Raw genomic sequence first — 117346 nt, forward strand, 5'->3', positions numbered from 1 at the left:
ACCTCAAGCAAATAAAACCGTGCTAATTCTGGGTGCCCCACCACCTGTCTGTCAGTCCGTCATACCGTGTTGGCTTGTGTGTTGCTGTGATGCTGGAAGCTACGCTACCGGTACTGCAAACCCCAGCAGGGTCACCCATGGTGGACAGGTTTCTGTGGAGCTTTCAGAATTAGACTAGGAAGAAAGCCCTGATGATCTACTTCTGAAAGTTAGCCATTGAAAACCCTATGTATCACAAAAGAATATTGTCCAATACAGTGCTAGAAGATGAGCCCTCTAGGTTGGAAGGCACTCAAAATATACACAGTGGCCGCAACAATGGACTCAAGCACACCAATGACTGTGAAGATGGTGCAGGACTAGGCAGTGTTTTGTTACGTTGTGCATAAGATCACCCTGAGTCGGAGCTGACTCAACAGCAAGTAACAATTGGATGCTAGGCACGCGAATGTTTCTTATACTCTTGAGTTTTATCAGTATGTTTGAAAGTTCATAATTTTTTTCAACTTTACTTCTCATTTTTTTTTAATTTTTATTGTGCTTTAAGTGAAAGTTTACAAATCAAGTCAGTCTCTCATACAAAAATTTACATACACCTTGCTATATACTCCTAGTTGCTCTCCCCCTAATGAGACAGCACACTCCTCTCCACCCTCTATTTCCACGTCCATTCAGCCAGCTTCTGACCTCCTCTGCCCTCCAGACAGGAGCTGCCCACATAGTCTCATGTGTCTCCTTGATCCAAGAAGCTCACTCCTCACCAGTATCATTTTCTATCCCAGAGTCCAGTCCAATCCCTGTCTAAAGAGTTGGCTTTGGGGATGGCTCCTGTCTTGGGTTAATAGAAGGTCTGGGGACCATGACCTCTGGGGTCCTTCTAGTCTCAGTCAGACCATTAAGTCTGGTGAAAGTTCATGATTTTTTATTAAAGAAAATGCTTCCCTCCTTCCATCTACTCCTAAACTACCTTCAGGGCCCCTCTTTCTATTACTTATTAAGGGCACCCAGCTAGGCATCAGCTAGGCTTTTCCTAGAAAGTCACAGAACCTTCACGGGGTAGATTTTCTTCCCCATTACTCAGACTAAGAAAATGAGGCTCAGAGAGGGTCATTAACTTGACCAAAGACACACAACTGAAGTCCCAGGCATAAGCAGGGAAGCCTCAGGGAGCAAGCCCTTTGAGGAATGTCTTTTGATGGGGGAAGGGACAAAGAAGGGACAGAGAAGGGCCAGTGTGGTAAAATTGGCAGGGCAGTGGGCCAAACTGAGGAAAAGGGTTTGAAATTCCTTCCTGCCTTGTTCCTTCAGGAGGTGAGAGGGGACCACCTTAGGGTCACTAAGAAAGCAGCCATGGTAAAGAAACAGAACCAGGCTTGGGGGATTTTTTTTAAATAATGCTAATGTGTTTTAAAGTAAATTACAGATACCCTGACTTTTTCTCCCTAACTGCTTCAGAATGCATCACTGAGGAATATTTTCCTATATAGCCAACAACATCCTTAGCACAACTAAGAAAGTCAGTAAACAAAGTCAGTAATCCCTTCATTTCACTCAATATGAGGTCCAAGGTTAAGTTTCCCAAATTGACCCCCGAATGTCCTTTATCACTGGTTTGTCTGGTGCAGGCCACGCAGTGCTTCCCACCTACGTTAACCCCGTGTTGCATGAAGAGATGAGCTAGATGCCCATCCAACCGCTTGCTTAGGCTTGTCTGTTTCCTGTTGGTCTTTTAGCTGCATTTCCTGTACACCGGACGTTAGAGGTGAAACATTTTTGACACAAACCCTCCCCGGGAGGCGCTGTGTTACTTCTCACCGCATCACGTCAATTAACACATCGCAGTTGATTAGTGATTCCACACTAGGGTTCCTCACCCTCAGCACTACTAGTGTTTGGATAGGAACATTCTCTGTGGTGTGGGGGCTGTCCTGTGTACTGTAGGGTGTTTAGCAGCAACCCTGGCCTCTACCCACCAGAAGCCAGTAGCACCTCCGCCCCCAGTTGTGATAACCAGAAATTTGTCTCTAGACGTGGCCAAACGTCCCTGGGGAGTGGGGACCACAGTCGGCCCCACTTAGATGTGAAGCTGGTTTCAGGCTGAATCTCTCGACTGTGTGGTTACTTCCCTTGACGAGATATTAAACTCACTGAAGATATTTTGGCAGCTCACGGGAAGGTAGTTTAAAACGCAGCCATGATTCTTGCCTGAGTAAATTCTATCAGTGAGGGTTGCAAAACGATTATCTAAATCTATCCTTCCATCTGCATTTGTTAACTAGTGTTCTACTGGAAATAGAGCTTCCCCCTCATCAATGGACACTATCTGGTTATCCTCCACTACAGCTCCTGCTGGAGAGGGAGGAGAAATGCTGGGTCTCCCCACCCACTTTGATGATTTCAAGGAGTCCCTGGATGGTGCAAATGGGTAGCATGTCTGTCGCTAACGGAAAGTTTGGGGGTTCAAGTCAGGGGTGCCTCTGAAGAAAGGCCTGGTGATCTACTTCTGCAACAGCAGCCACTGAAAACCCTGTGGAGCACAGTTCTACTCTGACACATGTGGGGTGGCCAGGACTTAGATCTGACCTGACAGCAACTGGTAACTGACTTCAAAGTGAAGAATTTGTTTAACAGTCCCCTCAAATGGTAATGATGTTTCCTGGCTTTGACTATCAATGGATTTCGTTGGTCAAATGGATGTCAATCCACTACCATCACTACTTCTGTCAGTGCTGCAATTACGCCAGCTCTTTCTTCCCAGGAAGAAAAGCATGAACTCAACCCTAATGGAAGGAGAGCACTTTCTGTGAGCCAGCCAGGGAGGCAGAGCTGCTCTAGGCCATGGTCTCCTCCAGCCCCCCAGCACTGGGCGGTGTCCCCCTTGGTCCACCAGCCTGGCCCAGGCTAACGCTCTTGGGAGGCACAGAGATGGGTGGTTGGCCTGTGTACCTCACAGGCAGCCCCTCACATGGGCTGCTCCTGGAATTTTACCCCTGAGGGACAGCCTGCTGCCCAGTGGCTGAGCCACAGCAAAAACCAGATTCAGTTCTACTCATTACACCAGTGAATCCTCACTTGCAGAGAAGTGTATACCTCCAACCAAGACTGGGAAAGTATCACAAAAATAAGGAAATTCAAAGTTGGCTAGATTTAAAAAAAAAAAACACAAAATCAATAATCCATACAAATCGATCTTTCTGTAAGCAAAGGGCCACAGTTTAGAAAATGCAAAAGTATTCTATTTCCATTAGTAATGAAAGCACTAAATGTCTAGGAATCAAGAAAACTGCCAAGATTGATATGAACATTTTAAAATGTTCTGAGGAACGCAAATATTTGAATAAACAAGGACCGACCCTGTTCTTAGACAGGTCTGTCTTTAAGATGTCCATTTCCCCTCTAAGTCTGTAAATTCAGTGCATTCCCCATTGGGTTTTGAGAGGATGTGGCAATTCTATAAAGTTTTCACCCAGCAATTCTACTACTAGAAATGTGTCCTAGATATGGATTCACACACATGTACAAATGTATGTACCACAACTTGGCAACCACACACTGAGGGACACAAGTTTCCAAACAATAGAATGATAAACAACTTAAAATAAGGGCATTCCTTCTACTTAGTAGTAAAAAAGAACAAAACTACTGATTAACACTAATAACATGGATTCCTCGCTAAGGAACGCTATGTTGAGAGAAAGAAGCTAACCAAAAGCCCACACTGTACTGATTCCATTCATAAGCACACGAACAGAAGGAAATCATCTATGGAGACAGGATCAGAACAGAGGTTGCCCCTGTGTGTGTGGTGGTGGGGGCGGGGGTGTGTATTAACTGGGAAGAGGCACAAGGGGACACTCTTGGGTGATGGAAATGTTTTATATATACTTCCATTAAAAAAAAAGTTCTCAAAACCGACTGCACATAGATAATTTTTCAAAAGAGCCCAATGCCCAAGGCAAAACGGTCTTTACCAATTTGCAAGACTACTGTTTGACTTAAAGGTGATTTTTAGGAGACCAGTCTACTCGAAGCTCAAGGTTCAAAAGATCACCGTCAGGGCAATGGCCTGGGTGGGTCACCTCAACCTCCACGGACCCCAGAAATCTGGATTTCAGGAGAATTAAAAGTCTTCTCACCCTAAGCAATGACTCTCCCTCTCCTCCTCCCTTCAACCCTGCTAACCACTAATAAACTTTGGTCTCTAAAAAAAAAAAAAAATTTGCTGTTGACTTTGACTCATGGCAACTCCATGTGTGTCAGAATACGACTGTGCTCCATAGGGTTTTTGATGGCGAATTTTTCAGCAGTAGATTGCCAGGCCTTTCTTCCCAGGCCCCTTTGGGTGGACTCCAACTCCCAACCTTTTAGTCGGCAGCCAAGCACATTAACTGTACCACCCAGGGACTCCATATCTTGATAAGCATGTGGGTTAGAGGTCTGTGTGCATTTGCCAAAATTCAAGCTGTATACTTAGGATCTATGCATTTCTTATACCTCAATAAAAAAAAAATAAATGGAAAGCGAGGCACTCCTGTATAAAACCACCTCTCAAGTGCAAAGCAGTTTCAATAGCCGCTATCAGAGATGCTCACTGTGGAATGACTTTGAAAGGAGACAAGAATTCAGATTGTCAAGGAGCCTAGGAATCTGGACAGGAAAAGCCTTGGCTTATTTTTCACTGTATATTCACTATGTACTTTTCAATGAGATTTTAGCTTAAAAAAATAAAAAAGATACAAGCAGAAGGTATACTTAAAAAAATAAGATCTCTGACAGGGAAACTTAACTAGATTGAGCAGCTGTATTTCCTTCCCCCTGTGCACTTGTCTCCTGTTCAAAAAATAAGCTGAGATTCCTGTTTTAGTCCTTACAAAAGTGATTCACATGTTCAAATGAGAGCATCATAGAAATACAGCAGAAAACATTTTTATGATCTAGGGATAGGAAGCCGAAACCCAAGCCAAACCCATCGCCATCGAGTCGATTCTGACTCATAGCAACCCTACAGGACACAGGAGAACTGCCCCATATGGTTCCCAAGGAGCAGCTGGTGGATTTGAACTGAACTTTTGGTTAGCAGCCCAGTGCTTAACCACTGCGCCACCAGAGCCCCAGTGATAGGAAAGGTCTTTCTAAATAGACCATGAAAAACAGAAAATGAGAAGACAAATATAAATAAATCTAACCAAATGCATTGCCGTCGACCCAATTCCAACTCATAGCAACCCTACAGGACAGGGGAGAGCTGCCCCATAGGGTTTCCAAGCCTGTAGACTGCTGCATCTTCCTCCCGTGGAGCGGCTGGCGGGTTCAAATTGCTGACCTTTAGGTTAGCAGCCCAGCACTTAACCACTGTACCACCAGGGCTCCTTATAAATAAATCTAATGCCCTAAAAATAGAAAATCTCTGTATGCAAAGACATACTGAATCGAGATGAAAAATACGAGCAAGGGTCAATGTCCCTACTGCCCTACAGCTCTCAGCAAGGAAAGTCAGCGGCCTCCAGAGTAAGAGAACATTCCAACATCCACTGGACTCATGGAAGTATAGTCACTACAGAAAAATGCTAACAGGACTTTCACCATTCAGTCGACAAGGACTACAGAGAGGCAAAAGCTGGAGTCAGCTAAAGGAAGGTGCTCCCTGTTGGTAGGGACATAATCAAAACCTCAGGTGTAGTTCGCCCATGTGTCCTGAAGACGTAAAAATATTATCATAAAACATTTATATTCAGTGGCCCAGAAATCTCTCTTGTAGGTATTTGCCCTTAAGGGGATGGTGGGAGAATGCACAAGGGTGTTCAGTGCTGCGCTGTTCACAATAGCGGAAAGCGGGAATGTTATTAAGGAACTTGAAACTTTGCAATAGAGTTATATTTAGGCCTTTGGTCTTATGACTAAGACGTCTGTGACTCACTGAAGTCAGACAGTTGAAGCACCTCAGACAACGCCACCCATTAAATCACACGTAGGGTTGCTACTCAACATCCTATCAGTGGCCCTCTGGGTCATGCGTGCTGGTGACTGACACTTCTTTGAGGTCTTCTGCTTTGGTGGCATTTTACAGCAAGTCTTTTCCCGAAGACAAACCTAAGAAAAGGCTGATTAGCCTTGGAATTCAGCAGGATTGGGTTTACCTGAAAGCTGCAGAAAGCCCAACTAACAGAGTCTTAGCAATAAGGGGTTTCCACCTGGAGGTGGGCAGGCCAGGGTCTGGAGGGCAGCTCGATGGTGACTCCTTTTTTCTTTTAGCTTCCATCATCCACTGCAGGGGCTTTTGTCCTCCGTTCTCGTGGTCATAAGATGGCTGCTGCACCACCAGGCACCACAGCCCATTCCAGACCAAAGAAGGTCCACAAGGCCATGGGAGAGGCCAGCCCAGACTGTTCCTTTAAATGGCTTTCCTGGAAACCACACTAGCAAGTTCTACTTGCATCTCATTGGCTAGAACTGAGTCACACAACTTATCCCCCACCCCTACCCTCAAAGGCATACCACAAGACACAGAGTGATCTACTTCAGAGACACCTCCGTGAGGTCCCCTAGCACTGCCAAGCCCTTTCCCCTCCAGCCTTAGCAGAGGCAGCCTGAAGCCCCTCACTGGCTAAATCACGAGTCACCACCCAGGGTGGTTTATAGGAGAGATTTATTTGAAGAAATATTACAACATATAAAAACTACATAAAGTCTGAATTCCCACTCACACAGTGGTAGATTTGATATAATGCATAATAAAAAACCTTTAAAATCCAGAACGCACAAAGTACTGCAGTTCGATCACTACGTAGTTACTGAGAAGCGAACCTCACAGGACAGCTCCATGTCAGCCAAGGCCACAAACACCGTGTACAACACATTTGGACCAACAGATTTCAACATGTTAAAAATACAACAACATCAGTGCATGTTGGGGATTCCTGGTGCCGGAAACGAGGGTGACGGAGGGCAAAACTAGTCCTTAGTAGCTTTCTCCTCCTTTATTTTAGCTGAAGGGAAATGAAAGGAAGAGTCATTCCCAGGAAGATACACAACATTACACTAGGCAATAGGTAAGCATAGCAAATGCATTAAATCAGGAAATAGGTTAACGCCCAAGAAGCGATGTTAATGGCCAACCTCTAAGAACCTGCAGCAGTTCTAAATGAACACTCAGGGGAGGTTGCGCACGCCTCAAAAGTTGCTCCCTAGAGTAGGTTTCTAGAACTTTTGGTCAGCATTGGAGCAGGCACCTGCCAGGCCGGATTCACTCAGTAGGAGAGGGAGATGCGCCAAGACCCAGTAGAACAGCCAGCCCTGACCACACACCTACTGCATGCGGGACTCGGGCTCTGCGCTCCACATGTACAATTCACTGACGCCACCCCTCAAAAAAAGTGGGGCCACCAGGGAGGGTAGGTAACTCGCCCCAGTCCCAAAGTCGGGCAGAGTGGGAAGTCAGAAGTCTGGTTACAGAGCCTAGAATAGCACCCACTCTGCCAGCTGTCCCCCATTCCCCACACAACCCAGAGGGAGGCCAAGCCCCACCCTCCTCACCCCCAACCTGCCATACCTGAGGCACTCTCTCTAGCTTTGGCCAACACACAGAGCTTGATCTCCAAGCCAATGGCCTTGGCCAGGGGCGGCGGCACGGCATTACCAACCTGCAGGAGGGAAAGAGGGCTTGGTTTGGCACTGCCAGGATCAGCACCTAGAGGCAGGTTTTCTGCTGACCTCTGCTCAAAACAAGCAATGACTCAGGCACTGGGCCGCTAGGGGAGGGGACCCCAGGAGTCCTTCTATCACGACGGCCCTCAGACCCTCCAACCCATCCAGTCCTTCTACCCAAAACCAATGTGTCCAGAACTACCCATAGAAACTAACCCATTGCTGTCAAGTCAATCCCAACTCATAGTAACCTTGTAAGACAGAGTAGAACTGCCTCATAGAGTTCCAAGGAGCAGCTGGTGGGTTCAAATTACCGACTTTTTGGTTAGCAGTCACAGCTCTTAACTACTGCACCACCAGGGCTTGGCCTTCAAACGGCTTTAGATAAACTCTTAAAGATATGACCACCACAAAGACATGCTTAACTTCCAGCTCAGCTTGCAGAAAACAGGACTTGGGTGGAAAGGGTGAGATTTTACTATAAATCCTAGGTACTACTGGATTTTTAAGCCACATGCATGTACTACTTCAATGAAAATAATGCAATTAAGAGAGCCAAACTGACACCCCTGAGAATCAATTAGGAATTACTGGTACATTCCAACCTTGGCAACAGTGAATTTTCACCACCACGCATTTAGCTGCCCCTTCACTGAAGTGTAATGCGTCAGAATGTTTCTTTGGGCTAAATCTCTGCCTCAGAGCTGTAAACAGTGACCAATGTGCTCAATGATGTAGGCTGACTCACGAGCATTCCAGCCCACAGGGACAGCCACCCCCAATACTGACATCCTTCTTGCAGGGGTGTGGAAGCAATACTCAGAGTTAACAAGCTCTGGGCACTCAGCCATCACCTAAGAAGTGACTGTGTGTCATGCCCACTGCTGGACCACCTTCCGCCCTAGTGAAAACTAGAAGTGCCTCCCTTCTGTTAAGTCTAGGCACCTCTGGGTGAAATATAAGTTAGACCCTCCATAAGGATGCGAGGCAGGAGTGAGGCGGGAGCCAGACCTGGCTCCCCTCCACTGACCTGCCGGTGCTTGTCCAGGATGTTGCCAAACAGCCGGTAGGTGTCCGGGAAGCCCTGGGAGCGGGCACACTCCCGCACGCTCACCACACGGTGCTGCTCTGGGTGAAGCACGCGGCCCTGGGGGCGAGAGGCCACACTGAGGACCACAAACCCCACCGGGGCCCAGATGCCATTGGGGCAGGGGAGGGGCACCATGCCATCGAGAGGTACGCCGGCCCGTCTCTATCAGTCTGCATCCCCTCACCAATGTGCCGCCCCCACCAGCCTGCATCTCCACTCTCCTCTCCAGGCCCCTCAGTCCCAGGTGTAACCCAGGGCCCAAGGACGACCCTGCCCCCTGGCCTGATACCTGCTTGCCCATGGGCTCAGGGTTGGTGACAGTCGTGCTGAAGAAGCCATCCCACTCGAGTCGTCCATAGAGGCCTGCCCAGTGGTTGTGCCTGTTCCCGGTGTGGGGCAAGCACCAGGGGATGAGGGTGTTGAACTGTCGGGCTGCGGGGTCACAGGCTTTGCCTGCTGAAAGAGAGCACTGCAGTCAGGCAGCAGTTGTGACATGGGAACGAGGCTGAGCGGGCACGGACTGGCTTTTGGAGCTGCAGGAAGCAGCAATCAGCACTACTGTGCAGAGCAGCCCACAGTCCCTGCTCACCAGGCACAGTGTTTACTGACTAACACTTTCAGCAGCCATTTGACAGCAGGGACACCCAGACTTGGCATGTCTGTGCCTGACCCGGGCCTCCGGGTTAGTAAACAGCAGCCCCGAGCATCTCCTCCTGGTCAAAGGAATCCCCGGACACAGTCCTCCTTCCCTGGGCCCACGGGACTGCAGGGAATCAGAATCTAAGGGGAATGATGGGTGGGGGTAAGTGGCAGCTTCACACCAAACTTGAGGGAGGCCACACCCAGGAGCCAAGGTCACACCTTCCACGCAGGAGCAGACCCCACGGAGGGCCCTGTTGCTGCTGTAGCCATTCTTCCTGTCATGATGGGTGTACCGCAGTTTCCTGGCCATGGTGCCGTCAGAGAGCCGCACCTCGATGTTGGGCAGGTCACGCCAGTCTGAGCCCGGGGCCAGAGGGATGTGCCGCATCCGGGCAGCCACCAACGCACTCATGTCCTGAGAGAGCAGTGGGCCCAGTGATCACCCAGTCAGCCAGCATCTGCATGTCCACAGAGGGTGGGCATTGTCTAGACACTGGGAACACATTGGTGACCAGGACCCCCATGGGGGTGGAATCTCATTGGGAGGAGACCCAGTAAACCCAGTCGACAACTCACACAGGCCATGGAGACAACAAAGCAGGGATAATGCAGGGATGGGGGGGATTCTCTGAGGAGGTGACATCTAAGCTGAATCCTGCAGGGTGAGGAGGAGCCGGCTACAGGGGGAGCTCGTGGTGGGCACAAAGGGCCCAGGTTTGGTGAATTTGGAAGAACAGTAATGGGGAGAGGAGGTCTCTGATATGCCAGTGGCCAGATACACAATTCTGGGCCTATTCCAGGAACAGCGGAAGCTCTGATTGAAGCTTTACAAGACTATGTGCTGCTGTGGGGGTACAGGTTGTCAGGGGTACAGGCTGTGGTGGTTAAGAAGAAGAGCCAGGCAACAGTGAGGAGGTGATGCTGGGGGCCTGTCAAGATGGTGGGGGTTTGGATTAGGGGCCAAGAGCGGTGATGGAGACAAGCAAGGGGACTGTGAGCTGGCTGAGAGGACCCTAACGGAAGGAGGGAGTCAGGGAGGAGGTTCTGCTTCCCACCCTGACCCCTGGTCAATCCCCCTGAAGTAAGTCGTGAGTCGCCAGTCCAGCCATACCAGCAGATGGAGAAGGGCCCTGCTCTGACAGGGGTACGGTACCTTACAGATGTGGTCCCTGAGGATAGGCTGGTACTGTGTGCCCCGGAGCTGCCTCTGGAACCAGGACTGAGGCTCCCCATTGTAAGAGATTTCCAGCGCTGAAGCGCCGTTCCGGACCTCAGGGAGGTCAGACATTGTGTCCCGCACTGTGATGGTTCGGAACGGGCCCGAGCTCAACCTGCAAAAGACCACAGCAGACAGTCACCACCTCTAGGAACTTGTATTGCTGCTGTCCCCCTTGTCACAGCGGCCGTGCAGCCCTCCACTGTGTGCAAGCCACTTGCCCCACCCTGGGTCCAGTCCCCTGGGTGTGGCATGGCCCTTTCCAGCTCAGAAGTCAAAGGGCTTCCTGAGGCCGCACTGGCAGTATTCTTCCCTTGGATGTTACTTGAGAGGGGACAAGCTAGAGAAGGGGCTACATCCCAGGCATGTGGCCAGGCACCTGCACATAGTACTGACTTAGTGTCAGATCAGGGGCAGACAGGTGAGAGTCAGAGCCTGAAACTGGAGGTGGCAGGTCGGACGCTGTGCCAGCAGCTTCCCGCTGATGCTCTCCTCAGCTCAGACCTCTTGATAGAGCACCCCTCCATGGATAACGCTCACAAGTGCCATGCTCAACGACACAGTGGGGCGAGTGGGGCTCCCACCTTGTTATATTGCTGACAAACTTTTTGTCGTCCACCACGACGCTCAGCTGGCAGGCCCGGGGTGCGAACACGTGCAGTGGCTCTGGGAACAGGGGGAGCTTTTCTCCGGGGGCCGCGGCCAGGATGATGGCCCGCCTCCGCGTCTGGGCCACGCCATACTGGCCAGCCTGCACACAGGAGGGCCAAACACACACAGAGTCAGTGGGGCACCTCCAACAGGCTGGGGCCAGCGGCACCTGACCTTCTGGGGTAACTGTGACATAAAGTTCCCTCATACAACCCCTACTTAACCAGGAGGTCTAGACCTCGTACGAGGACGTGGGACCAGAGGAAGGGACAAAAGATGATGATGCCATACAAGGTCACAGGCAGAGATAGGTGTGAACACTACCAGGGATTCCAGCCTGCTCCTTAGAGAGCACTGGAAGGCCACAGGCCTCGGTGCTTAGGGAAAAGAGCGAGGAGTCCAGGAGCCCTGCCCACCAACCTAGTGGCCTGGTACAGGGACAGACGGCACAGATGCCAAGGAGAGCACCATGCCCCAAGAGACCCCTTACACCCCGTCCTCGGGCACACATGAGGATGTACCTGTAGAGAAGTTATGAGGAGTGGACTTGCACGGCACCAGTGACGTGCTTTTGAAGTCAAACCGCTGAGACTGTCAGCAGTGGTGGGCACCCCCTCCCCTGCCCCGAACCAGCACTTCTGCTGCTCAGACAGCAGGCCTATCCACCTGACACTATTTTTGGCTAGGGACAATTTGTGGCAGTCCAGGTGACACCCACCTCCCCTCACCCTAATCCCATTAGGACCCACCTTACTCCGGTATGACTGTATTAACTGATAACGTCTGCAAAGAAAGCCCCCTACTTCCCCCAAACGAGGTCACGTTCACAGGTACAGGGGTTAGAAAACTTCAACATGTCTTTTAGGGGGACACAATTCAATCCCTAACACTCCACACTTTGTCCCCCCAAAATTCATGACCTTCCCACACGCAAAATACATTCACCCCATTCCACAGGAGGCCCACCTGCAACACGCCAAACGTGCACTGATAGCCCATGCGGACCAGGCAGCGGAGGGTCAGCTTCAGGACCATAGAGCGCTTGAAGGAGACAAAGTTCCTGACATTCTCCAGGAGGAAGAAGCGGGGTCGGTAGTAGTCACAGTAGCTAGGGAAGGCAGAAGAGACGACAAGAGTAACTCTCACAGCCAAGCGAGACTCAGACCTCTCTACCAGAAGCCACCCTGGATGCTTGAACTTTGGTTATCAAGAGGTTGCACCTTCCAACTCTCAAAATCTCTCCCCAGCAAGAACAGAGCTGTGACTTTCCTGAAGGCAAAGACCAGGCGTCTCGCCTCAGTGCAGGGCACTCGGCAGGTGCCAAAACCACACCAGTCGCTGTTTACTCCCCAGCACATCTAGTTTCTCCCCCTGGGGCTATTGTTTAGTTACTCTCAGGCCACAGAGAACAGTGATTCACCTGAGGCCAGGGCTGCAGGGGGGTTTGCCCCTTTTACCTGAGGAATGAGACCACCAGGGAGTTTTTGAACTTGGAGTAGGTACGAGAGTTGAAGCGGTTCATGCCACTAAACCCTTGGCAGGGCGGCCCACCACACAGCATCTCCACATCTCCCTTCTGAGGCAGCCTCTGGCCACGGGAGTTGGTCTCCTCCCCAGCCATAACCAGCTTCAGCAGGACGTTGCAGTCCTCTGTGAACACCGTGGACCCGGGGTTGTTCAGCCGGAATGCCTGGGCCGCAGGGTCCCACATTTCAATGGCCCACAGTGTTTCGGAGATGCCTGGTAGATAAAAGGACAAAGACATGCTTTGAAGGCTCCTGAATGAGACTGCCGAGACAGAATTGTGACCAGAGCCAAAAGGTCTCGTAGATAGAACCTGCCTGATCCAGTTCTACTAGCTGTTCAGAGAGAAAACCCGCTGGCACTTACCTGCTTGGTGAAATCCTTCTGACAGGCCCCCACAGCCAGAAAACACATCCAGAGTACGAAGCTTGGGCAGCTTGACTTCCATCTCTGGCTCACTTGGCTCACATGCCTGAGACTTTGCCTTGCCTTTCCCTGGAGAAGACCAGCCACAAATTAAATCAAATTGTCAATAGTCTTAATGTTCTATCTTCAAATACCTTATTAACTCAAACGTAACCTTGTTTTGAGTTGTTAACAAAGAATGAGGGAGAGACAGTAACTCCCCAGAAACAGACGTCAGAGGCTGTTCTTTTCTGTGATGTGACTCAAATGGTATTCTGAGTTACATAAGACAGGCTTGAAAAGAAACTGACAGAGTGAAAATATACCTTTTCCTTTCCCTTTCCCTTTATTTCCAGGGCTCCGGGCATGGTTTGGAGGATCTTCAAAGCTTTTGCTTTTCGCATTATAGGCCTGAAAAGGAGAGAACTACAACAGTCTGGTAGAGAAACACACTGGTCACCATCTCTAGCAAAGATTACGTAAGAAGTTAATCTGATAAAGATTCACTTAATTTCTCCCTAAGTAAGGCCAAAAGCAATTAGCCATCATACTTTGATTTTACTACACTAGAAACTTAATAAGCTCATTCTATTAATACAAATATTTTATCTGGCCAACATAAAAATTCCTGCTATCTGAACCTCGACTACTCATTCTTAAAATGAGAAAACATGTTAAGCACAGGAACAGACTATTGTCTGATTAGGCTACACACACCAGCCTGGGGAAACATAGACATACACCATGTTAAGATAACCCAATACATAAAAGCCAAACTCAATTAAAAGTAATTAGCTTGATCTACAGACTTCTCGATCCTCTCTGGATAACCAGGGCCACCATGCATGGCTGTGTGGACCAGGCCCAGAAGCAGACACCTGGCAGAAGGGACCAGGCTCTACCCAGGTACAGGGCCAGGCTGTGCAGCTTGGTGCAGGGCTGTGTCTCCAGGGGAGGGGCCGCTTTCCTTACTTCACAGGAAGGCACCGTTTGGGCTGGTGGAGGCCGCCTAAATAAATCTGAGTCGCATTAGTTACATTTTCTATCACTGTAATTTTTTAAAAGCTGGGAGTGTTAAACTACTGAACAAGTTGAATGGTCATAAACATGTACTGCAGAGTGCTTTTTTCTATAACTAAAGCTTTGTAAAACACTGCCCCAGGCCCCCACGACAGCTCCCACGGATGGGCTCATACTAGCCAATAAAACCCAAAATCCCTACTGCCCAAAGCCCTTGAACATAACTGAACCCTGAATGTTGAACTGCTTTCTTGGGACCTAGACGCTTGACCTTGAAACTCCCCTCAAGTAAGCCCAGAGCACCACCTCGAGGAAGTAGAAGCGGTCTGGGCCTCCTGCCGAGTAGTCCTGGACACACTCGGGCAGGTCCTCCCCATATTCCACGGTGCAGCGGCCCTGCACAGTCTTGAAGTCCACCATAGCCTCCTCATCACTCCAGTAAAGCAGGTTGATGTCTGCATGGTAACTCGCAGGAGTGGACTTGTGAGTGTTTTCTGGCCTACAAGACAAAGAGTCTTTGTTAAGGAATTCTCTTTTGCTGAAAGCTTTGTCATTTGCTGCCATTGAGTCTGCCCCCAACTCATGGCGGCCTTATGTATGAGACGAAACGCTGCCCAGTCCTGCACCCCCCGCCCCAAGATCTGTGGCAAATCGGGCCATTGTGCTCCACAGAGTTTTCAACGGCTGATTTTTTCCGAAGTAGATCACGAGACCTTTCTTCCTAGTCCGTCTTAATCTGGAAGCTCTGCTGAAACTTGTTCTGCATCCTAGCAACACGCAGGCCTCCACTGACAGACACGTGGTGGCTGCGCATGAGGGGCATTGGCCTGAAACTGAACTTAGTCCTGCTTGGAAGGTGAGAATCCTACAACTGAGCCACCACTGCCCCCTTGCTGTGAGTTTACAGTGAATTCAGTGGCATTTCTCGGAGTGCTCGGTGAATCAGTGGGTAAAGGCCACAACCCCCCAGTTAAGTTAGCTTTATCACTGGCTCCCTTATTTGGCTTAAAACGCTACAAGCCAAATGCAACTCCTTGCTGAGCTCAGCGAACGCTTGTTTGATTGCTCTTTGTCATCCACACTCACCCCAGCCAACAAAGCAGCCCTGTATCAAGAACAGCACCTGCCTGGCTCCTGCTCAGAAGTACGTGTAGAACTTCCTTCTCTCACTCTGACCAGTCAGCCTCTTTCTTTCCCATTATTACAAGGACTTCAGAAAATCTTTGTTAAGATATACATTAGCTAAGAAGTGAAGCAAGCCGATACGTATCTGACTGGATTCACTTCAGGTTAACTCCTAACCGCTACCAGTTACTAGAAACCCGAAGAACAAGGCTGAGTTAAGCCAAGACCTTGGGAAAAGTGTAGAAAGAGAGAAACCCCAGAAACAGGAACAAAGGCCTGGGAGAGGTGGCAGAGCCTGGATAGTCCTAAATGGAACTTGGGGCATGCGTCTCTGGTGGTGCCTCAGGAGGGGCCCAGGACCTTCCATTCCTGCTTTTACCACACTCTGGACTTCTGCTTAAGGATTTCTTTTGGAGAAAGGGCTCTGCAGCTTTAAAAGAAGCATCTAAAAGTTAGGGCTATAAAATACGATGACAGTCACTGTCAGTGCCCACCAGGTAATCTAGCTTTTTTTTAAATGGTAGTGAAAATATACATAACTCTAGCTAACAAACCACAACTGTGTGCGAGTGTTATGAGCTTGTTCAAACAGGGCATCCTGAAAGAGAGAGGCCTTTACCCACCTGTAAAACTTGTTGAGCCTGATCTTGATGTCTGTCTCATTGGGCCTGCCATTACTCTTCTTGGTACAGAAGATCTCTTTTATCCGGCCAATTCGGTATGGCTCAGGGGCGTCCAGGTTGCTACCTTTGATGTAGTCGGAGTATTTCCGGTAGTGTTCCGGGTACAGATCTTCATCCACAGGCTCCTTCCGGGGGCGTTTCACAGGGCTGGACAGCTTGATGCTGCAGAGTAGCAACCGTTAGGACAACTGAACATTGAGTCTTAAAGTAGTACAGCATGACTGGTCAGTAACAAGAACCATTTTAATCCAAACACCTTACAAACTAATGCAGTTCAATGCCTTAGAAAAATTTAGACAAAGATGAAATCTCATTCACAGTATAAAACAAGCTTTCTCCATCTGTGCACTAAAGGCTGTGATAGTCATTAATGCTGCTCAAACCTTCCCAGCTCTTTGCCTCCCAGCCACACAGCAGGATTGGCTTCCTGGTCTGCAATCCAGTTCTGGTTGATGCATCTGGGCAGAGGTGATGCCAAGCACTTCCCAGCGGAAGCATCCACTTGCCAGGAGAGCCTCAATGGGCTTTCCCTCCAGATCAGAGACCAGCACCTTTTGAAAAGGTGGTGCTCTGTCAGCCCAGGTCCCCGAGTGACTTCATAGACCATGATGGACACAAAGTATAAGCAAGAAACAGAAACTTCTGTGGTTTTAAGTCACTAATTTTGGAGTTGTTACCATAGCACAACCCACCCTCCACTGGCTAAGGTACTGACTAAGCGTGACACTGGAAAAGGTAAGGGAGGAGACACACGGTCTGGGGTGGCCTGAATGTGGTCCGACCACTGTGGCAAAGTGGCCGCCTCACTTGGCAGCCAAGCCATTGGCTGCATTCTTTGAAGACAGCCATTCGGGAAGCCGCAGCTCTGCTTCCTACCCCAGCCTCTGAGCCCGTGTCTGACTCATCTGCTGGGCCAAGAGCACCACAGGAAGTCTGCCCTCTTCATGCTCAGCACAATGGATCCAGAGGGGTGACAGCACTGACTGTGCCGAGGCTGGAGGGGACCCGCTTCCCCCACATTTTGCAAATTCATAGTAACTGAAGTGAGGCTGGGGAACGAGTTCCAATTAGGGCTCTAGAAAAATGGAATTACAAGTCAGGAAACAGAATTGACTAGGTTAGGAAAACTTGGGTTGTAATTCCAATCACACGTATTTGTTCTTAGAATGAACAAAGAATGGATCAAATATGGAAAATATCTGTGGCTTTGATTTCTCCCGGAAGGGCCTCAATCCTTTGACATGCAAAGAAGTCTTATGATGCAATTTCCATTAATCAATCAACAGTCCATGTTAATTAAAGCTTATTCTAGGCCAGGCAAGGTGCTGAGCACTTTAACTCACTAAGTCCTTAGAGCCCTATCAGGCAAGAAACTTGCCCCCATCCCCGTCTTACAGATGGAACTGAGCAGAGGCCCTGGCCCAAACTCACTCTGGATTGGACGGCGGGACCCTGTCTGATCCCACAGACGCTAACGTGACGGCACAAGTAGCAGATGGGACTAAGGCTGAGGGGTGGGGGATGTCTGCATGGGAAGGAACATCCCAAAGCCAACCCTTTTCCGGCATGGCTCCCTGTCCCCAGCCTGGGTCAAGGGAGGCACTCACTTGAACGTGAAGGCTTCAGGTGGGAGGTACACGCCGTCTCCCACTCGGTACTGGATACCATTCTTGGTGGCTGAGCTGTAGAGGACCCTGTTGTCCAGGTCTTCGAGCTGCTCCATGACCCTGGGAATTTCTTTTTGCCTCATTTCAACCAATCGAGCACAGCTTGCACAGAACCTGAAGGAATCACAGACAGAAACGAGGCTCTGAGGTGCCTGGTAGTGACCACAGCTGCAGCCACTGGCTTAATCCAGAGACTTGGGTGACCAACAGGAGAAAATACCTGCAGCTGTTAGAGCAAAGAACTGGCTTTCCTGTAACTTTATTTTCATACTTTTGGAAGCACTTCATTTGAGGCCAAAGCTCAGAGATAGCATTCAACACAAGAAAACTACACAACAACCCTACTTTTGAGTAATCAATACAAACATCTTAAGATATTAACAAACAGAATCTAGAATATGGTTAAGAATACACCATGAGCAAGAATGCAAGGGGTGGCTCCATTAGGAACTCAATGTAAGTTGCGACATTAATATGTCAGATGAGGCTTATGCTATTCTTTCTCCTCACACTACTACTATTTCCGACAAAGGCTAAGTAGACACTTGACAGAATTCAACTTATTCTTGATTAGTAAGTCCTTTGAGGAGAGAAGGAGGTGTCTTTACAAACGGAGATCAAGTAAAAGGCAGCATCAGGCTGACCGGAGCAATCCCAGAAGCCTCGAGGGAGCTCTCCCTGCCTTTGCGCATTACCATTACTACTGTGGCACGGCTCTGAAGGCGCCTGCTGACACTTTCAGACAAAACAGGTGAGGTACAGAGGTTAGAAAGGAAGGTGTGGGAACTAGACACTGCAAAGAAAGATGCCTCCCTAAAAACAGCCACCACCAGTTAGAAGAAAATGGAATAAAAGATCTCATTTTATGAGAGAAAATACCTCAGAAGCGAAAGAAGTGTGAGGCACACACATAAAGTCTTAAAATGGAAAGACATGTCCTGCTCTTAGATATGAAAATTTCTTCCAAAGATGACTCCCCCCAGGTTACCTACATGCTTTGGTAATTCCAATCAAGTCAGCTGTTCTTTGGTTAGCGAGGAAGACAAGCAGGTAGAAGGAGAGGCTGCAGGGGAACGAAACCCACCCCCTGCCCCCAACGGAAGCCCATTAAGAGCTAGAGTGCTCATGCAGAAAGCATGTCATCCCTGAATATCATAGGACAGGGTCACGAGGAAGGACACCACCAGAGCCCAGGGCCAACACTCACTTGTACTTGTTGTCCTCTGTTGGCTGAATTTTTGGAGGGGACTCAAACCTTGCATAGTCTTGATCATACCACAACTGGTAGAAATAGGTCTTTCCATCGTCCTCCTTCATCATGGGCTCGGGGTCCATGCCTCCCTTTGGCGAGAAGAACGATGTGTCAGCCATGACCCTGTACAACAAGGCAGGGGCACGGGTGGCAGGGCCAGCCACTCACCTCCATGGCCCAGTTTTCCGACGGGGCTTTATAAACGACCTTCACTTTGCTATGAATATAAGAAAGCTGCATGTCCTCACATTCATCTACCAGGAACAGTTCAAGAGGGTCTGACGTTGCCCCCAGGACTGTATCTGTCCCAGCGCAGAACCAGTGGGCGTGAAACATCTGTCCATTGCTGCTGTCCTCCCATAAGGCCGTGACTCTGGAATTGGGAGCGGGGGTGGGGGAGAAAGTTCTAACTTGACAAGCAGACGTGTGGCTGAGTCTACTTAGGGGAACTGTATCTTTTTTAGTTTTAGTCTAGAGCAAAGAGCTGCTGCTGCTGCTGCTGCTGCTGCTGCTAACCTTGCAAAATACGCATCTCCTGCTTAAGTATGGCTGAAGTCAAGCAAAGGGAAGGATACAAACCTTGCTAAATACAGCGGTTTTGAGGAATCATCTGGAATAACAGAGACACAGTCCCCCACTTCCAGGGTTTCCGCATCAATGCATACCTTCTTATAGTAACTCTTCTTCCCATCAGTCTGAAAACAAGAATGTTTAACTTGAGGATCGTTTTGAAGGTCTGTGTTAGGCCTGACCTATGTGGTCTTCTGTTACTTTATATAAAAGCATAACTCATCAATGACTTCATTAAACAGAAGTCATGCACCCTCCGGGCCTGGCTCCTGAAGGGAAGGAATATCCACTCCCCTTGGCTGGAAGCCTGCAGCAAATGGCACCCTCTGCCTTCCCATCGTCAGCTCTGCTCAATGTTGGCAGCAAACTCGATTCCAGTGTTCGATTTTAGCAGCACCAGTGCCAACTCCTTCCCGTGGTCTGTGAGGCCAGTCTGACTCTCAGCTCCTCTCCTGCTCGTCAACCCCTTGCTCATCCCACTCCAGCCACGTGGCCACTGACCCCACCTCGGGGCCTCTGCACATGCTCTTCCCAGACCTTCACATGCTGGCTCCTTTCTACATGCCATCCCTCTACCTTGCTGTGTTCTGCTGCGGCACTCATACCATCTGACAATGTACGTGTCTGTCTTCTTCCGGCACTGGAACATCAGTCCCGTGAGGCTTAGCTGCATATCCCCACGGTGTTCCGGGCCTAGAACAGCACCCGGCAGGTGGCAGGTGCTCACGTTTATTGAATGAACCAACTGCATCTTTGGTTTACAGACACGGGGAAGTAATGATAAGAGGACATTTCCTCTCAGGGTAAAGGAAGAGACCCTTAGACAGACAGAGGACCACCAACGACTGGGAGACAATCTGCTAGCACCCTGAAAATATCGTTCCTAGGCCAGGGTGGCTATGACCACTCTCTTCGAACCATCTGATGTCCCCAGAATTGTGTCAAATGCCCGTTTTATAATATCAGGAAAATTGAGTCTTATAGGCACACAAGCAAAACCCATTACTGGCGCTCGGCCACAGGCCTGGGCCTCGCAGCCAGTCCTGCTCTCTCATGGGGCAGACGAACACGGTTCTCAGCTTCAGGCTCAGGCTGCTGACGAGGTCTGGTAGGTAAGATACCAGGAGACGACTTGCTTATCAGGGAGCAGCAGCAAATAACGGAGTCTTCTCCAAGGATTACCTTGACGGCTTCTCCAACCCAAGAGATCCTATTCTTGTTCTGTTTCTTTTTCTTCCCTTGATGCATTTTTTTGGGTGATGGCATCTCTGGGATATTGTCATCGACTTCTTCATCGTCATCTGCCTCTTTCATGGCCATGTTGGGACACCTGCAAAGCCACTTGTTGTAAGTTTTAAGGTTCAACTGGGGAACTGAAGTTTTCTCCCACAATACCCTGGCCATGACCAGGGCCCCTTTTATAAGTAAGACCAACTGGGGTTATGTAGTCAGATGCCAGGAACAGGCCTTGTGACAATGCTATACAAAGGATGCCTGCTGTCCCATTTTCACAGGGCAAGCCCCTCCAGACCAGCCTGTTTTCCATAAAGTAGTGTTTTCCCCAGCTGCAAGAAAAATACTTGGCCAAACCTACCTCCTCTCTTGGCAAGCTTGTTTGCTCCGTCCACTACCACCAAACTTAACCATGTCCTTACAGGCTTTACACTTGCCACATTCAGGCTGTTGACAAACCTAGAAGATACCATTAAAAAACTTAACAATGCTATGGATTGAACTGCATCCCTTAAATATATGTGTTGGAATCTGAGCCCTTATACCTGTGTATATAATCCCATTTGGGAGGTTTGCTTGTTATGTTAATAAAGTTATATCAGTGTAGGGTGTGTCCTAAACCTGATGGCCTCTGAGTTACATAGAGAGCAACAAGTACAAACCAGGGAAGACAGATCCCACATGACAATCCTCAAGGAGTCAAGGACCGCCAGCTGCTAGAACCTGAAACAAAGAAGGCCCTCCCCCTAAAGCCACACTCAGAATTCAGACTCCTAGCAGCCTGAACTGTGAAAAAACACATTTCTGTCCTTAAAGCCACTCACTTGTGGTTATTTCTGTTACAGCAGCACTAGGTAATGAAAACAAACAGCTACTAGTAACAGTAACCAGCTTTTTGGTGAATTATACTTTTTAAAAATACACATATTCAGCCTTATTAGAAGTATGGAGAATGAGAGTTAAAAACGAGATACCATTCAGACCCTCCAGGTTGGCAAAAGTTAAGAACCTGACGTGTAGCACTGGCATGGGTGTGGGGACACAAGACCTCACAGTGCTCAAAGGATAAATTGGCAAAACCACCTGGACCGCCATCTTCCAGATCCAAGTTAAATAAACACACCCAGCCCAGCAATGCCACCTCTAAGTAATGACATTCAGAAGACCTCTGTTCAAGGACATCACCACTGCATCATGTATAAAATCAAAGTTGCCTATCATTGAATAAGAGATTGGGATATTCACATAATAAAATCCTATGGAAGAGTTAAAGCAAGTTAACTAGGTCTACCTGTATCAACACGTAACACAGGTGTGAATGATACCAGGAATGTATGATTTTCTTTTAAGAAAAGGTTAAAAATTTTATAAACATTTGGTATAAATACGATAAATAAACAAATGCAAAGCCAGAAAGCTAAGGACATGCAAATCCCTTTTGAGGCTGCCACTTAAGACCCAAGGCGAAGCTCTAAGTCCAGGATGACAGCATCACCACTAGCCAGGCATTTCTGAAGGCACTGTACTTTGCATTGAAGTGCAAAAAAGGTCAAATACCAGATACTAAAGTACAGCTGATCTCCAGGTCATATCAGAGAGGTTAATTCCTCCACTCTGAAGTAAATATAAAGTTCACAAAAAGAGAGGCCTTAAAAGGACAAACATTGTGTGAGACCACTATTATAAGAACACGAGGAATAGTTTAAACAGAGAAGAAAACATCCTTTGATGGTTACAAGAGTGGGAAGGGAGGGACAGAGGGAGAGGTATATTCACTAACTAGATGGAAGACAAGAACTATTTTAGGTGAAGGAAAAGATAACACACAATATAGGTGAGGTCAGTACAACTGGACTAAACCAAAAGGAAAGAAGTTTCCTGAATAAATTGAACGCTTCAAAGGCCCACGTAGCAGGGGTGGGGATTTGGGGATGATGGTTTCAGGGGACATCTAGGTCAACTGGCATAATAAAATCTATTAAGAAAACATTCTGCATCCCACTTTGGAGAGTGGCGTCTGGGGTCTTAAACATTAGCAAGCAGCTATCTAAGATGCATCAATTGGTCTCAACCCACCTGGACCAAAGGGAAATGAAGAACACCAAAGACACAAGGTAATTATGAGCCCAAGAGACAGAAAGGGCTACACAAACCAGAGACTACATCAGCCTGAGACCAGAAGAACCAGATGGTGTCCAGCTACAACTGATGACTGCCCTGACAAGGAACACAACAGAGAACCCCTGAGGAAGCAGGAGAGCAGTGGGATGCAGACCTCAAATTCTTACAGAAAGACTAGACTTAATGGTCTGACTGAGACCAGAAATGACCCCAGAGATCATGGTCCCCAGACCTTCTATTATCCCAAGACAGGAACCATTCCCAAAGCCAACTCTTCAGACAGGGATTGGACTGGAATATAAGATAGAAAATGATACTGGTGAAGAATGAGCTTCTTGGATCAAATAGACATATGAGATTATGTGGGCAGCTCCTGTCTGGAGGGGAGATAAGAAGGCAGAGGGGGTCAGAAGCTGGTTGAATGGACACGAAAATAGAGGGTGGAGGGAAGGAGTGTGCTGTTTCATTAGGGGGAAAGCAACTAGGAGTATACAGCAAGGTGAATATAAATTTTGTATGAGAGACCGACCTGATTTGTAAACTTTCACTTAAAGCACAATAAAAATTAAAAAAAAAAAAAAAAGAGAGGCCTTTTATGGCCTCCAGTCTAAATCTGACAGAGTGCCCACTTCCCAGGAAACCTATGCCATGAGATAGGGCCAGTCCCGGGGAGGGTTTCCTCCCCCTTGGAGGAAGCACTCCCTCAGGACTCACACGGGCCTCGAGACACAGTAGAGAGCAAACGCCACCTAGGAAGCCTGGGCTCAGAACCCCACTGCTCTTTAGTTAACTACGCTGGTGTTAACAGCAAAGAACCAAGAGCACACCTCTTCAGACAGCTGTCATGTCAGCTGACTTGTACCATGACGCATGTAGGTTCCCTCAGATCCTAACTCTTTCTCCCAACTTCTGTTGAGGGATCACATTTGAGCAGTAAGAGTGTCAAGCCATAAAGAGAACATAGCCAGCTCCTCAGAGATGATGCCAGGAGCTGGGCCATCTCAGGGGTTCATGAGTCTGGCCTGGGCAAGGTTACCTCACAGACGCCACACCGCCGACGTTTAAAGGTATTCTCCTTGTCTTCTCTGTCATCCTTCTCAATTTGCTCTGCGAAGAAAGTGTCAAAGATCTGGTAGACCAGCTTGGTGGTGGTGGCTTTGGTGGGTCCTTTATCCTTCTCCTTGGCAGAATGCCTAATGGTCTGCCGTCTTTCAGCTCGCCTGGGAGAGAGGTTCCGCCATTTTAGCAGCAGCCTGGGGAAGAGTACACAGGACACTCTGCCTTTTCCTATCTTTAGTTTTATGCCTGCTGCATCCTTACCTTTGTCCAAGGGTGACCCCAGCCAATTTGATCAAGTCTCTCATGCAGGGGGTCAGGAAGATGGGCTGCTCGTCACTGTCCCCAGCTTCATCGTAACTCTCTACTTGTTCCACCACAAACTGGGCGTGTCGAAGGAGAGAATCCTCTGTGAATCGATTCAGGTTGAGTCCAGAGGGAGGAACAGTGGTCTTTAAAAAAAAGGAAAAACATAAGAAATTTTTCTTACACTTAAGTAAAATTGCTCTAATCCAACTGAAAAATAGTTCCTACTGATTCTAGACGTGAGCTCTTTTGCAACATCTCTATATTTGTAAACCGGTATGAATCCCAGGTGAAGAACCTAAAGCTCTTACCTCAATCTTATTGATCAGGTCTTCATAGGTCAAGTCAGGATTGTTCTGCAGAAACTCAACTACTATCTTACTTATGTAGATCTTCTCTTGCATCAGCCCAAATATCGGTGCATACTCTGGGCTGGGATCCATTAGGATATATTCGGCAAATGCTGGAGTGAAGAGATGACATTTCTAAAAGCAGTTTGAACCTGATGGCACCTACAGTAGCCATAGGGCAGGGATGAGTGGATCCCTTAAAGAACAGTCTAAAAACTATTCCACATTCAAATGTCAAAAACGCAAAGTACAATGCATCGGAGTTAGCTCATTCTGAAGCGGCTGTTTGAGCTGGCTAGAGAATCAGAACTGATTGAGTGAGCTTTGATTTGGCTTGTCTGTGGTTTTTGACATTTGCTCAGGGTTTAAATTGCATGAACATGACCTTTTTTTTTTTTTTTTTTTTTAATTTTTATTGTGGTTTAAGTCTCTCATACAAAAATTTATATACACCTTGCTATATACTCCTAATTGCTCTCCCCCTAATGAAACAGCACACTCCTTCTCTCCACCCTCTATTTCCATGTCCATTCAGCCAGCTTCTGACCCCCTCGGCCCTCTCATCTCCCCTCCAGACAGGAGCTGCCCACATAGTCTCACGTGTCTACTTGATCCAAGAAGCTCAATCCTCACCAGTGTCATTTTCTATCTTATATTCCAGTCCAATCCCTGTCTGAAGAGTTGGCTTTGGGAATGGTTCCTGTCTTGGGATAACGGAAAGTCTGGGGACCATGACCCCTGGGGTCCTTCTAGTCTCAGTCAGAGAATATGACCTACTCTTATAACTTGAGGTCAGTTCCAGAGCCAGCCATAGCTAACACAAGAGGCCATCCCAAATGAACTTGATATGGTTCCAACATGGTCACATGGTACTTTCTACAGGCCTGTTGAGACTTCAGAGCCCAACCTACTCCCAGGAAAGAGGAACAAAGGTCCCCTTTTAGGTCCCAGAACAAGGCTACATTTAGTCAAACACTTACAGGTGCTGAAGCCAATAAGGGCCTTTTCTCCTCCATCAAAGCCAGTGATCCACCATTCATTTATGGGGCCAAGATTTTTGCCATTAACACCACCTAAGAGAAGAAAAACAGTTTCTCAAAAGAAAATGGACTAAGCTATGACTCACAGCAAAAACCCAGAAGCTTGAACAGCAGCTGGGCAGGCAATCCTTGGCCGAGTCATCAGGCCATTTTGCTTACAGTTGGTTCAAAGCACAAAGTCTCAAGCCACAACTTTAAAAGACAATAGTTCCAGCTGAATATTACTTTGTAAGTTTTGTTCGTTAAATATTTGTTCTAAGCATAACCCAGAAACCCTGGTCGCGTAGCGGTTAAGAGCTACAGCTGCTAACCAAAAGGTTGGCAGTTTGAATTCACTAGGCACTCCTTGGAAACCCTATGGGGCAGGTCTACTCTGTCCTTTAGGGTCACTATGAGTTGGAATGGACTCAACAGCAATGGGTTTGGTTTGGTTTTGGTAAACATAACCCAGAAGCATTCCACTTACCTTCAAGAGAGGGGTCATCATCGTATATTGGTTTTGCTGAGCCAGAAAACAACAGCTCGACATTCTTCTCAATGAGGCCGGTGTCAATCGGGCACAGGTGACCGTGCTTACAGTAAACACTAGACAGGCGAGAGAGCATGCTTATCAGCTAACCAGTTAAGGCAAGGCATAGCACACAGTTACCATCAGACACAACGTGATGGCACTAAGTTTAGTTCCTGGACTCGGTTATCACTTTGGTTGCTGGAACACTACATTAATACAGTGTCCAATCACCCAAGTAAAATTTCTACCCGTTTCTCCAACCCCTATGTGCATCAGGAGCACATGTGTCTGCAGAGGTGACCACCAAGACCCGTGCGATGGACAGTGAGACACCAGGGACTCTCATAATCAAGGGAAAAGGCAATCACTATGTCCTCCCCTCGGCTTGTTTCTCAAGGAGAAACACTAGCTTCTAAAACTCACTATACAACAGGAGAAAAAGAAGGAGTAGGTCAGGGATGTGCAAGGGCAGGACCTTGCCTGCCTTTGAGGGTTACATCTCAAATGCAAGGACAGCATCCATGGTCCAGATGCTACTCGACACTTGGGAACATGTTCCTCATTAAGTGAAAAATCACAGAAAGGCAGGATGCCAAATTTAAGAAAACAAAGACATGAACTTGGAGCTTCTGCTTATGGACCTGGCCATGCTAACCTTAAGGACCACGCCATTCCCAACCAGCAGGGTCACTCCCAGTGGATAGCCATGTCATCCCTCAGAGTCCCCAAATGGGCCACGTGGGATCCATGCAAGTCTCCTAAGAGCATCCCTCCCCACCACACCCACACGCCTAGTCCTTGAAAGCCAGAAATTCTCATCTTTGAATCTTACAAACTTTAAAATGAAAAATCAAATGCCCCGAGTTTAGCTCCCCTTCTGTGTGCTAGGTGTGGTAGAGACAGATCACGGCCCTGCCCTTGGGACTTAAAAATCAAGTGGGCAAGACAGACTCATACAGATGACACGCAGGGAGGACAGGCCACTGCGCTATTACGTCCAGTTCCCAGCTGGCGGGCTGCTCTCTCAGCAGAGACAACACTGGAGAAGTGCTAAGTCCCATGTAGGGCAGGATTCACTGGTTCCCAGGATGAGCCCCACCCAAAATTTGTTCTCACCCGCCTCTTTCAGGCCAAGTACCAGAGGTAAGCAGAGTCCCCTAAACAATGCAGGAGGTCTGGCTCCAGAGACCTCAGGCTTGGAGGCAAGTTACTCCTGGGAAGGGTATCCTTAGTGCCACCATCCCACCCTGCAGGAATTAGTCTATGGAAGACCCCAACTCAAGAGAGAAGAGACCCCAAGCCCTGACATTCATGGCGATGGCATGAATTCATGGCTCCAGCTCAGGCTCTCTCCAGAGCCTCTGTCCTGAGGAGGGCCACAGGGAGCCTCGAGGGTGTGAACTACATCACCAACAGCACACATTTCACTTGTGCATTTGTCCAAGGTCTGAAACCTGCTCTGGGCCAGGCCCTGGGGATTGCTGATATACAGGCACCAGCCCAATCATGGTGGAGCTCAGGCCTAGGCGAGGAGGAGGCACACCATCAGCTGACCACAGGGAGCAGGTGAGTGCACTGGGCACAGAACCACCTCTAGCCTGGTATGGGCAGGGGGGATTGGAAAAGGCTGCCCAGCAGGGACATCCACAGGAGGCTCACAAAGGGGGTCACTGAGGTGATTTCCCCCCATTCTCTTCACTAGTAATCAGTTCCCACAGAGTCGACTCCGACTCATGGCGACCCCAGGTGTGTCAGAATAGGTCACCAGGCCTTTCTTCCAAGGTGCCTCTGAGTGGACTTGAACCTCCAAACTTTCGGTTTGCAATCAAGTGTGTTAATTGTTGTTTACACCTTTCTCTTCTCTAGGGAGGGGCAAAAACATGTGCTGAGGCCTGAAAGGGGACATGGGATGTTCCTGGAACCAAACCATCTCCCACAAAGAAACAAAGTTAAGCCTCTGAGAGTATCTGCACTTAAAGTGAGAGAAGGAACAAAACTGAATAAAGGATGCTGAAGCGCCTGGGGATCTGCTCACTCAAGAGCTAACTGGAGGCCTGGCAAAGGTACAGTAAGAAGGCACAGACCACTCAGAGAAAAGTCACCGCCACCACCTGCAAAGCCCTGCACACCCTAGCCCTCACCCGCCAGCTCCCTGACTGCATCCCCTACCATTCACCCCTGACTCCCACTACTCTAGCCTCATCACCATTCCCATCTCCAAGCCTTTGTACCTGCTGTCTCCTCCACCGGTACGCTCTGCTCCCAGCTGTCCCCTCAGCTTGTTCTTTGATGCCACTGAGGTCTTTGTTCAAGTCACTTCCCTCTATCTGAACAGAACTCCTTTCTCCCCCCCACTCCCCCTGCTTATCACGCTTTTTTCATTTGTTAGATGTGTTACTACCCGATATGTGTAACTTGTTTATTTTCTGTCTCCGTGGAAGCAGTGACCTGAACTGCTCTACACACACCACCGAGATCAGCACCTAGCCCACGGCTGGCCCTCATTTGAATGAATGACCTTCAGGACGTACACAGACTAAAGATCTAACACATGTAGTTTTAACAAAACACAAAATGAAACCTGGCAAGGGTCTATTACAGCCCCCCCGCCCACCCCCCCCCCCCCCTTTGTGGCTCTTATTCATGAAGTGTTAGCAGCTTAAGAAATTTTTCAGGTTTAGGTGCAAAAGAGCTTCACCCAGGGTATTAACAATGTAGGTGTCTTTAGGGAAGTGCCTTATCGCCAGGAAGTAAGCACACAAACAAAAGGACAGCAGTTACCTGAAGTATGTCAGTTTGTGTTGGGGAAGAGCCTCGTAACTCTCAAACCCAGATTCATTGGCATCAAAGATGGACAGTTTCTCATTTGTCAACATCTGTGGCTCATCTACCTGAGAGACAGTGGACCATTAAGCACAGACACAAAAGATAGGAAACAAAGGCCTGAAACCAGGCTTGAACTTACTGCATCAAGGGGATGCTGTTCATACTTGAGGTCGGGGTCGTCCAGGTACTGTCCACACTGAACACACTTCGGGGGATGAGTCTGCAGGAGCATGAGCACAAATGGAGGTCAGAAAGGAGCTCCAAGCCCCCCCATTAGTGCTGCGCCACCAGTTTATTCCCAGATGTCCATTTACACCGAGACTGCCCTATGTTATATTTTATAGGCCAAGTCCTGAAAGCAGAGCTAAGTAAACCCAAATCCCCAAGGCATATTTGATTTGCTTTATCAATTCAATTTCCTGAAATTCCAGCCTTAATGCGTCTCTTACTTGCTTTGGGTAAACGTAGGGTGGAGAAAAGAATATTCTTCCTCAGAGCTTAACCTCCATAAATATAACATTAACGAGACTCAATTTTCAACCTGTAGTTTGGGGAACTATTTATTTCTATTCTAGAGCCTATAGACATCAATTATACAAGAATATTCAGCATACAAAACTTTGCAAAATAATGTTTGAGATGGAGATGATAATCCGAAAGTTCTACTTAAAAAATATTTTAACCGAGATAATTCTCATACAATATTCATATTTTGTAAGTATATACGGTTTGACAAATGTATATTCGCATGCAATCACACTCCAATTAAGACACATCTCCATCCTCACAGTGCCACTTTCTAGTCAGTTCTCAATTCTGAAGGCAACCAATCGTTTGATTTCTATCACCCCAGCTTAGTTCTGCCTGTGAAGACCTTCACAGAAATGGAATACAGGCAGTCCCCAGGTTACACACGTCTGGCTTAGGTACAACTTGCAGTTACGAACTAAGAGCACTTAAAATAAATAAGTTAGGCACCTGATTAATAGGAAAGAGCTATGTTCTTGTCCAAAGTCAAACTCATTTTGATTTTTAGCATAGGTTCTGCTTCAAAACTACAGCCGATCATTTCTGTAAGTTTCCACTGTGCTTTGCTGAAACCAATAGATAAATAACTTTCAGCTGTCCTCAGGGGGCACAAAGAGAGAGAGCTGTAGGGGCAGAGAACACAGCAAAAAAGCCTTCGGCTTTTGTATTTCACAGCTTGTGTAAAAGTTGAAGCTTCCAGAATGGGAATTTTTAGAATGAATCATTTGCCAACATGAAGAGGGAGACCCATGGAATACAAACTACTGATTGTTTTATGTAATGACAACGGATAACCAAACAAATACTATAGCTCATTTTTCCTTAAATGGGCCTTCTCCGTTTGTAGAACATTTTATTGTTGTTATTACTACTATTAATAGCTGTATTATAATTACGAAAAAGTTTTTTTTTAAATAATATGATGAACACCGATGTACCCATTGCCCAGAATATAACATGAAGCATTAAAAAAAAAAAAAAAAACAAAGAAAAGAATGAGGGAACTTTAACAACCCTCAACAAACAAAATGATGGGGCCAACATACATTCCCAAGAAACAAAAGGTCAGGTTGTAAAATCACTTAAGAAGAGTATGTCAAGATGCAAATGATTGTTCTTGGGAAGAATATGTTCATAACTAACCAAACTAGTCAGTACATAAACCATTTGAGAAGAATACGTCGTGAACAGTTTGCTATCAGAAAGGACTATGATAGTGAATAAAAAAAAAACCAAACCCATTGTCATAGCGACCCTATAGGATAGAGTAGAACTGCCCCATAGAGTTTCCAAGGAGCACCTGGTAGATTTGAACCGCCCATCTCTTGGTTAGCAGCTTTGCACTCAACCACTACACCACCAGGGTTTCCAATAGCTGACTACGATTCCATCAAAAATAACTCAACCCAGCTGGCCCACTCCCCTGACCTGACAGCCAATCTTTATATTTCAAAGAACTTCACACTGAAACTGATCTTATCTACAACCAATCATTAACCCCCTATCTTTCCTTTATTTCTGTATGTATAAAAACTTCTACGGAAACAGATCATTCAAAAGCAGCTGCAGCAGTATATCAACAAGGAACTGCCAGAAATTCAAGCCAGATTTAGAAGAGGACGTGGAAACAGGGAAATCACTGCTGATGTCAGACTGAGCCCAGCTGAAAGCAGAGAACACCAAAAAGATGTTTACCTGTGTTTTATTGACTATGCTAAGGCATTCGACTGTGTGGATCATAACAAATTACGGATAACGTTGCAAAGAATGGGAATTCCGGAACACTTAATTTTGCTTGTGAGAAATCTACATGAATCAAGAAGCAGTCATTCGAACAGAACAAGGAGATAATGCATGGTTTAAAGTCAGCAAAGGTGTGCATCAGGGTTGTATCCTTTCACCATACCTATTCAATTTGTATGCTGGGCAAATAATCTAAGAAGCTGGACTATATGAAGAAGAACAGGGCATCATGACTGGAGGAAGACTCATTAACAACCTGCGTTATGCAGACGACACAATCTTTCTTGCTAAAAGTGAAGAGGACTTGAAGCACTTAATGATGAAGATCAAAGACCACAGCCTTCAGTATGGATTACAACTCAACATAAAGAAAACAAAAATCCTCATAACTGGGCTGCTGGCAAAACTGGATGTCCAGCTGCAAAAAAATGAAACAGGACCCATACCTCACACCATATACAAAAACTACTTCAAAATGGATCAAAGAGCTAAACATAAAGCCAAAAACTATGAAGTTTATAGAAGAAAAAAAAGGGTCAACACTAGAGGCCCTAATACATGGCATTAACAGGATACAAACCACAACAAACAACACAAACTCCAGAAGATAAACTAGATAACTGGGATCTTCTAAAAACTAAACACATTCATCAAAAGACCACCAAAAGAGTAAAAAGAGAACCTACAGACTGGGAAAAAATTTTTGGCTATTACAAAGGTCTAATCTCTAAAATCTACAAGAAAACCTAACACCTCTACAACAAAAAGACAAATAATCCAATTAAAAAATGGGCAAAGGAAATGAACAGACACTTCCCCAAAGAAGACATTCAAGTGGCCAACAGGCATATGAGGAAATGCCTGTGATCACTAGCCATTAGAGAAATGCAAATCAAAACCACAATGAGATACCATCTCACCCTGGGATTACTGCACTAATCAAAAAAACAGGAAATAACAAATGTTGGGGAGGCTGCGGAGAAACTGGAACTCTTATTCACTGCTGGTGAAAATGCAAAATGATACAACTATTTTGGAAAACAATACGGCGCTTCCTTGGAAAACTAGAAATAGAAATACCGTATGATCAGCAATCCCACTCCTAGGACTATATCCTAGAGAAATAAGAGTTGTTACACGAATAGACATATGCACACCCATGTTCACTGCAGCATTGTGCACTATGGCAAAAAGATGGAAACAACCTAGATGCCCACCAACAAATAAACGGATAAACAAACTGCGGTACATACACACAATGGAGTATTATGCAACAATAAAGAACGACAACGACGGTGAGTCTCTGAAGCATCTCATAACATGGATGAATCTGGAGAGCATTATGCTGAGTGAAATAAGTCAATCACAAATGGACAGATATTGTATGAGACCACTACTGTACTGAAAAGGTTTACACACAAACAGAAACAATCTTTGATGGTTATGAGGGAGGGGAGGGGTGGGGATGAAAAAACACTAGACAATAGATAAGTGGTAACTTTGGTAAAGGGTGAGACAGTACACAATACTGGAGAAGCCAGCACAACTTGTCCAAGGAAAGGTCCCACAGACACAACCAAACTCCCTGAGGGACCAAACTGCTGGGCTGAGGGCTGTGGGGACCATGGTCTCGGGAAACATCTAGCTCAATAGGCGTAACATAATTTATAAAGAAAATGTTCTACATTCTACTTTGGTGAATAGCATCTGGAGTCTTAAAAGCCTGTGAGTGGCCATCTAAGATACTTCACTGGCCTCATCTCTTTGGGAGCAAAGTAGAATGAAGAAAACCAAAGATACAAGGGAAAGATTAGTCCAAAGGACTAATGGACCACAACTACCACGGTCTCCACCAGGCTGAATCCAGTACAACTAGATGGTGCCCAGTTACCACCAACTGCTCTTACAGGGATCACAATAGAGGGTCCCAGACAGAGCTGCAGAAAAATGTAGAACAAAATTCTAACTCACAAAAAAAGACCAGACTTACTGGCCTGACAGAGACTGGAGAAACTCTGAGAGTATGGTCTCTGGATACCCTTTCAGCTCAGTAATGAAGTCACTCCTGAGGTTCACCCTTCAGCCAAAGATTAGATAGGCCCACAAAACAAAATGAGACTAAAGGGGCACGCCAGCCCAGAGGCAAAGACTAGAAGGCAGGAGGGGACAGGAAAGCTGGTAATAGAGAACCCAAGGTCAAGACGGGAGAGTGTTGACATGTGGGCTTTTAACGAATGTCATAAAACAATATGTGTACTAATTGTTTAATGAGAAGCTAGTTTGTTCTGAAAACTTTCATCTAAAGTACAAAAAAAAAGTCCTCACAGCTGGACTAATAAGCAACATCATGATGAACGGAGAAATGACTGAGGTCGTCAAGGATTTCATTTTACTTGGATCCACAATCAACACCCATGGAAGCAGCAGTCGAGAAATCAAAAGATGCATTGCTTTGGGCAAATCAGCTGCAGAAGACCTCTTTGAAGTATTGAAAAGCAAAGATGTCATCTTGAGGACTAAGGTGCCCTGACCCAAGCCATGGTGTTTTCAATTGCCTCATATGCATGCGAAAGCTAGACAATGAATAAGGAAGATCGAAGAATTGACACCTTTGAATTGTGGTGTTGGCGAAGAATATTGACTATACCATGGACTGCCAAAAGAATGAACAAATCTGTCTTGGAAGAAGTACAACCAGGATGGTCCTTAGAAGCAAGGATGGCAGGACTATATCTCACATACTTTGGACATGTTATCAGGAAGGATCAGTCACTAGAGAAGGACATTGTGCTTGGTAAAGTTAAGAGTCAGCGAAAAAGAGGGAGATCCTTAACGAGAGGGATTGACACAGTGGCTGCAAAAATGGTCTCAAACACAGCAACAATGTTTTCGTTCTGCTGTGCATAGGGTCACTATGAGTCGGAATCGACTCAACAGCACCTAACAACAACAACAACTTTTAACTCGAAAAAGCTCTTGTGTTTTCCCAATTTACTAATTTTTTTTCAATAAAACTCTTGGGTTTTACTTTAAGCAGACTCCATGGCTTGAGCTCTACAGCAGAACCAACCTCCATAAAGCCAAGTATATTAAAAATTTGAAGTACATACAATGGTTCGTAATACCAAACGGGTGCTACTTTGCAAGCACATCAAAACATTATTATTATCGTATTACTATGCTAAGGATGTTTTAGTGTATCTGAAGTGTTTGTTTTTTATGCATAGAAGGGTAAGCTACATACCAAATACTAAAAACATTTGACTGACAAATTCAATTTAAAGACAGACTTAGGAACAGAACTCATTCATAATACGGGGACTGCCTGTAATACCATATGTACTTTTTACATCTAGCTCTTTCACACATTATAAGACTTTCTGAGGTTCCTCCATGTTGCTGTACGTATCACAAGTTTGTTCCTTTTTATGCTGAGTGGTGTTGCATTGTATGGATGGACCAGTATGGCTATCCATTCACATACTGATAAACATTTGAGTTGTTCCCAGTTTCTTGCCTATTGTGAATGATACAGCTATAAATTTTTATACAAGTCTTTCTGTGAACACGTTTTTTAGTGAAAGAAAAAAATTTATTGAATTGAGGTAAAAAAAAAGTAACATTTGACTACTTAAATATAATCTAGAGCAGAGTTTCTCACCCGCGACACTACTGATATTGTGGGTTGGGTAAGTCTTTGGCAAAGGGGGCTGGGCTGTTCGGTGCCCTGCAGCAACATCCCTGGCCCCCACCCACTAGATCTAGATGCAGTGCACCCTTCAAGTCCTGACAACCAACATGTCTCCACACAAGGCTAAATGTCCTGGGGTCAGGATCAGACCCAGTTGAGAACCACTGATCTGGGGGAAGCAGTTTTAGAGTCTGGCCTAATATGCCTAGTGTTCCGGTTTTTTTGTTTTTTTTTTTTTTTAAGTCTGTCGCAATTACTGATATAACAGAATCATTATGAAATAGCACCTTTGGGCACAGAGACAGAGAATCTGAAGAGTCAGAAGCTGGAAGTGATAAGATCCCAGTGACGGATCAGATGGTGCAGCCCTTTCTGGCTACTGTCCTCTTTAACACATCTGCTGTTCTTGAAGGTAGAGGCAGTTTTCACTCCGCCAGCAATGCTCTCTCAAAGGACCAAGTTCGATAAGCATCTCTCTCTTCTCTCAACCTCTGTAGCGAGACACTGACCACTGTTCCCCTTACTCCCACATGCTCCTGCCTTGAACTATGGCGACTCTCACATAGTGCCTGCCTCTCCTTGCCTTCCTCAGTGTTCTCTCCTCCACCTCCTCTGCACAGTATAATCACATCCCGGTTCCTTGTTTCAACCACCACCTCTCTGTGTGCCGATGACAAGCTTTTAATTTGGACATCGGTCAAACGCCATACCCATGATACCAGAGCACACTGGCCACCCTAGAGGTGCCAAATATTCACTTTAAGCCTCTTCCTTTCCTCCTGACTGTTATTACTATTCACTTACCTGCCTAATCTCCCAGTCTGGGAGCCATCACCTATTTGTCAGTGGCTACTCCTGCCTCAGAAACTTTGCCCTTAGGTTATCAGCAGGCCCTGCTCCCCACCTCCTTCAGGTCTTGCAGAAAGGTCACCTTCTAGGTGAGGTCTTCTCTGATCACCTCATCTAAAATGTCAGTTCCCTGCAGGCTGTCACCTCATGCACACCTTTCCCTGCTGCTCTGTGGGACAGGGTCCACATCCCCAAAGCCCTTCAGCAGACATACAACATCTGACAGGATTTGGCTAGGACAACATTAGCATTGTTATGCTCATTCAAAAGAGAAAGCACTTACCTTGGAGGACACTACTGTTTTGGTTCGAGACACTTTTTTCTCAGTTCTGGGAACAAAGCACAAGATCATTTTTTTTTGTTTTTAATCCTGTAAGACTAACAAAATCAACCCTGTCAGACTTATGCCTAAGGTCACAAATGGTTCTCTCCCACATGATGCAGTAGAACTGATGCTAGAGCCTGTATGGGATTTCGTTCACAGGACTGAGATGCAATTCACTAAGAGCCCCTTTATCTTTCTTTCTAGAATGATCATTTTCCTATAAGGGACAAAAAAAAAACAAATTCTTACAGTTCTTTGGATGAAGTTTTGCGTCTCTTCTCCTCCTAAATGGAGAAAACAGAAGAGAAGAAAAAGCTAAACAAGTATTTCACATCTGGAAAATGCCTCAGTTAAGCATTCTATATAGCTGACTATCACAAATACAAAGGAAAGTAGCTTTTCTCAGCTAAGACCTGACTCCCCCTCGGCATCTAAATCTTATCATCAAAAATCTTACAAAGACTTCTTTTAAGGATTCACAAGAGAGATTAAAAAAATAAAAAAAAATTTTTTTTTTTTAAAACCTTTAGCTCGCCTATCCAAACAGTCCCTCGAGGAAAGCAAGTAATTCACGAGGGGAAGTGTTTCTCGTATTATTTCAGGTGAATGAAGGAATGGCAGAACTAGACTCACGCCACCTGGCAGATTCAGGTGAAGACTGTAAACAAAACAATTACGTGAGAAGCTGAGAAGAAACTTTATAAGGAAGGGATCAGGCAGACAGCACCTGAACCCAGGGATCAATCTTGACATCATAAAATGACAACTGTGCCTCCAGGTATGATGCAACAGGAAGCTCTAGCACCACCCTCTGAAGTACTCTTGAAAAAAACAAACAACAAGAAAAGACCAGCATCTGGACAAGCCTCTGGACCTAACTACCTACCTGCCTACAGGAAACACAAGGGTGGAAGAGATGTTAAACACCAGAGGGATGCAACAGGCAGAATCCAGAAAATTCTACAGAAAACCTGGTTCCCTCAACAAATTGCAATAAAAAAGATGAGGAAAACCTATAGATAAGATATTTAGGACAAATATCAACTAAATGGAGCTCCAGTGGCGTAGCAGTTAAGAGCTGTGGGGAGTTATGTTGGCTAACCAAAAAGGTCAGCAGTTCGAATCCACCAGCCACTCCTTGGAAACCCTATGGGGCACTTCTGCTCTGTCCTATAGGGTCACTATGAGTTGGAATTGACTCGACGACAACAGGTTATCAACCATATACTTGGTATTTGGTTTGAGTTCCAATTCAAACTGTTAAGGAAAAAAAAAAATTGAGACACAGGGAAATTTGAGCACTGACTAGATCTTTAATATTATTAATTTTGTGAGGTATGATAATGGTAATGTGGTTTTCTAAAAAGAGTGCTTTTCTTTTAAAGCTATTTTTCTTATAAATACTTCAGTTAGCAAGTCTGGGATTTGTTCAAAATCATCTAGGGGCAGGGGTGGGGTGAGAAGAATGGGTGGAGGTTGAGTTGAAAACACACTTGGCCATAAGTTGATTGATAACTGTTAAAGTCGATGATGAGTACGTGAGGGTTCCTAACTCTATTCTACTTCTGTGTATGTTTGAATCTTTTCATAATAAAAAGTTAATTAAAAGAAAATCAGTTTTTAAACCATACCCCAACCAATAAGATGCAAAAATTATGGTAAAATTGAAAAAGAAATTTCAAAATATTTACCTTCTCATCCTCATCTTTTTCATCAGAAATTTGCGGTTTTACTCTTTCAGGTTCCTTTTCTTCAGGTCTCCGTTTGGCAGCCCTGATATGTAAACAAAAATATACCAAATATTAGCTCAGAAAAACTACCTGTATTGCCAGCTAGCACTAAAAATGACAAACTAATGACTCCCTACCGAAAAGTAAAATACTCAGAATAGATCTGGTGAATAGACTCTTCCCATCCAAAAATGAGGCCCCCTTCTCACATCAGCTCTAAAAGCATGTTAAAACCCATTGCTGTCGAGTCAATTCCAACTCATAGCAACCTTATAGGACAGAGTAGAACTGCCCCATAGGGGTTCCAAGGGTGTAAATTTTTACGGAACTAGACTGCCACATCTTCTTCTAGTGGAGTGACCACTGACATGTGGGGCCCGAGGAGAGACGCTGGAAGGCATACATGATCCTGACAAGTGTGATGGGAACACTGGCGGAAGCAGAGGAGGGCAAGGATGGGCCCAGAGTTTTTCTTAACCAATTCTGCCCCAATTGACCCAATCTTTGAATAGCACCAACAACACCTGTAAACCTCTACATCATCACAGGTTTCTACAGCAGGTACTTCAGTAATTAACATTACACAAAGCAGAGTGCAAAGACACATGTGCTTTAACTACTTACAAATCTCTAGGTTGACTTCTGCGCCTCTTTTCATCCTGAAAGGGGGAGGTGGAGCAGGTGTGGAGAGATAAAGGGCAGAAAATTAGTCTCTGAGAAAGACTGAGACCAAATTATCAGTTAACGATCTCAGTACTGCTAGAGACCAGAAAGATCTGGGCTGATTTAGAGGGTAGGGATGAGGCTTCATACTTTCAATGGCTTAGTTCCCCATCCCCTACAAACAAGAGATGCTAAAGAAACTCCTAGAACAGGAGTTGGCAAACTGTTTCATAAAGGGCCAGGTAGTAAGTATTTTAGACTCTGGGAACCATGTGGTCTCTATGTCACTACTAATTCTGCTGTTGTAGCACAAAAGTAGACACATACAATATGTAATGAAAAGGCATGGTTGTGTTCCAATAAAACTTTATTCAGGCACACGGCCTGATTTGGCCTGACATCTGTAGTTTGCCAACCCCTGTCCAAGACAGCAGCCCAGTGTAAAAGGGAATGTATAGACATCTTGCTTGTGTCAGCCAAAATGCCTATAGCTTCATCTACCATCTGGTCTCAGACAGGCACTGGGATATCAGAAAAAAAATCAAACTTAGGAATCTAGTATAAATAAAAGTAGCAATTTCCAACTTGGTTACCAGCTCCTTGTTCTATATGGACAGTCTAATATTTTCTGAGCCTATGTACAAAAAACACGTTTCTGATACATTTATTCAGTTTATCTTCAAAAAGCAATAAATCTATGAATAGATTTATAAAAACAGAAGTCAACAATATGAGAAAAGCCAAATGTTTGATCCTTACATCCCTTTCTACCATGAGGCAAAAGCGCTGGCTGTGATCTAAGGCTCTTGCCAGTTTCCGTCTGAGGAGAGTGGGTGGTCTGCCTACACCACTAAGATCTCTCTAGTTCTGAAAGGGATTCCAGGCAAGTGCTGACAGTAAGTGCTGTCCATGGTAACCAATATCTGGATAGAAAAGGTGAGAAACAGGAAGACATTAGAGCAAACTGGATGCGATACCAAGAAGGTCATCTGCCGTAGGGTGAGAATGGATGCCACGGGCGGCCAGGTGAGAAGTGAGAACGCTCACAACCCAGCGAATCTGTGACTTCAGGTTCCCTCCATGCTCCAGATCTCAACAGGCAGAAAACCACAGTGATAGTCCTGGGATCATCCTAATTCACCTCTCTTAGTCAGAAAAGGACAAAGCTGCTTAAACAGGTCAAACTCCTGTACCCCTAGCAGATGGCCTATCCTCCTCCCCCGGAGTTCCAGCAGCAGGACTGTCCTGCGGATAACCTCACTGTCCTCTGCGTGTATAAAGTACCAATCCTGGCTCCATGGGTAACGTTTCAGGTTTAAACATGTTCACTTAGCTGAGCCAGAGGCAGGGAGGCTTAAGGGGGGCAGGGGATGCAGGGCTAGGCTCAGAAGAATTTAAGACACTGACTGGTGAAGAAGCAGATGTGTGGCTGACACCCAGGTCTGTGTTTACCATACGTCAAGTTTTCTCAGTGGAGAGGATCACAAGAGAAGCTGGTTTCACAGACATCTTAGTCAAGGCACAAAGCCCTCCACCATTATGGATAAACAGCAACTGAATGCTCACAGTATATCAGGGACAGACACGTGGTGACAACCACCAGCCCCCAAGAGGTGGATCAGGGACTTGCCCAGAGTCACCCCATGGGTAAGAAGGGCTGAATTTGAACCCAGAGCCCTAGCCAACACCATTTCTCCCAATGAAATGGAGAACATAAGAGTAAGGTAGAGTAAGAAATGTAAAGATTCGGTCTTTACTTTCTCGTCTCCTTCTTGATCCCTTTCAGCATGAGTTCCTGGTACTGCTTCTCTGTCCGGCTCCTCCTTAGGTTTCTGTTTAGATGTTCTATCACACAAAACAACACACAAGTGCCAGTCAGGAGCTCGGAGGCCCCAATACCATTTCAAGCAGCCGCAAGGAGGGCTTACACAGCCTCCTCCCCAGATTTATAGCAGGGACTCCCTTTCCCATCAGAAGGGCAGGTAACTCTTCGCTGCAGAAAACCTGAAAAGCATTTCTTACTTCAGTCCTTAGTATCTTCAGAAATACCATCAACACTTCATAGGAATGTTGTGAGAGAAGCCAGTAGTTTAAAACAAAGTACAGGACTCTATGAACTCTGGTAACCTGAAGGGAAATCTGCCTGCAGTGGGCGAAGGCAAGCGGCTGGCCTGGAGGCCGACCTTGTGCAGGTTCCTGAGAGCTGGTCTGAGGTGCAATCCGCAGCAGCGACCACAGAAAGCTGACTGCACGCATGGGCCTGTGTCTTCACCTCTCCTCCACCAGGGCCCTCCACTGGGAGCAGTGTATTCTTCCCACCCCTTGACTCGGGCCCAATCTCATCATCTGTTTTGAGCAATCGGATGTCGAAAGAGGCTTGAAAAAGTGCTTCTTTTCACTTCTGCTCTCATGCTATGCCGTTGCCGTGAGAGCGTGCCCAGGCTACCGGAGTCATGGAAGAGACAAGTCAGCTCAGTCATCCCCGCCAAGGTCGGCCAGGATCAGCTGACAGCCACTGTGCCGCAGACTTGTGCTCAATAAACGCTCACGGGATTTTTTTTTTTTTTGACGGGGGTAGGGGGTGGGAATGCTGTTTTAAGCCACTGAGCTTTGGGGTGGCTTGTTACACAGCATTTTCATAGAGATAGGTAACAGACACAATTACACCCTCTATGCCCTTTTACCGCCACCTGAGAGATTGTTATGTGACCACCCCTGAGGAATGGCCTGGGGTCAGGAGCAGGAATCAAAGCTGACTTCAGCCTTTGCTGTGGTGGTCTGAGCTTTCACAAGCAGAATTTACCCACATACTACACGTATGGTTAACGTACCTAATCCTCTGCATCAATTACCAGAACACTTATTTTAGCAACTAAGTTTCACAGAAAGCACAAAGGCATATTAACTTTACTTACAGTTCTTTGGTTTGACTTCTGAGTCTCTTTTCTTCCTAAATGGGGAAAAAAAGACTAGTTATTTTTTTCCCATTTGGTCTTGCTCTTTCTTTGAAGCCGTTTATTGAAGGTTTTATGGGAATAAAATCTCTAAACTGATCCTACAGTCTACTCAATAGGAGTAAAGACTGTCTACATTCAAGACAATTGTTTTTTTTTTAGCGAAGTAAGCAGGCAGAATGTTAAACTCTTAGAGGACAGACTCTACAACACTGTAATTCAAGTATTTTACCCTCAAATCCTTCTATCATCTGTCACCATGAAGTTCTGACAACTTCATAGGTAATTTTATACCAAAACTAGGAATCTATAATAAAACGATAAAGTAGCATGACCCAATTTAGACAGTAGTTCCATCTCAAACACAGACAACCCATCATGTGGAGCCTGAATTTAAAAGAACTAAGCACAGCTTTCCAGAAAATCGCTCAATTTGAATTCAACCTCCAACATGCCACGCATTGTTGTATATATTTTACCACAACTAAAACAAAACTCCACATGTGGCCGTTTATAAAGGGACCTGTGATATTAAGAGAAAAAACACATTGCAGACCTTTCTACTGCAAGAAGGAATCAGGTGAGCTTGACCACAGGCAAGGGATTGCCTCTGGTTCCTTCTCGCCAGGATCATGGTCGGACTAGCACACCAGACCTGCCCAGTTTTGAAATGAACTCTAGGTGAGTACTGACTGTAACTGCTGCTGAATTTTAACTAGTATCAGGGCAGGAAAGGCGGCCAGTTAAAAACTACCTTCAGGTACCAAATGGTTCAAGAATTATTGCACATCTTAGTCGACCTCCCATTATAGCAAAATAATGAATACCCTTCCTTTAGCGGGATCCCAGCAAAGGCATTCACCACTCATCCAAGTTTGTAAGAAACCTCTAATCAATGTCTTAGCAACAAATCAAAAGCCAACAAAATCAAAAATGGGAGCCAATGCTGCTGTATCACTGCCAATCACAATGCTGGCCATTTGTCATACAGGGCAACATTGTCTAATGGTCAAGTTTGCAGTATCCAAAGCCCTCAGCAAACCACTCATTCCTTCTCCCCCCACCTCAAGGCAGCTCAGGGGCTCTCTGATCTCAGAGGTAAGAATGCAACTTCTTATTTGGAACATGCTATAGAATTTTAGTACCTTACACATTTAAAAATCAGACCTTCCCAAAGATCTCATCAACAAGAGAGGCAGGCAGGCGAAGGGACAGACTTAAGCTCTGTGACTGACTGATGAAATACTAAAAGCCTCCAGGTCTAACGCTGGTGGATTTCGTTTCCCCACAGCCTTATAACCCATCTTCCATGTAAAGAACCACCAGAAAACGTAGTTTGAAATGTGTTTTAGCCAAAGTCAAGGCCATTTGGATCATTAGTAAAAGCCATTCTATTCCTACCCACTCCCCAACCTCCAGCCCCCTCGCAGAATCAAACGGGGACTGTAGGAGATTAAAGGAGAGTTAGCAGACATGGATGCGGCAAGGCTTTACTTTTTCATCTCTTTCTTCTTCCTTGTCGATATGAGTTCCTGGTTTTACTCTTTCCAGCTCTTCTGCAGGGAGAGGTCCAGCAACACTGTCAAGCAAAAGAAAACACATCCCAAGTGTGATTTACACAGACTCCTCCCTCAATAGTAGTTTACGTAAAAGCCTCCCAAAAAGCAATCTGCATCTCAGGAGCCCTGAAAGGCACACGCTAATTTCACATTTAGTATTTAATACGACCTTTAAATCAGGGACTGGTAAGAACTGCCTGTTGTGCTCAATTCCTTCTTTGCAAGGAATGAGAATTCTACCTGAATCAAAAGATTAATAATCTGACCCCAAATGTGGCCTCCTTAACAGACCTATGGCAACCACAGCGACTCACTATAAAGCTCTTCTTTGTTCAACTTTCCAGAAAATTCATTTTAGTATTCTAGATCACACATTGCGTAGAACAAACAGAAAGGACATTGACTATTCTTACGGTTCTTTGGAGGTAACTTTACGTCTCTTTTCATCCTATGTGGAGGGAAGGGAGGAAGAAAAAAAGGAAACTTGTTTCAAAAGAAGATTAAGACCAAAAGCATCAGTCAAAGTATTAAATGAATATATTTAACGTGTCTAAAAACAGGGTAGGGAAGAGGGGGTCAGGGTTTTGGGGAGAAAATCTGGGCAACTTTCAGTCTGGTAATGCTATCCCATCAACCCCCCAACCAAGGAGAGGAGCAGGAGTTAATACATCTCTGCTTACTAGAGACTGCCTAGTGATGCTGTGCAAAAGAGTCAAAGATTTTCCATCACATGAAAAGAATTCCTTAAAATTAGGGGAAAAAAACCCAACCAAGTAGTAATTTGGGATTTAAATCAGGAAGTGATGATGCCAATCTAAATCCAACACCAGCTCTTCTCCTCAGATGCCTATCCTAGCACACCGCTTCCCTAGGTTCACAATATTTGCCATCCCCACGACACCTGTACTTCTTTCATTTAAAAGGGATAAAAATATCATGGCGATTAAACAGATCTGTATCTTGTTTAAGGTGGAGGTTACACAAATCCATAAATGTGACAAAACTACATAGAACCATACACACACGAACACAAATAAGTGTGTGAAAAACTAGGGAAATCCGAATAAGTCTGTGGGTTGTACCTATGTCTTTTTCCTGGTTTTGATATTGTATTACAGTTATGTAAGATGTTACCATTAGGGAAAGTGGGGTGAAGGCCAAACAGGATCTCTCTGTACTATTTTTGCAACTTCCTATGCGGCTATAATTACTTCACCACCACTTGTCTGTCAGTTTGTCATACTGAGAGGTTGTAGGACCCTGCTACCACCAAGAAAGAAGAGCCAGAAGCAGACCGCATCAGTTGGACCTGGGGTTCCTGCGCTGCTAAACTCCTAGATCTAGGGGAAAATCGATGACAAGGACCTTCCCCCAGAGCCAACAAAGAAAGCCTCAAAACCTGAAACTGACCAAAATAAGACTTTCTCTGTATTTGACCAATAATACCTGAGAACATTAAAGTGAAATCTGTGAGAGCCAGAACTCGACAAGACTGCCTCGTTTTTCCAGGTCTTGCGAGTTTGCCGCCTTTGACAGAGTGCAGTCTTACCACTTTGCTAACACTCGTTTTAATGGAAAATACTTGAGTTTTCCTTCTCTGGCAGATTACTGCCTTACCCAGGTTCCAGCTTTTGCAGGTTTTACTGTATTTGCTAAGTTATTTGACCCATATCATCTGATAACATTGGTTTGTTATATTCTTATTCTAACGTACTAGAATAAACACTTGTTTTAAGTGTTCATCTATGAAGCCCTCAAGCCCCTCACACACTGCCAGTGAAATGGCTTTGTACTTCAGAAACATTGCTCCAGTGCACCCTTTAGAAGCCAGACAAAAGGCAAAATCTCCCAAAAGCAAAGAATACAAAAAAACCTCTAAAACTGGTTGTTGTTAGATGCTGTCAAGTTGGTTCTGACTCATAGTGACCCACTGTACAACAGAATGAAACGCTGCGACATCCTGCTCGGTCCTGTGACATCTTCACATCGTTAAGGTCGACTCTACTTTGAGGAGGCAGCTCTTCCCCAGTAGTATTTTGAGTGCCTTCCAATCTGAGTGGCTCATTTTTCAGCACTATATCAGACAATGCTCTGCTGCTTTTCATAAGGTTTTCACTTGCCAATTTTTTTTAAAAGCCCTACTGAAATCTGTCTACCATGGGTGACCCTGCTGGTATTTGATCTACCAGTGGCATAGCTTACAGCATTACAGCAACAAGCAAGCCACCAAAGTACAACAAACTGACAGACGGGTGATGAATAAAGCCGGTACATTTGTAAATATGGAGTCATCGATATTACAAGACTCAGCTTGCTTTTGCCTGTAAGCTTTTTCTAGGAGCCAAGAGACTTGGTCACATGACCTAGACAAGCTCTTTCCCTCTGTGCCTCAATTTCCCAGTTAAGAGTGGGTAGTCATACTAAACCTAACAATAGATATCTCAGTAAAGAACACAAGCAGCGACCTCTAATTCTTAAGAAGTAAATGGGGTGAGAATTAGTATGTCTTATAAGCAGATGTCAAGCCTACCCGGGTGACACTGAGACAGTCTCCCTAGCCCAGTACCCCCCACCCAGGGTGATTCTACCCCCAGGGGACATCTGGCAATGTCTGAAGATGATTTAGTTCTCACAGCTGGGGTGGTACTACTGGCATCTAGAGGGTGGAAGCCAACAAGGCCAACGATGCAGCCAACACCCTACAATGCACAGGATATCCTCCCACAGCAGAGAACTATCCAGCCCCAAATGTCAATAGTGCCGAGGTTGAGGTCTGCCTTAGACCAACCATGAATACCCATCTTTACCAGGTAGCAGTAAGACATTTATTAAACACAAGTAAACCTCTAAGACCTCCTCTTAACCTACATAGTTAAACCTGCAGCAAAACAGAAATGAAAATCAATAATGTGTCATCGATCATCTGATAATACTTAGGTCTGACCCTCAAGTCACACCAGGCAGTACCATACGGGATTAACGTGTCCTATGTTGCAGGCCCTCAGCAAGCCACCAGCTTTTTAACCTCAAGAGTCTAAGCAGCATTATGCCACTGCAAATAGCAACTGTTCAGTTCTCTGCTTTTACAGGGAAACTAAATGTGGGAAAAGGAGTTTTATCTGACATCAGAAGCAAATGCTTTAAACATGGCACAACTGCTGGTATGACTGCATAAACCTTGTCAGCTCGAGCGGCAGAAAGGCAGAGAGGAGAGAATAGACTCTGAAGTTACGGAGCTGTCCTATGAGGAGCAGGGGCCTGCCCAGCCCTTGTACTGCCCTGGGTCAGAGAATTGTGTTCTAACGCCCTCTAGCTGAGTAAAGTCCACTTTGACAGATCAGGTGTAAGGTCACGATCACAAGCGAATATACCAAAATAAGGCAGAGTTAAGAAACTTGGAAATGCTAGTCCTACCTGGTCTTTGTCTTCTTCATCAACAGAATCTTCTGATTTTGATTTTTCAGGCTCTTCATCGGGTTTCCGTTTGGCAGGGCTATCACACAGTAAGGTTGACTGTTAGCTCAGCAGGACCCTAGACCTCCAGCGGGCCCTAAATGACCCAAACTCCTCCCTACCAAGAGCACTCTATTTAAGATCTATTGAGGGCATGGGTACTTTCTTCACTCCCAGAAGTCCTCACTGCCACAATGTTGAAAGAAGCTTCAGGTTTAATGTTTCTTTGAGTGACAGGTTTAGAATACCACCATTTCACGACCCCTAAAACATCAGGGGTCTAGACACTGATCAACGGCTGCTATTAGCACCAAGAGAAAAGACACTGTATATTCCTGATGGAGGAACACGCTACCGTCTATGAAGAAGCCAGCCTCAAAAAATATGCAGCTGAAACCTGATCAAGCCCCTAGACCTATCTTCCAGCTTACGGGAAACATGAGACGAAGAGAACATGCTAGATACAACCAATCAAATCTAGAAGCTCATTTGGACAAATAATCTATCTTCTCTAATAAATGGCAAGAAAAGAAGAAGGAATTAATAATGTGAAAGTCTTAAGAAACAAATTAACCAAACGCAATGCTGTGTAAGCCTGCAGTGTTTGCCACAGATGGGAAAATGAGAATACCGACTATGTATTTATTTCCTAATAAGGAATTGTTACATTTTGTTAGGCATGAAAATAGTGCTATTGTTATGTTTTACTAAAAAAAGAGAAACCTTATCTTCTAGAAATACACTGAAATATTCATGAATGATGATGGTCCTGTGATTTGTTTCAAAGTAATCCAATTGGGGGATGGCGTATATTATGGGGTAGAGATGAAATAACCACCATGAGTTGATAACTGGTTGACGCTGGGTGATGGGTACTTGGGGGCTCATTATACTACCCTCGTTTACTTTGTGCATATTTGAAGCTTTGTATAATAGGACCAAAAATAGATGAGGTCTCCAGAAATGCTATTCATGAATATCTAATGAACAAAACTGCAAGATAAAAACCTATGAAATACAGAAGTCAGAATTCCTAAATTACACCCTGTGAATTCCACTCATGTGTTACCAAACACAGGGGGCCCTGAGAAAAGGCAGCTGTTAATTCATTACATACTGACCCTTTTGCAAAATGAGATGTGATGGTGGTCTGCCTGGTAGTTTTCCTTGTAATCCTGGGGCTAGGTGAAACGTCAGCTGTTTAAAATAAAAAAGAAACAAGAAAAAAGCCACCATGAACAGAAAAGTCCACAACAAGAGTATAGCTCTTCAATGTGGCCACGCTATTACAGAGAACAGCTTCTCAGGGTTGAGCATCCTTTGGCTCTTATTCTCATCAATGCCCACGTGCTAATGTCAACAATTAGCACCTGCCAGTTTTCTCAGCCAGTTTACATGTGCTCTCATTTGAGGGGACCAAATCTTGAACCAGGCAAGGAAATGGAACCGCCTCTTAGATTGTCAGAGACCTAGTGGTGCAGTGGTTAAGAGCTCAGGCTACTAACCAAAAAGTCAGCAGTTTGAATCCAACAACTGCTCCTTGAAAACCCTATGGGGCAGTTTTACGCTGTCCTATAGGGTTACTATGAGTGGGAATCGATTCCGCGGCACATAACAACTTAGATCATCAAAAGATAAATTAACTGAGAATCAGAATTGGGCTCAAGACCTGTGCTCATTCATTTGTTTTTTTAAATTTCAAAAGAGTTACTTTGCCTATAAACTGGGAAGAAGTCTAAGAATAGATGTTTAGCTGAAACAGGCATGTAACTTCTTAGAATATTAGTAGTTCTTGTCATCTAGTTAATTATCTCTTATAAACTTAGCCACATTTGGGGATCTATTGCTCTATACCTGATCAAAGACAAAATTTAGAGAAGCGCACATCTAAGCTAGTTAGGAGGTCGTGGGAGATATGTTCCAAGACGTCCCTGTATGCCTACCGAACCCTATATAGACCTTGTTTTGACCTATATATTTAATTTATAAATTAGAGATAGTGAGAGATTAACAATACGAAAATAAAACAATTATAACAATATACTGTAATAAAAGTTATGTGAATGATGGAGTGGGATGGCAAAGATTTCATCATGCTACATCCTCATTTAACATTTTCGGACCGCATTTGACCTTGGGTAACTGAAACCGCGGATAAGGGAGGATTACTGTACTCCTGTATACACAAGAAACAAACCAGGAAATACTGCCCAGGGGTAAGTATAGTTCCAAGTGTGACTGTCCCCTTAAGTGCAAACCACGTCTCCGTCAAGGTTTAAAACAAGTCAAGCGTTCTTACACTTAGTCTCTCCATCTGACTTGCTTCTTCGGGACGTGCGAGGTTTTGAAACAGGCTTGGAGGGTTTGTTTGCCTCTGCCATTCTGCGATCTTCATTACTCGTATGGCTCCCGTTTTCTAGACATCCATTCACTTCCTGAGCATGAGCTCCATTCTCCAAGGACAAATCTTTATTTAAAAGGGATTTGACTTTAGCCAGGTAGCCCTCCTACAGCAGGAAAGGATAATTTAAGTAGCAGTGAATGTAAACGAGTGGCAATAATAAGAGAACAAGGAAACGCATGTGTTTCCTTTAAAATTATCAGGCAACAAGAGGAGCTGGAGATTATTCTGCCTTTCTGGTCACAGACAAGTTACATGGAAAGAGACTTTTCCAGAAGCTGGGATGCTGAGAAGTGACTTACCTCGGATAATTCTTCTTTATGTAATTTAGTTTCCAAGTCACATAACTGATTCTTTATTTCTGTTTGCAGAAATTCATGCAAGAGGTTCAATTTCTCCTTCACACATTCCTAGGGGAAGGATATAGGTTTAGAAGTCCTCAAACTCCCAAGCCATTAATTAGTGGACTAAAACACAATAATTAAGTTGCCTGGACACAAAATGATGACCAAACCGCAGACAATGCTGTCTCAGCCAAAAAACTAAATATTCACAAAACACACTCATGATGTTTCCAAGAAGATCGCATCACATATCCACCTTCAAAGTCGTGAAAGTGGGAAGATCAGAGATGGGAGGGAGATACATAGCAGTGTGTTAGGACAAAACTGTGCTCCTGAAAACAGTGTTACCAGGATAAGTTACAGTCCAGAGCTGATGGTTTACAATCTAGATTGGTAAACTCTGCAACGAGTTACCAAAACTCAACTGTTATTACTGTACAGTATCCAAGTAATCCTTGAAATTTCATGGGAAAAAGAGCAGATTCACTTAAAGGAAGCAAACCTCTCTTAATTAGCCACAAGGTATCTATCAAACAGTCACATTTGGTAGCAAAAAAAAATTTTTTTGAAGTGGATTACCTTTTCCGTTAAGCTATCTCTTTCCAAATCTTTGAGCCTGGGGGAAGAAAGAAACGCTTATTACACAACTTTATTTTTTTTTTTAAACCTAAAACAATTAATTTTGGGGGAAAAGGGGAAGGTTTTCCTTAGTTTATGTTAATGGTAGTGGAATTAGAAAAGGATAGCAAGAATGGTTGCACAACTTGAAGAATGTAATCAATGTTACTGAATTATATACATGTGGAAATTGTTAAATTGGTGTATTCCTTGCTGTGTATATTTTTACCACAATAAAAAAATAAAAGAATTAATACCACACTTAATCAACTCTGAAAATAAGTTTAACACATATGTTGTTAGTTGCCATCAAGTCAGCCCTGGCTCACAGCAACCCCATCTGTTACAGAGCAGAACTGCTCCATATGGTTTTCTTGGCTATAATCTTTACAGAAAGAGACTGCCAGGACTTTCTTCCACGGAATTGCGAGGTAGGTTTGAACTGCTACTTTTAGGGTAGCAACTGATTGCAAAATGCTTGTGCCACCCAGGTTTCTTTTGACACATACGAATGTTAGAAAAAAAAAGTGACTTTTTTCTCCCTCCAATGTTTAGAACATCCTACTGTAAAGCCTACACACTAAGTCATTTGTGACCTGAATGAGGACCCCCTACTTGAAGGCGGTTTTTTCTGATAATGGTGAGAGGTGATATAAGAGCTCTCTAACAGAATATATATTATTTTTACAGCACCAGAAAAGGGGAGCAGGTCACACAGCTGGAATCCTCCTGCCAGTTAAATGACATACAGCTGGTCTCCCTCTATTTGGGTCTAGCAAGAGCCTATAAAAGGGTGTGCCACAGCGTGGCCCTGTTAGAATAAGTGACCCAGGGCCACAGAATACTGTGGGGAACACTAAGCTAACATTCCCAAAGGCTGAGCTGGGGGTGGCAGCATTCCAATAAGGAATGTATGAAATGGGGGAGTCAAGGCATCTGGGGTAGCAGAGGGTGCCCATGTGCAGGAGAGACAGAGAGAGGAAGTTAGAAAAGGTGGCTGGCATCTAACCAAAGAGAGTTCACTCTTAGGAATATTTGTACCTAAGTGTTCAGAAGTACAGAACTGTCATGAGTTTGGCTGGAAAATCACTGATTATTGAAGACTAGTGTCTTGTCTTTTAAAGAGGTAAGGGGAAAACAAATAAGATGCCAAGAAAAGGGAGATGATTTGAGAGGCTGTTGCTCCTAGTCTAGGTGCTGACTGCAGGCAGTGCGGTGTGAACAGGTTTAACCAGCTGGGTGAGCGTCTGCTAGGGAAGGGGGAGCACCCTGGGCAGGGACCCAGCCTTTTCCATCTCTCTACCCTTCCAGCCAGCACACAGACCAGGTGCTGTTATCACTAGCCTGAAGTGCAGAAACAGAGCTCTTCTAGGTTGGTATTTCCAGAAGGCAAGTATAAGCAGCAAAACCAGGAGTGATGGGCTTTGCTGGACTGATGTCACACAGTGGCTGCTCCGAGTGCATGCGAACTTCGAGCGCCACTCACATCTGTGGGTGCCTACTGCATGCCAGACCCCGCTCGAGGCAGTAACCTGGTGAGTAGATGTCGGTGCCACCAGGCAGAGACCTCCCGACTTGCTGGGTACTCAGGAAAAGCCCTTCTGCAGAAAAAGACACTTAGCACCCTGCGGATACAGTGGTAACACTGTATGATTTAGACTCAAGGATATTGGGAGCTAAGATTTCCAGGAGCACATGGCAAAATTCTTTCCATCCCAGCTGGAACTCAGGTCCTGGGAGAGCCCTACACCAGGACAGCCACAAAACTCAGCACTTAAAGCCGGAGGCACACATGCTGCTCAAGTAGCACTGCATCTGACTTCTCAGTTATTCTGCTCCTAAATTTGGGGCAGGACACAGCTCCTAACTCAAGCAACCGGACGGTGCCTTGGTCCTGAGGTTACCTCAAGAGTTCACTGACTGTGAAGCCCAGCAAGGTGCCCTTCCAGAGTGCTGATCACTCCTCATGTGGGCACACAGATCTGTGGCTCTGAATTCTCTCCACCCTTCCTATGAGCTGGGACATTTAGCCTGACAAAAAGAGAAAGAAATCTTCAGAATGCCTAGGATGTCTTGCCCGGTGAAGACTGGAGCACGGGGCAGGCACAGAAGAGCCAGAAGTGCTGACAGGATGGAGGCTGCTCAGCAGTGAGCTTCTCCTCCCCTTAACTTGTGATTCCATCCTTCCCCAGTAAAATTGTGATGACACCACCTCATATCTGCTTTATCTTCCTAACCAGGAGAATTAGAGATGGGTGTTAAGGAGCTAGCAGAGTACTCAAGAACAGCAGCCATGATAAAAGAAAAAACCACCTTAGATGTATTCCAGCCCAAGAGCCCATGATTCACTCCTAGTTCCTTCCCTCAGAGATTTAGTCTTATAAGGGAGATAAGGCATGCATGACCATGAAGAAGGCAGACAAATACCATTAAAATCTGAGGGTTTTGGAAGAGAAAGTATCAGACAGCTGAGAGCCCTGTGTAACTGAGCAGAGGGAGGTGTACCAACAGGAGTGTCCCACAGCAGGGAAGAGGTTCAGGGTATACCCAGGAAACAAACACACATGTGCTGACACACAGGGTAGAAAAGGCAAGTCCAGAGAGAGGTCACTCAGAGGAAGGTCAGAAAGAGCAGGCTAAAAATCATCAATTTTGTTCCATAGTAACAAACCATCCAAGGAGTCACAGGGGAGGCAGAAGCCACAATATCAGAGCCACACTTTAAGAAAATTAATCTGGCAGACAGAAATGGACACTACAGACTGGATAGGAAGAGCTTTAAAAATGTTAAGTTGCTCTAACATTGCTAAATCAGAACCGCTGGTCTGAAATGTGGCTGTAGCAGCAAGAGCAGAGACCACACAGAGAAGCTGCCAAGTTCTGTCAGCCTTTCATCCTGAGGCTGGCTGAATGGTAGGTGAGGTGGGTAAATACTACTGCACATCTGTGGTCTGCAGGATAATGGCCCTTCGAAGGTGCCCACACCCTAATCACAGAAACCTGTGAATGTTACCTTCCTTGGCGAAAAGGACTTGGCAGATATGACTAAGGTTACGGACCTTGAGACGGGGAGATTATCCTAGATTATCCAGGGGACCCAATCTAATCACATGAGTCCTTAAAAGCAGAATCTTCCCAGGTGCAGTTAGAGAGAGATGTGGTGTGAGGACCGCACCCACCACTGTCAGCTTTGAAGATGGAGGAAGGGGGCCACAAGCCCAGGGATTTGGTAACCTCTATATGTCACTATGAGTCCGAATCAGCTTGATAGCAATGGGTTTTAGGAATCAGGAAAGACCCTTAGCTTGTAGTCGGCAAGAAAACGGGATGTCAGTCCTATAATGGTAAGGGACTGAATTCTGCCAACCACTCAAATGAGCAGGAAACTGATTCTCTCGTAGAGCCTCCAGAAAGAAAATGCAGCCTGCCAAACGACACCTTGATTTTAATCCAGTGAAATCAGTACTGGACCTTCTGACCTACAGAACTATAAGATAATGAATTTATGTTGTTTTATTTAAGCCACCATGTTTGTGGTTAATTTGTTACTAATACATGAACCTGTGAAATTCAGAACTTTTTGTTGGGGAGGAAAGAGACCAGGCAGGAGAAGAGTTTCAGGAGTGATGTGTCCTGGTTTACAGTAGTGGTCTAGATGGCCATTCATCAGCTAGAAACTAGGAATGGCTCTCAGGAAAGACATTAAAAATGTAGGTAGCCATCTCCAGCCAGCAGCCTGATCGCTGAGGCCAAAAGTCCTAGGACTGGAAGAGATGAGGGTCCAGGAATACAGGAAAAGGGGAAAAAAATCTGGAAAAAAAAGCCCTCCTGGTTGTAAACAGCATCACGAAAGCCAAAGATACAAAGATTTAAGAATCAAGATACTAAGAAAGACGATAGAAAGCCACCTCTATCCTTAAGAGAAAAACTTCTAATCGAGAGTAGGAACACAAGCTAAGGGAGCAGCAGAAATAGTGAGCGGAGACTGTGCTACCAGAAAGGAAGGATGGGATGAGCAGCAGACATTCATTTACCTCATTTCCACAGGGCACACATCAGCATCAGATACCTGACGCTGCCTCAGCGTCAGATCTGCCTGTCTGTACTTTAAATTATGCTCCCCAATGGGAACTGATATTCAGCTGAACATATGACATCCAGTGATAGGGGCTTCTGTGAGGGTGCTGCCCTAACTCCTTTTACACCTATCACCTCAGTAAGTCTTCATGACACCCCTGTGGAGCATTTTACAGGTGAAGGCAATCCCACTTTACAGATGAAGACAACAAGGCACCCAGAGGTTAGATCACTTGGTCACACAGCTGGTGAGTGGTCAGCGGAATTGAACCCAAGTAGTCTGCCTTTAAATCCCACTGCAGGGTAGCAGTTCTTGAAAAGATAAATCAGTTTTGTCCTTTTCAATGCCTACTGGTAGGGAGCACGGAACTTGAGTTAAGAATTTCAAGGCCTTGCTTGATCTAATCACAGAATAAATAGCAGATAAGAAACCTATGATAATTGTAAAGGCTAATCAGAGTTGTGCTAAGGAGGTTGCTAATATCAGTATGTAAATCGAGGCTTCATTAAAAGGAAAACTCTGGCACGCAAACATCTGAGAGGCTACTGTGCCCCAGGCTGCAGATACAATGAAAAAGGCAAACACAGTCTGACAACAGTCCCTGAAATAGTCATTAACTCCAGGGTTGCAAAAGCAGCACACTGGGTGTGCTGACAGAATTCAAAACCCTTCATATTTCAGAGGAGGGGAAGAGTCTTTCTGAGTAGTGGTCTCAAAGATGAAAGGACAGTAAAAAACCAAAACCATACCCATTGCCACTGAGTCGATTCCGACTCATAGTGACCCCATACAGAGTAGAACTGCCCCATGGAGTTTCCAAGGAGCGCCTGGTAGATTCGAACTGCCAACCTTTTGGATAGCAGCTGTAGCACTTAACCACTACGCCACCAGGGTTTCCAAAATGACAGCAGCCAGCTTCAAAGAGGAAGGTGGAGCCCAGTCTCAGGCTGCTCCCTCTGCACAGGTTGGGTGAGAACCTCAAAGGGGGAGGCCTGTGTGGCTCATGAGAAGAGCACGCGATTAGGCAGGCAAGTGGACAGGGAGTCTGGACTTTGTGCCAAGTGCACCAGGCAGTGTGTGGGGCAGGAAAACCACTGGATCCAATTTGTGTTTTAAGAGGATCAGTTTCCACACTCTAGGAAACAGACCTGCCTCAGGGTCAGAGTGGCGGCAGGAAGACCAACAGGAGAAGATCGCAATTTCTGTGCAAATAATGATGGCTTAGACAGAATAAGAAAAACTCAGTGGAAAGATGTGGCTCGCCCTGAAAGGCAAGGAGTATATTATACTCCAAAAAGAACTCAAAGACTTAAAAATCCAAACGTGAAAATTCTTTCTAGTATCATCGTACATCTAATGGAGTCATATCTGAGTTTAAAAAGGAAGCTGCCATATAAGCACAAGTTCGCAGAAGGGACAGAAACTGCAAGAGCAGCCTAATGAGGACCAGGCCTAATTTAGCTCCTGGAATATTCTACTCAACTTATGTACCTCTTATAGATTATGCTTCTCTACTAACTTCACTAAATCAAGAAGTTATACTGCTATTTACAAATCTAAGTTTCAATGTCATGTTTATGCGTGTATTTTTTTGTACCGTAAAGTATTTCCAAATGTAAATTAAAAAAAAAAAAGTTGTTGAGAGGGTCGCATAAACTGACATTTCAATTACCACCACACGGCCTAAAGCAGGCGTTCAAAACTTCATACCTCGGTGGGCAATTCTAGCTCAAAGTAATATGGAACCCGGGGTGAATGGTGGATTGTAAGATTCATCTAAACCAAAAAACCAAACCTGGTGCCATAGAGTCGATTCTAACTCTATGCAAGCCTAAAAAACAGAGTAGAACTGCCCCATAGGGTTACCAAGGCTGTAATCTTTGTGGAAGCAGACTCCCGCATCTTTCTCCTATGGAGCGGCTGGCGAGATCGAACCACAGGCCTTTTGATTAACAGCTGAGCACTTAACCACTGCACCACCAGGGCTCACCTAAAGGTATTTGAATTCAGCCATACAAAACACTTTGTGTGGGCCAAATAGAGCACCTAAGCCCATTCACAACCAGCCCCTAGTCAAAGAGAAGGGCTTTGGCAAAAAGCAGGCCTAGGCAGGAATCCCTGCTTCCTAGCAGTGAACTACCCAGCAGCTACTCTTAAAAACTCGAGGATTAACTGAGATAATGTAAAGCACGTTATATAATTAGTAGCTGATTAGCAGGAGTGAGAAAACCAAGCTAAATTAGCTGATAACAATGCTAACATTTGAGCCTTTACATGGTAGACATATTCTCATTTAACCCACTGCTAGTTTATAACCCGTGTTATTAATCCTAGTCCACAGATGCAGACAGGCAGTACACACTTGCCTAAGGCCATAAACAAGTCAGTGGAGGAGGAGTTCTCACCATCAAGGTAAATAAGGCTGGGCCCAAACTTCTCTTGTTGGGGCCTAATGTCATGAAGCCTGGTACTTTCGTAATTCCACTTCCATTTTAAATACTAAGGTATCTTGGGGGAGAGGGAGACCTATGGTTTCCTCCCACAAGACACATCCCCTGTTAAGAAGTGGTTTGAACCATAAACTCCTGGTACAGAAACCCAAGTACCCCACCCCACCCCAAGAGCCCAAATCAAAACTGACCTGGCACAACCATAGAGGTTGGTTAGACAGAGAAAACAAGGGCAGGGAAATGGCAAAACCAGGTTCACAAATCTGGCTGGAAGTGTTCAGACCTGGTCAGGGTTCCTGCTGTCTACACGCACACCTCACTTGAAACAAGTTTCCAAAGAGTGAATTTAACGCCCATCAGGACCAAAGGCCTGGGTCAAACAGTCTTCCCGCCAAGCCCTGCCTGCAGAGGTCCCTACTTAGGCGTTAAGTGCTCCAGCGGGGGCCCAGACATTAGCCGGCCCCCTCACTTCCCCACGCTGGAAACCGCAGCCAGTTCTCACTAGCAAGGCTTCCTCGGTGCCCCTGCCTCAAGGCACAGATTCACAGCGGCAGATTTCCTAGGAAAGACCAGAACGCATTCAGCCTTCACGCTGCCCCAGTCCTGGCCCTAAGCAGCAGGGTAAGAGTTCTTCCAGAATACGACCTCCCCAGAGGGGCGAGAACCGGCAATCTGAGATGGGGCGAGAGCCCCCCAAGGAAAACGAGGCTCGAAAACCCGAGCCGACTGCGCCCGGCCCCTGACCGGCGACGTCCGTGTCTGGAGGCCGCCATCGGGATCCGCAGCGTACGGCGGTTGTAGGGGCCGAGGGGAACGTGAAGTGCCCCAAGGGGGCCGGCGGGCCAGACCCCCGAGCTGGCCGGGCACCGGAAATAGAGGCCGGAGTGCGGGGCCCAGGGGTGTCCAGAGGCTGCGGGCTACCCACTTCCTGCCGGACCAGGCTGGCAGCAGGAGCCTGGCCCACGGCAGCTTAGGGAAGGGGACCCTCGAGGTGAACCCAAAGCTTGCTCTACTTGGGCGTCTGAAAAGAAGCCGAGTTTCTAGTCACCAGGGAATTGTAAGGGGCCTCAGCCCATTTTGGCGCCAAATGGCCAGGGGCGCGCGCGACCGGAAGTGCCACCCTGCCCGCGCCAACCGCTGCCGCGCCACCCCGCGCATGCGCGCCCGCCTGTCAGCGGCGGACCCGGGCCGCCCCGAGGGGAAGCAACCCCCCCTAGTGCTGTGCCTCCCCCTAGGTGCGCGGCCTCCCGCGTCACTTACCGCCTGCGGACATCGTCGGGCAGTGAGATGGCCGGGGATGCCAGCGTGGGCACCCGGGCCGGGGCGGTGCGGGCAGGCATCTCGGAGACTGCAGTTGAAGCGGCGGCAGCGGCGCGGGCGGCCCCGGCTTTTCGCGCGGAAACTGACGGGGAGGGGCGGTGAACGGAGGCGGCGCATACCACCCAGACCCGGACGCGGGGGAAGGCGGGACGTACCAAGCGGAGAGAAGCCGTAACAAGTGCGTGCAGACAGAGTGGAGCGGGCCGTGCTCAGGGCCGCGCATGCGCGAGTACGGGGCGCACCCCCGCGTGGAACAGTGAGCTCGCCCAACCTCCGCCGTTTCCAGAGGAGGGGGCGCCCAGCCGGAGGCATTCATTCATTCATTCTTTTCGGCAGGTTAAGGATAAAGGAGCCACCACCTGCAGAAGGTTACGAACGTGTAGGCTCTTAAGTTAAAGTCCTCAGTTCCGACCCCACTTCCGCCTATTTGCTTACCGTACGACCTTGGGTGAGCCACTTGGACTCAGCCTCAGTTTTCTCATCTGTAAAACGGGATTAATAGCACCTACTCCAGAAAATCTTGAGGATACACAGGATGTGTAGCTAGCACCAAAGACTGCGGCGGGGCAGGGAGGCCCAGGACACTTCCACAGCCTGTGTATTTAAATAGCACTAGAACGGAGTTAAAAATTGCGGTATGTTTTTACATTTTTGTAGTTAAAAAGCGAATGCATTTATATACACACACACCCGAACAGCTGGGGGTGCGAGCGGTCCCCCTGGATAGAAGTAGATCTCAGGCCCTCTGGTTGCTATGGGTCACTCACGCATAGCAGGCTCAAAAAAACCAAAATGCGTTGCTGTTGATTCCGACTCAGCGACCCTATAGTACAGAGTAGAATTGTCCCTTAGAGTTTCCAAGGAGCGCCTGGTGGATCAGAACCGCCAACGTTCTGGTTAGCAGCAGTAGCTCTTAACCACTATGCCACCAAGACTCAGGAGGACTGAAAATATTAGTAAGGCTGCAATTAATGGCTATTCATTTAGTATTTAGTCAGCACTTATGTGGCACAGTAGTTAAGAGGTCGACTGCTGACTAAAAGGTCGGCAGTTCAAATCCACCAGCCACTCCTTGGAAACCGCATGGGGGCAGTTCCACTCTTTCCTCTAGCATTGCTATGAGTCAGAATTCACTTGAGGGCAACAGGTTTACGTACTTCATTGTACTAGGCCCTTGTTAGGTGCCGTCGCGTCAGCTCCGACTCATAGTGAATCCACGTATGATAGAACGAAGCACTGCCCGGTCCTGCGCCATCCTCACAATTGTTATGCGTGAGCCCATTGTTGCAGCCACTGTGTCAAACCATCTCATCAAGGGGCTTCCTCTTTTCCACTGACCCTGAGTTTTATCAAGCATGATGTTCTTCTCCAGGGACTGATCCCTCCTAACAAGATGTCCAAAGTATGTAAGATGTAGACTGACCGTCCGTGTTTCTAAGGAGCATTCTGGTTGTACTGCTTCCAAGACCGATTTGTTCGTTCTTTTGGCCCACCCCAGACCCAGTGCCATCCAGTTGATTCCGACTCAGCAGTCCATGGTATATTCAATATTCTCCTCCAACACCACGATTCAAAGAATTCAATTCTTCTTGGGTCTTATTTATTGTCCAGCTTTCCAATGCATATGAGGCAATTGAAAACACCACAGGCTTGGGTCAAGGCACACCATAGTCCTTAAAGTGACACCTTTGCTTTTTAACACTTTAGAGAGATTTTGCAGCAGATCTGCCCAAAGCAACGCCTCTTTTGATTTCTTGACTGCTGCTTCCGTAGGTGTTGATTGTGGATCTGAGTAAAATGAAATCCTTGACAACTTCAGTCTTTCCTCCATTTATGTGCGATTATTGGTCCAGTTGTGAGGATTTTCATTTTCTTTACTATTGAGATGTAATCCATACTGAAGGCTGTGGTCTTTGATCTTCAGCAGTAAGTGCTTCAAGTCCTCTTCACTTTGAGCAAGCAAGATTGTGTCATCTGCTGTTGCAGGTTGTTAATGAGTCTTCCTCCAGTTCTGGTGCAGGGTTCTTCTTCATATAGTCCAATTTCTCAGTTTATTTGCTCAGTATACAGGTTGAATAACTAAGGCCCTTTGGAGGAGCTGTTTAATCCTTGACAACCATAAGGGGAGGTTTTAAGACCCCATTCCCATGGCCTCCGATATGTGTTGCAAAGGACCAGAGGTGGATTAACCAGTAAGCAGTGTGCACATGGGCTTACATTAAGCAAGATACGAAGCAAGATTGTGTTTACTTACTAATCTGTAGTGCACAATTTTACACTTCAAAATGCGGTGAAATTGTGCACTACAGATTAATAAGTAAGCACAAGTAAGCCCTTGAATACCTTGCTTATTGGGTAATCTGTCCCTGCAAAGGACCCTGACCCAAAAGCCCCTTCCCCAAGATTATAGACTCAGTAAGCAGCAGGGATCATGAACCCAGGTATCTTTATTGCCAGAGGGTGAGTGTGAAACAGTGACCTCAGGGGGTTGACCAGAGATCGGAGGGACAGCACTGCGAGAATTGGACTGAGGATGCAGGGCATAGAGGAGGGAGGGCAGCGGGTAGAAGACAATCTCACCAAACTCACCAAAGTGAAGCTCAGGCCCATAGGCCTGTTGGAACCCAGTATCCAGACCCCTGACCCACCTTGGGAAAAGGGGTGCTCACAAGGCCAGGGGAACAGATGAGAAGACCTGCTGTTCGGGGCCTCAAGGAAGAGCAGCTGCATTTATTGAGCACTTCTACTCAACTGGACCTTCTTTGATTACAAAGAAAATCAAAATTCTTTGATTAGCCTTGGTACAACCTTTCAAGGAAAGAATGACTGGACCCATTTTACAGATGGGACAAGGGCTCGGGCACATTATCTCCAAGGATAAGCCAGTGCCAAATCTGGGCTTCTGGCCCAACGGGTCTGCTCCCAAGTTGTTCAGACCAAAAAGCCAGATACCATCTTGAATTCCCGTCCTCCGCTCACATGCAAAACATGAACAACTCCTGTGAAGTTTCCTCTGAAATACAGCCCAAGTCTTTCTGCTTATCCTCTCTGCTGCCACCCCAACCCATTTGGCCATCATCATTCTCCAGGACTATTCCTCCCTGGCCTCCCAGCTGTCCTGGAGAGTCCCTTCAAACTGCAGCCAAAGAACTTTTCAAAAAATCAAATCGGAACAAAGTCATTCTCCCTCCTCCCCCCCGCCCCGCCCACCCAGCACCCTCCAAAACTTCCCATTGCCCTTGAAATAAAATCTAAGCATTTTACCCCAATTGCAGGGTCCTGCCTGATGGGTCTCCTCCACTCCCAAAGCTCCATCTTCTTTAACCTTCTTTTGTTCCTTCAGGCTCTTACTTGCCTCAGCGCCTTTGTTGTCCCTCAGCCCAGACCACTCTTCTGAGAGATTCACACAGTGCAAATGTTGCCTCCACGCAAAGTCTTCCCCTGACCACCTGGAAGCAGCCTCTCAGCCCCCAGTCACTCCATTCCATTACCCTGTTTCCTCTAGCATTTACTGCTATCAGAGATTTTCTTGTTTACTGCCTGTCCCATTAGAGCAGGGGTCAGCAAACTTTCTCTAAAAAGGACCAGATAGTAAATATTTTTGGCATTGTGGGCCTCATGGTCTGTGTCATAACTACTCAACTCTGCTATTTTTAGCATGAAAGTGGCCAGAGACAATAAGTCAACAAATAGGCAATCCAATAAAACTTTATTTACAAAAACAAGCAATGAGTTGAATTTGACCTGAGGCCTTAGTGTGCTGACTCCTGCATAGACTAGGAACTCCAAAGGGCAGGGACCTCATCAGCCTTGTTCGCAGCTGAATCTCTCAAGGGCTCACGCAGAAGAATGCAAATATAGGTTGAATTTATATAGATGGTGCCTGGTACAGAATGATGACACAAATGTTAGTAGGGAACAAAGCTCTTCTCTCCTCCACAAAATGTAATTTCTATTTTACGAGCAGGGAAACTGAGGCCCATATCAGGTCAGGTTACACACCCAGGTTTGTCTCCAGTCCCTGCACCATCTGCTTCACCCCACCCCCCTGACCACTAGAAATGGCAGACAAGGTGAGGGAAGGGACTACTTCCAGGATCCTCCAGAGTGACTGGTTGGACCACCAGAGGCCCCCACTCCCCCATGTAGAAATGGAGTCATCCCTTGAGAGAAGTGACTGAAGCCTCTAGAAGAAACCACGTTCATCTCATGTGGGCATTCACTCTGCCTCCTATTCTCCATCTGCAAAGTAGTGTTCCCAAACCCCTCACTAGAAACATTTGTCAGGCCCAAGCTCCCAGCTTCCCAGACCATATTTTGGCCTCCGGAGTGGCCAGGAGAGGGAACGGTGGGCCATGTGTCAGCCCATCCAAGGTCAGCAGCCCAAACCACGAGAGCTGGCCGAGGGATGGCCACGTGGCCAGAGCCACGGTCAGTCAGAGGCCAGAGCTGAGTCATTCCAGATGCTGGGGGATTAGTCACGGCACTGACCTCTCACTTGGTGACAGGCCCAGCAGAGGCCTGGGCAGCAGTGGCAGTAGCATTGAGGGGCTCAGTGGGGGCACTTTGCTCCTCTTGCCCTGGACGGAGGAGTGGCCAGGCAAGAAGACCCTCAGATCAGTCCTGGCAAGTTATCCTGCCAGGCTGGAGTGACTTGGCCAAGCCAGAAATTGGATCTGGGGAAACCCAAGTCCCCTGGAGTGTGCTGGGCAGTCACCTGCTCCTTGGAGGGTCCTTGAACAGGCTGACGGCTCTCTGTTTGGGATCACAGGAGGCCTGCTGCCAAGCCCTGTAGGTTTTTCCTTCAAACAGTCCTTGAGTCAGTTAATCTGCCCCTCCATGGCCACCGCCCTGGCCTAGGCCGCCCTTGCCTCTGTCCTGGGTGCCTGCCCAGCCTCCTTCTTGGGTGGCCTCTTGGGCCTACCTCAGTCTATTCTCCACATAGCAGCAGAAGAGAGCTTGTCAGAATACAAATCTGGTCATTTCACTTTCTCACTACCCCACTAAACACACCTGGATGGCTCCTTGGTGACCTTAGGTAAATGCAGCCCACAAGGTCTAAATACTGACCTCAGCTCTCACCACTCACCCCAGTCCAGCCACATTGTCCTCTTTCCACATCCGGCACTCTCCCACCCCCTTCCTGCCTAAGACCTGTAGTAACTAACCTCTAAGAAGGCATCCACCAATCTTTGCCCCGGGCACCCTGTCTTGTGGGGTCCCCTGAGAACACGGCAGAATTGAGGGTGTGTGACTTCCAAGGCTAGGTCACAGAAGGCATTGCAGCACTACCTTCTTTCCTTGGATTGCTTGCTCTGGCGGAAGTCATCTGCCACATTGTGAGTACACTCAAGCAACCCTGTGGGGAGGCCTGCAGGAAGAGGAGCCAATTTCTCAGCCATATGAATAAGCCACTTTGGAAGTGACCCCTCCAGCCCCCATCAAGCCTTCAGATCACTGCCAATCTGGCCAATATCTGACTGCACCCTCCTGAGAGACCCTGAGCTAGAACTGCTCAACTAAGCTGCTCTCAAATCCCCAACCCACAGAAACCATGAGAGATAATACGTGGGTCTTGTCTTAGGCTACTAAACTCTGGGGCTATTTGTTATGCAGTCAGCATTATGCAAGGTTTCTGTGCTTGCCGTTCCCTCAGCCTGGACAGCCTACTGCTCCATGTGTCACCTCCTGCATGCATAATCCCCATCATTCTTCCTGTTGTGGATCAAATGTCACCTCTTCCGAGGAGTCCTATCATGTGTCTTTGTTACATGATCTCTTAGAACCACAGCCCTTTCTTTTCAGAGCCTTGGCCTCAGCTGGTGACCACATATTTTGGTGTGATGGTTATATAGGGTCGCTATGAGTCAGAACCAACTCGACGGCACCAGGTTTGGTTTTGGTTTTTGGATGGTTATATGTCAGCCATAGCCCACACCTATGCCCAGTGCCTGGGATGTAGTTGGCTCATGATAAAAACTCATTGAGCCCAGCATGAAAAAGGGTATGATGCCTATCCTCCCACATTAAGTGCTCCGTTTGCAAATATCCATTAAAACGACAAATGCATACACCCTTTTCGGTAGGTATTCTATCTCTGGAGCCCTGGTGATGCGGTGCTTAAATACTCGGCTGCTAACTGAAAGGTGGGCAGTTGGAACCCACCAGCGTTTTCTCAGGAGAAAAGACCTGAAAATTTGCTTCTATAAAGATCACAGCCTAGGAAGCCCGTGGGGCAAGTCTCTGACCTATAGGTTTGCTATGAGTCAGAGTCAACTCAATGGTGCACAACAACAACAATTACATACCTGCACTTGGCTGCTAACTGAAAGGTCAGCAGTTCAAACCCACCAGCCACTCCACAGGAGAAAGACATGGCAGTCAGCTGCCATGGGAACTCTCTGGGGCGGTTCTACTGTGTCCTATAGAGTTGCTATGAGTCAGAACTGACCCAAAGGCAACTTTTTTTTTTTTTTTTAATTCTCTCTCTATGAATTTCTCCTAAGATATAGTCACACATCTGTGCAAAACGAGAAATGGACAGGGCTATTCACCGTAGCCTTGTCTGTAGCAAAAGTTAGCGAAGAACCTAGCTATCAGTGGAGGGTTATTGAAATAAATTTTGTTCCATTCATACAGTGACAGACCTTGTGGTCACACATGCACACACACACAAAATGAAAAAGGACAACTTTTCCATATAACATTTTAAAGTTCATTTCGTATCAGTAAGTGAAGAAAAATGTAAGGTGTAGAACAGGATGCATAGTGTTTTGTGAAATTGGTGTTGAAATGATGAATGTTTTGATATATGTATATTCTTTAGGACTACTGCATACATTGTTGTTGTTGTTAGGTGCTGTAGAGTTGGTTCTGACTCACAGTGACCCTATGCACAACAGCACGAAACACCGCCAGGGCCTGTGCCATCATCACAATAGCTGTTATGCTTGAGCCCATTGTTGCAGCCACTGTGTCAATCCACCTCAGGTGGTACAAACAGTTAAGCACTTAATTGTCAGCTGAAAGGTTGATGGTTCGAACCCAACCAAAGGTACCTTGGAAGTCGAGTCTGGTGATTTGCTTGCAAAAGGTCACAGCCTTGAAAACCCTATGGGGCAGTTCTACTCTACACACATGGGGTTGCCATGAGTTGGAATCAACTCAATGGCAATGAACAACAACAATACATACACACATATTTATAATCACTGCTATACATATGTATGGAAACCCTGGTGGCATGGTGGTTAAGAGCTACAGCTGCGAACCAAAAGGTCAGCAGTTCGAATCTACCAGGCACTCCTTGGAAACTCTATAGGGCAGTTCTACTTTGTCCTATAGGGTCGCTATGAGTCAGAATTGACTCGATGGCAATGGGTTTTTTGGTTTAAACATATGTATATTTACCACAATAAAAAAAGTAATGGGCTCTAAAATCTATAGAATACTTCAACACCTCAACAACAAAAATACAATCCAATTTAAAAATGGGCAAAAGATATGAACAGACACTTCACCAAAGAAGACATTCAGGTGGCTAACAGACACAGGAGGAAATGCTCGATATCACTAGCCCTTAGAGAAATGCAAATCAAAACCACAAAGAGATACCATCTGTCATGGGTTGAATTGTGTCCCCCAAAAATATCTGTCAGCTTGGCTAGGTTGTGATTCCCTTGTATGAGTGTATGATTTTATCTTCTGAAGTGATTTCTCTATGAGTTGTAAATCCTATCACTATGATGTAATAAGATGGATTACAGGTAGTTATATTGATGAGGTCTACAAGATTAGATAGTTTCTTAAACCAATCTCTTTAGAGATATAAAAGAGAGAAGTGAGTAGAGAAACACGGGGACCTCATACTACCAAGAAAGCAGCGCAAGGAGCGGAGTGCATCCTTTGGACCTGAGGTTCCTGCACTGAGATGTTCCCAGGCCAAGGGAAGACTGATGACAAGGACCTTCCTCCAGAGCCGACACAGAGAAAGTCTTCCCCTGGAGCCGGCACCCTGAATTCAGACTTCTAGCCTACTGGACTGTGAGAGAATAAACTTCTCTTTGTTAAAGCCATCCACTTGTGGTATTTCTCTTGTAGCAGCACTAGATGACTAAGACACCGTCTCACCCCTATACTACTGGCACCAAGCAAAAAAAAACAGAAAATAAATGTTGGAGAGACTGCAGGGAAACTGGAACTCTGATGCACTGCTGGTGGAAATGCAAAATGGTACAACCATTTTGGAAAATGATATGGTACTTCCTTAAAAAGCTAAAATATAAATACCATATGATTCGGCAATCCCACTCCTAGGGATATATCCTAGAGAAATGAGTCATCACACAAGTAGACACATGCACACCCGTGTTCATTGCAGCATTGCTCGCAATAGCAAAAAGATGGAAACAACCTAGATGCTCATCAACAGATCAATGGTTAAACAAACTATGATACATACACACAGTGGAATACTACACAATGGTAAAGAACAATGATGAGTCCTTGAAAAGTCTTATAACACAGATGAATCTGGAGGGCATTATGCTGAGTGAAGCAAGTCGGTCACAAAAGGGCAAGTACTGTATGACACCACTATTATAAAAACGCAAGAAAAAGTTTACACACAGAAAGGATAAAAACAATCTTTGATGGTCATGAGGGAGGGGAGGGGTGGGAGGGAGGGGAAATCACTAACTAGATAATAGACAAGTTAACTTTGGTGAAGGAAAAGACAACACACAATATAGGGGAAGGCAGCACAATTTTGACCGAGGCAAAAATCATAGAAGTTTTCTAGACACATCCAAACACCTTGAGGGACTGAGCTACTGGGGCTGAGGGCTGTGGGCACCATGGCCTTGGGGGACATCTAGGTCAATTGGCATAACATAGTTCATAAAGAAAGCATTCTACTTCCTACTTTGATGAGTAGCATCTGGGGCCTTAAAAGCTTGCAAGTGGTCATCTAAGATACATCTATTGGTCCCATCACATTCAGGGCAAAGGAGAATGAAGAAAATCAAAGGCACAAGGAAAATATTAGTCCAAAGGAGAAATGGACCACATGACCCACAGCCTCCACCAGCTTAAGCCTGAAAGAACTAGATGGTGTCCAGCTACTACCACCCATTACTCTGACAGAGATCACAATAGAAGATCCCGGACAGAACTGGAGAAAAATGTAGAACAAAATTCAAATTCACAAAAAAAGATAAGATTTATTGGTTTGAGAGAGACCGGAGGAATCTCCAAGACTTTGGCCCTCGCACACCCTAATAACTCAGTACTTGAGGCCACTCATGAAGTCCACCTTTCAGCCAAAGATTTAAACAGGCCTATAAAACATGTGAGGAACATGCTTCTTAGTTCAATCAAGTATATGAGATGAGACCAAATGGGCAACATCTGCCCAAAAGCAAAGACAAGAAGGCAGGAAGGGACAGGAAAGCTAGACAAATGGACATGGAGAACCCAGGGTGGAAAGGGAAAGGGGGAGAGTGGTAACACATTTTGGGATTGCAACCAATATTACACAACAATTTGTGTATAAATTTTTGAATGAAAAACTAATTTGCACTTTAAACTTTCACCTAAAACACAACAAACTTTTTAAAAAAATTGTTTGGGGAAATTATGTATATTTACTTGTTTATACATAAAACTGTAGGAAAGAAACAAGTGCTTGGTTCCTGGAGTAACAAACATTAACTAGCAGGATGGGAGACATGGGCAGGAGGAGGGATTTTTTCTGAATATCTTTTTTGCCTTTTGGAAGGTTGGACCACCACGTAGTTACATTATTTGTGTCAAAGAAAAACAACTGGCAGAGCAGTGGGGAAATGCTCGCGTCCTCAGTAAATGGTGCTGGGTCCATTAGATGACTATACAGAAACAAGTGAATCTTGATCCCTTCCTCACACCATCACAAAAATCAATTTCTAACACCTTGCAGATCTAAATGGGAAAGCAAAGTCAAGAAAGCTTTTAAAGGAAAATGTAGACCACTGAAATCTATACTTAAAAATGGTTAAATTGGCAACTTTTTGTTATATATGTTTTACCCCAGTAAAAATTTTTAAATGTTTTTATTTAAAAAAAAATGTGTAGAACATCTTTTTGAACTTGGGGTGGGCAAGTGTTTAATAGGAGCATATTAATCACAAAGAAAAATAACTTGAGCTATATTAAAATGAGGAGCCCTGGAGGCACAGTGGTTAAGAGCTCAGCTGCCAACCAAAATGTCAGCAGTTCAAATCACTAGCCACTCCCTGGAAACCCTATGGGGCGGTTTTACTCTGTCCCATAGGATCATCATGAGTTGGAATCGACTCAACAGCAATGGGTTTGGTTTTTTGTATATTAAAATGAGGAATTTTTGTTCATCAGAAGATACCACTAAAAGGCAAGCCACAGGCAGATGTCTGACAAAGGACTTGTATCTACAATATATGTAGAACTTCTTCAAATGAAGAAAAAGAGACAACCCCTTTTTTTTGTTTTATTACACAAACGAAAGAGAATAGGCACTTCACAAAAGAGAATACCCAAACAGCCATTACTTACATGAAAAGCTGCTCAACTTTATTAGTCAATGCAAAACAAAACCTCCACATGATATCACCCCTAGCCCTTTCTACACATACACCAGAGGGCTAGAATGAAAAAAAAGACAGAAAGTTCAAGTGTTGGCAAGATCAGAACTCTCCTATGTTGCTAGGCGGAGTATAAAATAATACAGCCACTTTGGAAAATGATTGGACAGTGTCTACCCTGGTGGTGTAGTGGTTAAGTACTGCAGCTGCTAACCAAGAGGTCGGCAGTTTGAATCCTCCAGGCACTCCTTGGAAACTCTATGGGGGCAGTTCTACTCTGTCCTATAGGGTCGCTATGAGTCAGAATCGACTCAATGGCAGTGGATTTGGTTTTTTTTAGTTTGCTAAAGCTAGTAGACTTCCTTTTACTTTGGATATGTTATCAGGATAGATCAGTCCCTGGAGGACATCATGCTTGATAAGGTAATGGGTCAGCAAAAAAGAGGAAGACCTTCCATAAGATGAATTGACATAGCAGCTGCAAAATGGGCTCAAGCATGGCAATGATTTTGAGGATGGTGCAGGACCAGGCAGTGTAACTTACGGTTGTCCGTAGCGTCGCTGAGTCGGAACCAGCTTGACAGCACCTAACAACTAAAACTAAATGCCTTATGATCTAGCAATTCCACTCCTGGAGTGAGTGCTTACGTCTACCAAATTCATGTACACGAACACTCATAGCAGCTTTATTCATAATAACCAAAAACTGAAGACCATGTAATTGTCCAACGACAGCAGAATGGATAGTTTACTTATTCACACAATGGAATGCTATACACAGGGGCCCCAAACTTTTCCTATAAAGGGCTAGATAGTAAATGTTTTAGGCTTTGCAGGCCATAGGGTCTGTCACAGCTACTTAACTCTGCCACTTAGCAAAAACAACCACAGGCAATAAGAAACAAGTGGGTGCGGCTGTGTCCTAATAAAGCTTTATTTAGAAACACTGCAATTTGAATTTGATATTATTTTCATCTGTCACGAAATAGCGTTCTTGTTTTGATTTTTTTCTCCAACCATTTAGAAACGTAAAAACCATCCTTAGCTTACAGCCTGCAAAAAGCAGACCGTGGGTTGGATTTGGCCCATGGGTGGTCAATTCCCAAATACAGCACCGAGAAAGAGCACTCTCAGTCCCATACAACAGCAGAGATGAACCTCAAAAACATTACGCTAAGTGAGGGAAACCAGACATAGAAGAGTACATACCACGTGATTCTGTTATTATAAATCACCAAGGTACTTCTCCCCACTTCTTTTACCCACTTCAAGCTTAGGTTTCCTTCCTTCCTTCCTTCCTCCCAGGCCACTTAAGTCCTGCCTGGCCTTCCTCAGCTCACCCCAGTCTCCTTCAGCCTGCCTGGGTCCCATGGCCACAGCCTCATTGTAGCCACCAGGCCCTGGGAGGAAAAAAACAGTGGGCAGAGCTTAGAGAATCACCCACCTTCCACACAGCGTTGGCTCCTGAACCACAAACAAAGTCTCTACCTCACCTCAGTGAGCAAGGATGAAGAAGGCTAGGCCTGCCCTCACGATTAAACCAGAGGACTCTCACGTGAGGAGGCTCCTTCCCCAAAATGACCACCAATCAACAACAGCTTCCTCTCCAAAAGCTATCACTACATTATTAAAACTACCTGACGGTCATTAGCCATCAGAGAGATGCGAATCAAAACCACAATGAGATACCATTTCACGCTCACTGTTTTTGTTAGGTGCTCGTCAAGTCGATTCCGACTCGTAGCATCTCTATATACAGCAGAATGAAACACTGCCTTGTCCTGTGACATTCTCACAATCCTTGCTGTGTTTGAGCCCATCGTTGCAGCCACTGTGTCAGTCCATCTCATTGAGGGTCTTCCTCTTTTTTGCTGACCTACTACCTTACCAAGCATGATGTCCTTCTCCAGGGAGTGGTCCCTCCTGACAATATGTACAAAGTACATGAGACAAAGTCTTATCATCCTCCTTTCCAAGGAGCACTCTGGCTGTACTTCTTCCAAGACAGATTTGTTTGTTCTTTTGACAGTCCATTGCATATTCAATATGCTTTGCCGACACCACAATTCAAATGCCTCAATTCTTCTTCGGTCTTCCTTATTCATTGTCCAGCTTTTGCATGCATATGAGGCAACTGAAAATACCATGGCTTGGGTCAGGTGCACCTTAATCCTCAAAGTGATATGTTTGCTTTTCAATACTTTAAAGAGGTCTTTTGCAGCAGATTTGCCCAATGCAATACGTCATTTGATTTCTTGCCCGCTGCTTCCATGAACATTGATTGTGGATCCAAGTAAAAACGAAATCCTTGACAACTTCAGTCTTCTCTTCATTTATCATGATGTTGCTTATTGGTCCAGTTGTGAGGATATTTGTTTTCTTTATGTTGAGACATAATCCATTTTGGAGGCTGCAGTCTTTGATCTTAATCAGTAAGTGCTTCAAGTCCTCTTCGCTTTCAGCAAGCAAGGCTGTGTAATCTGCGTATCACAGAGTATTAATGAGTCTTCCACGACTCCTGATGCCACATTCTTTTTTCATATAGTCAAGCTTCTTGGATTATTTGCTCAGCATATAGATTGAATAAGTATGGTGAAAGGATACAACCCTGATGCACACCCTTCCTGATTTTAAACCACTCAGCATCCCCTTGTTCTGTTCCAGCAACTACCTCTTGGTCTACGTATAGGTTCTGCATGAGTACAATTAAGAGTTCTGGAATTCCCATTTTTCACAATGTTATCCATAATTTGTTACCCCACACAGTCGGATGCCTGCCTTAGCCCACTAAACCCATAGCCGTCAAGTCAATTCCAACTCATAGTGACCCCATGAGAGAGAGCAGAACTGTCCCATAGAGTTTCCAAGGATCCCCTGGTGGATTCGAACTGCCAATCTTTTGGTTAGCAGGCGTAGCTCTTAACCACTATGTCACCAGGGTTTCCACTAGTATGGCTAAAATAAAAACAAAACAAACAAAGAAAACCCAGAAAATAACAAATGTTGGTGAGGATGTAGGGAAACTGGAATCCTAGTCCATTGATGGTGGAAATGCAAAATGGTACAGCCACTGTGGAAAACAGTGTGGCAGTTCCTCAAAAAACTAAAAATAAAATTACCTTAACCCTTTGCTGTCAAGTTGATTTCAACTCTTAGTGTCCCTACAGGATACAGTAGAACAGCCCCTTAGGGTTTCCAAGGCTGTTATCTTTATACAAGCTGACTGCCGCATCTTTCTTCAGCAGAGCAGTTGGTGGGTTTGAATGGTTGACTTTTCAGTTAGCAGTTGAGCACTTAACCACTGCACCACAGGGCTCATTTAGAACTACCATATGACCTGGCAATTCCATTCCTAGGCATGTATCCAAAAAACTTGAAAGCAGAGACTCAAACAGAGGCTTGTACACCAATGTTCATTGCAGCGTTATTCACAATAGCCAAAAGATGGCAACAACCTAAATGCCCATCAATGGGATGAATGGATAAACAATTTGCAGTATACATACAATGGAACACTACCCAGCCAGTAAGAGAAATGAAGCCTTAATATATGCTACAATATGGATGGAGCTTGAAGACACTATGCTAAGTGAAATATACCTATCACAAAAGGATAAATATTGTATGACCTTATTTATATAAAAAGACAATGAAAAGGGGGGTATTTCTTATGAAGTACTGAGTTTCAGTTTATGGTGATGAAAAAATTGCATTGATTAAGGCTAGGGTTACACAGCCAATTAATGTAATTGCTGTCAATAAGCTGTATATCTACAAAAAGCTGGATTCTGCTGCATAAGACCTCTTTAAAGCATTAAAAATCAAATATGTCACTTTGAGGACTAAGGTGCACCTGACCCAAGCCATAGTATTTTCAATTGCTTCATATGCATGTGAAAGCTGGACAATGACTAAGGAAGACCAAAGAAGAATTGATGCCTTTGAATTATGGTGTTCTCTAGTCCCTAGAGAAGGACATCGTGCTTGGTAAAGTAAAGGGTCAGCGAAAAAGAGGAAGAACCTCAATGAGATGGACTGACACAGTGACTGCAACAATGGGCTCAAACACAGCAATGATTGTGAGGATGGTGCAGGACAGGGCAGTGTTTTGTTCTATTGTACATAGGGTCGCTATGAGTTAGAATCGACTCCACAGCACCTAACAACATCATATGAAATATCTAGAATAGGCAAGTATATAGAGACCAAAGTTTATTAGTGGTTACCAGGGGTGAGCACAGGAGGGAGGGGGAAGGGGAAAGGAGGACTCAATGCTTAGGGGATACTGAGCTTCTGTTAAGGGTGATGGTATAATTTGGGAACTGATAAGTGTTGTGGTTGGACACGGTCATGGATTGAATTGTTTCCCCCCAAAAATATGTATCAACTTGGTTAGGCCATGGTTCCCAGTATTGTCTGGTTATCCTCCATTTTGTGATTGTAATTTTATGCTAAAGAGGGTTAGGGTGAGGTTGTAACACCACTGGTTACTCAGGTCACCTCTCTGATCCAAGGTAAAGGGAGTTTCCCTGGGGCGTGGCCTGCACCACCTTTTATTTCTCAAGAGGTAAAAGGAAAGGGAAGCAAGCAGAGAGTTGGGGACCTCATACCACCAAGAAAACAGCACCAGGAACAGAGCATGTCCTTTGGACCCCGGGTCCCTGCTCCTGAGAAGCTCCTAGACCAGGGGAAGATTGAAGACAAGTACCTTTTTCCAGAGCCTACAGAGAAAGAAAAACTTCCCCTGGAGCAGACGCCTTGAATTTGGACTTTAGCCTACTTTACTGTGAGGAAATAAATTTCTCTTTGTTAAAGCCATCCACTTCTGGTATTTATGTTATGGCAGCACTAGATGACTAAGACAAACACCACGATGAACATAATTAATGTCACTGAGTTGTACATGTGAAGATTGCTGAAATGTCAAACGTTTTGTTAATGTACATTTACCAAAACAAACAAACAAACAAACAAAAACAGCAACAACAAACTACCTGGCAAAGAGGAGGACAGAGTTTATGGCATTGGGGATGTCCCTACGAAGTTTTCCCCACCCTTTCTGCTACAGCCTACTGTCCCTGAGCCAGCCAAGTAGGTAAAGGAGGTGGAAAAGCAGACACTGTTCATTTAACCCAGGGTTCCTCAACCTTGGCACTATTGACATTAGGGGCCAGATAATCCTTTGTCCTGGGGGGCTGACCTGTGCACTCCAAAAGGTTTAGCATCCCTGGCCACTACCCACTAGATGTCAGTAACAGCACTCCAGTTGTTAAGATCAAAGTATTTCCAGGCATTGCCAAATGCCCCCTGGGGTGAGGGAGGAGAATCTCCCCAGGTGAAAATCACCGACTTGTTGTTGTTGTCAGGTGCCATTCATTGAATTGGTTCCAACTCATAGATGACCCTATGTACAACAGTAAAACACTGCCCAGTCCTTTGTCGTCTTCACAATCATTGCTGTGTTTGAGCCCGTTGTTGCAGCCACTGTGTCAATTCATCTCATCAAGGGTCTTCTTTTTCGCTGACCCTCTACTTTACCAAGCATGATGTCCTTCTCTAGGAATTGGTCCCTCCTGATAATATGTCCAAAGTACATGAGACAAAGTCTTGCCATCCTCCCTTCTAAGGAGCATTCTAGCCGTACTCCTTCCAAGACAAGCTTGCTCATTCTTCTGGCAGTCCAGGTATATTCAATATTCTTTACCAACACCATAATTCAAAAGCATCAATTCTTCTTCAATCTTCCTTACTCATTGTCCAGTTTTTGCATGCATATGAGGCAATCAAAAATACCATGGCTTGGTTCAGGCACACCTTAGTCTTTTAACCCTGTGGAAATGATGTTATACAAATGAATGACCTCGTCTCAGCTATATTTCCTCTGCACAACCTCTTGGGTGCCACATCTATAGTCTAAAATCAGCCCAGAGCAAGTATTTTGAAAACTAAGTCATGGATTGTTTATATCAGGAATGGCTGTAGGCTGAAAACGTAGAGTCCTAGGCCCTGGAATCAGCCACTTGTATCCGTTTACAGTTAACCCCCATTCCCATCCCTAGCCCCAGGCAGCCACTGATTCATTCTGTCTCTACAGATTTGTCTCCTCTGTTTATTTCATACAAATGAATCCCACAATATGTGGTCCTTTGTGTCTAGTTTCTTTTACTGAGCATAATTACTTTGTGTTTCACCCATGTTATTGTCTATCAGTATTTTGTTCCTTTTGTTGCTGAGTCATATTTATTCCATTGTATGGATATATCATGTTTTGTTTATCCAGTCATCAAGTTGATGAATATTTGGTTTGTTTCCACTTTGGGCTATGACGAATAATGATATTGTGAACATTCACACACAAGTCTTCATGTAGACATGTTTTCTTTTCTCTTGTGTGGATACCCAGGAGTCGAATTGCTGGGTCATATGGTAAGTTTATGTTTGACTTTGTAAGAAATGGCCAGGCTGTTTTCCTAAGTGGCTGAACCATTTTGTATTCAAGGTTGGGATTATTAACACACCCATTTTACAGATGATGAAACCAGCTGAAAGTTGTCAAGTGACTTGCTCTAAATGCACTTGAGTCTTCAAGTTTTGGATCTGAGATTCAAACCTGGTTTATCTGACTTCATAGTGCTTACTCTTGACTTTACATCACAATTGCCACTAAAAATGAATCACATTCGACTAAATCATTTCCCTTTTTGACAGGGCTAACTGTTCCTGAGCAAGACAATCAGGGAACGTTGGTGGGTGTTGGGAAAGTACATCAGCTTTGACAGGAGAAAGATATGGCAGTTTGCTCCTGCAAAAGATTTCCAGCCTTGGAAAACCCATGGGGCAGTGCTACCCTGTCCTACTGCGTAGCAGTAAGCTGGAATGGACTCGACAGCATGGATTTGGTTTGTTTTTCTTTCCTTTTTTTTTTTTTAAACATCAACTTTGAAAACAGATTAGAAAAACAGCCAGGGAGTGAGGAGGGGGAGATGGATTAGAAACACTTTGAAGACTGCTAATGAAATGATGGGTCCAGGCATTGGTTGCCCATGGATGCTCATCAGGGGAAGGACAGATGAGGAATGCACAAAGGACGGATCAAACTGGCGACATCTGAACCCTGAACAGTCTTGCCATTGCTCTCAGTTGCTCTGAAGTCTGCCAACTACTCATAGTCACCCTGGGCACAACGAGATTGGACCATCGTGATTAATAGAGTTTTTGTCATGGTGGTTGTTGCTCTGAAAAGGTTTAATCCAATTATTTCCCTGAAGGTATTTTTTTTTTCACAGGGTTTTCATTGGCTGGTTTTTGAAAGGAGATCACCGGGCTGTTCTTTCTTCCTAGTCTGTCTTAGCCTGAAGGCTCCACTGAAACCTGTGTAGTATCAGAGCAAAGTGCAAGCCTCCACAGAGATGAGTGGTGGCTGTGCTTGAGGTACATCGACCTGAAATCAAACCTGGGTTTCCTGCATGGACCATGAGAATTCTACCACTGAACCATCATTGCCCTCAGAAAGGACCTTCCACCCACCCCACTGCCATCAAGTCGATTCCGACTCATAGTGACCACATAGGACAGAGTAGACTGCCCCATAGGCTTTCCAAGGCTGTAAATCTTTATGGAAGCAGACTGCCAAATCTTTCTCCCAGAGAGCGGCTGGTGGATTTAAACCTTTTGGTTAGCAGCTGAGCACTTTAACCATTGTACCACCAGCACTCCTTGAAAAGGACCTTAAAGGTCTTCTAATCAAGTCATTCGCAAATGCTAGTGTATAGACCACCTGCAGCCGAATCTGGACCTCCCACCAGACCAACTCAAGCTAAATCTCTGGAGGTGGGATCTTTCTACTATACTCCCCAGGGGTTCTGATAAGTAGCTCTAACCCTCTGAATCCATATGACCCAGGAACTTCTGTCAAATTCCTGACCAGTATTAGTTATCAGCAAAAGAGAGACAGCCAGATTTCATGTCTTCCTGATGGAAGTTTCTAACACTACATATGAAGAATTAAAGCAAAAAAAAAAAAATTAAATTTGAATATGACTAGGGGTAGAGGAACATGTTAAATTTCAAAAGGGGGATGTCATGAGTCAATACCAGACTATGGGAAGGTCTATAGAGCAAACGACCTGATTTCTTCAACAAATAAATTACAAGAAGAAGAAGAAAAAAAGAGAGGAGAAACCTATATGTTAAATGATACTTTAAAAACTCACTAACTAAATGCCACATGAGGAGCTTGTCTAGATTTTGGTTCCAACAAATCAAACATCAAAAAAGAAAACTGAGAAAGATGGGGAAAATGTTAACATTGACGAATTGATACTTTTGATAAGTATGATGATGGCACTGTGGTTAAGTAAAAAAAAAAAAGACATCTTTTAGAGATAAAAAGGAGAGTATTTGCAGATTAAATGATTTGAAGTCTCAGATTTGCTTCAGAATATCCAATGAGTAATAACTGATTCAGGAAAGAAAGGATGCTGAAAGAGTGAAAGTTTGATGAGTAACAGGATATTTATAGAGCCTCAAAGTGCCTCTCCAGGAAGGGGGAAATAGTAAGTTTACAGTGGAGAAACTTGGCAGACACCACCTTAACCAAGTGATCAAAGTCAGCATTGCCAGCGACACGCCTAATCAACGGCAGGCACCTCTTGATAGGAGACACTGGTAAGGATACAACATCGCTTCTGCAGGATTCCTGCCAATAATGCCTAGCCTAAATCTAACCATGAGAAAACATCAGACAAACCCAGGTTGAGGGACATTCTACCAAAAAACTGATACCCTTTTAAAAAATGTCAAGGTCATGAAAAACAAGGATACAGGAACAGTACTGATTGAAGGAGACTTAAGAGACGTGATGACTGAACACCACAAGTGCTCTGGGATTTTCTTCTGCTCTAATGGTTGGTAATGGGACAATTGGTAACATCTGATTAAAATTAATAGAGTCCCTGATTTTGATAATTTTACTGAGGTTATATTCAAAACACCCTCGTTCTTAGAAAACGCACTGAAGTGTTCAGAAGTAAAGGGGCAGTGTCTCCAACTTACTCTCAAATTGTTCAGAAGTTGGAAGGATGGATGGATGGATGGGTGGATGGATGGGTGGGTGGATGGGTGGATGGATGGATGGATGGTAGATGGACATAAATACAGAAGGAAGGAAGAAGGAAGGAGCTTAGACTGCTGGCAAGTGGGCAGCTGTCCTTCCTGCCCTGAGTCAATTTCCTCTGAAGCCCTTTTATATGAGCAATAAATCCATTTCTTTCTTATTTAAGTCACTCCTATTTTGTATTCCCTGCCATTTGCAGCTGAGCCTATTCTTTATATTATTAGCACAAGAGATATTCCAAAACTTACATAGCTGTATCTTGCGGCTACAATACCACTCATGATAATAACAAGACTTGTAAACTTTTGTTGAAATGGTGGCATAATGCTAAAAGAGTTTAGTTGCTCAGAGGCCGCACAACCAAAGACACGGAATGTAGAAGTGTGTTGTCCAGTATGGTAGCCACTGGCCACACGTGGCTATTTAATTAAAATCGAGTAAAATTTAAAATTTAGTTCTTCCATCACACTAGCCACATTTCAAATGCTACATGTGGATAGTGCAGATACAGCATGTTTCTATCATCACAAAAGGTTCTATTGGACACAGCTGCTCTAGATCATGGATTCTAGATGGTTTCTCAGAATGTAGTCCTGGGACCATGGGTTTCTGAATCACCGGAGATGCTTACTGAAAAATGTACATGCTTGGGATTACTCCAGACCTAAAAAAAAAAAAAAAAAAGTTGCTTTCGAGTTGATTCCAACTCACACGTGTCAGAGCAGAATTCTGCTCCATAGGGTTTTTAGGGTCTGATGGCCAAGCTTTTCTTCCAAGGTGCCTCTGAGTGGACTCCAACCTCCAGCCTTTTAGTTAGCAGCGAGTACAGTAACAGTTTGCAACGCCCAGGGACTTTACTCCAAACCTATCAGAATCTCTGACTGCAGGGCCTGAGAATCTCCCTTTTAACAAGTCCTTCCAGGTGATTCTGACATTCCCTAATATCCAACAGCCTCCTTTTGGAAAAAGGAGTGAAAGTCATCGTGTGCCTCCTGTGGGTTGGTCCATTCTGCCCCAGGCTCCAAGATTTGAGAGATACCAGCAAACTGGATTTTCTTCAGACCCAGATATTGAGGAGAATGGGATGCGACTGTGGTCAAAGACTACCTGAGTTCAAATCCCAGCTCCTCCACTCACATGCTATGTCACCTTAGGTGACTTGACCGCTCTGTGCCTCAGTTTCCTTACCTGTCAAAGACCAGATGATAGTGCCTACTCCACAGGGTGGTTGTGAGGATTCCACGAGTTTGTAGGTGTAAAGTACTTCCGACAATGCCTGGCACACATTAGGCAGTTTTTACTGTTATTATAATTACTCATCTTTCCGAAGAGTTGTCCAATGAATGCAGAGTATGACTTCTTCCAGGGGCGTCTCTGATTTTGCTTCCCCTATTTTATTTTCTTCATAGCACTTAACACTCACTGCAATGACTATCATTTGCTTTTGCTTTCATTCATTCAACAAACATTTATTAAGCTCCTGCTGTGTGCTAGTCGGAGCCCTGGTGGCGCAGTGGTTCAGAACATGGCTGTTAACCAAAAGGTCGGCAGTTCGAACCCACCAGGCGCTCCTTGGAAATCTTATGAGGCAGTTCTACTCTGTCCTGTAGGGTCTGTGTGAGTTGGGATTGGCTCAACAGCAACAGGTTTGGGTTTTTTGGGTTTTGGTGTGCCAGTCTCTGTTCTGGGCACTGGACACCCAACAGTGAAGGAGACAGACAAAAACCCCTGCCGTTGTGGAACTGGCACTCTACAAGGAGAGATGGCGGATAACTAAGTAGAATGCGTTGCATGTTAGGTAGTCCTTGGGGGGTGCAAGTGGTTAATGTGCTCAGCTCCTGATCCAAAGGCTGGTGGATGGAGTCCACCCAGAGGCGCCTCAGAAGGCCTGGTAATCTACTTCCAAAAAATCAGCCCTTGAAAACCCTACAGAAAAAGAGTACCTGCTGAGGCTGCTTATGCAAAACCAAACACCTCATGGGATTAGGTTCTTTGGTTTGGAGGTTTAGAGTCATGATTTCATGGGACATCCTGGTTAATTAGCCTAATAATGTGTTTAGTGGTTCTATTCTACCTCCTAGTTCAGTTGCATAGTGCCTGGGGTCTAAAAGCTTGCAAGCAGCCCACCAAGGCACAACAATTGGTCTCTCATTAGCCTAGAGCAACGGAGGAAGAAGGAGAGTCAGCAATGGGAGGATGAAATGGAATGCGGGGCTAATTGCCTCCATGAACAACTGCCTCCTTTGCCATGAGACCAGAAGAACTGGATGGAGCCTGGCTACCATTACTGAACATTTTGATCAGAGATTTTGTAGAAGGATCCTGATCAAAAAGGGGAAATACAGGACAGAATTTCAAATTCTCATGGAATCCAGATTTCTGGAACCATGTAAGCTGAGTGAACCCCTGAAACTATTGCCCTGAGATTAAAAAGAGATACAGAGAGAATGAAACCAAGGCCATGAAACACTTTATGTACAAACTATGCAATGGGAATCTAATTTCCTCTGTAAACTTTCACCTAGTGCACAATAAAAAAAAAAAAAAAAAGGAAAAGAAAACTCTATGGAACACAGTTCTACTCTGACAATATGGGGTTGCCATGAGTTGGAATTGACCCGGCACAACTGGTTTTTTGGTTGTATGTTAGAGTGGCAGGTCATAAGAAGGAAAAAATAAAACAAAAATATGTATATGGCATGGCCAGAGGACTCACCCAGGATATATTTGAATATAGATTTGAAGGAAGAGAGAGGAGCCATACAGATTTCTGGGGGAAGAACATTGCAGGTAGAGGAAACAGCAAGTGCAAAGGCCCTGAGGTGGGAACATGCCAGCTCCTGTTTAAGGTGAAATATGACAGATGCAGTACTACATTTAAGGTGCTTACATTTTAGTGGAGACAGACAAATCAATATCTGGCATACTGCCAGGTGATAGAAGCCCTGGTAGTAGGGTGGTTAAGCAGTATGTCTGTTAACCAAAAGGTCAGCAGTTTGAATCCATCAACCGCTCTTTGGAAACCCTATGGGGCAGTTCTACTTTGTCCTATAGGCTCGCTATGAGTCTGCATCGACTTGACAGCAAAAGGTTTTTAATGGCCAGCTGATAAGCAGTTGAGGGGCTAGATAGAGAGGGAAGGGGGTGGTCAGGGTGGGGCTTTTTGAGGAGGTGATGTTTGAACAGAGGCCTGAAGAAGGAGAGAGAGAAAGCCTGTGGGTATTTGGGGGAAATTTATTGATGCTTGCCTAGCCTGTGCCTCTTTCCCCTCCCACCAATCCCAGCAAGGGCTCAGGTTTCCAGGCAGAGCTTGTCTCTGATGGAGAAGGGAATTCCAATATAGGGGGTGGGTACAGCCCCTTGTCCCCTGGCAGCAGTCTGTCCCACTCCTTCTCTCCCACTGGTTGTGCTTGTTTGTGCTGGTGTTGCTGGGTGGGGCTTCCTCTTAGGGGCCTGGGCTTCCCCCACCCCAACAAAGCTCCAAACTTGGCTTCAAAGGAGCCGCTGGGCCCTGTGCCTCGGGGGCAAAGGAGGAGTCACCCCAGAGCCGAGCTAGGGACCCACCCCCCAGCTGCAAGCCATCTGGGCTTCTCCTGGTTCTGGGTAGGGTTGGTGGCCCATGCCTCCCCCCACCATCCATGCAAGGAGGGGGCTGAGGGGCCCTTTTTTAGCTCAGTGGTGGCGCCAGCAATGCGGAGTCAACCTGCCTGGGTTCACGTTCAGACAGGCACTGCCCCCACTGGCTGTGTGACTCTGAGCAGTTCACTTAACTTCTCTGAGGCCCCATCTCCATAAAAGGAGTTTGTAACAACCACCACCACCACCACCATCCCCCCCAGTTCCCGTAAAGTGCTGGATGACAGTAAGCCATTACTTTTGGGAATACTGTGCCCTGAAGGGGTATCTGGGGCTGCTGTGCCCCCAAGATCATCTCTCCAGCTCTCCTGAAAGGGAAGGAGGAAGGCCCCCCCGCCCCAACTCATTGACTGTCTCTTTGAAGGAAAGCAGGGCAGCCCTGGGCGTAATTAATCACCCGCAGTTTCTGGGAGAGGCCAGACAGATAGCTGTCCTAGGGAAAAAGTCAGCGCTGACCCCAGAAGCCACTGCAATCCTGGCTCCACAAGGCTAGGGGTCGGGGCGCAGAATGGGAAGGCCAGAAGGGATGAGTTGCCTAGGCAGTGGCCACCCGCCAGTCCCATCTACCCCAGCCACAGGACAATAATGAGGGAACTGCCACCTTAAGCCTAGAAAGACCAGGGCTTCAAACCCCTGCCAAAAATTTGCATTTCCACCCCAGCTGTACTGAATGAGAATCTACAGTTTAACACGACTTCCAGGTGATTCTCGTGTATAATAAATTTTGAGAACCACTGCTCTACTGGTGGTTCTCAGTATTGGTCCCTAACCAGCAGTATTAGCATCACCTGGGAACTTGTTAGAAATGCAAATTCTCAGCAGGGAGGTTGAACCAGCATGAACCCGTTCTGAAGCCCTAAAAAAGACACAGTCAGGATCAGAAAAAGAAATTGAACCGTTTATTGGCCCAGATTTGGGTCTCAGGCATGTGGGGTGTCTGGGGAGCTGTATGAGGGGAGACAAGCCCCTGACTGGCTCCTTGCCCCCCAAAGACCCCTTCAACCTTTGCATTCTTGAGTTGGAGGCATGAGGTTTTCTTCCCCGAGGTGAGCTGCATCCCAGCTCTCAAGCGGGGAGATGAGCCAGCAATTTCTAAGGGGTCTCTACAGGACCGGAACCCCCTTTGGCATCTTCAACACAGACATGAGGAGACAGAACAGCATCCACTCTGGGGGAAACGGCAGGGAACCAGGTCACAGACATCACACACATGCACACACAGACACACACAGTCACATAAATATACATCTGTACCGCAATGTCCCTTCCATCCATCCGCGGGATTGAGCAAAATTTTTCTGGGGCAATTTAGGGGAGAGTGTCCCCAGGAAATGTCCTTGGTCACCCCAACTCCATGCTCCATTCAATACAACTTGAAGGGAGGCACAGTGGCTGAGGATGGCTCTGCCTTAGGGGCCTGGTACCTTGGCCGTGGCTGATGGTGGGAGTAGTTTGGGTATGGTTTGATTTTAGGGGGGGTCCTGTGCAAATATCTCCCTTAAAACTTTCTCAGGTTCTACCCTGCCTCACTGGGAGGCCCAAATCCCTTTCTCTGCCCCCTCCCCAAACCGATTTTTCCAGCCTTTGGTAATTTCTCTGTGCCCCAATAGTGCAATTGCCCGATGAGGTCTGAGAATGGGGCTCAGCTCCCCACCCCCACTCTGTGGTTTCCTGGCATCTCGGAGAGTGAGAGGAAAGGGAAGAAGTAGCCAAAGTGGCAGCTGATGAAATTTGGGGAAGCTGTGGATTTGGGCCCAGGGACTGTAATGAAGGCAGCCCTGGAGGCCAGGGAGGAGGCCTCCAGCCCCTGAGGACAGAGGTTCCAGGGAAGCGGCCCGAGGTTGCCAGGAGAAGGTGGCAGGAGGGTAATTCAGAGAGGGGAGTCTGAAGCAGGCCAGAGGGTCAGGAGTTGTTCCGATGTTGAAATCCTCTGTACCAGTTGGTCAATCGTTCCTGCTCCGAGCTCCCCTTGAGTGTCTACCTGGAATCACCCTGGCCCCATGATCCAGTTCTAAAGGGTCATGCCAGGCACGGGTGCTGGCCTCCGGGACCCTGCAGCAGCTCTGCCATCCGACTGGTCAGTGCCTCGGCCAAACCAGCTGTGGAATGTTTCCAATACCACCCAGGTCTGCAGAGTGGGGGCATCATGCCGGGCAGCCCCTCATCTCTGTCTGAGGTCACCCAGCACCTCTCCATGTGGCCCTCTGCCGTCAACCTGGTTGTCAGCCCACCCACCCCTCAGACCACCGTGTTGCCCTCCAGAAACGTGGGTGATGTGGGCATGTGTGTGCCCCTTTCCAGTGAGCTGGAGCTGCGCAGGGGCAGAAGGCGGTGGCCCGGGGTCCCACCCCGCCGTCCTCGTACCCCCGTTGCCTGCCGCCAGCACCGCAGGGGCCGCAGCACCTCCTGCCGCAGGTCCCGGCTGCGCCATGTGTAGATGACAGGGTTGAGCAGCGAGTTGAGGGTGGCGAAGGCAAAGAAGTAGTGGGCTTTGTAGAGGATAGGGCAGGACCGGACGGTACAGAAATAGTCCAGGAGGAGGATGCTAAAGGCGGGCAGCCAGCAGATGATGAAAACACCCAGTACAATGGTGACCGTCTTAAGCAGGGCCAGCGTCTGCGAGCCAGGTACATCGGCCTGGCTTGAGCGTACCACGCAGTAGATGCGGATGTACAGAGCCACGATGGCCAACAAGATGATGGAGAAGATGGTCACCACACAGAGCACATACTGTTTGGCGTAGAGTGGCAAGACAGTGGAGCAGGCATCCAGGTGGCCTAGGCAATTCCAGCCAAGGATGGGCAGGCCACCGAGAGCCAGCGAGATGAGCCAGGAGGCCATGATGAGCAGCAGCATACGGCAGCTCTTGTCACTGCCATACAGCTTGACCTTGGCAATGGCAACGCGCCGCTCAATGGCAATGGCCAGGAGGCTGAAGACAGAGGCGGAGAGTGTGATGAAGGCAGAGCCCTCACGGGCAAACCACTGCACAGGTGTCAGTCCCAATGTGACAGGGCCTGAGAGCAAGGTATTGACTATGAAGGCCACACCTGCCAGGAGGTCCGAGGCGGCCAGATTGCCCAGGAACAGGTACATGGCTGAGTGCAACTTGCTGTTGCGTGCGACTGCAATGAGCACCAGCAGATTTTCCAGCACGATGGCGCAGCAGGTGATGATGATGAGGGCTGAGGCCACCTGGCGGGACGGTGTCTCCTGTGTGTCCAGTGTCTCCTTTGTGTAGTTGTAGTGTTCCAGGACCTTGGTGGGGCTCAGGTACTCCGAGTATAGGCTGCCCATGGTGGGGCTCAGTGGCTGGCTGGGGCCATGGGGCTGTCAGAGCTGCATAGAGGAGAGACAGACAGACAGGTCAAGGTGGTGGATGCGGCCTGGGCTTTGACCTTGGACGGCTGTAGTTTGAGTCTCAACTCTGTCCCTTCTTGCTGAGTGGTCCCATATGGTCAGAAGGAGCATTACTGTATCCCCATTTTACAGATGGGAAACCCAGAGAGGTCAACTCACTTTCCCAAAGTCTCAAAGCAGGCAAGTGGTGGAGCCAGAGAGACTGGCTCTGCAGTCTCTATAACCCTTAGGCTACACTGTCTTTCAAAGGAAAAGAAACTGAACTCCTTCCAGAAGCTCCCCCCTCCAAATGGGCACAATGTAGCCTTCCACGAGCCTTGCCTAGCTACCTGAGAGTGAGCCTTGGGCAGGGCCTGGAGGATTGTCTCCTTTCTCCAGCATTCACACAAGCCTCAGGCCTCAAGCCACCTGCTGACCTGAGCCACAGAGATGTTTGCTGCTGATAGCACCATGCCCTGCTCATTACCACCCACTGCCCAGGATTTCAGCCTAGGCCTAAGCCTTGAGGCCATGGGTGCTCCCAAAATAAGGTCTCGAGGAGACACCTGGGTGGCCCTGAGATTTGAGCATCCCTGAGGTCATGCCATCTTAAAGGACACAGATTTTGGAAGCAATTCAGTGTCCATCCCCACTCCACTACTAACACACTGTGGGACCTTGGGCAAGTCGGCCTCTCGGTCTCAATGTCTGTGCAGTGGGGAGAAGAAAGCCCACCTTATAGGGGTTTAAATCCTGTTAAATGATGCATTAGGCATGCTTAGCATATAATTATATTAGCTTATGTTATTATTACCACCCCCCTCTTCCACCACACGTAGAGCTCTGGACTGAGGGCCCCCCACCCAATGTTTTGGAAGTGGATGCTGACTGAGTCAGCCAGCCAAGATTCCCAACAGCCTGTTGTCATCAGCACCATCTAGCTCTGCTCTGGGAAAGAGGATCCCAAGGGGGTGGGCAGGGCACTTGCATCCCCCTCCTCAGCCCGGATGAAATCCAGATGTGAGGCCCCTGGAACAACAGGGGTGGAGTCCTTGCTCTCCAGTCACTTCCGGTGCGGGGAAGGCTGGGAGGGGGAGATGAGATGGAGGAGCCATGGGAGACCTGTCTGGGAGGTCCTGGCTGGGAGGATGGGGCAACTGCGCTGAAGTCATGTGAGGGGGTGTGTAGCCCTGCGGGGGGATGGGGGCAGTGTTTGTGTCTATGAAAGCCTGAGTCACCCCTCTCTCCAGGAAAACTGAGCCATGGGAGGGAAGGGCGGGAGAGGTTCTCCTGGGCTGAGGATGAGTGATAGATATCGTGGCCTTCCCCCACCTTCAGAGTAGGGTGGGGGTCTCTGAGGGGCCACTGCAGGGTCTGCCTTTCAGAAGGGGGGGCTGGGAGGAAGCTCCAGCTGTCAGCTAATCAGAGAGGGCACAGGAAGACCCGTCCCCAGGTCTCCGGAAACTCGCCTGGCAAGGACCACATGTGTGCCAGCAGCACCTTCCAGAAAAGGCTGGTTAGGCCGGTTCCTAGTGAGTCTGGGGGTGATGGGGGGCTACCGGGGTCACGCAGTCATCTCAGCCCCCCGGATGCCCCTTCAAAGGGACACCCTGGCCCCCAGCCCGACAAAGGCAGCTGTTTCTCCTGCTGAAGGGACATCCGTCCTAGTTTGGAAACAGAGAAGGGCTTGTGTACCTCCCTGGGGATGGCCGCCCCGCCCAGATCGCCACACAGAGGCCCCTTGTTTTCCCGCCGGCCAGGGCCCGGACTCCCCAATGCCCTCTCCCCGCCGCAGCTGGCCCCGGACTGGCTTGGCCCAGGCCACTGTCTTACCAGACAGGCCGTCGAGCCGGAAACAGCCCGCACCCTGGTTAGCTCATTTTCAATCCCAGGGCACTGAGCGATTTGCCTACTGGCCTAAATTTTGCATCCTCGGCATATGATTGTCCAGTTGGGGGCGCACTACCGCTAGCTAGCAGTATGGGTTGGGTCGTTTACAGGCAGCTGGAGCTCTGTTTTTCCAAGGACCGAGTTATGGCTGTGGATGTCCCTGGGGAATGTTTGAGCCTGGCCTGACCGCTGGGTTACCCCGACCAGACGTCCCCAGACTGCCCTGGCCTGCTGGGCCCCTCCTGGAGTTCAAAATTGAGAATTAAGGCCTCTGTCACAGGCCTGGGAACCATATTTGATGGCGGAGAAGCCCAGGGTGTGTCCCTCTCCCACCCCAGGGCTCATGTGGGGGCTGCCACCCCTCTCCAGTCCAGTTGCTAAGAGAAAGATTTACAGCTGATTTTAAGTAATAAATGGACTCAGCCCTCACACCCCAGTAACCAACAAAAAGTCTGTCTTCTTCCCTGCCTTCTTCCTTCTTCCCCTGACTTTCTGCAGGCCCAGGAGGCTGTCAGTTCATCTGCAAAGGGAGGTACAGCTCTTCTAGTCAGAAAAGGTGAAACTGAGGCCCATACTTCCTCCTCTGTCTCATTTTCCCTACTGGCTAAAGGAGAACAGAGGCAGGAACTTAAGGCTGTCTGTGCTTCCCAGAAAGAGGAAGCAGGGCCAAGACACTGGGGCTGGCAGAGGAGTCACCCCCAGGCAGATAGAGGCCTTGTCTCTTCCCCTCCTGTGGGCCAAGCTCCCAGGTCTGTCACTTGTTCACTGTCACAGGGCAGTCCTGACTACCTCCCAGAGGCTCAGGAAGAGGTCACTGGGCTCAGAACAGACCAGGCCTGAAGTGGAGTGAGAGGAACAAGTGGCAGGTTGTGAAGGGAAGGGAAGAAAGACAGAGAAAGACTGGACTATTTGGCCAGAGATTAGGCAAGGGGAAGGTGGGAGGAAGGCTATGTGCCCTCCTAGTTCCAGAGGGGCAGACCCTGTGGTTCCAGTTCCCCCGGTCAACCATCAATACCATGCCCCCTGTCCTAGACAGCCCCCCACCCTCTTTCATCTGGTTTCCTTCCAGCTGTCAGGACCCCCTACAGGCTATTCTCCACTCAGCAGCAGGAGCCGGGGGAGGTTAATTTATAAAACCAGTAGGTCACCCCCGGCTCCAAATTCTTCCATGGCTCTCCACAGCCCTGAATGGGTGGTCCCTACCCACCTAGTCTCCTCCCACTCTCTCCAGCAATCATTCCACTCCAGCCACAATGGTCTTCTACTTGCCGCCCCCATCTCCACCTCAGGGCCTTTGCCCCAGCTGTTGCTCACCTTGCACACCCACCCCCCATCCTTGAATGACTGGTTCGTCATCCTTCTGGTTTCCATTTAAATGTCGCTTTGTCAGAGGGGCCTCACCTGCCCACCAGCCTACAGTGGCCGCCTTCCTCTAGGCCCTTTCTTTCTCAGCATCAGGCTTTATTGTCTTCACACCACTTGCTGCTATCGGAAATTATTATCGTATTTCTTGTTTTCTGACTGGCTTCCACGGTAAAATGTGAGTGCCAGAGTCCAGCGACCAAATCTGTCCCCAAAGCCTCCACTGTTTCCTAGCATACAGTAGACACTCAGGAAAAGTGTGTAATGAATGAACCAAAGGGGCCCCAGTGGGCCCCCAAGGGTGGAGGATCCTAAGCGCGGCTCAGGCCCAAAACAACAGCAAAGAAGGCCAGCGCCACCTCCGTCCGCACGCAGCACGCCCCCGCCCCTCCGCCCCACTAGCGAAGCCCAGTGCGTCACCGTGGAGACAGCAGCAGGACCCGCCCCGGCTGCACTCTCAGCGTCCTTATCTGGCCGAGGAATGCGCGGTATCCACTCTCGATCGCGCTGGAGCCGCGCCTCCTTTCTCCCGCGACCGCTACACGCGCCGGACCCCCACACCTCCAAATGGGTAAACCGGGCTCCTCTCCGTCTTGTCAGGGCTCCCGCCTTGAGATTCCCGGAAAACTGGGAGGGAGAGATCCAAACAGCAGCCGCACGAGTGCCGCGCCTGCGTCACGCCACGCTTGGGGGACCGTGGGCTCAGCGCGTGGCGCCGGGAGCGTCTGACAAGAGCAGACACCGAGAAGGTGGTGGAAATCCCCGGATGAGTCAACCCGTGCCGGAGGAGGGGGATAGGTCCGGACGCTCTGCGGAGCAGGGACAACGCGGGGTCCTCGCCACGCGAGCCCAAACCCACGCGCCTCCCAGGCCCGAGAGGAAAGAGGAGGCGCTGGAGCCAAGCAGTCTCGCTACCTTTCATTCCAAAACAAAGCCACGCCCCCACGGGGGGGTGCCTTGAGGCGAACTACGCTGGGAAACTGAGGCAGAGACCCAGACATGCAGGCAGTGGGCGACTGCCCTCCCGGGGGCACCGCCCCTCGACTCGGAGGCTCCTCAGCGCGCTACACCTTTCGCCCTTGCCCAGCCCTGGTCACCAAGAGAGGCGCTCTACACCCCCCCTCCCCAAACCCCCCAGCCCCCGGGTGCACCGTCCTCCCTCCCAGCGTCTCCAGCCGAAAGCATTCGGATTCCGCCTTCTCCTCGGCGCCAACTTCCTGCCGCTGGGGAAGGCGGGGAGCGTGGCCGAGGCAGTGGGAGCCGCCTGGAGTCATGGAGAGGGCGCAAGGGGACCACCCCCTCTTGCAACAGGAGCACAGGCGGCGCTTGCGCTTCCTGGTGCGCCCCCGACCCCTGGCCGGGTCCCCCAGCTCCAATCCCGGGACCTCGGGGGACCGGGGCCCGCCCTTTCTACCTTCCTCTCGCCAAGCGCGCTCACCTGGCTAGGCCGGCTCGGGTCCCTGCCCTGGCCGGAGGGGCCTCGGCGTCTGCGTCCCCCGGGCAGCCGCGGCTGGGGCTGGGGTTGCCCGCCGGGCTCGGCTGCGTCCCGGGGCTGGGGACCTGGGACGCAGGGAGGGGGCGGGGAGAGCCACTGCCTCAGCCCCCCTCTCGCCCCGCCCTCCTCTCCGCCCCTTTCCGGCGGCGGCGTTAGGAATGAATTCCAGATGTGGCCGGCTGGCCGGAGAGCGCTAAGACTGGCGGGGGCGGCACGCAGGGCTCCTTTGTCCGCCCCCCCACCTCCCGCCTTGCCCCGTCCGGCCCCCACCCGTGAGAATTGGCCGGCGCGTGACGTCACGCATCTCCATGATGTACGGCGCTCCTGGCCAGGTGGCCTCAACCTGAAACTACTTGTCTTGACTCCAGGTCTACTCTTGGACTATCCCTGCAATCCTGGGATGAAGTACCTATTATTAATCAACGCAGCAAGTACCCATTAAGCACCTACTGTGTGTCTGTTGTTGGAATCCACTCGACCGAAACGGGTATGTCTGTTGTTAGTTGTAGTGGGGTCTACTCAACAAATAAACGCTAAGTGTCTGCCCATAAAACCCAAACCAGATGCAGTACAGTCGATTCCAACTCATAGCAACCCTATAGGACAGAGTAGAACTGCCCCATAGGGTTTCCAAGGAACTGCTAGTGGATTCAGACTGGCAAAATTTTGGTTAGCAGCCAAACACTTAACCACTTTGCCACCAGGGCTCCATTGTGTGTCTATCCAACAAATCAAGTTCTCACTATGTACCACGTACCAAAGACAGGACTGGTTCTGCCTTGACAAGACTGCAGAGTTCAGGAGCTGTTCCCTTGCCCCATGAAGGTTGGCAACACCCCGCAGTCTGCCAGGGCGCTGACTGTGGTCAACCAGCAGGCCCAGGCTGCTCCCTGCCTTTCAGGATGGGGCCCAGTCTTCTGCACAATTCTCTGGTTTCTCCCTCTTTCCCTCATTCTCTTTCTCCTGGGTTTCTGTGTGCCCAGCATCAGAGACAAAACATACCTTAATTTTCTGATGCCTTGTGTTTGCACACCTGTGGACAAGAAGATATAGAGAAGCTCTTCATTCTTTTAATAAATATTTTGGAGCACCTACTGGGCGCTACAGATTGTTTTGGGAGCCCAGGCATATGGGTGAACAAAACAAGAAAAAAAATATATTCCTGCCCTCATAGAGCTGGGTGATGCAAATGGTTAACAGCTTGATTGCTAACCAAAAGGTTGAAGGTTCAAGTCCACCAAGAGGCACCTTGGAAGAAAGACCTGGCAATCTGCTTCTGAAAAATCAACATTGAAAATCCTATGGAATCCAGTTCTACTCTGGCACACAGAGGATTGCCATGAGTCAGAATGGACTCCATGGCAACTGGTTTGGTATTTTTTGTTCATAAAACTTATGTTCTGCTGGGAGACAACCTTTTTTAAGATTCCCTGAAATTATGCTGCCATTTGTGAAGATGTACGCATAATCTGCTTATATGTTTATTTAACAAATGAACTAAGCACCTTGACTACTAGCCGAAAAGTTGGCGGTTTGAACCCATCCAGATGCACCTCAGAACACAGGCCTGACAATCTGCTTCCAAAAGATCACTGCCTTGAAAACCCTGTAGAGCAGTTCTACTCTGCACACATGGGGTTGCCATGAGTTGAAATCGACTTAATGGTAACAACAACATATACGAGGCTAAAAGTCCCTGGGTGGCTCAAATGTTTAAACCCTCAGCTACTAACAGAAAAGTTGGCAGTTTGAATCCACCCAGAGGTACCTCAGAAGAAAAGCCTAGCCATCTACTTCCAAAAGATCACAGCCGTTGGAAGCCCTATGGACCACAGTTCTATTCTGACACACTTTGACTCTACAGCATATGATTTTTTTTTTTTTTGGTATGTGCCAGGCATTATTCTAAAGGCTGGAAATATATCAGGGAATGAAACAGAAAAGACCCCCTGCCCTAATGGAGCCGATGTTCTACTATGTGTGCACAAAATATCCAGAATCTCACAGGAAGAAGAGAATGGTGCGTTTTCACATCCTGGGAGGGAAACTGAGAGATGAGGAACAAGGGATGGCAGGGAACCTGATTTAACCCTGGGAACCCTTTTTGTACCTGCTGACTTTTGTAACGTGGGCAGACATTTCCCATTCCAATGAAAAATTAAATTTGAAAATTTAAAGCAGTTTGATACCCAGACGGTGCAACCAATAAAAAGGAGGGAGCAGCTAGGTGCCCTCTTCTGTGGGTGTATTACAGTCCAATAAAGAGTGTCTGAAAAGCCAAAGGATGAAAAATGAAAATAAAGTCAATTCATGTATGCCTATTAAAAAATAAAAATGGAGTAGTCTTATATGTCAATGCATATATGAAACCACCTCCAGGGAGCGTGTTAAGTTGAAAAAAGCACAGGGTAGACCTCTGTGTGTCGCTTGCCTGCATTTTGGGGTGCATTTATAAGGGCTGTATAAATACACACACATTTGCCTATGGATGCACAGGCCATCTCCGGGAGGAGGCACAAGACACCTGTCACAGCAGTTACCCTCAGGGAGGACTGAGGACCTGGGGGGACTGGGTAGGAGGCGACCCCAGACATTTTACCCTGAGGGACTAATTGAAATGTTTACCTCGTATTATCAATTCAAAAAATTTACAAAGGCATGAAAAATAAAATAAAAGGTAACAAATGACCAGACTTCTAGTTGTAAAATAGTTCCTATAATACAAAAAATAGCAATCATAAAAATATTAATAAATAATGTTAATAAACATATCACTGTTATCCAATATATGCTATTAACATTTATATTAAGAATAAGCATGCTTAAAGTATTAATAAGGAAATTAATATTAAGAGCCAACATATTAACACTATTAGTAAGCATGGGTTTTCTGTACTGCATGGCTCTCTGGCCCCAGACTGTGCTAGGCACAGGTATGTAGCTTCATTGGTTGCTATCATCCACAAGCTGAGGTTGGATGGAGCAGACAGAGAAGAAACCAAATAGCTGTAACACAGGATAGTGGGACTTTGATGGGGAGATGAGGAAAGGCAGAGGGTGACCGGTGACTCCAGACACGGCTTCTTTTCCTGAACCAGACCTCAGGGTCCACTCAGGCCCAACCCAGACCTGAAGGCCCACTCAGTTCTGGGTTAAATCCCACAGTCCACTTAGGCCCAACACAGGCCTGAAGGATCCCTCAGACCTGGGCTAGTCCACGGGGCTCCCTCGGTTCCAGGCCAGGCCTCAGGTGGTTATGGGAAAGACCTCAGGGTCTACTCAGGCCTCCAGAAGACCTCACCACATCCTCTGCCAAGTACAGTGTGTTGCCTGGGCAACCTCTAGAAACCAGGTGTCTGACCCACAGGGGACCAGACAAAGAAAACTGGGTCCTCTCCTCACTGAGGAGCTATCAAGCGGAAATCTTAGCACTCTGCGGGGACCTGAGGGCTGGGGAGGAAGTGGCCCCCCCCAACGGTGCCTCGGCTGGCTCAGCAGTTTGCCATCTCCCCAGGGACCTGGGGGTGGGGGATGTCATGGTCACAGACATATCCAGCCGTCTGTCAGGGGTACCACAGCCCCCAGACAAAGGTAAAGTCCCCAGGGACACAGAGCCACACCGACAGACCACTTCCGCCTCCCTTCCGGTTCTGAGACAAAAAACGAGGTCTCTGTCGGGTCAGCTAAGGGAATGGGCTGGAGAAATGGAAAACACGGGAGGTCTGGACTTCCTGATAGTCTAGGGGTCAGGAAGAGAATTGAGCCTACCCTGGGGAGCCCCTGTGTGAGGGAACAGTGGAAGAGAAAGGAAACAAGGCCCTTTTCTTGGGGCGCTCCCAGGCAGAGGAAATACAGGGGAAGGAAGAGGCCTGGACCAGGCTCCACTAAGTATAGGGTCTCTGACAATAATGGCTAATGCTATATAACACCAGACTATGTGTTGGGTGTGGTTTTAGGACTTCTCAACTCTGGGGGATGACTATTGTTATTAGCATCCCATTTTAAAGATGAGAAAACCGAGGCACACAGCAGGGGTGAGATTTGAACTAGAGCTATCCAACTCCTCCCAGCCCAGCAGCCCTGTCTCTCTGCCCTCTTTTTTATCAAGAGCCCTGCCCCAGATCCAATCCACCGACCCTCATCCCTACCCCAGCAGGTTGGCAGAGAAGGGTAGTAGTGACGGCTCAGAACACATCAGCTGATGGTGAAATGTGAAATGTCCTTCTTGGTGACCCAGGTGAGGGGAACCCTCTGATCTCTGATCCCACGCTCACCCCAGATATTGTGTCCAGGTCAGTCCTTTTGCCATTGAGTTAATTCCAACTCATGGTGACCGCATGTATGTCAGGGTTTTCACTGGTGGATTTTTTGGAGGCACGTCAACAGGCCTTTCTTCCAAGCCATCTCTGGGTAGACTCGAACCTCCAACATTTTGGCTAGCAACCAAGCACGTTAACTGTTTGCACCACCCAAGGACTCCTAAATATTGTGAATTCCCCCAAATCCAGGCCTGTCCTCCATCCTCCCCAGGCTGGCCTCCACTCACCAGCCTCCACCTCCGGCTCTTGGATTTTGGCAGGACAAACTGCATGAAGAGAAGTGTCTGAGACGGGTCCCAACTTTCTCATCATCACCCCAGTGCTGGGGGAAGGGGCTCCAGGGCTGCAAAGAAGCTTTCCAGATGCTGATCTTGGCAGGCAGAGGAGCCGCAGCGTCTCGCATGCGTGGGCTCGGCGCCCACTTTCAGCTACAGGGATGGGGTGGGGAGGTTCCCTGTAAGGGCCAGTCCCTGCCACGTCTGCACCAGATGCAGTCTTGGCCCTTTAGGCCTGGGAGGGATGGTCTCTCTCTTCCTGCTGAGGGGGGCATGTGTCGTCCGCAGACACAGTTAGGGGAGCAGGAACGACAGAGGCCCACTTCTCAGCAAGTGCCCTCAGCATAATAATAGCAGCTGACACATACATAACGGTTACCAGCCTAAGCGCTTTACCAATGTTAAGTCACCAAAGGCTCACCCACTACCCAACCCATCGCGGTCAAATCAATTCCAACTCACAGTGACACTATAGGACAGAGTAAAACTGCCCCATAAGGTTTCCAAAGCTGCAATCTTTAAGCAAGCAGACTGCCACATCTTTCTCCCCCAGAGCAATTGGTGGGTTCGAACTGCCAACCTTTTGTTTAGTAACTGAGAACTTAACCACTGCACCACCAGTGCTCCTTCCAATAGCTCACAGTAGCTACCAGCTAGGGAATGGATAGACAAACTGTGGTATGTTCTTACCATGGAAAACCACTCAGCAACCAAAAGGAAGGAGCTAGTACATACAATGACATGAATGAATCTCCATTGCATCACGGTGGGGAAAGTCAGACACAAAAGGCCACGTTCTATATAATTTCACTGATATGACCTTCTAACAAAACCAGTTTCCATCAAGTTGATGCTGACTCGCGGTGACCCCCATCTGTGTTAGAGTAGAACTGTGTGTGCTCTGTGGAGTTTTCAATGGCTATGATCTTTTGGAAGTAGATGACCAGGCCTTTCTTCTGAGGCACCTCTGAGTGGACTCGAACCTTCAGTCTTTTGGTTAGTAGCTGAGTGCTTAACCATTTGTACCACCCAGAGACTCCATATAACCTTCTAGAAAAGGCAAAACTATAGGGAGGATGAACAGGCTAGTGGTTGCCAGGGCCTGGGGGTATGAGGAGAAGTTTACAAAGGGCACTGGAGAATTTTTTTGGTGCTGGAAAGGTTTTATATCTTGATTTTAGTGGTGGTTGGATGACTATATGTGTTTGTCAAACTTGCAGAATCGTATACTAAAAGGGTGGAATTTTATTGTGTCTAAACCTGTTGTCAAGTCGATTCTGACTCATAATGACCTTATTGGATGGAGTAGAACTGCCCCATAGGGTTTCTAAGGAGTTGCTGGTGGATTCGAACTTTTGGTTAAGCAGCCTTTTGGTTAGCAGCCGAGCTCTTAACCACTGTACCACAAGGGCTCCATTGTGTCTAAATTATTCCGGAATTAAAAAAAAAAAAAAAGCTCACAGCAGCCCTGTGTCATCAGGGTCTAATCAGGAAAATAGAAGTATCTCAAACAGAGGGGATTTAATGCAGGGGTTGGTTCCATAGCAGAGAAGCCAAAGGGGGGAGGTGGTGAGATTATTTAGAAATGAGCATATGGGGAGGCCTTGTCTGATGAGAGGCTCAGCCAGAAGATGATGGGAAGAAATACCCTGGTTTCTCCCCTCCTCCCACTGTCCAATCTACCTCCAGTGCCTCCCACTGGCTAAATCCAACCAGAAGTCAGTGGGCAGAGAGATGTAGTGTGCAGGGGCCGGCCTCTAGCGCTGAAGGGCAGGGATGATCTGAGGGGACCCAGGCTCCAGCCTGGCACAGACCATGTGAGGTAGGGGCAATTACACCCCATTCGACAGAGGAGAGGAGCCCTGGTAGCGCAGTACTTAGGTGCTTGGCTGCTAACCAAAAGGTTGGTGATTTGAACCCACCAGCCACTCCCCAGGAGAAAGATGTGGTGGTCTGCTTCTGTAAAGATGTACAGCCTTGGAAACCCTATGGGGCAATTCTACTCCGTCCTAAAGGGTCAGTATAAGTTAGAATCTACTAGACAGCAACTGGTTTGACTGAGCAGGAAACTGAGGCCCAGAGAGCTGATATACCTGCTCAAGGGTTCAAGCTGGTTTGAAGGCTGGTTCTGGGCCTTTTTTCTGCCCCCGTCCCACGCTATCAAGGTTGCTCAGGGAGCTGGAGGGAATGGAAACCTCCATGCAAATCAGCCCATCCCCAGGGTCTGGCGGGGGTGCCTCAATGGGAGGCTCCTCCCCCTCATGGGGCTTGGCAGTTGCCCACAAAGGGAGACAAAAACAAACATACAGCAGGTGTTTTGACAGTTGGGTGGGGGAAGGGCACTCAGGCAGCTCCCCCCAGCAGGTCAGACCCTCCATCAGGCCTGCATCCATGCCCCACTCCTCCTACCTAGGGTCTGTCCCCCCAATATTCCAGCCCTGACCCTTGGCCTTTGTGAAAACCCCCGCACAATGTTGGGGGGTGGTGAGAAAAGACAGATGTTGGAGGGGCCTCCAGCTTTTGATTTGTGTCTCCAAAGTTGCTGTGATCCCAGTGGCCAGTGAAGACCCTCTCTGGCTGTGAAGTTGACCCTGGCCCCAAGCTAATGGGGACAGAAGTCACCTGCGATTGAGCCTTTGATTCACAGGAAGGGGCTGAATGCATCGAACTTTGACCCCTATCCAGTCTTGGGCCAAAATGGTCAAACTTTGAGCCACACAGCATGCAGGTCTTGAGGTCATGACCTCCCTTTTGTTAAACTTGCATTGGACACACTGGTGGGGGAGGCTTGTGCAAACTGCCTTCTAACATTCAATTTGTTCATTTGCTATGTACTGAGCAGTTACTTCTTAGCAGCACTGGGGCCCAGCAGTGAGAGAAACAAAGACCCCTGTCCTCAAGGAGCTGACGTTCTAAAGAGAGACACAAGAAACAGGATAAAGAAGAAAACAGTATCATGTATTTGAATGCGGTGAGGGTTCTGGAGACAAATGAAACAGGGAAGGCAGATGAGGAACGTGGTCTGGTATCTTAGTTATCTACAAAAAACCCCAGTGCCTTAGTTATCTAGTGGTGCCATAACAGGAATACCACAAGTGGATGGCTTCAACAAACGGAAGTTTATTCTCTCAGTCTAGTCGGCTAGAAGTCCGAATTCAGGGCATCAGCTCCAGGGCAAGTCTTTCTCTCTCTGTCAGCTCTGGAGGAAGGTCCTTGTCATCAATCTTCCCCTGGTAGAGGAGCTTCTCCACAGAGAAACCTCAGGTACAAATGACGCGCTCTGCTACCGGCACTGCTTTCTTGGTGGTATGAGGTCCCCATGTCTCTCTGCTCACTTCTCTCTTTTACATCTCAAAATAAATTGGCTCAAGACACAATCCAGATCTTGTAGATTGAATCCTGGCTCATTAACATAACTGCCTCTAATCGCATCTCATCAACATCATAGAGATAGGATTTACAGCGCATAGGAAAATCACATCAGATGATAAAATAGTGGGCACAATCAGAGAACACAATACTGGGAATCATGGCCTAGCCAAATCAATACACATATTTTTTGGGGACACAATCCAATCCATAACAGATGGGCAAGAAAGAGTGATTTTAGATCCAGTGTCACCTGAGAAGGTGTCATTGACTAATGGCCTGAAGAAGGTGAGGGAGAGAGCTGTGCAGTAATCTGGAGAGAGAGTGCTCCGGGAAGAAAGAACCTCCTGAGTCTGGACTGGAGTGTGGTTGGTGGGTCCTGGTGAGGAGACTGGTGTGGCCAAAGCCACGGGGTGATGGAGTGGAGGGTGGGAGGAGGTGCAGAGCCCTGTGGGCTGAGGGAGGACTTGGGCTTTTGCTCTGATGTGGGAGCCATGGAAGGTTCTGAGCAGAGGTGGGACGTGACCTGACGCACACGTTCACAGGTGTACTCTGGCCACTGTGGAGGAAACAGACTGTGGGGGGTGAGGGTTTTTAGAAGGAGAGAGAATCCTAAGCTTTATCACCCCTCACTGGGAGAGGGTTTGTGTGTGTCCTACTTATGGATTAGAAGACCATGGTTCCAAAAGAACAAACCACTTGCCCAAGGATATCCATCCAATCAGCAGTAGTCCCTGGATTTGAACCTATCTATCTACTCTGTCCTATAGGGTCGCTATGAGTCGAAATAGACTCGACGGCACTGGAGGTTTTTATGTGACTCCAAAGCCATTAGGTAAATATGCATTTATTGAGCACCTTAGGTGCCCAGTGACCTCAAGGGCATAAGACTTTGAGACCCAGAGGACATGGAGGGCTTTCTCTGTTTCTGGTGATACCCTTGCAATAGGATGATGAGTGAAGGAATTCACTCAACAAACATTTATTGAGCACCTGCTGTGTTCCAGGCACTGTGCTGGGTACTGGGGTTACGGCAGGGAACAAGATAGAGGAAAATATGTATGCTGGGAGAACTTACCCTCTAGTGGGGAAGACAGACAAAACACATTTAAAAATCAGAAAATAATACAGGATGGTAGAAGATAAACACTATGGGGAGAGGGAGAGCATGATAGGGGATTGGAAAAGCCAGAGGTGGGGACTGAGATATTAAATAGGGTGGTCAGGGTTGAATTCTCTGAGAAGGTGACATTTAAGTAAAGTATCGGAGGAGGTGCAGGAGTGAGCCATATGGAACTCTGGGGAAAGTATGTTCCAGGCAAAGGGAATAGCAGTGCAAAGGTTCTGATGTGTTGTTTCTGAGGTAGTATTGTTGAACGATTCAATGGGCGAAGCATGTGGGGTCAAATAGAGCCAGCTATGCCCCCCCCCCCACTCTGTCCCTAATCCTGGCCCTTCTAACTGTTCTTCTCTCATCTTGGAACATACTTTCTCCTCCTGACAAGCTTCTGCTGGACCCTCAAGCCTGGACTGGTCCCTCTGATAGCATGCCCAAAGTACATGAGAGAAGTCTCACCATCCTCACTTCTAACAAGCATTCTGGCTGTTGAAGCCTCAAGGAAATCCCCTCTGAGGCTCCCACCCCAACGGTTAGGAGCTTTTCCCTTGGGATTCCACAGACCCTGTAGGCCTCCCTCCCCCATTCTGGTCCCTCAGCCTCCTGCACTGGACCATGATATTCTCAAGGGTGTCTGCTGGATTTATTAGTGTCCCTGAGGAACACACGAGGTGCCTAATAAGTCATTAGGCAAATAAGTGCTGTCCCATTGCTTACCGCACAAAATCTAAACTTCCTGGCACAGGACAGACTTGCAAATCTGTCTGTAAAACCATAAACTGGTTCTGAGCGATGACACACACAGCTGGTTTGTGGTGGTGGCTTCTGGGAGGGGAACTAGCGGAACAGGGGAGAAGGGTTTGGGGAGACAGACTTTTCATTCTATGTATCCTTTTGTACTTTTTGGGTTTTTCTTTATCAGGTGGGTGAGTTACCTCTGAAGATATAAAATGAATAAATATAATTCTACAAAATAAAGAATTTTTAAATTCCAAAGTACATAGCATTTTAAACATACATCCACAGTTATTCTTGTAGCAATAGAATACACAATGAAACACATTGTGAATTTTTATTAATACTTCACAAAAATGCAAATAAAAAGTTATAGATCATGTGCAAAAAAGGAAAAGGCACCTTTTTAGCACACCATTCAAATCCTCCAGGGCAGGTGCACCACCCCTGCCTTGGCTCTTGCCTGTTTTGATGACAAAAACTTCCCTTCTGTAATAATAACAATTGTTGTCAAGTACCCTCGAATTGGTTCTGACTCATGGCGATCCTTTGCACAACAGAATGAAACGCTGCCTGGTCCTGCCAGCCATCCTCACAATCCATGTTATGTTGGAGCCACTGTGTCAATCCATCTTCGAGGGTCTTTCTCTTTTTCGCTGACCCTCTGCTTTACCAAACATGATGTCCTTCTCCAAGGACTACACGCGAGAACTCTCGCCATCCTCGGTTTTAAGGAGCATTCTGGCTGTGCTTCTTTTATTGAGCTTTGACCATGTGCCAGGCATGGCACGCTTTCGCCTCCATCATTTCATGAAGTCTCACCTCTTCTTTTTCACAGGAGGAAACCTAGGCTGGCTGGGGGACTGCCGCTAAACTCGCCGTCAGTCAAACCATGCCGGTTGCCAAGTGGGCCGCCTGGACCAGCCCAGAAGGCTGATTTGGGCTCCTGACGCCCCCTGTAGGTCACACCGGGAACGTGACAAAGAACCTACAAATGAGCGTTTGGCTTTGTTTGGGAGGGGAATGAGGGAGGAGGTCCAGGATCTGTGGACTCCCCACTTTGCCCTGTCCTCGGAGAGCCCTGGGAGGTCTGAGGGGACACAGGACCCTGACCTTGGGAGTCTGAGTAGGGGGATACATGGACCTAAGCTGAAGCGCTCGAGAGGGACATAGATAGCCGTGCTCTGGGGTGTGTGAGCAGGGAGACCTGGGAGTGTACCTGCCCTGCAGGGCTGGGGGGCGGGGGGTCACGGGTCTGAGGGTTACAGGAACTTGCCCTGAGTAGTCCGAAGGAGAGGACAGTACCCCGCCCTAGCTGGGTGAGGGGCACTTGTCCTGCCCTGGAGCTTCTGAAGGGGGAGCCATCGCCCTGTTTTGGAGAGCGAGACTGAAGCCCGAAGACAACCTGTTCCCTTCGAGTGGATTCCAACTCATAGCGACCTATAGGACAGAGTAGAACTTCCCCATAGGATTTCCAAGGAGCGGCTGGTGGATCAGAACTGCCGACCTTTTACTTAGCAGCCAAGCTCTTAACCACTGCGCCACCAGAGCTGCAGCCAGAAGAAAGCAACACCTAAAATCAACTCTCCTGCAGGGCATCCCAGTGATGGTGCGACAGGCCCAATTCCATTAAGGGCTGGGCTGCCCACGGAAAGGTGGGCGGTTCGAACCCACCAACCGCCCTGCGGGAGACAGATGTGGCAGTCAGCTTCCTTAGAGATTGTTCTTGTTAGGAGTCGCTTTGAACCGACACATAGCGACCCTATAGGAAAGATTAGAACTGCCCCATGTGGTTTCCAAGGAGGGCTGGTAGATTCCAAATGTTGACCTTTTGGATAGCAGGCCCCCTTAGCTCTTAACTGCGCCACCAGGCTCCCCCTAAAGGTTACACCTTTGGAAACCTTATGGAGCAGTTCTACTTTGTGCTGTAGAGTCACTATGAGTCGGAATCGACTCACGGGAACGGGTTTGTTTTTTTTTGTTTGTTCGTTTAGGCCCAATTCCAAGGGCTTTCTGTGGGAGCTAAGGCCTTTCACTCAAAAAAAAAAAAAAGACCAAAAGCTCCACCCATTTGGATACGCCTTAGAGGTTACTTGGGAGGGGCGAAGGGCGTGGCCGACGCCGAAAGCGTACCGTTATTGGCTGTATACCTTCAGGTCCCCGCCCCCAGCCGTGGGCGGGCCACTCTTCCGGACTTAAGGCTCATTGGCTGAATAAGGAACGTGCTCTTCAGGACGAGAAGGTCTCATGGCCTCGATTCCTCCGCGGGCTAGCGGAGGCTAGACCCAATTGGGCGAGGCCTACAGAGGGGCGGGGTCTTCTTATTCTGGGGTCGCGTTCCCAGGTCTAGCAGACCGTTCTTTAGGCCCGAAGTGAAAACTGGCGTCTAGGAAGTAGTGCTGGTGTGGGGGTGGAGTCATGCTAGTCCGTACCTCGCTGCCCTGACTCTGGCGCACCAGGCAACCAGCATCGAATCCTAGCGGGGCGGGCCGTGTCGCGTGCGTGACGTCATCGTAGGGCGCTGCGCACAGCCGGAGGGAGCACGACCTCTCGTGGCACAGGGAGCGGTGCGGCTATGCTGCAGCTAGTCCGTTCCGGGGTGCGGGCATGGGTTCGGCCCGCCGGCTGCCGGGTGAGGCTGGGAGCCGGAGAGCAAAGATCTGGGGGCCCGGTGGCACTCCTCACTCTCCCGCAGCGCTTACAGGGCCTGAACTCGCTGGCGGAAGAGGCAGCGCCGCCGGCAGTGGAACCGGAGCCGGTGGCAAGCTCAGGTGAAGCTGCCAGGGTAGCCCGAGGAAGGACAGCGGCAGGGAGAGCTGACCTTTGACCTTCACCCTTGACTTTCCAATCGCTCTAGGTCCTCCGGCGCCCACGTTGCGCAGGTGCGAGCTCCCATTGCCCGCGCACCGGCGCCCGATGCAGGCCTGGGTAGAGTCCTTGCGGGGCTTCGATCAGGAGCGTGTGGGCCTGGCTGAGCTGCACCCCGACGTCTTCGCCGCGGCACCCAGGTAGGTCCACACTGGATGCGGGGGCTGTAATATAGTAAACTGGGTGGCAGGGGAGCGAGCAATCCGAATGACCCGGACTCGTACACTTGGGAAAGTGCTCGATCTGTAGATCCTCGGTTTCCTCACCTGTCAAAAGAGGGTGGTGATGTCCCTGCCGCAGAGTTGTGGTGAGGTGGACGGTTGAGAGATAACGTCCTCTAGTGGTTAAGGACGCAGAATTCTGGAGCCAGACCTGTTGTGTGCCATCGAGTGGATTCTGACTCATAGTGACCCTGTGGGACAGAGTAGAACTGCCTAGAAAACCCTATGGGGCAGTTCTAGTCTAACCTGTAGGGCTCCAGTGAGTCAGAATCCAATGAATGGCACACAGCAACAATTTTTGCGGGACCTGATTGGCAGGTCTTTTCTCCTGCAGAGCTACTCATGGGTTCCAACTGCCAACCTATTAGTTAACAGCCTTGCACTTAACTGTTGCACCAGAAGATCCCCGTGATACTTAAATGAGTTAATTCTAGCATATAAGTTCTATGGAACTGTTATCTATTTTTTTTTAATGAAAATGAGCACTAACAATGACTAAAGGGCGCTAGGTGGTGCAAACAATTTGCACTCCACTGCTAACCTGAAGGTTGGTGGTTCAAACCCAGACAGTGGAAGAACAGGCCTGGTGATCTGCTCCCATTAAGACTGCAGCCAAGATAACCCTATGGAGCAGTTCTACTCTGTAACACATAGAGTTGCCAAGAGTCAGAATCAACTCAGTGGCAACTAACAACAGTGACTGAGTCCTTACTGTGACCCTTTTGTTGCATACGGTGGAATCGATTCTGATTCACAGCAACACTGTAGGACAGAGTAGAACTGCCCCTGAGGGTTTCCAAGGCTGTAACTTTTACAGAAGCAGACTGCCACATCTTTCTACTGCAGAGCAGCTGGTCAGTTCAAACCACTGACCTTTCCATTGACAGCCGAGCAGTTAACCACTGTGCCACCAAGGGTCCTCCACTGTGTACCTAGCACAGCCTATTTACACTTTAGTTAACTGCATCCTCATAGAAAGGGTTCTTTTATCTTTATTTTGTAGATAAAGGAACAGAGACATACACAGGTTAAATAACTTGCCCAAGGTCACACAGTTTGTAAGCGATTGAGCCACGATCTCAACCTGTGCAAGGCAACTGCAAACTGTCATTCAATGAGGAGTATGATGCTTCTCATATGCATAACGTGGAGCACAAAAGTCCTTTTAAGGTATTAGTATTAGTATTTGTATGGTTTGGTCCCCACCTTAACAGTGATCCAGTCTAAGGTGGTTGTTAGCAGCCATTGGGTCAGTCTTGACTCATGGCGACCCCATGCATGATGGAACGAAATGCTGCCCACGGTCAGTTGCAGATCAGACCATTGTGATCCATACGGTTTTCATTGACTGATTTTCAGATGTAGATTGCCAGGCCTTTCTTCCTAGTCTTTCTTAGTTTGGACTCTCCACCAAAACCTTTTCAGCATCGTAACAACACACAAGCCTCTGCTGACAGACATGTGGTGGCTGTACATGAGGTGCGTTGGGTGGGACTCAAACCCAAGTCTCCTGCATGGAATGCGAGAATTCTACTACTGACCCACCACTGCCCCTTCCGACCTTACAGAGGATGACAAGAAGTTAAAAAAAACAACGCATTTTGTTTACTCTGTAAATATCTATGAAACACCTACTGTGTGCCAGGCCCCATTCTAGATGTTGGGAATACAGCTTTGAATGAGCACCAAGGTTGCTCGTGTTGCTTATAGCCTAGAGCAGGGGTCAGCAAACTTTTTCTGTAAAGGGCCGTGTAATAAAATATTTTAGGCTTTCCAGGCCCTGAGGTCACTGTTGCAACTACTTATCTCTGCCACTGCAGTGCAAAAGAAACCGTGAAGAAAAAACAAACCTGTTGCCATTGAATTATAGATGATACACAAACAAATGAGCATGACTTTATCAAGCCAATAAAACTTTGCAACTAAAACTTCATTTACAAAACAGTCAGCAGGTAGGTTTGGCCTGTGGGCCACAGTTTGCCAACCCATGGCAAACTACCCTGGCAGCCATGTCCAATGTTGCTAAATAATGCGAACCATGTGTACAATTTTAAACTTTCCAGTAGCCACGTTTTAAAAAGTGGAAAGAAACAGCTGGGATTTTCAGTAACGTATTTTATGTAATCCAATTTGTATAAGATAATGTCATTCAGTATGCGGCACTAGACGCATTTCAGGTGTTCAGTAGCCGCACATGGCCGGCGTCTACTGTGTTGGACAGCACAGAACTAGAGAGGCAAACTCGTCCATAAAGAAGACACACTAAGTAAGCTGTAATGTTAGGAAAGTAAAAAAGGTACCCTGAGAAGGAGGAAGGGGGACTTCTCTCAGAAATACTGTTTGAACTGAAATCTGTAGGCTAAGAAGGAACCAACAGAAGAGTGTTTCAAGAAGAAGGAACAGCAAGGGCAAAGGTCCTGAGGCTGGACACCATCTCACAGAGAGTCCAGAATGGCTGGTGGTTGTACAAGATGGGGCCACAGAGGGCGAGGGGCAAATGGCACAGGGCCCCTGGGCTGCAAGGAGGAGCCTGGGTTTCCTCCAGTGGGTGGGGAGCTGTGGGAGGGTTTTAAGCAGAGGCGAGGCTTCCTCTCATGTCTCCGTCCTTCCCCACAGGCTGGACATTCTGCACCAGGTCGCCATCTGGCAGAAGAACTTCAAGAGAATCGTGAGTGCCCTGAGTGGGATGAGGTGGGAGGAAGGAGCTTTCTGAAGGAGAGGGAGCAGGAGGCGGAGGAAGCCCCATGGTGTGCCTTCTCTGTCTGCTGAACTGGTCACAGATAAGTCATTTGCCAGGCGTTTTCTGAGCACCGACTGCACCAGGCCTTGTGCTAGGTGAGAGGATATAGCAGTGAATGAGACAGGCAGGGGCCCTGCCCTCAAGCTCTCGTTCTAGTGGGAGCCTTGAACAGGAGTCAAGTAGTCATGCCTGTAAATCTGTACTTGTAGGAAATCATCCTACCTCCCTTCTCACCTGGGTCACCCTTTACACAGCAGCCAGAGGGACCTTCCTAAATGTCCCAGCTACCCATGGCCTTTGCATGAAGGCTGAGCTCCTTGGTTCTCATTCAAGGCCCTGGGAGCTGCAGATGCTGCACCCTCTCTGACCAGACTGAGCTGACTACAGTCCATCTCCCATTTGCCTGTCCAACTCCCCTCGTCCTTCAGGTCCCTCGGCCATGCCTCTTCCAGGAAGCCCTCCCTGACCTCCTCTGGGTCCCCCATAGCTCCTCGCATTGTCCTCACAGCCCTCAGAACATTTAACCTCAGGTCTGCAGTAGGAGTTAATCAGTAAAGGAGGCAATGAGACTGAGTTGAGGGTAGAGGAAGCAGTATGTGCACAGGCCCTGTGGCAGAGACCAAAAGGAGCCCAGCATAGCTGTGGAGGTCAGTGGGAGGACAGTGAGGAATTTGAATTTTATGCCAAGAGCCTTGAAGAACCTGTTATCAATCTCTGCCTTCTGTCTGCCCACCCCAGAGGTCCAGCATGTCCTTCTGCTCAGACCCTCCATGTCTCCCCGCTCACTGCCTTAGAATAAAGTCCTCAGAGCAGTGTCTGAAGCTCCTCGTGACCCCCCACACGGTCCTCTCTGATGCTGTCTAGTCACATCTTTCCCATGCCCTGCCTTCCTTTCAGTTGCAGCCACATTAAAATCATTCAAAAATATTGAGCACCTACTGTATGCCAGGCAGCAGAGCCCTGTCTTTGTGGGGCTGACATTTGGAGCGTGTTGGGGAAACCTCTAATTCCTTTATCTCCCCTTGTCCCCCCAGTTACCCTGCCCCAGGTCTGGCTCTCCTCAGGCAGGTCTGGTCTATCCAACTCACTGCTGTGCCCCTGGACCTGGCACCCAGCAGCTACTTGATGACATCTGCCTTAAAGACATGACTTTCTCATTGCTTTGTGCCCACAGAGCTATGCCAAGACCAAGACTAGGGCTGAGGTGCGGGGCGGTGGCCGGAAGCCCTGGCCGCAGAAAGGCTGTGGGCGTGCCCGTCATGGCAGCATCCGCTCCCCAATCTGGCGAGGAGGTAAGCAGGCAGGGCAGGGAGGGCTCTGGGCAAGTACAGAGGCTGCCTACATCTGGAGCCTCGGATACTTTGTCAGCCCCATGTCTCCACTTCAGCATCTCAGCTGGGCAGGAGTGTCAGAACTCGGGCCCACAGACCTCACTGTCTCCCTCCCCCAGAGCTCAGACTCCAGCCTTTCAACAGACCGTGGCCAGAGCCCATCTAGACTGCTGTCTTCCATCTTTTCTGGGCCACCCTTTACACAACAGACAGAAAGATATTCCTTAACGTCCCAGCTCCTCATGGCCTTTGTGTGAAGTCTGAGCTCCTTGCCTTGGCGTTAGAGGTCCTGGCAGCTGCAGATCCCACGCCCTCTCTGACCAAACTGAGCTGACTAGAGTCCATCTCCCATTTGCCTGCCCGACTTCTTTCGTCCTTCAGGTGTCTTTTTGGACCACACCTCCTCCACGAAGCCGTCCCTGACCTCTGGGCCCCCCACAGCCCCTTGTGTTGCTCCTCACAGCCCTGAATCCTGCTCTAGTCCAGCATCTGTCTGCCCTGCCAGAGCCAGACAGTGTGAGGAGAGGGATGGTGTCTGTGTTGCTCCCTGCTGCCTGTCCCAGGGCCCAGCAGAGGGTGGACACCCCAGCACGCAGTCCTCACCAGGGCGTCTCCCCTGATGCCAGTGCTCCCAAAACACATCCAGCTCTCATGTCTCTGATGCCTGGCTCCCCTGTAGACCTGGAAGTTTTTAATCTATTAGTAATTGTAGCCTTAACAGCTGGTGCTAATAACTAAGCTCATGTTCTGTACTGCCCTGTGTGCTGTATAATAATTAAGGTCACGCTCTGCTGTTTTACGCGTTCCGTGCTGTAACCCATGCAGTCCTTTGTGGTAGGAACCACCATCAGATCTCAGGGTTTGACCATTGTGGAAACTGAGGCCCAGTGAGACAAAGTCACTTGTCCCAGGTGACACCTGATCCAGTCTCCCCTCCATTCTTACTTGAGGCCCTGCCATCTTTGCTAGCCTTCAGCCTGGTTCTTCCAGCCTTCCCTCCACTACCCCCACACCAGCCACCAAGGTGACCTCCAAGCCCAGCTGTGGCCTGGCCTGCTCACACAGCTCTGTCCCCACAGGAGGCATTGCCCACGGCCCCCGGGGCCCCACGAGTTACTACTACATGTTGCCTATGAAAGTACGAGTGCTGGGTCTCAAGGTGGCACTGACTGTCAAGCTGGCCCAGGTATAGCCTGCACCCCAGTCCCGTTGGGACCCACAGGGCCCTGGAGCCAGGGGTGTAGGGGCTCAGACCATTCTGTCCTCCCACCAGGACAACCTGCACATCGTGGACTCCCTGGAGCTGCCGACCCCAGACTCCCAATACCTGACAGAGCTGGCCCAGTACCGCCGCTGGGGGGACTCTGTGCTCCTTGTGGACTTGTGAGGCACAGGGACGAGCAGGGAGGTGGGGGATGGAGTGCATTCTCTGCAGGGCTCACCTCTGGCCTCCATTACAGAGCACACGAGGAGATGCCGCAGAACGTGGTGTCGTCCACCTCTGGGCTGAAGACCTTCAATCTGATCCCGGCTGTTGGTGAGCTGCCCCCGGGGCCCCAGGTGCACATGCAGGCCAGGCGATCAGGGACGCCGGCCAGTTCACGTCATCCACGGGCCACACTCAGGGGCCGAGTGGTCTTAGGCAGTGGCTGCCCTCTTTGTCCCTCAGCTTCTCTGAACGTACCCTCAAGAGGAGTGTGTTTCTTAAGAGATGCTTTAAGGATGCCAATAAGTCACATCTGTAAACACTCCTGGTCCGGTGCTGGGCATGGCATGAGAGCCGGCCTTGCTGGCTGTACTCACTCAGAGAGGTGGAGAGGCAGGAGCAGGGCGGGCCCCAGCGGCCAGTCAGTCCTGAGCACGTCACACCTGTCACCGCATTGGCCTGTCCCAGACCTCTGTCTCTGTCTGTCCTCCTGGACAGCTGCATGGAGGAGCTGCACAGGCATCTCACATACATCCAGTGCTGAGTCCTATGTGTCTCCCCTCCGCTGCCCCAAGCTGCCTCCTCTGCAGCCTTCCTCATCCCGGTACTCAGAACTTTCCAGTGGTTCAGGTCTGAAACCACCCCACCCTCCTTGACTCCTCACCTCCTCCCTGCCTGTCGGGGCTGCCTTCAAACATATCTAGAATCTGACCACTTCTCACCACCCTGGTCCTGCCCCCACTGTTTGCCACCTGAACCCTGTAGTCACCCCCTCCCTGGTCCAAATATTCCCATTCTCTACCCCCACAGGCTGTCCCCCCTACAGCTGCCAGAGGGCGCCTGTGAGCACCTGATTCAGGGGCCGCCCCTCTGCTCAGAACCCTCCATATTCCCACCTCACTCAGGGTAAAAGCCTAAGTCCTTCCTACGGCTTGTGGGGACCTGCACCATCTGCCCTGTCCCCTCCCACTGTGCCCTCATCCCACCCCACTCCTGCCACACCGGCTGCCCTCTGTTGCACGGTGTGATGTGTTCACTTGCCATGTTTATCTTCTGTCTCCCCCTGCCGGAATGTAGGGCAGAGATCCGGGCCAAGCTCAGTGGATCCTGGAAGGTGGGGTGGGGGACTCTCGGCCAATCAGCAGTTGATGAACTAAGGACAGCCCCTGGCCCAGAGCCTTGCCAGTTGTGAGCTTCGAGCCAGGATTTGAACCCAGGCTGCCGGGCTCCTGAACCCACACTTTGAACCACTAGACCAGGAGGGGTGCTTTCCCAGGCTGGGTCAGGGGTGGGGATGGAGGCACCCGTCACACCCTTGACCTCACGTCGACCCGCCCCCCAGGCCTGAACGTGCACAGCATGCTCAAGCACCAGACCCTAGTCCTGACCCTGCGCACCGTCGACTTCCTGGAGGAGAAGCTGCTCTGGCATGACTCGCGATACAGGCCCCTCTACCCCTTCCACCTGCCCTACTGCGACTTCCCCTGACCCCCGCCCTGCCCAGCCAGGCCCTGATGCCTGTCCTCCTATACCCACTGTCCTACTATACCGGCTGTCCTCCTGTACTGCCCTTAATGCCGGGCGCCCACTCTGAGCCAGGCCGAGGAGGCCTCCCTGCCACAAGGGAGGAAGCCAAGGCCACGGCTCACAAGAAGGAAAGAGCAACTCTGCAGAGAGCCCCAACAAGCTCCTGCCCCGTCTCTCCTTTTTTTAATAAATTTTTATTTTTTAATCAAAGACGTGGGAAAACTAGAGAATGGCTCCTTGCCACTTTGTTTATTGTGAATAATTGCATCTGGTGGGTTGGGTTCCTTCACCGGTTCCAGGCATTGCCAGGTCCTTATTTCCTTAAGGGCTCACAGTCTCCTTTGAAAGCACCATCAGGGCTGTTTATGGAAATTGCCCAGAATTAGCTCACAGATGAGTCACTGATTCGGGCGAATGCAGAGGAGTGTGGGTGCCGACGGTTCCCAGGAACTGACTCCTGGCGTGTCCCCCGAGCACAGTCATCCTACATGTTCATCCCAGAAAGGATTCGTGGTCTGTTTGTACAGCCCTTCAGGTGGACAGCTCGGGCTTGATCCCACACATAATCAGGATTCGCAGACCTGAAATTTTACCACAGCGATTTCCCGGAGGAGTCAGAAAAGCAAATGGGCCACAGTAAACAAGCTAATAAATACATTTCTAAAAGCAGCTAAACCAGTATCCTTATTCTTCCGCCTGTTGTTGTTTGCTCCCAAGTTAATTTTTTTCATAACCGTAACAGAGACTATAAAATCCCCCCCCCCCAAAATAAAAATAAAATAACATGGCCAATTGATTTAAAGTCTGCCATGCATGCACTTCTGTGCATATGGGCCTGGCTAGAGCCGGTGGCCACAGCAACGCCCCATTGGCCGGGCTCCCTTGCTGCAAACACCTCTGGAATGCCTCTAGAGCTTACACACATCCTTTGGAAGTCCTCAATGGATGTAAGCTTGGATCTTTAAAGCACCAGATTTGACTACGTGAAGAAAGACAAGCCATTTGGAGCCAAACAATAAGTAAAGAGGTGGTGAGGCTGGGCAGGAAATGCCACTTGGGCTGAAGTTGAGCTGTTACCTGCCTCCGGTGTGCCTCTTGCCCAGCACCAGAGGGGGTTCCAGGACTTAGAGTAAGACCGAGCTCTCGTCTTGACTGTGCAGTCCAGCCTAGGTAACCTAGACAGCCAAACTAAGGTAAAAATGCATCTCAGTTGTCAGTAGGAAGTGGGGCAAGACCAAGCCCTGCCCATGAGGGTTTTTTAGGGACATCATCTAGAACCTGGTGCCCCATGCTGGAACCTCTGGCTAGACCAAGGGTGTGGAAAGGCATCAGGAGACATGATGTCTAGAATGTGCTTTAAGACAATCAGGGTGTACATGGGAATCCCTGGGTGGTGTCAGTAGTTACACGCTTGGCTGCTAACCAAAAGATTGGAGGTTCAAGTCCACCAAGGCACCTCAGAAGAAAGGCCTGAGGATCTACTTCCAAAAAACTCAGCCATCAAAAACCCTGTGGAGTATCATTCTACTCTGACCTGTGGGGTTGCCATGAGTTAGAATTGACTCTCTGGCAACTGGTTCTGGCCTGGTATGGGGGAAGGTGGGGGGTGCAAGGGGAGAGATGAGACGAGATGGCCCTGAGAACTGTTGGGCGACGAGATCCCTCACGCGTGCGCTCTGCTGTTGCCTCTGTGTGGAATTCTCCAGGAAAAAAGGCCTTTTTAAGGGTGGGGGAGTAAGAAAGGGATGGGTGAAGATACACCTTCAGAGGAGCTGTTACTACCTGCAAGTCCTCTTGGGAGAAGGCCTAACCCAGAGCCCAGGGAGGGAGGGGACTTCACAGCCTTCGAAATGTCCTTGAAAACAGAACACCCAGGACTCTGGCAGGGCCTGGCCCAAGAAAGCTGCAGCAGGCTGAGGGGGCTGAGATCTGCGTCCCCAAGAAAGCGGAGGCGAGGGGCAGGCAGCTCTGGTGGAGGAGCCCCGGCGTCCTTACTGGCGTTCGGCCTGTAGGCCCCGGCGGTGAGGAGGTCTCCGCGGAAAGAGGGTAGACGGCAGGACCCAGCCCCAGGGATGGAGGGAGGAGCCGCCACCCCAGCAAGGGGGGCTGCAAGAGAGACGGGGTCCCAAGGAGCCCAGAAAACACCCAAGAAAGAGCTTCATGTAGCCCCCAGATACACCTGGGGCACCCGGAGTGTGAAGCCACCAGCAAGGAGGAGCTGCACTGTCCGCTTTCCCCTTCTCCCTGTACCTGCCGGCCCCAGCAGAAGATTCCAGATGTTGGTCGGGGGGCAGGAAGAGAGGGCACAGCAGAGGAGCCGACTGGCTTCCCCACCCAGGCCTCCAACCTGGAGAGGCCTAGGGTGGGGCTGGGGAATCCACCACAAAGTCGAGTTCAAAGGTTTGAAGGTGATGCTGACCTGCCTCCTGGGTCTGTCAGCATTCTCAGTCGGGGGCGGGGCAAGGTTTCTACCACAGAATAGCTTTCAAGGGGCAGAGGGAGGAGCAAGGTTTTGTTTGATAAAAAATCCACACGTCATGAATGTTTACTTTACACCCTAGGCCTATTAGGAGGAATTATGATCCTCGTGTGAACAAGGGCTGTGGGAAGTGCATATTTCTGCCTAGAGAGTTTGGGGTGAGACTCTCAAGCTGAACCCCAAGGGAAATAGGCTAACAGTAACCACTAGGATGGCTCTCCCTCTGCTGAGCTGCACAGAGCTTTGTGTAAGAACCATCTGAGTGAAATTTCATAAGTATAACCATCCTGTTTTTTTTTTTAATTGTGGTAAATATGTATATAACAACAAAACAAAAAAAAACCCCATTGCTGTCGAGTAGATTCCGACTCATAGTGACCCTATAGAACAGAGTAGAAGTACCCCACAGAGTTTCCAAGGAGCACCTGGTGGGTTAGAACCATCGACCTTTTGGTTACCAGTGGTAGCGCTTCACCACTATGCCCCCAGGGTTTCCGTAGAGAACAAAGCATTTGCCAATTCAACAATTTTTACATGTACAATTCAGTGACACTGTTTACGTTCATCAACTTGTGCAACCTTGGCTACTACCCTTTTCCCAATGATTCCATCACCATTAACAGAAACTCAATGTCCCCTAAGCAATGACAACCCCTCCCATCCACCCCCGGTAACTACTAATAAGCTTTGGTCTCTTTGCATTTGCCTTTTTCATGTATATGGAATCATATGGTATTTGTCCTTTCGTGGCTGGCTTATTTTACACAGCATAACCCCTGTTCTTCCTGGGATCACCTCCCAGATAAACAACCTGCAGTCTCAGCCTTGTCTCAGGGTCTGCTTTGGGGGGGGGGAAACGTAAGCTAAAACACAGCCGGTAAGTAAAAAAGCCTAGATTCAAACCCCAACCTGATCAAATCTCGTGTGCCAAACCCCGTTTCATTCCAACCCTGCCTCCCAACCCATCCTTTGGGTGCCTGTTACAGATCGAATTGTGTCCCCCAAAAATGTGCGTCAACTTGGCTAGGCCATGATTCCTAGTATTGTATGGTTGTCCTCCATTTTATGATCTGATGTAATCTTCCTATGTGTTATAAATCCTTATCTCTGCCTGTGGTTAATGAGGCAACATTAAGTTATGTTAAAGAGGATTAGGGCAGGATGCAACACCCTTACGCAGGTCACAGCCCTGATCCAAAGTAAGGGGAGTTTCCCAGGGGCGTGGCCTGCATCACCTTTTATTTATGAGAGATAAAAGGAGACAGAAGCGAGCAGAGAAAGAGGGACCTCCTACCAGCAAGAAAGAAAAGCGGGGAGTGGAGCGTGTTTTTGAATTCAGGGTCCCTGCGCTGAGAAACCCCTAGACCCAGGGGAAGGTTTGATGACAACTTTCCCACAGAGCCAACAGAGAGAGAAAGTCTTCCCCTGGAGTTGGCACCCTGAATTTGGACTTCTAGCCTCCTAAACTGCAAGAGAATAAATTTCTGTCTTTTTAAAAAGCCATCCACTTGCGGTATTTCTGTTATAGCAGCACTAAAAAAAAAAAAAAATAGATAACTAAAACAGGGCCTTTGGTAAAAGCAGTGGGAAGGGAATTCCAGGCTGGAGGAACAGCATGTACAGAATGCTCAGAAGCAAGAGAAGTTAATTCATTCAACAAATATGTATCGATCCCGTCTGCAGAGGCCAGCCACTGAGCCGGTGCTGGGGCTGACAGGCTCCCTCCCCTCCTGAGGATCACAGAAATGGAGGCAATAGACAATCAGGTAAATCTAAGGGACTTCAGCAAGTAATGAGTTCATAATGAAAACAAATTAGGGCAAGTGAAAAGGAGTGACCAGGGTACGGCCGAGGATGGGGGAGAATCCAGGAAGGTTCGAGCCACGGAAGGGAGGGGCTGGCCACGTCACAGATGAGAGGAAGATCATTCAAGGCTGAGGGAATTCCAAGGCCATCACACCAGAGTTCAGTGTGGGGAGGACAGGCGTAAGGCCTTAGAGGGCTTCAGATGCTTCTGCTCAGTGTTTTTAGCCTCTGTTCTGCCGTGGGTCATTTTCTCGCCCTGCCCAAGACTGTCTGACACCCTCTAGGAAGCCCAACCCTTCCTGACAGCAGCAGAGTGCTGAGGAAATCAGCTTCCCTCTTCCTCAGGGAAATGTAAATGGGGGTGCACGCTCCCCTTGCCAGCCTGCCCCCCAAGACTACCTCATCCCCATGTCAGGAAATGGCCCTCCCTCCTCCCAGGAGCTCAGACCCGGACCAAGGAGCTGACCTTGAGTCTGCCCCACCCACCATGTCCCAGCACGTCCAGTTGCCCGTCTCCAAAATGGATGCAGAATCAGACCACTTCTCCACCACCACGGCCCAGTTCAGGCCCCCATCAACACTTGCCTGGACTAGAGCTGTCGCCTCCTCTCTGGTCTCCCCTGGTTTCCTCCCTGTCCCTCCCACCCCCTGATGGTAACTTTTAAAATGGCCAGAGGGTACTTGTGAACACTTGAGCCAGGGCATGTCCCTCGTCTGCTCAGAACCCTCCATGGCACCCACCTTATTCAGAGTAAAAGCCAAAGTCCTCCAGGCCCCACACAATCCACGCCCCTCCCCGCCCCCCCCCCCGCCCCATCACCTCCCAGCTCTTGCCTCCTCCCCTGGCTCTCGCCTCCTCCCCTAGTCCCCATCCTTCACTGCTGTAGCATCACCGGCCTCCTCACTGTCCTTGGCTCCAGCTCACTCTAGGGCCTTGTTCCCGCTGCCTAGTGCATTCTTCCCCCAGAGGATGGCATGGCTCCCTCCTCACCTTTGCTCAGAGGTCACCTTCTCAGTGATTCTTTCCCAGACTACTCTATTTAAAATTTCTTTAAACCTCACATTTCCAATCCCCTCCCCCATCTTATGGAGCCCTGGTGGCCTAGTGGTTAAGAGCTCGGCTGCTAACCAAAAGATCCACGAACTTTATGTTTCTCCTTAGCACCAATCACCAACTAACACTCTCTGTATTTTATTTTTGTTTCTTGTCTGTCATCTCCACTTGGATGATCCCTGCATGATGGCAGGGGTTTTCGTCCATTTCATCTACTGCTCTGTCCTCAGCACCTGAAACCACGCCTAGTACACAGTACCTACAAGCAACCCCATTGCCATCTAATTGATTCTGACTCATAGTGACTCGACAGGACAGAACAGAACTGCCCCATAGAGTTTCCAAGGCTGTAATCTTTACGGTTGAACTTCAACCAAGTCTTTTTGGTACAGTAACTCTGTGTATTCCTTCCATCTTCTTTTGATGCTCCCTGCCTTGTTCAGTATTTTGCCCATAGAATCCTTCACTATCGCAACTTGAGGCTTGAATTTTTTCTTCAGTTCTTTCAGCTTGAGAAATGCTGAGCATGTTCTCTCCTTTTGGTTTGCTAACTCCGGATCTTTGCACGTGTCATTATAATACTTTACTTTGTCTTCTCGAGCCGCCCTTTGAAATCTTCAGTTCTTTTACTTCATCATTTCTTCCATTCACTTTACAGTTCAAGAGTAACTTTCAGATGCTCTTCCGACACCCATTTTTGTCTTTTCTTTCTTTCTTTCCTGTCTTTCAGGAAGTAGGATATGATCAAGAACTGATGGTACTGAAGGAAGAAGTCCAAGCCGCAGGGAAGGCATTAGGAAAAAACAAGTTTCCAGGAATTAATGAAATACAAGTTCAGATGTTTCAACACATGGATGCAATACTGGAAGTGCTCACTCATCCATGCCAAGAAATTTGGCCAACCAACTGGAAGAGATTCATGTTTGTGCCCATTCGAAAGAAAGATGATCCAACAGAATGAGGAAATTATCGAACAATTTCAGTAATATCACATGCAAATAAAATTTCACTGAAGATAATTCAAAAACAGTTGCAGCAGTACGTTGACAGGGAACTGCCAGAAATTCAAGCCAGATTCAGAAGAGGGCGTGGAATGAGGGATATCGTTGCTGATGTCCGATGGATCTTAGCTGAAAGCAAAGAATACCAGAAAGATGTTTACTTGTGTTTTATTGACTATGCAAAGACATTTGACTGCGTGGATCATAAATTATGGATAACATTGTGAGTATTGGGAATTGCAGAACACTTAACTGTGCTCATGAGGAACCTGTACTTAGACCAAGAGGCAGTTGTTTGAACAGAAAAGGGGATACCGTGTGGTTTAAATTTAAGAAAGGTGTGCATCAGGGTTGTACCCTTTCACCATACTTATTCAGTTTGTATGCTGGGCAAATAAACTGAGAAGCTGGGCTATACCAAGAAGAACGAGGCATCAGGATTGGAGGAAGACTTCTTAACAGCCCATGATATGGAGATAACACAACCTTGCTTACTAAAAGCTAAGAGGACTTGAAATACTGATAAAGATCAAAGACTACAGCCTTCAGTACCGATTACACCTCAATATAAAGAAAATAAAAATCCTCACAACTGGACCAATAAGCAACATCATGATAAAAGGAGAAATTATGGAAGTTCTCAAGGATTTCATTTTACTTGGATCCACAATTAACGGCCATGGAAGCAGCAGTCAAGAAACAGCGTATTGCATTGGGCAAATTTGCTGCACAAGACTTCTTTAAAGTCTTCAAAAGCAAAGATGTCACTTTGAAGGCTAAGCCAGACAATGAAAACGAAGACTGAAGAAAAATTGATGCGTTTGAATTATGCTGTTGGTAAAGAATATTGACTATACAGCTAGAACAACAAACAAATCTGTCTTGGAACAAGTACAGCCAGAATGCTCCTTAGAAGCCAGGTGTGGTGAGACTTGTTTTTGGACATGTTATCAGGAGGGACCAGGCCCTGAAGAAGAACATCAAGCTTGGTGAAGTAGAAGGTCAGTGAAAGAGAGAAAGACCCTCAATGAGATGGACTGACACAGTGGCTGCAACAGTGGGCTCAAACATAGCAACACTGTGAGGATGGGGCAGTGTTTCTGTTGTCCATAGGATCGCTGAGTCCGGAGGACTCCACGGCACCCAACAACGACTGCCACATCTTTCTCCCGCCGAGCGGCTAGTGAGTTTGATCCGGCGACCATTCGGCTAGCAGCCCAGCGCTTAACCACTGCGCCACCAGGGCTCCTTTAGTACGCGGTAGGCGCTCAATAGACACTGTTGGGAAAGAAAAGGACATTTTTGTGGCTGCAAGTGGGACTTGAGCCTCGAGGGGGCGCTCGCCGCCCGCGCGCTTCGGGCCAGGACGAGCCCCTGGAGAGGAGAGAGGAAAGTCCGCCAAAAAATAACCCCGCGGCGCAGGATTTTCCCAGACCTTCGAAGGCGCGGGGACATCCCAGGTACCCCCTTCCCCTTTGCCCAGGCCGTTACAGGGCGGGGATTCAGCCCTCCCAAACCCTCAATCAGAAAGATCCCAGTGGAAATTCCTTAGGAACAACTGGTGCGAAGGAGGGGCGCATTTCTAGACGGCGAATGAGTCTCAGCCCCCTCCCTTCCCCTTCTGCTGCGCGACCTCCCTGGCCTCTCCGAGGTCTCCATGGCGACGCCGCGCTTGCCCCACAACAGGAAGCCTCAGGCGGCGCTGCTCAGCGCTGGGAGCCTCCCCCCTCCCCAGCCTGGACGCGGTAGACGCCAGGCACTGGGGTCACACGAGCAGGCGTGGCCGAAGGGGTGACTCCCCGCTTCCGAGACTAGGTCCCCGACCCCTATAGACATCACCTCCTTTCCAAAACGTCCTACTGGCGCCAGCCCAGGCAAACACTGGAACATATTTAGTGCAGACGTCGGTGTTTAGCCGTGCGCAGGGGGCGGGGTTTGAGCGCTCCTTACTCCGGACCCACGTGGGGCTAGGGGGCTGCCTCAGATTCCCTGCCTAAGGCAAGGGCTC

The 117346-nt window shown here is 47.7% G+C and overlaps 4 protein-coding genes across 10 annotated transcripts; 2 read left to right on the top strand and 2 right to left on the bottom strand.

Moving 5' to 3' along the window:
• Positions 1-3038: 3038 nt before the first annotated feature.
• Positions 3039-57701, bottom strand: DNMT1 (DNA methyltransferase 1). Of its 3 annotated transcripts, none has more exons than XM_010593362.3 (40): positions 57579-57701; positions 49752-49788; positions 49131-49238; positions 48727-48934; positions 47549-47624; positions 46389-46467; positions 43388-43422; positions 42910-42994; positions 41377-41411; positions 40219-40306; positions 38423-38457; positions 37760-37841; positions 36318-36352; positions 36027-36072; positions 29072-29152; positions 28888-28997; positions 26062-26180; positions 25536-25628; positions 24517-24668; positions 24164-24351; positions 23880-24063; positions 21084-21181; positions 20672-20819; positions 19499-19614; positions 19088-19292; positions 18875-19008; positions 17608-17781; positions 15941-16162; positions 14499-14691; positions 13499-13583; positions 13134-13262; positions 12701-12983; positions 12210-12351; positions 11177-11343; positions 10530-10707; positions 9596-9791; positions 9024-9187; positions 8675-8791; positions 7550-7640; positions 3039-6986 (listed from the first exon to the last, which is right to left on the bottom strand). In XM_010593362.3, exons 1-40 carry the CDS (start codon positions 57656-57658, stop codon positions 6952-6954), a joined length of 4833 nt encoding a protein of 1610 aa, XP_010591664.1. In that variant the 5' UTR covers positions 57659-57701; the 3' UTR covers positions 3039-6951. The 3 variants fall into 3 exon arrangements, with proteins under 3 accessions (XP_010591664.1, XP_003413146.1, XP_064136695.1); XM_003413098.4 differs by having other exon boundaries at positions 9024-9190; XM_064280625.1 differs by lacking the exon at positions 57579-57701 and having other exon boundaries at positions 9024-9190; positions 48727-48894; positions 49752-57381.
• Positions 57702-81861: 24160 nt separating this feature from the next.
• S1PR2 (sphingosine-1-phosphate receptor 2) lies at positions 81862-89113 on the bottom strand. Of its 5 annotated transcripts, none has more exons than XM_010593360.3 (2): positions 89014-89113; positions 81862-84323 (listed from the first exon to the last, which is right to left on the bottom strand). In XM_010593360.3, exon 2 carries the CDS (start codon positions 84279-84281, stop codon positions 83223-83225), a length of 1059 nt encoding a protein of 352 aa, XP_010591662.1. In that variant the 5' UTR covers positions 84282-84323; positions 89014-89113; the 3' UTR covers positions 81862-83222. The 5 variants fall into 5 exon arrangements, with proteins under 5 accessions (XP_010591662.1, XP_023408215.1, XP_023408212.1 ...); XM_023552447.2 differs by lacking the exon at positions 89014-89113 and adding an exon at positions 88137-88662; XM_023552444.2 differs by lacking the exon at positions 89014-89113 and adding an exon at positions 87996-88662.
• Positions 86029-95753, top strand: LOC135230530 (basic proline-rich protein-like). Its single transcript, XM_064279893.1, has 5 exons — positions 86029-86193; positions 86421-86529; positions 87978-88146; positions 88366-89557; positions 90968-95753. Exons 1-4 carry the CDS (start codon positions 86029-86031, stop codon positions 89510-89512), a joined length of 1590 nt encoding a protein of 529 aa, XP_064135963.1. The 3' UTR covers positions 89513-89557; positions 90968-95753.
• A 5320-nt stretch (positions 95754-101073) lies between these two features.
• Positions 101074-113042, top strand: MRPL4 (mitochondrial ribosomal protein L4). Its single transcript, XM_010593359.3, has 8 exons — positions 101074-101656; positions 101743-101893; positions 104591-104642; positions 105889-106006; positions 107125-107231; positions 107319-107428; positions 107506-107582; positions 108814-113042. Exons 1-8 carry the CDS (start codon positions 101461-101463, stop codon positions 108957-108959), a joined length of 957 nt encoding a protein of 318 aa, XP_010591661.1. The 5' UTR covers positions 101074-101460; the 3' UTR covers positions 108960-113042.
• The last annotated feature ends 4304 nt before the right edge of the window (positions 113043-117346 follow it).

Source organism: Loxodonta africana, chromosome 3 (assembly GCF_030014295.1).
Source record: "Loxodonta africana isolate mLoxAfr1 chromosome 3, mLoxAfr1.hap2, whole genome shotgun sequence".
Lineage (NCBI taxonomy): Eukaryota > Metazoa > Chordata > Mammalia > Proboscidea > Elephantidae > Loxodonta > Loxodonta africana.

Bases quoted from the DNA above. Each gene is read 5' to 3' on its own strand.
- S1PR2 (XM_010593360.3), bottom strand. From the start codon at position 84,281: ATGGGCAGCCTATACTCGGAGTACCTGAGCCCCACCAAGGTCCTGGAA.
- LOC135230530 (XM_064279893.1), top strand. From the start codon at position 86,029: ATGGCCGCCCCGCCCAGATCGCCACACAGAGGCCCCTTGTTTTCCCGC. The intron at 86,530-87,977 runs GTGTGTCCCTCT...CCGCCCCACTAG, and splicing joins TGATGGCGGAGAAGCCCAGG to CGAAGCCCAGTGCGTCACCG. The intron at 88,147-88,365 runs GTAAACCGGGCT...GTGCCGGAGGAG, and splicing joins ACCCCCACACCTCCAAATGG to GGGGATAGGTCCGGACGCTC.
- DNMT1 (XM_003413098.4), bottom strand. From the start codon at position 57,658: ATGCCTGCCCGCACCGCCCCGGCCCGGGTGCCCACGCTGGCATCCCCG. The intron at 20,820-21,083 runs GTAGGTTTGGCC...GTGGCTTTGCAG, and splicing joins CAAGCTTGCCAAGAGAGGAG to GTGTCCCAACATGGCCATGA. The intron at 12,984-13,133 runs GTAAGTGCCAGC...TTTATCTACCAG, and splicing joins AGAAGGATTTCACCAAGCAG to GCATCTCCGAAACACTGTGG.
- MRPL4 (XM_010593359.3), top strand. From the start codon at position 101,461: ATGCTGCAGCTAGTCCGTTCCGGGGTGCGGGCATGGGTTCGGCCCGCC. The intron at 104,643-105,888 runs GTGAGTGCCCTG...TTGTGCCCACAG, and splicing joins AGAAGAACTTCAAGAGAATC to AGCTATGCCAAGACCAAGAC. The intron at 107,429-107,505 runs GTGAGGCACAGG...CCTCCATTACAG, and splicing joins TCTGTGCTCCTTGTGGACTT to AGCACACGAGGAGATGCCGC.